Consider the following 144,179-nt stretch of genomic DNA (forward strand, 5'->3'; position numbering starts at 1 on the left):
AAGACCAGTCCAAGAGAGGAAGACTGGTATAGAGAAAATGTTTTTATTATGTATTATAAAAAATACATATTTCCTTTAAAATACAGGCCACCACACAGTATGGATCTGATGTATAAGGAATTAAATTTAATTCTGTCATGAGCAAATTTACAAACCATGAAAAAATAGCACTTTTATAGAATTTTTCATTCATAGATCTCAGAGTGTTGGAAAATTCCATAAAGTTTCTGCTCAGTGTGACCAAGGATCTCCTGTAGCTTCACTTCAAGATTAATAGTAACAATAGTTGATAACATGATCTTGTTTGATTGGACAATCAGATCTGACCACTGGTCAGTCTTGTTGGATATTCTGACTCCAGCTGTGGCAAATACTCTCAGGAAAGCAAACTGTTTCCCTCCTTATAATACTCCTCGTCTGTTGTACTGGGGGAACTGGGGAAGCTCCCTTCCTGAACCCTCAAGATGATTAGTTTACACCTAAAGCATGAGATTTGGTTACCCACTTTAGAATGCTTAACTATAAATATTATTGGTCGGAAAATTAGATGGCCTATTTAAAATCCAGCTGTAGTATTTGATCAATGTTTTCCTATGTTTGTACATTCCACAGACTGACTAGAAGCAGTACAGTAGTAAGGTTATATCCACTGGCAGGTTCAGCTCCTATTTAGATTACATGTTATCTACTCTCTGGAGTCAGGTCATAAATCACCCCAAAATGAGCAGGGGGGAGCAGGGACATGGCCTTCCCAATCCTGCATTAGCCCACCAAGCCAGCTGAACACAAAGCAAGAGGCCCGTTACACCACCCAATGGAAGGTTGGAAGATGCACGCGGTCCGAAAAACAAATGTTGATGACTAGACTTAGGAAGTCATTGGTAGTCCATAACAACATCATCATTATTCAAGCACCTAATTTATGATCAATGCTGCATATTTTGATGTGCCAGTAGACGGCACTCTTTGCATTAACCAACCATGTACACCTGTACGTAACCCTTCCGCAAGGTATTGTTGGCAGCAAAAATTTCCCATTAAAATTAACAAACACCACCAACTTAATCCCCCATCCAGAAATCTGGGGAAATTAAATACCTCCCCGGGGTGCTCTTCGTAGGCAATATTTCCCCACTTGTGAGCACTGAATCTGTGAATATAACAAAGAGAAGCTTTATTAGAGGGAAAGGGAATGCAGCATCCACTTGGGAGAAAAAAGCAACACTATATATAACTGAATAATAAGTAAAATATCCACCCTCGTGATATCTTTGGCAGTAGTACCTTACCTCAGTTCCCCACCCACTGGTGTGAGCATCCATTAAACAAGTGTCACTTTAAGACACCACTTTCCTCATTCCCACTCTGACACACCACTCATAGTTTTGGCGTCCCTGATAAGTGTAGTCCCAGAATCTGAGCGTGTACTCAGATAGAGCTGTCTCTAGCCTCTAGAGGGGACATGCTACCAGCTCCACCACCTAAAGTGATTTCAGCTTTATTGGTGCTAGGTGGGGAGAGGCCTCCCCGGAATTCATGCAGCACTGCTACTGCCCTCTAGAGCTTCAGCAAAGAGCTGCCTTGGCAATGCCTCTCTGCAAAGTCACCTCTACACCATATCTTCTCAAAGTCTCCAGTGAAGAGGGATCAGTGGCATAGGACCCCCGAGCAGAATCCTTGCCACCAGAGTTTCACCCCTTGACACAAGATCGGAGCCCCTCTCTCCTTTCAGTTCAGTCTCACTACCCTACGCAGTCAGCGTTTGTGTGGTGATTCCCCAAAGTGTCACTGGGTGGATTTCTGGGTAGAAAGCTTACACTCGCTCTGTAGCCATATTTCCCCCTGTTCATGAAGAGATGGTGGCAGAGTGCTTCTTCCCTCACTGAGTTTCTGTCCATCTGGAGTTTTAGATAAACAAACAGTTATGAAACCACTCCTGGACACTCCTTCCCCTCTTCAACCACAGATGGTAGCAGTGTGTTCCCTAATGTCCAGAGCTTCAGGCCACAGGGCTTACATATAACTGGACCTCTCTCTTTCATATAGCACTCCCATAATAACCAGAAGGGATTATACCCTCTGTGCAGCTGCACTGCTACTTATTCAGGGCTATGCCTAAATGCTGAGTCTCTAGTCCTTAGTTTGAGTTTTGCAACTGAAAAAAAGACCAAGCAACATCAACACAACAAAGTAATAGAAGAAAGGGAGCAGCAAGTTATTACTGTACATGAAGCATTAGCAAAGTGTATCAAGTAGGTTTATTATTAGGAGCCACCAGCATCCGTCTGGCCATTGAAGCTCCTATGCAGGGGTAAGAGTCCTCAGAAATACGGCAGGAGCTACTTTAATTTCCTTCTCCCTCTCCTATCACATTTCCTTCTTTATGTGGCCCCCTCATATACCTGGAACACCTTTCGTCCTACAAAGGGGTCTCTATGCTAGGTCACATAGACCAATGTGGCGGGCAGCACTGGATATTTCCTGTACCACATGCTGGATAAAACGTGGCTTAGATGCCACAAAGACCAATGTGGTGGACAGCACTGGATATTTCATGTAGCACATGATGCATAAAATGTGGCAGAGATGCTGCAAGTGCAGCTAACAATCTACCCATGGGCAGCGCCGTATTATTGCCTAGGCCGACAAGGCCTAGACCTAGGGTGGCAAATTTGCAGGGGCGGAAGCTCCCCTCCGCGCCCCATCCCCCTGCTCCAGCTCACCTCCTCCTCCTCTGCAAGTGCGCCACAGCGTCCTGTTTCTCTCCCCTCCCAGCGCTTGCGCCGTGAAACAGTGGAGACCCTTTCTTTCTGTTAATCAGCATTACGTATGCACGGATTACTGTAGTATCTAAGCACCGTTCTATGTCTCTGCTTCTTTCTAACATATTGCTCAGTCACTGGCAATTCCCCATAAGTTACATCCTAAGAAACTTCCTCACCAGGCACAAATTTGATACTGGCCGATTGCCAGTAGTAGGTCATAAACCAGATTATTCACATGCGAGCTACAAAGGTTCAGATATGCACATATATTCTGAAATCTAGACGTCTGCCAGGTTTTTTAGCTGGGACACTTTGTCAAATTGCCCATCCTTTTTTCCCCAGCCAGTGCGGTTGGGGGATGAAGGAATAATTAAACCTTATTTTGGATAAGTGCATTGTCCAAAAGTGCTTTATGAATCAGGGTTACTATTGCATGAATAAGAAGGGGTCAGGTATTTTACATAAGAATTTTATGATGGATAATTCCCCCCCTGCAAATTATGAGTTAATCTTTGGGTAAATAACAATATCATGTATATGAAATGGACATTTTAAAGTATAAAATTAGGGACCTATGTGAATCGCTGTCACAAGTTCCATAGTTACGAACTCTATTTTATCTTTCTCAGCAAAATATGACAATGTAGAGCTCTGTTTCACCAGTTAGTCATATCCAGCTGCCATGAAAATAATATGTTTGATATAATTCATTTGACATTTGATGGGTTTAAGGCTCCTCTGACAAGATATAATCAACTCATTATGGGGAAACAGAAGCCTTCCTTGTTACAAATAAATTATTCCTAGTCATGATTGAATTACTGTATGTTCAGTGAAACTGGGATGGCTGAGCTTCCAGTACAAGCGGATGTTTTATCCTCAGGCCCCAGTGATAAAGCCAATATTTTCACTGATAGATGCACTGATTAATGGCTGGCATTACTTTCCTAAACCAACAAATTAGGTTGTCCATCTCCCTCCGCCCATATTCTATGTTTGTAAATTATAAAAGATTCCATACTTCCTTCTCATGCTTAGGCATTGAATCAATAACTGGGTCAACATGCCTTTGATATTTTAATTTCCTTCTGATTCATTTTTTGTTAACAAAATACCATACATGGGCATTACATCCAGGCAAGACTAGCTGCGTTGCTGGGGTTTTGGGATTATCTGTTTTAAATCAGTACCCGTGACTAATAATTTTGGTGCTGTTATTAAATCTGTTGTGTGCGCAGTTCAGTACCATTAAATTAAAGGAACAGCACTCATTTGTGCCACCACACAATTAAAAATAAATTACCACTGAGAGTGATGGGGAAGCGACCATCCAGAAAGGTTGAAATACACCGCGCAAGCTCTGGGTCATGAATACAACACAGTAGGTTTACAAGGCACAATCCCGCAAGCCCTTCATCGGATAAACTCCCCCTTGATTTCAAAACAAGCTGCACAGCAGAGAGGTCTGTAGAATTTGGCCTTTTGCTGGTTTTATAGCTCGTAAAAAGAGATCAAAATAATGTTTCATGGTGCAGACACAAAAGGAAACAATCAGAAGAATAATATGACAAACTTAGGGCAGGGCCTAAAATGCAAGGTGAAATCATGTGAATGCTACAGAGCGACCAGAAAGACACAATTCAAAGGACCTCTCACGTTTACAGCAATATTCAATAGGCATTGGAAAGAAAAGCCCTAGAACTGTATGAAAAAAAGGCACATAGTTAGCTAATAGCTATTAACTATTTCTCTAGATTTGCAGATATTCTACTTCTTACTGGACCAACAAATTATTTCTTTATATCAGGGGCAGCAACTAGGGGATAAGGAAGTTTCCGGGCAGAAGCTCTCCAATGAAGGGAGGAGAGAGAGAGAGAGTAGCCTCAGGGATAATACTGTTTTCTTTGTTCTAATTAAGTTCCTTGTTCAGTGTTAGAAGAAAACAAATATTTCAGAATGGTTCAATACAAATAAACTCATCCTAAGTCTTGTTAATTCCTCATATAACATTCCTTCCTTTGCACTATGTAGTATCATATTGGACTTACAAAGAATGCAATTCACCATGACACAGAGGGATTTCAGAATTAGCCTCCAGTGAGTACTATCCACTAAAATATGATAAAGACTCAAGGGAAAGTTTGCAAGAACTTCCAAGCCTCCTATTGAGAACAGATAGGAAACAAACACATTTTCAGAGTCCCTGCTACTTTTCAAAGGACAGCACTGTAACCCTTGGCAAGAGTCAGAATAATCTCCTGTCACCATACATTTAGATCTCTTAGGTGGCTTTGGAAACCCCAGTATCTAAAGTTTTCCTCATTCAGATATTTCTCAGTCTACACTTGCATTAGAAGTCAATGGTGCTTTGTGATTTTCAGCACCAGACCTGAGGAACAGCATCATGTCCACGGATCACCCTTTCCACCGCTTCAATATTTTTCTTTGTGTTTCCTGCAGTCTTGAGTCAAACTTCTGAGCTATTTGTATACTTTCTTCCATTGAGGGCCCATTATGGTAGCCATCCATACCAAGTTCTACCATGGTTTGATTGATTAGATTTATTGTTTCCAGAGGTGTTTGAAATTAAAAGGCAAAGACCCAACTCCTAGGGTTAAGATGCAGACTAATTAGCATGACACAGTACCCCTGCTCTCTACTGAGTGGATTCACACCTGCTCAAGTATGTGAAAACATGTGGTTGCAACCTATGAAGAATATTAAATCTACTATCAATGTAAGCAACATTGATACTTTTAGCTCAGGTGGTAGAGTGGCCAATAAGATCTTGGCTTCTATATCCAATGTTGCATGTTTTTGGCTTAAATGAGGACTGTGGTGTCCATGCTTTGTGGCCACATAAGTTACAATTTGGCACCTGACTGCTGAATTGGAACTTCTAGGAACCCCAGATCCTTGGATATAAGCTTTGCCTAGTTGGGTGGACCATCTCATGATGTGATGTATGGGATACTGTATATTGCCCCTTATTGATGTAAAATCAAAGTTGCTCAAGTGTGTATGTGGGAGATTATGTTGCTCTGTGGTGCCTAGTAGCTAATAATAGTACAACTAGCCAAGAGTTTCCATTAAGTTAGGTGGCAGGAGTTTGTGTTTATGGAGCAGAAATTCCTAGTTCTACATGTCTGTGGTTTAGCTGTCACCCATAGTCTTCATTATTTCATGCTACTGATTTTTCCCTCTAAACCAGAAGAGGCTTTGGGAAAAAAAATATCTGTGGATTATTTAGGGTGTGGCAAGGTTGGCCTACATCTTAAAAGAAGCTAATATAAAAATCAAATATTATAGAACATCAAAAACATAAAACAATAAAATGAGGATGTGTGAAAGCAGCATGCAACCCCCGTCCAAAAAACTCTACTCTCCCCCAACCCTCCCTCTCCCCCCTCCACATTCTACCATGCATCCCTTTCCTATATATGTTCATCCTCTGATAAAAGGTAATGCTGTTCTGAATCTATCAGAGCAGATTAAATAATCACTTAAAGCAAATAAATACAACCTTGATAGTAAATGCTGTAAATAGAACCCCTTGCATTTAAAATGTCAGATAAGGGTTAGATTTGCTACATTGCAATTGTCTGTTTTGGAGTCATTCACAGCAAGAACAGCTGCCCAGTGTAACCCCTTTTGTTACCATGGGAATAGAAGCAACCGATTTAGTGTAAGGGTAGCCAATCAGGCTGAATCAATCTGTGTGCATTTCATGAGAGGATGTTTTCTCTGCTCCGTGACTGTTACAAAAATTAATCTGTTTATCTGGCAATGGCTGAAAAAGTGGGGGGGAGGGGGAGAGGGAGACCAAGTGCTTTAAAATGATTGGAAACCGGGATTTATACTAGACTGATTATTTTTCAAGGATCGAACCATAATACTCTATTTATTTTTAAAAAAGACCAAAGATTACAAATAAAGCAGAACAACACTGGTAAATTGGTATAGATTTTTAACTGCTCCTCGATAAAATCCATCGGATAGACAACATGATGCCAATAGTAGAGCTATTTCCTCTTATCAGCAATAAAAAAAATGATTAGAGAGCAGTTTACAGAACCAAAAAGATAATTTAAACAATCATTACATTACAAATGATGTTTCAACTGTATTTAGTAATTGTAGAATGATTAATTTTGCGCCTTTGGATCAAAATAATCTTTGGTTTTCCTGTCTCATACACTTGTTGATTTTCTCTTTATTTATGAAAAAGTAATTTAGAATCATCTTGGGCCTTTATTTTTTCTTCTCCTGAATTAAGTGCCCACTACAGGGCTAGTCACAGAATACATACTTCTCAGCATGGATACATGTAGTAGAACCTAGACTATAAACTTGCAGTTCACTCGCTCTGGGACCCGCTGCCGAAATGCCCCGAAGACGTGGAATGGAAGGACCCCTGCCGCAGAATGTTCAGAGGAGGAGCGCTGCCACCTAGGGCGGCAAAAACCCTGGCGCCGCTCCTGGAGGTTGTAGGTCCGTTTTCCAGTAGCACATTAAACAATATGGTACAATCTGCCAAGAATGGAACTCTCCTTCTTTCTCTATTTCACTCCCTGGGGAGGAAAATTACATGTGGATGTGTGTGTTATTGTTGGTGGAGGCAGGTCAAAATGCACTGTGTACTTGGAAGCTGGTAAGGTTTGTGGTTGATCCTGTAGGAGTTCATTCCTCAATCTTGGACCAGCCACTGAGAAGACTCTGCAGGCAGACCCCTGAGTCCATACAGAACCCCATTTAAGTCAGATGGGCTCCGTGCAGGCACAGAGATCTAGCCACGTCGAGGTTCTTACAAGATTTGGACCTTACATTTAGGCCCTGGTTCTGCAAAGAAACCCCCCCAGGTGGATCTCTGCAGCTGTGTGATGTCCCATTGCCAAAAATAGGGCTTGCAGATTACCAGCATTCCAGCCACATTGGCCACTTCATAGGATCAGGACCCTAAGTGGTCATTTTAAAACTATAACAAGACCAAGGGCCTGCTCGTGCTGCCATTGAAACCAATAAGAATTTTGTCCTTGCTGTCAGTGGGAGTAGGGTCAGATTGTAGAGCGATGAATTTGTTTGTGGAAATTTTTATTCACAGCACATTACATACTTACCTTTTGTTAAAAAAATATAGCATTTCACAGGCCATTATCTACCATCATGTGAGTTAAAGCACTTAGGTATCTAATCCCTCTCTCTGATAGATAACTGTTTTAAAATACTGCTCTGAGGGACTGGCTTATGAGATACACATCTTGTTTCCTAGACAGTTCAAGTAGAACAGTAATTAAGCAAATCCTCCTTCAGCCCAGTTCAATAATGGCTAATAAATGCTTGAAAATCAGCCAAAACATTACTTTAACATATTTTTGCAAGGTTTATTAGTAAATAAAGATGCCAATTACGTTTTGTTTCCTGCTCCTCCAACAGTCCATAGGGCATCAGGATACAGGCAACATGGTTGTAATCAGAGTGTAGCTTTCATTAACACATTCCTCCAACAGATGGTTGCATTTCCTCCCTCCCTTATTTGGGTAGCACACTGTGACTTACATCAGCAATAATCCCTACTGGGATATGAGAGGCTTCCCCCTTTAAAAGTTTTGTTTGTTGATTGAAAGGGGCAGGGGGTGGCTAGCTTATTGGAAAAGCCATGTGGTGAAACCTGCATGGTCCCTGGGCAACTTGACAAGAGAATTCCATTTGCTTGTAGAGTTATTTCAAATCTATATGTTTCCATACTCTCCTTAGAAACCAAAATGAAAATGAATGGAAATGTCTATTTCTTTTTAAAATTTTGGGCATGAATTGGAGGATCCCCAAAATGAAGCATTATTGTTACTATGACTTGTATATATTGCAGAAGTGTCAAAGGACCTCAGTCAGGGATCAGGGCCCCATTGTGTTAGATATGATAGATAGTAACATAAAGATAGTCCCTGCCGTAGACAGCCATGCATAGTACAAACCTGCTTCTCCACAAAGCCGTGCCAATATCCTTTAGCCCTAACATGAAACTGCCTTCTCTTTCAGACTTCTCTGAAACAGGCTGCCTATCTGGGAACATGTGATGGTTTGCCATATGGCAAATATTTGAGTCCCTAATGAACAATACCACAAAATTAATTACGAGAACTTATTTAATAGATTATAATAATAGACAATAATTATAATAGAAGGGACCATTGTGATCATCTAGTCTGACCTTCTGCATCACTCAGGCCACAGAATTTCTTTGAATTAAAGTCCTTTTTGAACTAATGCATAAACGAACTAGGGAAATGTGGTCTAGATGAAACTACTATAAGATGGGTGCATAACTGGTTGAAAGACCTTATTCAAAGAGTAGCTGTCAATGGTTTGCTGTCAAACTGGGAGGAAGTAACTAGTGGAGTCCAACAGGGGTCTGCCCTGGGTCCAGTACTACATTAACATTTTCCTTAATAAGTTAGATAATGAGGTGAAGAGTGTGCATATAAAATTTGCAGATGACAACGCACTCGGAGGGATTGCAAGCACTTTGGAGGGCAGGATTAGAATTCACAATGACCTTGACAAATTGGAGAATCGGTCTGAAATCAATAAGATGAAATTCAATAAAGACAAGTGCCAAAGTACTACACTTAGGAAGAAAAATCAAATGCACAACTACAAAATGGGGGAGAACTGGCATGGCAGCACTACTGCAGAAAAGGATCTGAGGATTAGAAATTGAATTTGAGTCAACAATGTGATGCAGCTGCGAAAAAGACTAATATTGTACTGGTGTGTACTAACAGGACTGTCAAATAGAAGACATTGGGGGTAACTGTCACTGGTGAGGTCTCAGCTGGAGTATTTGTCCTGTTCTGAGTGCCACACTTTGAGAAAGATATGGACAAATTGGAGAGAGTCCAAAAGATAGCAACGAAAGATAAAAGATGTAGAAAACATGATTTATGAAGAAAGGTTACAATAACAGGGCATGTTGTGACAAAAAAGGACTGAGTGGGACCTGAAAACAGTCTTCTAATATGTTAAGGGCTGTTATAAAGAGAATGGTGATCAGTTGTTCTCTATGTCCACTGAAGGTAGGACAAGAAGTAATGGGCTTAATCTGCAGCAAGGGAGATTTAGGTTAGATATTAGGAAAAACTTTCTAACGACAAAGATAGTTAAGCATTGGAATAAGTTTCTAAGGGAGATTGTGGAATCCCTGTCATTGCAGGCTTTTAAAAACAGTTTAGAAAAACATCTGTTATGGATGGCCTAGATATATTTAGTCCTGCCTCAGCACAGGGTGCAGGACTAGATGACATCTTCAGGTCCTTCCAGCCCTACATTTCTATGATATCCTTTAGGAAAACATCTACTCTTGAGTCTTGATTTAAAAATGTCCAGTGATGGAGACAAGTATCAGGGGGTAGCCGTGTTAGTCTATATCTACAAAAAGAACAAGGAGTCTGGTGGCACCTTAAAGACTAACAGATTTATAATAAATCTGTTAGTCTTTAAGGTGCCACCAGACTCCTTGTTGTTTCAGAGATGGAGAATCCACCACAACCTTTATAAGTTGTTCCAATGGTTAATTACCTTCACTGTTAAAAATTTGCATCTTATTCCTAGCTAAATTTATCCAGCTTCAACTTCTAGCTATTGGATCATGTTATACCTTTGTCTGATTGATTGAAGAACCCTCTATTATCAAATTTCTGTGCCCCATGTAGGTACGTACAGACTTAAACTGTTATTGTGCCTTATGCTAAAGCAAAAAGAAGAACAGGAGTACTTGTGGCACCTTAGAGACTAACAAATTTATTAGAGCATAAGCTTTCGTGGACTACAGCCCATTTCTTCGGATGCATCCGAAGAAGTGGGCTGTAGTCCACGAAAGCTTATGCTCTAATAAATTTGTTAGTCTCTAAGGTGCCACAAGTACTCCTGTTCTTCTTTTTGCGGATACAGACTAACACGGCTGTTACTCTGAAACCTATGCTAAAGCACTTTCAGTTACCTTAAAAATGAAATTTAAAATTCAAAGTTAACTCAGTCCACAAAGTTTCTATTTAGTTAAAAGAAATCCTTCAAAACAAATGTCTGAAATTTAGGCTTAAATAATGGACATTCCTGATATCAAAAGACAATGGAACAAATTCAGCCCCGGTATCGAATCACAGAAATGTAGGACTGGAAGGGATCTCAATAGGTCTTTTAGTCCTGGCCCCTGCATTCAAGGCAGGACTGAGTAATAACTAGACGTCCCTGAGAGGTGTTTGTCTAACCTTCTCTTAAAAACCTTCAATGGCAGAAATTCCACAACCTCTCTGGGCAATTTGTTCCAGTGCTTATCTACCCTGACAATTAGGAATTTTTTCCTAATGTCCAACCTAAACCTCCCTTGCCGCAATTTAAGCCCATTGCTTCTTGTCCTATCCTCAGTGGTTAAGAAGAACAATTTTTTGCCCTCCTCCTTTTAACAAGCTTTTATGTACTTTTTTTACTCACGAAAGCTTATGCCCAAATAAATCTGTTAGTCTTTAAGGTGCCACCAGACTCCTTGTTGTTTATGTACTTGAGAACTGTTATCATGTCTCCCCTCAGTCTTCTCTTCTCCAGACTAAACAAACCCATTTTTTTCATTTTTATAAGTGTGAACAACTTCCACTAAAGCTGATGTGAGATGGATGTGCATGACATCCGCCCACTGAAGGGGCATTTCAGAAGTAAAAGTACACAGAGACCTGCTGGTAACTTCTAATATGGTAAAGTCATGGATGGAACTGGTTGGAAAAATGGGTGTGGGGATCACGTTACATTGAGAAAACAAAATTTTTGGCCCAAAGTTTTCTGACAAAAAGCTGAACGTTTTCAAGCACAGCAGACTCTTTCCACAAACATTTTGATTTAATTGAAAACCCAATTTTCCATTGAAAGAAAAGGTGACAAAAAGTTGTCACCACCAGCCCTAGTCAATCATTGAGTGAGAAGCTTTTAAGGTAATAACACATAGTGATGGTGCTGTCTAGTTCCAAAGTAAAGATAATACCATAGGAATAGTTCTGCTTACAGCTACAATGGTGCCTCACAATGAGACAAGAGTAGCTTAGCACAAGACCTAAGTGGGGTGAGAAGAAAGTTAGTCCCTAGATTCTGGGGCTGTCCAAGGACTAGTTTAGAGCAGCTAAAGCAGCCTTAGAGCTTCTCTGGCTATACCTGGCAACCCACTGGGTCATTCCAGCTGCCAGGAATAAATAGAGAGCAGCAATGCTTTGCTTACAGACCCCTTTTCCCCGGCCATGCCTGTTTGGGTCAGGGAAGATCTTACCCCTTTGCCGGCGGAATTTCCAGGAGGTCCGATCCACTGGCTTTATGGCCTCTTTGCACTGTTGTCAGGCATGCGTGAGTGTGTGTGCGCGCGCGCACGCATGTGTGTATTCCAAGTAGGGCTGTCAATTAATCACAGTTAACTCACGCGATTAACTCAAAAAAATTAATTGCGATTAAAAACATAATCACGATTAATCGCAGTTTAGTCGCACTGTTAAACAAGAGAATACCAATTGAAATGTATTACATATTTTGGATGTTTTTCAACGTTTTCAAATGTATTGATCTCAATTACAACACCAAATACAAAGGGTACAGTGCTCACTTTATATCATTATTTTTTATTACAAATATTTGCACTGTAAATATTATAAACAAAAGAAATAGTATTTTTTTGAAATAGTATTGCACCTCATATAAGTACTGTGGTGCAATCTCTTTATCATGAAAATGCAACTTACAAATGTAGATTTTTTTTTTGTTACATAACTGAACTCAAAAATAAAACACTGTAAAACTTTAGAGCCTACAAGTCCACTCAATCCTACTTGTTGTTCAGCCACGCAAAGAGACACAAGTTTGTTTACATTTACAGGAGATAATGCTTCCCACTTCTTATTTACAATGTCACCAGAAAGTGAGAACAGGCATTCACATGGCACTTTTGTAGCAGGCATTGCAAGGTATTTACCTTCCAGATATGCCAAACATTCGTATGCCCCTTCATGCCTCAGCCACCATTCCAGAAGACATGCTTCCATGCTGATGATGCTTGTGAAAATATAATGCGTTAATTAAATTAGTGACTGAACTCCTTGGGGGAGAATTGAATGTCTCCTGCTCTATTTTACCCGTATTCATGTTATAGCAGTCTCGGATGATGATCCAGCACATGTTGTTCATTTTAAGAACACTTTCACTGCAAATTTGACAAAACGCAAAGAAGGAACCAATGTGAGATTTCTAAAGATGGCTACAGCGCTCGACCCAAGGTTTAAGAATCTGAAGTGCCTTTCAAAATCTGAGAGGGACGAGGTGTGGCGCATGCTTCCAAAAGTCTTAAAAGACCAACGCTCTGATGCAGAAACTACGGAACCTGAACCAACAAAAAGAAAATCAACCTTCTGCAGGTGACATGTAACTGAGATGATGAAAATGAACATGCATCAATCTGCACTGATTTGGATCATTATCAAGCAGAACCCGTCATCAACATGGATGCATGGCCTCTGGAATGGTGATTGAAGCATGAAGGGACATATAAATCTTTAGTGCATCTGGCACTAAATATCTTGCAACACTGGCTATAACAGTGTCATGCAAATGCCTGTTCTTACTTTCAGGGGACATTGTAAACAAGAAGTGGGCAGCACTGTCTCCTGCAAATGTAAACAAACTTGTTTGTCTGAGCAGTTGGCTGAACAAGAAGTAGGACTGAGTGGATTTGCAGGCTCTACAATATTACATTGTTTTATTTTTAATGCAGGGTTTTTTACATAATTATACATTTGTAAATTCAACTTTCATGATAAAGAGATTGCACTACAGTACTTGTATTGGGTGAATTGAAAAATAGTGTTTCTTTTATTTTTTACAGTGCAAATGTTTGTAATCAAAAATAAATATAAAGTGAACACTGTACACTTTGTATTGTATGTTGTAATTGAAATCAATGATTTGGAAATGTAGAAAACACCCACAAATATTTAAATAAATAGTATTCTATTATTGTTCAACAGATTAATTTTTGTAATCGTGTGATTAATCACAATTAATTTTTTAATCACTTAACAGCCCTAATTCCAAGCTAGTTTCAATCAATATTATTTGCCTCCTGCATAGTTTGTGAGACAAGAAAACATGTTTGTGTTCTCTATCAAGAATTTTACAGCTGAAAAAAATGCAAGGTGCCATCCTGAGGGAATTGGATGGACAAAGGACATTCCTACACTATGGGTTCAGTATGAATAATGCTTAAGACACAGAGAGAAATATTTCATCTACCCAACATGACTTGACAATGAAATATACATTATTGAGCTTATCCTTTCAGTGAAGTCTGTTTTCTCTGCACAGTCATTGGTTTTCAGTAACCCCTGCTTTAGAATGACAAGCTGCTTGAGGATTCATCCCACCTTTGGTAACATACAAAGATTTCTTTCTTGAGATGAATATTTGATTTTCTACTGTTAATGAAAAAGTAACATTTTAATTCTTCCAAATATTAATGAACATGGTAGTAGAAATGAGACTTACCAGATGTCTAGCATTATAGGAAAAATATCATCATCCATCCTTATTTGGTATTTATAAAGTGATAATATTCTATAAACATATCACTTTGCTTAACAAGGTACATTGTGGGATAGGTAAGTAACACACTGTATAACCAGAAGAAAACATTATTTTTTCGGAGAATATTGCCAGCATTTTTGGAGTTAATTTTCTGCATTTTTCAGAAATATTCTGCCGTGTGCCTGGTGTGACAAGGCAAAGAGCCGCTTATTGATCCAGGAGTCTCATTACAAGTTGTACATTGTGAACTTAGCATCACTGGTCATGCCATTAGTGTAATTATATTATTTCAGTCAAGATAGTGCCACTTTGCATTACAGTATATTGGCTCACTTAAAAAGTAATGAAGATTTTCCATGAGGGGAAACATTTGTTACTTTCGGAGTGTGTATATGATCTTGTCATGGCTTTAAAAGTTACAGCGAAGGGCCAAGATCTGTTCTCATTATCACTTTGTGCAACTCCATTGAAGTCAATGTGGTGGAGTGGGCCGCTGGCCAGCACAGGATAAAGCCTTACATCATTTTAAATAAACATAAGCCATTTTATCCAGTCAGGTGAGACAGATTTCCCTAAAGGGCAGTAGTCAAACAGACACAAAGTAATTCTTTGGGAGTGGCTACACCAGTGGTTCTCAAACTTTCTAGACTACTGTACCTCTTTCAGGAGTCTGATTTGTCTTGTTCAAGTTGTCAAGTTTCACCTCACTAAAAACAACTTGCTTACAAAACCAGACCTAAAAATACAAAAGTGTCACAGCCACACTATTACTACAAATTGCTTACTTTCTCATTTTTACCACACAATTATAAAATAAATTGATTAATAAAATCAATATTGTACTTACATTTCAGAGCAGTATAAATAAGTCATTGTCCGTATGAAATTTTAGTTTGTACTGACGTCTCTAGTGCTTTTTATATAGCCTGTTGTAAAACTAGGCAAATATCTAGAGGAGTTGATATACCCCATGGAAGACTGTTGTGTACCTCTGATTGAGAACCACTGAGTTACACTAACCATTTTTCTCCCTGTATCATTGTGTTATGTCTGGCACTGGTGTCTCTTTAGTGTGATGACGAACGGAATTTCAGTGATGGAGGAATGGTTGTTCGTCTGCAAAGTACTTTGGGATGCTTCAGGATAAAAGGTGCTATATAAACACAAAGGTTATATTTATAAAATTTCCTCCATAGGGGATTTCCTCCTCCTTTCCCCTCTCATATGGCTCCATTTTGTAGGGACCTTAGTTGTCTGAGGACAGCAGGACAGGACTTCCTTTGGAGCCCAAACAACACTGGTCCTCTACTTGGGCACAGAAATCACAGAAAGCACCTTCTCCATTGAGAAATCGGCATCTGGGACCTATATAACCCATAGCTGGTCGAGTCTCCTGATTTTAATTTGAAAAACAGACCTGAATTTGATTTTGTACTACAGTAGCCGCTACCATACAAGTGCATTGACTAGTATTCTGTTACTTCTGCCTGGTCTTAGACAAAGCTACCATAATAGAGGAAAGATCAGTGGGCCTCCCCGGGCCTCCTCTCAGAACAGACCCAGCTATTAAGCCTTCTTCCCCTTCCTGGAGAAGTGGATGAGGGATACCCCAGTTCCATTCCCTCCTAATGTTGCAGTGAGGGAAGGAAACAGGAGGAAATTGTTTCTCCTTTTGATCACATGGAAAGGGAGATGGAAAGAGAGAAGACCTGTTTCCCCACTCCTTGCAGTGGGGATGGAAAAGATGGGAAGGAGAGGTTTAAGGGGTCAAAGGGTTGAGGATACACCAATCGGTTTCTGGGACCCTTCAAACAAACTAAACCTGTCCTGTCGAGCATGGACTGAGTATGCGGCCTCTTGGCTTTAGGAGGGAGATGCTGAGCCCAGTAATGTAACCCACATCATTTGCACTGCAGTAGGGGACACAGGAATCACCATAGTAGATCAGACTAGTAGTCCGCCTAGTCCAGTATCCTGTATGACACCAGAGGTTAAGAAATAAATGCAAGAAATTCCATAATATATAATTATTAAATAACATGCCAATTGCAAAGCATCCTTCTAACCCCAGGCAATTCATGGTTGGGTTATACCCTGAGGCATGAGGGTTTATATCCCTATTTTTTTTATATTTAATGTAACCAAAAATGTTCTTCTGCAAAGAAATGTCCAAGCTTTCTCTGAATTCTGTTCAGCTTTTGGCCTCTATGATCCTCCCACTAATATAAAAACTTTTGAAATAAAAAAAAAAAAAACTAACGTCATGATTCTCATAAATAACATACAACAAACTTTTTAAAGCCATAATAAGATGAAATGGCATCCTGGATCTGGCAGTTGTAATGGTATTTTATGCAAATCCTTGGCTATTTCATGATTGCAACTAAACTTCACACCATGGCAACTCAGAACCTCTCAGAGACAATGGGAACAGAACTAATTCTGCTGCCAAAGACAGATAATAATGAGGAAACTCCCTTAGCTAGTAGCAATAAAAGGGCACTATTGAAAGGAGCTATTTTTTCCAGTAGAAGAGTCTGGTAAACGTATGTGCTAACCAATTCATTCCAGTAGACACAAATTAGTTAGAACCCTTTGAAATATTGGCAATGAAATGCAAAATACTAATATGATCATTTTCCTTCCGTGTTCAAGTTTGGTCCCAGTTTTACAATTTTTCCATTAGAATTGTCTCATTTTACAACAAAATTGTCTTCACTGTGAAAACAAGAGGTGTGCCATTGTTTTACCCATTTTCACTGGTCAGTTGTGTTGTCCTGAAGACACAATTTGTCAGGTACACGGTAACAAGCAAAGCAAAACTGGGAACATTTCACACACAGTCACACACAGTTTCCTCCATTCCACACAGCCAACTGATCGCTTCATGGCTCAGGAAGGTTGTCTAAGAACACTAGAAGATACACTGTTGGGTACAATACCACAATAGCAGGGAGATGGATTAGAGGACTTTATCACTCTTTTCCATCTCTAACCAGGGCCAGCTCCAGGCACCAGCCCAGCAAGCAGGTGCTTGGGGCGGCCAACAGAGAGGGGCGGCACGTCCGGCTCTTCGGCGGCGGGTCCCTCACTCCCTCTCGGAGCGAAGGACCAGCCGCCGAATTGCTGCCGAAGACTGAAGCGGTGGCGGTAGAGCTGATCATGATCGCGGCTTTTTTTTTTTTTTTGCGCTGCTTGGGGCGGCAAAAACCCTGGAGCCGACCCTGTCTCTAACTCTATGATTTTATGAACTATGCAATATGGTATTTGATTTGGTGGTATGGATGAATGACAATAAATAAATGCCTGGTTTTTGCACTTATTTTTTCAGTACAGTTTTAGCTAGAACATGAATGGCGTCATCTGTTTATTGCTAATGTGAAGATGCATGTGTGGGGGACAGCTTTAGCAATACGATATATGTAAAATGTCTAATCTTTTATTCATTTCAGGATCACTCAGGTATCAAAAGTGTGAATTACTGCCTCTCATATCCTCAGTCATGATCCTCATATTGTAAAACCAGAGGCTTTCACTGTTATTGTAAAATTACTTCTAGCGAACCATTTAGTAATGATCTCATCTTTGAAATAGATACAAATGCACTAGGCCCATGGGACCAGCAGATAGGGGTCACACTGTAATAGTGCCTGGCAGCTCACACAACCAGATATTGATGTCAATTTCTGGCAGGGAGACATTTAAAATAACTATAACCAAAATTAAGTTGGACTACCAAAAAAAGCCTGTAAAAAATGTTAAGGGCTAGGCTCCAATGTACCATCATCCATGTTGAATAATACTTTACTATGTGAGCTGCCCCAGGAAATCAAAGGCACTACTTCTGGAGTAAACTAGAACTCAGTAAGGGTGGAAGAATCTGTCTCTATGTATTGTTAAAATCCACTCAAACATGCTCCAGAAAATCACAATAGCCATGGCAAAAATCACCTATCAGGTGGTGAGTGCAGCTTCCTTTACAGACATTAAATACAATCTAGATAGGTGCATAACTGGTTGGTTCCCAGAGAGTAGTTATCAGTGGTTCACAGTCAAGTTGGAAGGGCATCAAGTGGGGTCCTGCAGTGGTAAATTCTGGGTCCGGTTCTGTTCAATATCTTCATCAATGATTTAGATAATGGCATAGAGAGTACATGTATAAAGTTTGCATATGATACCATGCTGGGAGGCGTTGCAAGTGCTTTGGAGGATAGCATTAAAATTCAAAATGATCTGGACAAACTAGAGAAATAGTCAGAAGTAAATAGGATGAGATTCAATAAGGACAAATCCAAAGTACTTCACTTAGGAAGGAACAATCAGTTGCACACATACAGGAAATGACTGCCTACGAAAGAGTACTGCAGAAAGGGATCTGGGGATCATAGTGGATCACAAACTAAATATGAGTCAACAGTGTAACACTTGCAAAAAAAAAAAAAGGCAAACATCATCCTGGGATGTATTAGAAGGAGTGTTGCAAGCAAGACACAAGATGTAATTCTTCTGCTCTAATTCGCGCTGATTAGGCCTTTACTGGAGTATTGTGTCCATTTCTGGGTGTCACATTTCAGGAAATATGTTGACAAATTGGAGAAAATCCAGAGAAGAGCAGCAAAAATGAATAAAGGTCTAGAAAACATGACCTATGAGGGAAGATTGAAAAAATTGGGTTTATTTAGTCTGGAGAAGAGAAGACTAAAGGGCGACATGTTACCAACTTTCAAATACATAAAAGATCATTACAAGGAGAAGGGAGAAATATTGTTCTCTTTAACCTCTGAGGATAGGACACGAAGTAATGGGCTTAAGTTGCAGCAAGGATGGTTTAGGTTGGACATTAGGAAAAACTTCTGAACTCTCAGGGTGGTTAAGCACTGGAATCAATTGCTAGGGAGGTTGTGGAATCTGTGTCACTGGAGATTTTTAAGAGCAGATTAGACAAACACCTGTCAGGGATGGCCTACATAATACTTAGTCCTACCACAAGTGAAGGGGATTGGACTGGAAGAGGTCCCTTCTAGTAATATGATTCTATGATTATTTGACTTGATAAGAATGTCACTAGAAGACAGGCCCTGAAAGCTTATGATCTTAACATACTATTCAGACTACTCTCTAAAGTGTTTTAACATGGTAAGTAGAGAGGAGAGAGAAACTCTGCATTTTTCTAATAAGAGACAAAACTGTGATCCGTGAATATATAAGAAAATTTTCACAGGCCTTATATACCATCAGGATAATTTGGACCTGATCCTGTGAGTTCCTGAAAGGTACTAGGCATCCTCAGCTTCCAGTGATGGCTATGGAAGTTGAAGGTACTCAGCCCCTCCTAGGATAGGGCTCTTTATCACCGTTTAACCCACTACCTAGGACTTACATTGAATTCCATCTCAGTTACTGGCCGCAAGATGACTCTTGTTAAATCCTCATTTGGCCTGCTACAATGAGGCATTTTCTGTTTGATTAGGCCTCATGCCAAGTGAGAAGTACCTATGATTTATAGGATAGTAACATATAATCTATGCAAATAATGGGAAAGGAGTGTAGGGAGGAGAAGGGGGGACAGGGGGAAAGAGGCTAGATGAGAAAGTAGTTATTAGCTCACACTTAGGGTGGATTCCTGGGATCGTTCATTCACCAGAATAGAAAGTGTGCTAAAATGCATTGAGGCTGTCTCTTCCTTTTATTGTCCAGAGTTTCCAAATGAATTTTAAGCATACAACTGTGGGTAGTTCAACATCCCTAATTATAGCTTGTGCACCACACAATTCTGAAGTGTTGCTGATTTCCCTGGCACAATGACTATTTGAATGTACTTCCCAGAAGTCTTGGGCACCTTGCCATAGAGCAATGCACTTAATTTACGTCGGACTTTTAATAGGGGAATCCAGGGGAGACTTTACTGTGCAGCTGATGATCATTTTTCCTAAATCCCGCAAGTCAAAAGTGGCCATTGTTCCACTCTCGCTCCTACGTCCCTTCCAAGTGAAGCGTCTGGAGTCAGCTGTTCCCACAAATGCTCCCACAGGAGCAGCAAATCTGTCTCAGTGTGGGTCTAAGAGCTTTTTCTTCCTTATGCGATCTCACTTGACAGTATGCAATAGCTGTTAAAGAGGATTTCTTTTTGTTAGGTTACTGCAGGATTTGAGACTGCTAAGCACAGACCACAAGAAAAAAGCAAAGCAAAAATCTTCTTGGGTCTAATTTACCTCTCAGCTACCCAGGGTAGCTCTGTGGAAGAAGTCAGTGGAGCTATTCTGGATTTACAAAAGAATATGACCTTCCATGCAGTACAGCCAATGATTTTCCTGCATGGTGGAAAGTCAACCTAGTGCAAAGGGTTTCCAGATCTGGTAGTGCTGGCTGGAATAGTCTCTAGTTTTTGTATGTGGAGAGACATCACGTTCGACTGCGTCAAGCTTATTTGTTTCTAGGAGGCATGGAAACACGTTCTACAAACAGTGCAGACAGATTGAAACTTTCTTGGCTGGGAATAGCAGAGCGGGACTGTAACTGATTATGGTTTCCCTTGTGTTCTATGGGGTCCTGACTATCACTAATCCATCTCCTTAAATAAAACTGATTGCTACTCACCAGTAAATAAAATTGATTTTAACATTTCAACTATCAGGCTCCTAGGTTACACTACCTAAATTAGGAACATGGCATAGGCTAAACAGACTGAATGGGGGAAGCACTTCTCCACAGGGGCGTAGGACACATATAGAATAAGCATCTGAAATGCGAACATACTGTGATCACAAATTGCCATCGAGCTCAGAGTTAAGTGGACTGGTCAGCTGAAGCATTGTTCAATTAGTTATTTCTGCACTTGACAGCTGGCTTTGGAAACTGGAGTGATGATGAAGGAAGAGAAAAAAAAGATAGGACTCCTACCAGTGTCTGTATAATTCTTCTCAACATTGCTGACTGGTTCTGACTGGCACTGAGAAGGCAAGTAAATGAGAAGGCAATTCAAATGAATTTCTTTTTCCAATTGCATCAAAAATATCTGCAGCACATACTACTATGAAATGCAGATTAATGGCTTAACTTTTCAGAAGTGTCTAGTGATTGTGGGTGCCCAGCTTGATACACCCCAGTAACCTGATTTTCAGAGTGCATGGCCTCTGTACTTTCTGAAAATCAAACCCAGGATGGACCTCACCCATTCAGGAGAATGTACCCCCGTCTCATAGCACAGGAAGTGATGATCATGGCCAGTGATGAGCTCCCAAAATCCTAATAACCGGTTCCCTACCGGATCCTTGGTGGCACTTTGGTGGCGGGTGGGGGGGTGTGTCTTCGCTCTGGGTTTTCAGAGGCGGGTCCTTCAGACCTGGAGTGAAAGACCTGCCGCTGAACTGCCGCTGAAGACCCGGTAGGGAACCGCCCGGTGAGTACAAGCCCCACGTACCTCTACCCCCACCATCTGAGCCCCACCCATGTCCTGCCCCTGACTGCCCCGCCCCCTACGCAACTCGCCCCGCTCCCTGTCCCCTGACTGCCCCGACCCCATCCACCACCACCCCGACAGACCCCTGGAACTCCTACGCCTACCCAACCCCCCCCGTTCCACATCCCCTGACTGCCCCCCAAGAACCTCCACCCCCTCCAACTGCTTCCTGCCCCTTATCCAACCCCTCCTCCCAGCCCTAACCCGGCTCCCTTACCATGCTGCTCAGGGCAGCGTGTGTCGATGCCGCGTGGCCTGCTGGAGCTTGCAGCCCCACCCCCTTACCACGCCGCTCAAAGCGGCAGGAGGCACGCTGAGGCTCTGCGAAAGGGGGGAAGGTGGGGGACGGGATGGGGGAGCCTCCCCAGCCGGGAGCTCAGGCGTGCCGGACAAGACAGTCCCACGGGCCACATAGTTTGCCCACCCCTTTACAACCGGTTCTAAACCGGCTTCTAAATTTAACAACTGGCTCCAGCTCACCACTGATCATGGCATGGGTAAAATTGAGATGGTAACCACTTGGGATAGTCCAATGACTGTCACAGTGGCCATTAAACCTTGAGTTATCTCAAAAGAATCATCAACGGAGTTGTTAGTCTCTGAATACTATAAGCCTTATTGTCAACTAGGGAATGAGCTTTTCTGAATTCCACAGCCATCTTACTTCTAATGTATTTACATTATTGTTATTTAAGTTGAGATCATTGGCTACTTACTTCACATACCGACAAGTATTACATTCTAGCTGCTGTCTGCTTAGAACAGGTAGCATGTGTTACAATACTTTATTTATTTTATATAGCATTTCTCAACTTCATGTGCTTCACAAACCTTGCAAGATCTTTTTAGTCCTAATAAACCTATGTACTCAACAATGATGGGTTTCGTCTCCTGTGTTTGTTTTTTGCTTAGAAAAATAGAGACCATCCATGCCTCAAATACAATGTTCTCAAATAGCCCAAAGGCAAGTCTGCAATGTTCCCCTCAGCATGCGTTTAACCACTATTCTCATAGTGCTAAATTCTGCTTTGAATTACTCTGATCCAAGTCCAGAAGAAATTTACTGTAGTCGGCTGTTTGGCCCTACGTTATTGATAAAGGGAAAGTGGCTCATTGTAAATCTAAAAGCGAGGTGATGCACGTTATTTCCCCTCCCACTGTTCCTTCTAGTGCTTCTATGCGACTTCCTCATCTTCCACTTTAAAGGTCACATGATAGAACTGGCTGAATTTTTCTGTGCACTATGGAACACTGCCCCTTGGACACCTGCCACAAGAGGACCAGAGAGGAGATTTTGGGGTCAGGCCAGGATCCATGACTACTCAGCTTCAACAGCTAGCCCTCTCTTTCCCTACACATCCCACTTCTCCTCCCCATTCCACTGCTGCCTACGTTGGGTGAAACAGCCGCGGAAGCTTCAGGAGTCATCCCAAAACAATTGGAAGAAGATGATTCCATTCCTCTCACCTTCTCCTTGCAGAACTCCCCTGTGCAAACACATTTACCAGCATGTGAGAGGATCAGGGCTTAAAAACATTAACAAATTATCTCCATCTAGAGTAGAACGCTATGCTTGTGAACAAATGGCTATATAAATACAGGCAGCCTATCAGACCTTGGTAACCCAGCCCAATCAGCTATACAAATGAAAGAGAATCATTTTAATGTTAAAAGATAACATTTTAGAGAAATGTGGAAGTGTAATATTCTTGAGTTGGCATAACCACACAACTGCTAAATGACAGAATGAAGTGGAGCCATGTAGAAATTATAGTATATTGTCTCCATTGAGTGCAAATTAAATTATTAATATGGTATTACACTATTGGCTGCATACATAAATGGTAATTTTTCAGCTTCTATTGAAGCATCAGGTGTAGGCTACTACCGGAAGCAAAATAATGGACTCGATGAGCCATTAATGTCTTCAAATATGGCAATTCTTTTCTTTATTTAGGAATTCATGAATGTGCAGAGTGAAACGCAAAATGGTAATAATACAGCCAAGCATATTTTTTTGACAACTAAAGCAACATTAGTACCCCACTCAGCAGTCCGCATAGAAAAGATTTAATTTGGGCTGGAATGCCACATATAGTGATATAGTTAAGTTAACTGGCCTACATTTCCCAAAAAGTGGTAATTGATTTGGAGTGCCTTTGTTTTTGGAAAATCCAACTTGAGATGCATGAGAAGGTTTTGAACATGAGTGTTTCCACGGGGAGAATATTCTTCCTCTCACAGACCACTCTTTCAATAATGATCTTTTGGATATTGGATATTAGGAAACACTATTTTGGATATTAGGAAACACTAGTTCACTAGGATGGTGGCGAAGCACTGGAATGGGTTACCTAGGGAGGTGATGGAATCTCCATCCTTAGAGGTTTTTAAGGCCCGGCTTGACAAAGCCCTGGTTAGGATGATTTAGTTGATGTTGGTCCTGCTTTGAGCAGGGGATTGGACTAGATGACCTCCTGAGGTCTCTTCCAACCCTAATATTCTATGATTCTATGATTTTGTCCTCAATTAATTGATGAAGTAGCCCTCCGGTGTCCTTACCCCCAGCTTGGTTCCCAAAGATCGCTACAGTTTATAGATGTCCTGTAACAACTCAAGTAGGAAGTAAGGTGCCTAGAAGACTGTTGGTGGAAGTTTCATGCAGATCTGACCAACTGTATTATAACATTATTTTAAAATCTTGTGTCATGGTTCTGTGGCGTAGGGCCTGCTACGTCTCAGTCAGTGGATTTGTTTGATAGCTGACAGTCTGGTTAAGCTGAGCTTCTTTAATTGCTGACACGACTTCTTCCAATATTACGGTATAGCATGTTATTTTGGGGGAAAGCCTGATCTGGAACTGGGCAGTCCATTTGTACAGGGTGAGATGTGAGAGCACTAGCAGTAAGTCCTCTGCCTGAGCGGAGACCGGTGTCATTTCTTGAGGTAGTATTGGTGTTATGGATATTTTATTTCACACCAACTGCCTTGGGGCCATGTTCTTCCTGGTGAAAGCCAGTGAGGAGGAATTGGGCCCATAGTTGGTTGAGATGGCCAATGCCTCCCTTCTGGAGGGCAGATTGTCAGTTTTTATTAAGAAAGCTGTGGTAAAAGACAGGCGTGCAGCTAAACTTCGCAAAACATAGGTTGATTGCATTGGCGAAGATGACAAAGTTTAAGGGCCAAATATTAGCAACTGGAGGGTAACTCCCCTTAAAAAGGGGAATTATTCGGGCTGTGCAGCTGAATCTACAGCACTGGCTCTTGGCCCTCTTCTGGGTGTAGGGCGGTGATCCAGGGTTAGTTAGGGGTGTGACTAGTGTGCATTGTTCTCCAGCAATCCTGGGCTGGTAGAACAAACCCTAGAGGGCTGGTATTACTGGCACAAGTTAGGGCTGCCTTGAGCATCTGGCTTTGACCATGTGGAGAGCTGAACTCTCTTATATTTTACTTTTTTAGGCTAAGGAAATTAACTGAGCCTTTTTGCTGGTTCATTCAACCATATACACAAGAGAAAAATATTTACATCGGGGGCCTGATCATGCAAACTCTGAGTCATGTGAGTAGCGCTTACAGTAATTCCATTGACTTCAAAGACACTACTCACATGAATAAGGATTTGTAGGATCAGGCCTTATTCATGTAAGAGCCTGAAAAGTGAGAAATATAAGCCCTTGAGAACTTTTCTAATGTTCTCTTCCATTTTATTTATTTATTTTCAAAGATTGTAAATCTATTTTTATACAGCTTTTTGTAAAGATTTTGCATCTGATCTGAATACAGTTCTGTGTGGTCACTTGTAACATTTTGGCTTAGAGATACCAAAAAAAAAAACCCACTTAAAAAAATCTAATTTCATTAAAAAAAAAGATTAGTTTTATTTATCACCTCACGTTAAAAAAAAAAAAGAAAAAGCCGGGGGGGGGGGGGGGGAGGGGCTTAGAACACAGTCTTTGCTGAACTGCTTTTAAATTCAGAAAAAAAAAGATGTACTTCCAGAAAGAGAATCCTAATCAATATACATAGTGCATTACTTTACCAAGTTATTTTCATTATGTATGAGATGGAATAAATATTAATACTAATCCTGAACAAGAGACTGTAAATAGTTTTTAAAAATCATACTGATACAAGCATGCATTGTGACAATGAACTCATTGTCACACCTTAAATAGCTTTTAAGATACCAGCTTAATCAGGAAATTCTAGCAGGCTTTCCCACAATGGAATATTTCAGGCACTATGCCAAACTTGCACCAGTGAAAGCAGTTTGAGAATTTTCCTAGCACACAGATGGTGGATCATTGCCAATACCACAGAGTTCCCTAAATTACCTGTACTGTAGTGAATATGTGGCAAACAGCCAAAGGACACAGTTTCATTCAGGTGAAGGCATGATAAAAGTTTATGACGATCTTTATAACACACAACTTAATTATTCTTACTTTTCACAGCAGTATTAACTCATTAATTTACAGTTTCTTCCTTTAAATCATACTAACCAGGGCAAAGAAAGATATTCCAAGTATCTCCAGAGAGGGGAAGTTATAGGCCTCATGTAATTTTCAGGTGGGTGAAAACTGGTTACATTTATAGGTGAGCAGAAAAATACCTTTTCCACCACCAAGGCAGGTTGTCTGAGAAAAGGACAGGTATGGGAGACCATGAACCTTTGGAAATTTGAATGGTAACTTTCAGGATTTTCTTTATGGAGAGTTATTAGAACTTAAAATTATTAGTATTGCTTAGATTGTAAGTTACTTGGGGCAGGGAAGACACCTGTTTTGTTATGTGTTTGTACAGTGCCTATTGCAATGGGGCCCAGATCCCCAATTAAAGCCGCTAGGCACTACTGCGATTCAAATAAAGACTATAGTAATAGTAGTATAGTAATATGGTAGCATCAAGAGACTCCTATTGAGATTAGGGCCCCATTGCTCCGGGTACTGTCTGCCCCAAAGAACTGACAGTCACTTTCACACATTAATAAAGTTCCCACCTACAAGGTCAGGGCACTTTCCTGGGCTTCCCTTCACATTCCTGATCAAGTCTGTTTTCTTTGTACTCAGGTTCCAGAATCTCAATCTCTGACTACATATTTCTGCTCTCACTTTATCATGCACTTTCACACTTTGCTTTTCTCTGTCTCCTTCTTTCTTGCCGCTCCCTTTATCCCTTTCCCTCATTCTGGGTGTCAGGCCTTCCCCCTATGCTTGGAACAACTTGTGCCTTCCTGTGTGCCAAGGGCCCGCCTTCTCTTGCTCCACATCCTTCCTTATAGCCCCAATCTTTGGACAAGCATCCCTTTGTTGATTTTTTCCACTGGTGATCTCTCCTTGCCTTCTTCCATGGGTATTGCCTCTGACTGAGGTAAATGTTATTCTCCTCGTGCCAGGGATCTTTATCTTGCTAATTCTAGTACTACGTTGCAAAAAGAGAATCATAATTATGGGAAAAAACCTGACTTAGGTTTATGCAGTTGTAAGGAGCATGGTCACAGGGTCAATATACCTCCATCAGGCCATTTAACCCACTGCCTCAGTTTCCCCTTCGTGAGCTCCCCAGTAACTGCACATAGGCTCTCAATTTGCCTTAAAAACAAACCTTTTCCAGACTCAGTTTCTTCTGAAACGAAGTCCTCCTGCCTGGCCTTTCCCTTCTTCTTCTGCTCCTTGCAGGTGTCTCTCACCTAGCCTTCCACTCAGCTGGTGCAGAGAGCCCCCTTTCTATGACCCCGCTCTCCCGCTCTCTTTAGACTTGCTCCCTTGTATAGGAAGCACCATCTGCAGGCTGCCATCATGTAATCCTTGGGCAAGTGACCCCACCCTTGCCGAAGCCCTTGGAATAGGGTGCTGGAGTGTGCACACGTACCCCAGGGCAGGCACACTGTTACAGGCATCCAAGTCCCAAATGTCTGTGGGTATGTCTACACTACAACAAAAGGGCCACAGCTGGCCTGGGTCAGCAGACTCGGGCTCACAGGCTGTGGGGCTATACAATTGCAGAGTTGTCATTTGAGCATGAATGGGGGAGGGTTTCAGACTCTTGGCTCCAGCCCAAATGTTTACACTGCTATTTTTAGCCTGGCAAGCCAAGCTCTGCGAGCCCGAGTCAGCTGACCCGAGCTCTGAGACGTGGTGCTACGGGTTTTTTACTGCAGTGTGGACATACCTTGGGTAAACTGGCCCCCGATGACTGTGTGACTGAAGAGGACCAAGCCCAGTGTGGACTGGGGGCAGAGGGAGCCTGACCTGGCTCCATGGATGGGGCTCCAGTGTGACATGGGGTGTGTTTTTAAGCTGTACTTGAATTCTGAGAAGTCAGAGTTCTCCTGCCATTAAAAAAAGCTAGGTCTTCATTAATGTTCCGTCTGGAAATAGCAAACCAAACTGCAGACTGACAGACAGTATCTAAACCTAGATGACAGCAACAAAGGAGGCTGGAGACAAAATATTTCCCATGCCAAGGTATAACATGGACTGATCATCCACACTCTTTCTCCAGAGACAGTCAATGACCTAAACTGCTGACACTGGTCCAGCTAGCATTGCAATGTGCTGTAGTGAGAACCCTAAAGAGTACTCCACAGATACTGCATTGTACAGTGACGACACCATCAGGAGAACCCATAAGTATTTCAGCATATGTAATCTATAAGGAAACCTAACCTGTCAAAGCAAAGCACATAAGGCTAATTTCATCCTGATATATCACCATGGGTGTTACATCTGCTATCAATTTGGCCCATGCTATCTACTGAATATGGATTAAACATTGCAGCTTCAAATTGTTCACATAGGCATTCCTGTGGGATTCCTTCCTTCAGTGTAAAATAAATCTTTAACCTCAATTTCATGGTTCACTATTTCTGATGTAAATACTTTTTAGCAGTAAAAGTGAGGGTCACCAACTTGGTTTGGTACCTAAGTAACTTTGGCCCTAAAAGGGGACATCCCTCAAAATGAGCTACATTTGAGAGGTACATAGAGCGCAAGTCACAACAGACTTAAGGAGCAAACAACTTTAACTTTAAGCCAACATAAATAATTATGCCTCAAAAAGTAACATCCCTACCACTCAATTGTAGGCAAAATAGATGCCAGTGTCCACAAATGGTTCTTGAAACAACTTAACATGAAACTAGCATTACTTCTCATGGTGTTTCAAGGAATTATACTGAACAAATGGACTCTCTTATCTAAGGCCTAGTCTACACTAGAGGGAGGGATCGATCTAAGTTATGCAACTTCAGCTATGTGAATAACGTAGCTGAAGTCGATATACTTAGCTCTACTTACCGCGGTGTCTTCACTGTGGTAAGTCAACGGCTGACGCTCCCCCATCAACTCCGCCTACGCTTCTCGCTCCGGTGGAGTACTGGAGTTGACGGGAGAGCACTTGGCAGTCGATTTATCACGTCTAGACTAGACGCGATAAATCGACCCCCGCTGGATCGATTGCTGCCCGTTGATTCAGTGTGTAATGTAGACTTGACCTAATTTAGACTGCAAATCATTTGTGTGACTGCAGCACATGTAGACATACCCAAGCTAGCGTTGCTCTGGGTAGCTTGAGTAGTAGCAGTGGAGTTGTAGCAGCATGGGCTGTACTTGGGTACATACTCAAGCAGCTAACCTGTGTTGCCATTGCCTCATTGCTATTGTTATTCAAACTAGCTAGATCAAAGCTAGTTTGGTTCCATCTACATGTGCTGCAGTCACACCTCTGATTGCAGCATAGGCATGCCCCAAGAGTGCAACACACACTCATCCAGTCACAGAGGCCCTGATATCAGGCCATTTTAGATATTTCACATTTGCATACTGTATGATTTACAATTACGTTCTGGGGCTCTAAGCCATGAATCTTGCAGACACCATCCCTCAAAAAAGTAACAGCTGCTTCGGGCAGGCAGTGTGGCCTAGTGCACAGAGTATGGTTTGGGACTCAGGAGACTTGTGTTCTTGACTTGGCTCTGCCATTGGCCTTCAGAGTAACCTTGGACAAATCACTTTGCCTCTCTAGCCCCATTATAAATCCCAATACTGACCTTCTTTGCTTTGAGAATTACCGATAGCAAGCGCTATGTAAGAGCAAGCTATTATTATTCAGAAAATGCACATGTTACTTTTTGATCAACTCTGTCAGTTAAATTCCATATTCAGTCCTATAAATATTAAGACAAAGAAATAATTCATTACCCACATTTGAAACATTAAAATAGATTTTTTGGGGGAATAAATATTTGGCACTGCTCCTGATAAGGTCTGCGATACCATTGATCTAGAGAAAAGGAAACATTCCAGCTGAATTTTGATCAACTTTTCCCAGGAACAGGAGCTGTCAGACTGACCCGAAGAAGACATTACTGTATAGACATATACTGTGTAAGCTCAAAAGCTTCTCTCTCTCACCAACAGAAATTGGTGCACAGTGGCTCTATACCGCCCTCTCCCTAACGTAAGCAGTGTGGCTATGATAAAGTGGGTGTGGCCAGGGCACTGTTGACAGCCATGTGCAACTTAGCCATGTGCAGTCCTGAGCCTGCTGGCCTTAGGACTGGTGGGAGGGGAGGTGGAAAGGAGCGTAACGCTTAATTCTAGAGGAGCTTCAAATCAATTTCTGAAAAACTTTTTCTTTACCTTTGTAACATTATTACAAAGTCTGAATCCCTTGCTGACTTAGTAAAGTTACCCTGAAGCTGAAATTCAGCGTGGCTTAGTTTTTTAGGACACACTTTGCACAGCAATCGTTTGAATTTTGCTTTTCAGTTCCAGCTTGACAACTGACAATTAGACCTACTCACTGAAGGATAACATGTTATAGACATTACTGTATTTAAAGCACTTCAGGAATACACCATGTTTCCTGCTCCTGTTAAATGGACTAAACTAATAGCTTCATTATTCAATTCTGAGCAGTGACAACTTCTGTCTGCATTATTAACACAAAGACAGGGGAATTAAAATTTAAAAGTCTAAAAAAGTAATCTAAATCAGTGCCTTCTATTTTAGGCTGGTATTTTTGGAGGACCTAAGGCAGGTAGGCCCCCAAATACCAGGAATCTTAACTCTTTCCTGGAGAGCACAGTAGTAAGCTTTTCCTTTGTCTTTACAGGACAGTGTAAGATTTCACTGTCTCCTCAAAATTGAATCAAGCCTCTTCAGATCAACCACTTGCTTTGGAAATGCAGTCTCCTCCATCCCAAGAAAAATATGGATCTAAGACTCAAAGGGCTACATTGCTCCCCTCTGCAGAAATGACCACCACAGAGGATCTGAAGAATATTCTTGGGATCATTACATTGGTGGGGAGGATAATGGAATGGCCAGTGGTTTTGCCCCCTACAACCTTCTGCTGCTGGTTAGGTGTTCTGCCTTATGGAAATCAGGACCAGAAAGCCCTGTTAGGTCAATTTGTCCATCCCAATTTCCTACAGCATCTGAGAAACAAGCAGAAGTTGCTGTCAAGTCAGAAGCTGGCAGTAATGACATCAAAATGCATTAAGAAAAGTGTACTTTTGTCTTTTGTATGAGCATTTTTTGACCCTAAAAAATGCCATCATACAAGATACTTGGTTTTTGACTTTGGAAATATCTTAATTTAAAAGGCACTATTAAGGCTAATGGGAAAAAAACTGAGTAGCACTTACAGATAGAGGACAGAGACACCCAGAACCAAGTAATTAGTAAAGGGCTAGGGAAGTCTGCAAACATACATAAGACAACTACATTGTTTTTCATGCACCCAGTTTCATCAAAATGAAACATTCCACTTTTAATTGGCCAATAAGATGTTTTAACAGGTTCCCAGAACAAGATCTAATCCTTATCTTTGTTCGCCACTGGGACAAGGGAAATCAAATGTTTAGCAACTGCTTTAAGCACATCATGATGTATATGGGAAATAAATCATTTGTTTTTAGGACTTAGGGATCACCACTTAACTCACAAGTAGTGAAGCGCAGAGAAACCATAAGCCAATTACACAAGTCATAGCCCTATAGCGTGAAAATAAATTGGTTATTCCAACCCGCTCATGTTGTGTGTTAGATTTATACCATGCCCTGCCGCTTTGTACTTATTATAATGTTTTCAGTAATTTTCAGTTGCCTTTGTTGGGTACCTGCAGTAGTTTTGGACCTAACTCCTAGCACATTGACAGGAGATCTTTACAGTGTCAGTTTACCCTACTGCCAGGTGTTGATGGGAGTAAAAAGGGCTGGGTTCAGTTTTCTGCGGGTTTCCTTAAAGACTTAACTAACATTGGCTCGAGCCCTTACCCAGAAACCTGGGAAACTGTACAACCATCCGGGGGGGCCTTTGACGTGCAATGCTTCCCTACTCACATGCACTGAGTCCAGGGGTTTAAAACAAAAGTGGGTGGGGAGGGGAGGAGAGAACAGAATTAATTTGGGAAAACCAGCAATTAATAAATCAAACACATTCTATGAGGTAAAATTCCCACCACCGTAGGACTCCTTAGCCATAATATCTCCCAAGCTCTGTTCTCCTGGTAATTGCAAGGGGGTGACACAGTGTAGCCACTGTCCTCCTCCCTAGTTCCCCACTCACAGTTGTCCTGGGCTGGAGAAATCCAAGGATGATGGCAGGCCAGGGCTGCCTGGGCTCCTCTGGGGGCCCTACCACCGGACCAAGCTAGGGAGATTTCAGCTTTAATGGCTTGGTATGGAGTCCCTTAGGTAGGCTGCTGCGCTCTCAGCCCAAGCAGCCTCAGCTCTGCTCCGCTCCAGCCACTGCTGCTCTGTGCCATCCATCTCTTCAAAGCCACCCTCAGCTCTGCACCATCCACTGTTCTGCAGCAGCCTCAGCTCAGCTCTTGAGAGTAGAACTCTTTTCAGAGTCCTCGGGACCAGAGGGGCACTCCCAGCAGAAGGGAGGAGTGCAAATACCGTTGCACCACAGTGTGGCAAACCTTGTGTGATCCGTGGCTGCGGCCCAGGAGGGAGGATACAATGGTATCCTTTGCAATCCCAAGTCCTAAAGTTACTCTGGCACATGCCGGTCCCTTGATGCAGGTTAGAGAAGCTTATAGATGCTCATGGATGCAAGAAGCTGTTACAACAGCCTGGATCTCGGGATAAAAAGGAGCCCTGGCCAAGTTTATCAATCAGCAGTCAGGAAGGGATTGCGCAGAAGATGCTATGGCAGCTTTATGCCTGTTGGGTGATCCCCTCCCCCCCACCACTAGGGAGATCCTCTGGGAACTGGATGTGTCATGTTTAGGGATGCTTTGCACCAGCATCAAGGCCCGTGGCCAAGATTTTTTTTTTAAGTGAGCAATTAATTAATTTTGGGTGCCTCGGTTTTTGGGTGCTCAGCATGTGGGGCCTGATTTTCAGAAAGTGCTGAGCACCCACCCTTTAATAATCAGTGCCCACCCCAAAACAGAGGCAGCCAAAATAACTAATTGCTTTTGAAAATCTTGGTCCATGATTTTATTACTATCCACTGTGTTATGCACAGTGCCGGGACATATGCATAATGAGGGTAAACTACCCGTGTACCATGTGGATATTAGGCCTATAGGATCTCTTTAAAAACAGATTTCAAAAAGCAGTTTAAAATCGCCTGTTAATTAAAATGACACTCTTGGAAGTCTCCCATAGTTGATGGACACACATCCGGGAGGGAATTTGACCATTTAATTAGCATCAAAGATCAAAAAGCCTCCTGGCAGAGTGCACTGGTTTTTACCATCTCTGTGTGCAGGTGGATCATACAGGAGCCCCAGTGTGGTGCTGTCTGAGAAACGCTGCAATCAAAGCAGTCCTGTAGCTCTCTTATCTGATGTGAGGGCTGGCTGAGTCAGCAGTTTCCCACAGCAGGGCATTGTGGGATTGCCAAGGTAGCTATGAAAGTCTTCAGTAGGCTCAGAAGCGTAACTATGGGAAGAGACAGGGTGAGAGGTGGGTCAGAGAGATTATTAAACAGAGAGGTTCATACAAGTTGGTTGATATTCTGACCACACTGACATTTATGGGAGTTTTGCCACTGATTTCAGTGAGGTCAGGATTTCATTTGCTGTCCCCGCTGCCATTCCCCAAGTTTTATCTATATTTCCATGAAACTGGCTGCAGTTTGAGAAAATTGTTCCCTTTCCTAGTTCCTCCAAAGCATAGCTCTGACATCCACATTCATCCCCAAAATAAGGCCACTGATAATGAAAACCTATCTACAGTCACCCTAGCAATGAACAGTGCTTGTTACTGAAGCACCTTTTATAAAGATGTTGATTATCCAAACGAGGCTTCAATCCTTTTCTGTCAATACAAAACTTTGCATCCCCCTTTCCCTTAACTACCCTCATGCATTTAGCTGATTGATAATGCTACTTTTCTAATAGCAGACACAGTTATAAACAAAAAATCATCTTGTTTTTGGAGTTTGGACTCTTTGTAAAAGTTTGGCTGAACTTTGCAAACTTTACCGAAGGGGGAACCCTTTCCCACAATTCATTGCAAGACCAGCCCATTTCATGTCACAGCTGGCTCAAGTAAACTCATTTCCTCCTTCGCTAATGTGTGTCTGATGCAATTTTGGCAAGCAGCCTCTCTCTCTCTCTGTGGCTGCTGCTCCTGCTGCCTGTTTTGAAATGTGGCCAAGAGCAATGTTTAATGTGAATGTTTGGTTTGGCCTAAATGTAGCCAAATCATCTGTGCTTTGTTTCACTAGTAAACTATATTATATATTTCTATATCCAGAGCTATCTATAGAGATACTGAGGCACATTTTTTCTTATTTTGCAAATCATTCACTCCATATGTTTTCAGTTTATTTCTTTGTGGTCTACTCCACCCAGTTCCTAAATCAGTAAATCATCTTCATGCTTCTTCCCTTAAGGAAAGCAAGTTCTCCATTACAGAGAGACACTGAATGTAGTTTTGCAGCATTTGGATGAAAGAGTGGGGTTATTTTCTTGCTCTATCAACTGTAACATTCTTATATGCTTGAAATAATCAAATAAAGTTTTAGAGTGGCAGGATTTGCCCTGTAATGTGCAAGCAGATACATACTGCCTGATTACAGTGGGAACAATACAGATATATAGTGTGACAGGCAGGATGGAAGGAGCCTGAAAAGGGATTCTAAACTATCTGCCTTCTGTGGAGCTCTCTGCTTTCCATGACTGGAAAGATCTGTGTGCTGAGCACAGGTTGGAGCGTATTCAGCACATCCCACATAAAGCTGGGTGGGAAACGGTTTTCCCAGCCTCCAAAGTTTTTCCAAGAGATTGAAATTTTTTCACATCTCAGATGGGGACAAAACTGCAAAATCTCAAAAATATTGCATTTTTGACCTCTCTCTCTACTTTTTTCAGTCTTACTAGCTTACATGTCCTACATGAAAAGTCACTTTGAACTGGAAAGCCAGAATTTTTCATTTTGAAAATGTCAAAACAAAACATTCCCAGAATTTTGAACCTTCTCCCCGCCCCCCGCACCGCCGCCTCGCCAACATTTTTTATGAGTTGGGAACCCGACCCTTTGTCATGAACAGTTTCAATGAGTTGGCATTTTTCAGCAAAAAAACATTTGTTCAAAAACTCCCAACCAGCTTTACATCCAGTGGCCCTATCAATTTGTGATGGGTTGGGTGAGCAACAGCCATGTAGGGTATTTCAGCCCTGAGGGTCCCCCGCAGTGTGTAGTGGGTGAGTGAGTTGATTCAGTTCTTTCCAGACTTGTGTGGAACCAATTTGAGACAAATCTGTTTATTCAGGCTTGGTGCAGGCACCAAGGTTTGGCTCTAAGTCAATACTTGACAAGTAAGTGCCTAGATTTACACCACTAAGATGGAGAAGAACTGATCAGAAATAGAGATGTGCTTGAATATGGGTAACTGGTATAGTATTCAGAACATTGAGGTAAAAATGATTTTACACAGGGAAGGGCAGAGTCTTTTATGCTTCTATATAAGACCTTAAGGAGTTCATCTGGAAGCCAAGCAGGACTCTGAACACAAATAAATCCAACATTAGGCCCCACTGACTACAAATACTAAGCAACCACCACTATCCCTGGAAACTGGAGAAAACACACAACACTTCAGCAGTATCGCCAGTTCCAAGTATTCAGAAATCTAGACTTGACTTAAAAATCATGATTTAAAAAAAAAGGGGGGGGGGGGGGGAAATTGGGAAGGGGTGCCTTTATTTACCTTCTGGTTTTTGAACCATTAGGGGGTGAACTTGGGTCACAATTCCAAGCTTCTCTCAATAATCATGAAGGCTAAAAAAAGAAATGAAAGCTGAGATTCTCATGTATTCACATGGCTTTAGGAGATGAGGCTTTAAAAAATACAACAAATATCATGAGACTCACAATACAATCACAAGAATGGGCAACCCTGCTCTAATTACATGACTAAATGACTTTTTTGTTTAAGTTCTCACCAGAAACCTTACTAGCAATCCAATGTCTAACATAGTGAATGCCAATGAAAGTGAGGTAGCATCTGAAGCTAAAATAGAGAAAGAAAGAAATAATGGAGATATCCCATCTCCTAGAACTGGAAGGGACCTTGAAAGGTCATCAAGTCCAGCCCCCTGCCTTCACTAGCAGGACCAAGTACTGATTTTGCCCCAGATCCCCAAGTGGCCCCCTCAAGGATTGAACTCACAACCTTGGGTTTAGCAGGCCAATGCTCAAACCACTGAGCTATCCCTCCCCCAAGTTAAAAATTACTCAGCCCTGGTCTACACTATGAGGTTAGGTCAAAGTTAGCCGTGTTAGGTTGATTTTATAAGCAATGCATCTACACAACCAACCCCATTCCGTCTTAAAGGGCTCTTAAAATCGACTGCTGTACTCCTCCCCGGCGAGGGGAGTAGCGCTAAAATCGACCTTGCTGGGTCAAATTTGGGGTAGTGCAGATGCAATTTGATGGTATTGGCCTCTGGGAGCTATCCCAGAGTGCTCCAATGTGACCGCTTTGGACAGCACTTTCAACCCCAATGCACTAGCCAGGTACACAGGAAAAGCCCCAGGAAATTTTGAATTTCATTTCCTGTTTGGTCAGCGTGGTGAACTCAGCAAACGAGCAGTCCCACAATCACAAACAAGCTCCAGAATTACAGACCAGGCATCTTAACTTCAGTCCCCAGAAAGATAATGGAGCAAATAATCAATCAATTTGCAAACACCTAGAAGTTAATAAGATCAGTAACAGTCAACATGGATTTGTCAAAAACAAATCATGTCAAACCAACCTAATATTTTCCTTTGATAGGGTAACAAGCCTTGTGGATAGGGGAGAAGCAGTAGACATGGTATATCTTGACTTTAGTAAGGCTTTTGATACTGTCTCACAAGACCTTCTCATAAACAAACTAGGGAAATATATTTAGATGGAGCTATTATACGGTAGGTGCATAACTGATTGGAAAACTATTCCCAGAGAGTAGTCATCAGTGGTTCACAGTCAAGTTGGAAGAGCATATCAAGAGGGATCCTGCAGAGATCAGTCCTCTTCAATATCTTCATCAATGATTTAGATAATGGCATAGAGAGAACACTTATAAAGTTTGCAGATGATACCATGCTGGGAAGGGTTGCAAGTGCTTTGGAGGATCGGATTAAAATTCAAAATGATCTGGACAAACTAGAGAAATGGTCAGAAGTAAATAGGATGACGTTCAATGCAAAGTACTCCACTTAGGAAGGAACAATCAGTTGCACACATACAAAATGGGAAATGACTGCCTAGCAAGGACTCTGCAGAAAGGAATCTGGAGGTTATAGTGGATCATAAGCTAAATATGAGTCAACAGTGGAACAGTGTTGCAAAAAAAAAAAAAAGCAAACATCATTCTGGGATATATTAGCAGGAATGTTATAAGCAACACACAAGAAGTAGTAATTCTGCTCTACTCCATGCTGATAAGGCCTCAGATGGAATATTGTGTCCAGTTCTGGGTGCCACATTTCAGGAAAGATGTGGTCGAATTAGGGAAAGGCCAGAGGAGAGGGACAAAAATGATCAAAGATCTAGAAAACATGACCTATGAGGAAAGATTGAAAAAAGTGGGTTTGTTTAGTCTGGAGAAGAGGGAGGATGTACCAGTTTTTGTTTAGTCTAAGAGAAGAGGGAGGACGAACCAGTTTTCAAGTACATAAAAGATTGTTACAAGGAGGAAGCTGAAAAATTGTTTCCCTTAACCTCTGAGATTAGGACAATAAGCAATGGGGTTAAATTGCAGCAAAAACAGTTTAGGTTGGACTTTAGGAATAACTTTCTAGCTGTCAGGGTGGTTAAGCACTGGAACAACCTGCCTAGGGAGGTTGTGGAATCTCCTTCATTGGAGGTTTTTAAGAGCAGGTTAGAAAAACACCTGTCAGGAATGGTCTAGTTATTACATAGTCCTGCCTTGAGTGCAGGGGTTTGAACTACTGACCTCCCTTCCAGTCCTACACTTCTATGATTCTATGACTTTCTTTACTTTAATTGACTAGCCAATGATATTTTCTGCCATCTTTCAAGGAAGGATATTAGTTACATTTACCTTCATCAGTCACAATTATTATCATCAATTATTTTTATTACCATATTGCCTAGGAGCCCCAATAATGGGCCAGGACCCTGTTGTGCTAGGCACTGTACAAACACAGTTGGGGCTAAAGCTGCTTGAAAGGAAGTATTCACTTGGAAGGCCAGATCTTTAGCTGTGGGTAAGGAGTGTTAAAGATGGGTGGGAGTGAATGTAGTTGGGGTAGGTTGTACAAAGAGGCATTACCCCAGTGGAGAAACATTGTGATGACCACTCTAGCTGGGCTAATTGTAGCCATCTTTTATTTTTGTTACCCTTCTCCTCTCTATTTCTAACCCCAGACTGTTTGATTTATGTACCTGTTATTTCTTGTTTTTAGATTGTAAATAGAGCTGGTCAAAAAAGTTTTGATGGAACAGTTTTCTGTCAGAAAATACAGTTTTGTCTAGATCAAAATGTTTCATGGGAACATGTCAATTCTGACAAATTTTTGACAGGAAAAAGTCTAAACAAATCATAGTAGCTTTCTTGTTTCAATGTTGTCAAAACATTTCATTCTGAGAAGGTAAAAATGTTTCAATTTGACTTCATCATTTCAATCCATTTTGTTTTGACATTTATATTATATTAAAGTGTCATATTTTATATATTGGTTATATTAATTATATTACATTATAACATTTCTACTTCATCAAAATGAAATGTTCAATAGCCCCAAACTGAAATTTCTCAGAATTTTTGTTCTGCTGGAAATATCTAAATTTTGGCTTTTCTTTCTGATTCAGAACTCTTTTGGGGGGGATGGATGTGTGTGGAATTTTGGTGTTTGCTGCAGAATGGAAATTTTGGTTTCTAACCAGCTCTAATTGTAAACTCTTTGGGACAGTAACTGTCATTTACCATGTTTTTCTAGCACGATGGGGCCCAGCCTTGCTGACCTCTATGGCTGACTAGACAATATTTAATAATCCAGCAGCTGCTCAGCAATAATCACTACCTGGCCACTTTATTTATACGTTCATAGGTGGTGGGTATAATAGGCCACGGGAGGCTAAGCTTCCCCTGCGGCACAGCCGCCTACCTGCCGCCTTTCAGAGTATGAACACTTGGGCTGTGGTGGCCCCACCTGCGCTCCATTACTTCCTGTCCCTGCTCCACCCCTTCCCCCGCTCCCCACTGCCTGCCCCTGCTCGAGTCCCTCCTCTTATCCACTCCCCTCTCACAAGGCTCCCACTACCTGCCACTCACCACGTCCCCCCTCCTGGTGAGCAGAAGGCAGCAATTAGGGGTTCCTGTTTTTGTACTTGTCCCAGTACAAGACTGCCAGAAACCCTGGGTACGAACTCAGGTTGTTGGCCTGTTTCAGGGACTGTGTCACTGCGTCTTCACTGCTATTATGACCTTTGCTATCTGGATTAAAGCTAACACAGGTATGTCTAGCCATGCTACAATCAGTTCTTCATTTGCGGGTAGACATACCCCAAGTGAGATCGGACTAGGCCTGGTCCCTGTGCCCCAAGAGCTCACAATCCAAGTTTAGTCTTTTGAGCATTGGGGCTGGGTGTTCTCAGGAGGAGGACATTTTCTTAGACTGCGCCCAATCCTATCTATGTTCAGATTGACACGCAAGACCTGCCTTCTTTCAGACAAAAACAACAAAGGATCACATCCTGCAAGCCGCTCCCGGTATCCATGGGAAGGCTGAGAAAGGAGACCTATTGTGATTTAACTGAGGCCTGAGATGATAAGGTGATAGGTGCCTTAGACATACTGAAGACAGTCATGTGCATGATACATTGTTCTCAAAAAGAGAATGCAAATAATTGCCATGCAGGGCTAAAATCTCCCATGTTTGGTCTCTGTTTTGTGGTCTGTTTGGGCACAGTCATGTTATAAGTATCTGTTCTAAGATGCATCCTTTTTAAAAGGCAACACTATCCTGGCACAGTAACACTTTGGCACAGAGGCTGCTGCTGCTGGCCCTATACAGACATAAAATGCTGATCTATTTTGGGGTGATACCTCATATATATATCAGGGATCAGATCATTTTAGCTATCAGACAACAGTGAGTATCCCCTTAAACAACTATTCTTATAGTAGTTTTTATTTAAAAAACTGAAGTGTGTTTTCCTTCTTCGAGATTTGATATACTGTCAAAAAAAAAATTCTTGTTGCACTTGAACAGTGGGAATTATGGGGCTTGTAGACTCTTGGCTAGTCCGATAGCTTAATTCTTATTGTGTTCAAAAACTAGGCACTGGAGAATTTACAGTACCAGCAAGAGTATCAAATATTCATTTTAACATGTGTGTGAATTTTGCAGTTTTCTCACTTGACTTGACATCAAGGTTGAGTGAATTGGTTTGGAAAAAATTAGAACTGACCTGAATCTTCACTGAAGCCAAACTAGACGTGCCAGGAAAAAGTGCAAGAGAACTTCTTACCCTTTACTCACCAATCTTCTGGAATCAAAGTTAAGAAGAACTAGCTTCAGTCGGTTGGAAACTAGATGTGGCTAATTTTTTTTTTAATTAAGCCTTTTTTTCTGTTTGTGAATCATTCATGACCTGATCCCTGATTTCAGGGAATGCATTAATTATTCATAAAATAGTGAAATTATGTATGCATACAAATGTCAGCCTGTGGATTGCTGGTGAAAGATGTCTATTGAGTTCTAAAGGCTTTGGATCAGACTCTTAGACTACTCACAGTTTGCCCTTCATTATTCATGGTCAGTTGACAGCATAGGCTCTTTGGGGCGGGATTATCTTTTAGTTTGGGGTTTGCACAGTACCTAGCACAACGGGGCTCCTAAGTACTATCATACTACAAATCAATATTAATAATAATATTATAAATTTACAAATGAATAATCCTTTGTGCTAGAATTTGGGGGATTGACAAACATTTTTATAAGAGCCCAATGCCCATCTAGATAAAACCAACAGACAAATATTATGGTTCCATAAATAAGAGCTATCATGTTCTTTCTTCCCTCTTGGTTTTGCCCCCTCTCCGTTCAGAGTCAGGTGACAATTACCTCATCGTTGTCCCAATCTGACCAAAGGAAGGGGAGTGACTCATTCGAGAGTCCAACAGATCCTTTGTTGCTGCCTAGGCCAGTGTTCTTTGTTCCTGTGAGGCTGGGCTGGGTTTGTCCCATACATGCCCTGATGAGGTGTGAACTGCCCCTCTGTTCTTAGAGAGTTTTGCCTGGGCTTGTTTTAAGTCATGAGGACACATTTTCAGCCTCATAACTATATACATGAAATTACAACCTATAACATTACTATAACAACAGTGCTCAGTGCATCATGAGCCTTCCAAAGACACCCAACATGACAAACTTTGCATTGGATACCACACAATCATTATAAGGAGGAACATGGGGGTGCAGGGTGTTCCCCCGAGGCACAGAGTGTCTCCCCACTGTGGTCAGATTCTCATTTAATGTTTTTTTCAAACTTGCTGAAATGGGGTTCCAGCAACCACAGGGAAATTGGAAATAATCTTTGCCACTGTTTTACTAGCCATCCCCAGAACTGCTGATTCTTCTTCTGACTTGGGGTATGTCTACCCTGCGGTCGGCCTCTGTCAGCTGACTTGGGCTCACACTGCAGGACTATAAAATTGCAGTGTAGATATTCGGGCTCTGACTCCTTGCTATGCATGTGGCCTCTTTCCTTTTACCCTCTTTCCCCTTTCTTTGTGTTTTGCATCCAGAGTTCCCAACCACCACCCAAAATTCCGGGATAGACCTACTAACTAGGAAGCCACCTGCTGTACCCCTTTGTATTCTGGCTACCGCCAGGCTCCACTGATCCAGCCTTAAACCATGGGAAGGTTTCCTGTGCCCCTTTCAATTACACTGTCACCACCAGCACCACCTTTGCTCGCCAGAGAGGGAAGATGTTTTTTTCTCTCCATCCCTCCACCACAATTCCTTTTAGGTGTGTCACTCACTACCCCTGCTGCCACAGTTTCCACCCACCGCAACTTCCACAGAGGCAATAAAGGGGAGGGGGACGAGAGATGACCCCTGACCCACAAGGGGGAGGGGGTGGGCTTCCCATTTATTCCATTGCTCAGCTCTCTGGCAGGGAAAGAAAGTGTCTCCCACTGTCCTATTACCAGTGAGTTCAGGAGATAGAAGAGGAGAAACAGCCCTCAGCCCACAAGTCTCCTGCTCCTTACAGTCCTCTAGGGAGGGAGCTGGGGGTGGGAATGGGTCACCTATTCGCTGTTCTTCTCAGCTTCCCAGCAAAAATGGAAAGCATTTATTTCCTCCACCTGTGTTATCAGTGAGTTCATTTGTGTGTGAGTGAGAGAGAGAAACCGTTGCCTTTCAATGCGTATACACCAGTGATGAGGCCAACGGGCCTATTACTCACCCCTCCAACAAGGCTGATGTCATGTGTCAGATGTGGTGGGAGGCCCTCAATCCATTCTCATCTTCCTCTCTGTGTTATTCTCAACTGCCCCTCTGCTCTTTGGGGATGCCCCAAGTCTTAAGCTAGTATATAGGATCTAGCTGGGGGCTTTGCTGGTAACTAAGGAAGGGGAGAGTGGGAGCTCACTGAATCTGTTTCCCCACTCCCTCATGGCAGTCATGTGCCAACATCACAGCACATCAAATAGGGACAGTTTAACCTACGGTGCATCTTTCCAAATTGCCTTTATTCCCTTGAAGTTCCATATAAGGAATAATACTTTTGAAGGGGGTGTGTTATTCTTGTTCAGAGACCATGTGTCTATTGCAGTCACAGGGCTGGTCCCCACTTAGTCCGGACTTCGGACTAAGGTACGCAAATTCAGCTACGTTAATAACGTAGCTGAATTCGAAGTACCTTAGTCCGAACTTACCGCGGTCCAGACGCGGCCGGAAGTCTCCCCCCGTCGACGCCGCGTACTCCTCTCGGCGAGCTGGAGTACCGGCGCCGACTGTGAGCACTTCCGGGATCGATCCGGGATCGATTTATCGCGTCTTAACCAGATGCGATAAATCGATCCCAGAACATCGATGGCGTGCCGCCGGACCAGCCGGTAAGTGAAGACTAGGCCATAGACACTTGTCATCTGAGGATAGGGGTAAAAACTGGAATCCACAAATTCTAATCCAAGCAATGCCACTAACTTGAAGTTTGGGCTTGAGGCAAGTCACTGAACTTCTCTGTGTCGATTTCTTTATCTGCACATTGAAGATAATAGTACAGTACATATTTCCCTCATTCACAAGGGTGTTGCAAGGCTTAATTAATTACTGCTTGTACATCACTTTGAAGAGGTAAGTGCAAAGTAGTATTATCTGGGCGTGACACCCTGTCTACAAATAAACTGATGCACAGTAAGAGGGCCCAGAAACAGACATAAACACTGTGATTAGAGAGACACATTCGGCACACAGATGTGTGATAACTCTCGGAATTGGCATTATCTCTCCACCTGCACATCTCTGTCCACCTGCTCTGCAGCCATTGAAAAGCGAACATTTGACTCCTCCATGACCGCACAGAAAATTGGAACAAATGACATTAGAAATCTTTAACCCCTAGCCTGCTTTAAGTTAGTCCCTGCATCCTGTATTTTACACATGAACCCTATAAACTCCTGTGAGCGCATTTTTTCTTATGCTCTGAATAGGCCACCACAATCAGACATACTAAATTCCAAGTGCATTTTAGAATCATAGAATCATAGAATATCAGGGTTGGAAGGGACCTCAGGAGGTCATCTATTCCAACCCCCTGCTCAAAGCAGGACCAATTTGCAACTAAATCATCCCAGCCAGGGCTTTGTCAAGCCTGACCTTAAAAACCTCTAAGGAAGGAGATTCCACCACCTCCCTATGTAACCCATTCCAGTTCTTCACCACCCTCCTAGTGAAAAAGTTTTTCCTAATATCCAACCTAAACCTCCCCCACTGCAACTTGAGACTATTACTCCTTGTTCTGTCATCTGGTACCACCGAGAACAGTCTAGATCCATCCTCTTTGGAACCCAATCAGTTGGATTCCAATGGGAAAGAAGTTTCTGATGTTAGGGACAGACACATTTTATAGACTATCGGACAGATCCACAGCTGATGTAAATATACATAGCACCATCAAAGTGAATGGACTTCACTGATATTGAAGCTTATGCTGATTTACACCAGCTGAGGATCTGAACCCATGTTCTGGAAGTTACTTGTGAATGTTTAGTGTTCCCAAGACATCACACCACACTGTAGCTGGGAATGGTCCATGGAGACATTTGCAGCACATATCTATAAAGTCCTTTGGGGGTTTACTGTAAATACATCACACAAGAATAGTAATGATTAGTGAAGTATCAGAGGGGTAGCCGTGCTAGTCTGGATCTGTAAAAAGCAACAGAGAGTCCTGTGGCTCCTTATAGACTAACAGATGTATTGGAGCATAAGCTTTCGTGGGTGAATGCCTACATGCATCCGACGAAGTGGGCATTCACCCACGAAAGCTTATGCTCCAATACATCTGTTAGTCTTAAAGGTGCCACAGGACTCTCTGTTAATGAGTAGTGAGTTATTAGTTTTCCAATGACATATTACATGAAACTTTTTGGGTATATATTATTGTACTGTGTTAGATGTAGTGAGTATTTCAGGCCTGACAAAAGTTGCTGACACAGAGTGGCGAACCCCCAAGTGACCCTACTGTCATAAGCTTTATGCCTGTTCACAGAGTGGTCCATGGAAACAGCAGAAGTCATGAACCTCTAATACAGTGGATGACCAAGGCTGGATCCAAGCAATTTGGGGCCCTAGGCACACCCTTCAATGGAAGCATCTCTATGTCTTGTTTAGATTTGGGATGGTATCGGCATGGGCCACTCATGCAAAGGCACCTGCTGGGTGGGTAGGTGCCCATCATGCTCCATTTTGGGCAGGGTACAACCTACCAATTTCCTGTACCACCATTACCTCTCTGAAGGTGGGCTGGGGTCCATACCAGAAAAAGGACTGAGCCTCCACCCACTGGAGCAGAAGACTTTGTATGTGGGGACCTCTGCCAACCTCCAGCAGAACCTTGATGGGAATGGGAGCAGCAAAGACCCTCTCCTAGAGTGTCCTCTGCTAGGCTGGTGTTGGTGGGGTCCCTTCCACACAGGAGTGGGTTTCAGAGTTAACAGCCCATTAAGATGAATGGGACACCTCACACATTGCAGGCTCTTACAAACATTCATTAGTTATTGGCGTTAAACAGTGCTTACCAGAAACAAAGGCTTAAGCAGCCTGACTAAGACAAATTTTCCCTGTCAGTGGCTCAGCTTTCATTCCCTCGACTAGCACAGTGTCATAATTTCACTAGTCCTCCATATCACCATAGAGTCTTCGAGGGTAGACAAGACATGAATTTCTAATGTAAAAACTTCCGGGCTCTCTCTCTCTCTCTCTCACTCACACACACACACACAAAGGCACATGCTTAATTTTTTTCCCCTTTGCAAGTCACCTTTAACAAGAATTCAATTTATTACCATGAAATAAAACGTATCTCCTCAGTTACTCTTTTCAGAGATAATAATGGATTACGAATCTTTCTGATGTCTGTGACAGTAAGATTAACTCAGTAATCCTGTTTGTTATGTGTCTCCTACCTCTCCTTGTACATAGGATAAGTCAATAGAGTTTAACTTCTTTAATTGAAATCAGCCTACTGACTGAGTCTGCCCATGGATACAAGAGCTGGACTGTAATAATCTGTTCAGTGGAGAATTAATCTCCTGGGAGTGAGGCAGACCTAATTACCAAGTCGGTAGAAGAGTCTGCTATCACTGCTCATGTGCCTAGCTGGAGAAAAAGGGCCAACATACCATTTAACTAATCTCTTCCTGAAATGTTTTAAACCTGGCTAATATTGCATCTTTGCTTGCCAGCTGCTAAAGCAAATCACGCAACAGTACAAAGGCTTTCCCCTCCTCACACCGTGCATAGAAGGAAATGGGGCCACCCATTTGGGTCAGGGCAACAGCCTGCAAGTTCTAACATTAAAATAAAATAAAGCAAATCTCATGAAGAATTATAAAATATATTTAGAAAACACATGTTTAAATTACAAATATATCAACCTTTCTCCTGAGAGCAGCCATCTTGCTAAGAAAAAAAAATAGTGATGTTTTGCCAATGGCAATAAAGGATCTTTTACAGGGTGGCACTGGCCTTTTAAGAGGAAAGACGGCAATGCACCTTTGACTAGTCAGCTGTCTCCTAACTGGGTTTAAGCAAGGACTCCTGGGACATATAAATGGGGGGATGCCTGAGGACAGGCAGTGAGAGTCAGTCAAGAAAAGTGGCAGATGAGGGCTGCCTGGAAGTGAGAGATTGACACATGAAAGCTGCTGGAGACCAGGAGACTGCAGGTGGTCCCTGAAAGATGTTGTAGGTAGTTCCTGGGTGAAGGCAGGAGACCAGCAGAGGGAATTGTCTTCTGATTTCTAAGCTAGAGAGCCGAGGGCCAGAGAGGGCTGAAGGCAGGGGAGCAATGGAGAGTTAGACCAAGAGGGTTGGAAAGGGATGAGGGCCAAGGTGAGTGTGGGATGCTCTGCTGGTGAGGATGAACTCACAGAAGAGAGGCTGTTGGAGTTCCCCCGGGGATGAGCGGGATTGCACTCCAGTGAGAAGGGCTGGGAAAAGGACAGATGAGAGCCGAAGAGCCCTAGTGTAGCAAAAGAAGCTGGAGCATGGTATGTACTATGTCAAAAGACTAGAGGATATGGGATTTTAAGGACTATAGACAGTGGGGGTGATAAATGGAATATGTTTTGGGTCTCTGAAGAAAAGAAGCTGAGGCAGGTGTACCTGTCACACTGCCACAGAATGGCGCTCCAGGCACAGGCTGCCTTATGACAGGACCTCAGTTTAAGGGATTGTAAACTGGTTTCCAGCAAATGTGGTATATCTATATGATATTTCCACAGCTGTGGTAAGGGGATGTGCCCCTCTGTATAGAAGAGAGTGAGTAGCTACCAGTGCGTACTAAACCGGAGTGTTCTCCATCAAGACTTCTAGTTACTAGAACTTGTTCCCAGGGCTGGCTCCAGGGTTTTGGCCGCCCCAAGCAGCCAAAACCATAAAAAAAAAAAAAAAAAAAAAAAAAAAAGCCGTGGCTGCGATCGCAATCGCGATCTGCAGCAGCAATTCGGCGGGAGGTCCTTCACTCTGAGCCGGAGTGAGGGACCGTCCGCCGAATTGCCGCCGAATACCTGGACCTGCCGCCCCTCTCCCGACCGGCCGCCCCAAGCACCTGCTTGAGAAGCTGGTGCCTGGAGCCGGCCCTGCTTGTTCCCATTCCCGACTAGTCCAAAATGGCCTAAATCTGTTGACCACTGCAAAGACCTGCTGTTGGCTAGGGCCAAGATTTTCAAAAATAGGTGCCTAAAGTTAGACTCTTAAATCTAAGATAAGAGGTCTGTTTTTCAAGACTGATGAGCATCCAGTAATTCTCACTGACTTCCCTGGGAGCTGTTGGAAAAATTTGAAAAAATCAAGTCATTTTACAGGGAGCTTAATTTTAGGCAATCATGTTTGAAGAGCTAGGCCGTAGGCATGTAAGAAGGGCTGATGGCATGGGTGTGATGGAGGTGTGGTTGAGAAGAGTGTTTTGCTGCTTTGAATCACTGGTAATTACAGTTTATTCTGAGTTTTGTTATGCTGCCTGGTGGTAATCCCTGTATGGATTATTATTAATTAAATTATTATTGATTTTAGGGATCTCTTCTGTATTTGAACTGAAATAAAAACATCAAATCATTCAACTTTGACATTTAAATATATATATATACACACACACACCTAGTTTGTAAGCCAGAAGTGACCATTATAATCCAGTCTGACCTGCATAACCCAGGCCATTGAATTTCACCAAGTGATGCCTGCATCAAGCCCATAACTTCTGGTTGAGTTAGAGCGTCTCTTTTAGAAAGACATCCAGTCTTGATTTAAAGGCTAAGTGATAGTGCACCCACCACATTTCTGGGTAAGTTGTTCCGTGATTAATTACCCTCACTATATAAACATATACAGTATTTGGTACATTTAGATCTGAAACAGCACTATTTTTTCTTCAGATTGTTAGAATGGTATCACTTGTGGCTTTTCCTGAGTCAAAACCCAAGAATTTTGTTATTTATTCTAAAAAACCCACCACAAAACCACCATAAAACCCCCTCTGATTGTGTCAGATTTCAAGTTTGATTTCCAAACAAGAGCAATTCAGATCAGTATGGGTAAGAGCTATATACATAAACACACATATCTAATCTAATACAGACACTCATAACGATGGTACTGAATAACACAATTAGCATCCATGTTCCCATTGAACTAGAATCTTGAAATTTGGTACAAATATTCATTATGGGCCACTCAGAACAGGAGAAAGGGGTGAGGGGATCCCAAATTTGACCTGTGGAGAAGAGATCACTTTCAAATCAGTCCATTTTATTTCAATTCAACTGTTCAAATGCCCTTTAAAGCTGCAGTCATGAAATTTGTTCACTCATTCAATATGTCCTCATTTCTCTACAACCCCTCAGGTCACAAAATCTGACCTCTGATCTTTCTATCAGATGTCACCAAAAGGTCATCATCAGTCTTTCTTCTCTGATTTCAACTGTTCAGATGCCTTTTAGATCTACAATCTTGAAATTTTGGTGCATTAATTCAATATTGAACAATAATTACTGGGAAAAATGGAAATTTGACTCTCTTATTGATGACCTTTGGGTGAGCTCACAAAAGCGATAGGAAGTTTCTTCTTAGACGCTGCCATATTGCATCTGAAGCCTTCACTGTGGAAAAATTAAGGATGCCTGAGATCCCTGGTTTTATTTATTAGATTTTAGCCAATTGTTGAAAGGCAAGTGTGTGTGTGGCTGGAGCATAAGACAGTCACATCCACCCAAAGGATGGGCTGGTATGCATGATGTATATCTATATACACATACATTTTATATATATATATATGTGTGGGTACGTCTATACCCAGCCGCTAGTTCGGCGGCTGGCAATCGAACTTCTGGGTTCGACTTATCGCGTCTTGTCTGGACGCGATAAGTCGAACCCGGAAGTGCTCGCCGTCGACTGCGGTACTCCAGCTAGACGAGAGGAGTACCGCGGAGTCGACAGGGGAGCCTGCCTGCCGCGTGTGGACCGAGGTAAGATCGAACTAAGGTACTTCGAACTTCAGCTACGTTATTCACGTAGCTGAAGTCGCGTACCTTAGTTCGATTTGGGGGGTTAGTGTAGACCAAGCCTTAGTGTCTGTTTATATTGGTATATATATGCACTACAGTACATATGAATTGTGACGTTATAGGATACATTTTGGAATCTGCATTTGAGTAACCTTTGATAGCTGCACCTGAATTCTGTCCATAAACCTCTCTTAAGAGGGGCCACTTCTGACATTCTAAGTCTTTGAGTGGCTTCAAAAAGAGTTTAAAAAAAAAAAAAAAAATGAACCCAACCTGCCAGATGAACTTCTCCTTTGTGCTCTCTCCAAGTCTGAAATTACCCCCAATTCTTCTCCCACTAAGGTCTGATACCTTATAACCCATCTGATAAAAACAGGAACTTTATGTACCAGTGGAAATAGAGTTTCACCCTGCTTATCTATTGTTTAAAGACTTCTGTTGATAACATGCATAGACAACCCCTAGTGTAAGGGGACTGTTGGCCCCCCACTGAATTTTAGTAAGGGGTTTTTGGTTGAATAGCTCCCAGTACCAAAAGAAAGGGGAAGGGTCGATGGGAAATCAGGACCCTGAGACAGACAGTTGCCAGGAGCAATGCGGAGAGGCCAATGCTCCAGGTCTGCCTGATTGACAGTGCGGGCAGGCTAATGAGGGAGTCAGGAGGCCAGGGGGGGTCCCGTCCTCAATGTGAGCTGGAATTGCATGGAACAGAGTGGGGCCGAGCGAAGGAGATAGCAGGGGCCCGAGCTGAGCTAGGAGCAGAGCCTGGCCAGCCAGAGAGAATCAGAGAACCAGCCCAGGGAGCAGAATCACAGAAGCAGCCCAGAGAGCAGACCTGTGCTGGGAGGAGAACTGCATCTACCAGAGCCAAAGGGGCCAGAAATACAGCCCAGGGACCTGGGGGCAGAGCAGCAGCAGTGCTGGGGCTGGAGTTGGAGCAGTCTGGAACCAGGTGCGGTGAGCAGCTGAGGAGAGCGAGGGGGCACCTGGGCAGCGGGCCCAGCGCAAGGAGATGCCCTCACCCAAGGGGTCTTGCAAGCCGGACTTGGAGAGGGATCATAACACTGATGGGGGGGTCACCTAGAGTCTGAGGGCATGTGGCCACGGCCAGAGCAAGTATCCGACCCACAGCATCCCTGCAGCACAGCCAGGGCCTGTGAAGGAGGCCTGGGATGTGTGAGGAACAGACTGTGAACAGCCCTCACATTTCAGCAACGTCTGTTTGTGCTGTCCCCATGCCACAGAGCGGGGTGATGTGTTTTCCCTTAACCTTTCCCATTTTTTCCTTATTTTTTAAAATTGGTTGCTGTTTAATAAATTGTATTTGCTTGAACTATATGTAATGATCTGTGGGTCAGGGAAGCGTCCAGAGCAGAGAGAGCACCCCAGAGTGGAAACGCTTTTCCCCTTTCTTATGTGACCACGACAAGGTTGGGGGTCGAGCCCCCCCCCAGGAATCCTGGGCCCAGCCTTGCTGGGGTTTCAAGGACTCTGCCACACAGGAGAGTGGAAGGGGAGCCCTCGAGGTCAGGCAGGCCTCTGGGTAAAGGAAGTGGAGCAAGGACTCAGAACCTTTTGCTAGCCCATTTCACCGGGGTAGTGCATAAGCTAGGAAGTTCCTCACAATAGAGGGATCATTCCCCTGCTTACACTAGTGTGAGAAGCTTTGCAAAGCAAGGGAAAGGGGGAGGGAGATTTTCTGAAGGTCTCTTCAAGTAATTGGTTTAACTAATTATGGATCCATTAGCTTGAAGCGCTACTGAACCTAAAAGCTAGAAACTCCTCAAGACTGCTATGCACATCTCCTCATGCTATTAGTTTCTTTTACATTTTGTTACAATTACTGACTTGTTCGAGTATTGTAACGTTAGTGCTCAGCTGGGATACTGGCCCAGCCAGTGAACATACAGCTGGTTAATGGATTAATGAGACTGGTATGTTCATTTTAAGGATCTCATTGTGTCAGACAGTTATCTGGTGATGTAACAGGCTTGATTCCTGAAGCATTTAAACCAGTCAATGACTTTGAGAAACAGGTCTCTTGTTAGAATACATCCAGCATGCTAATGATATTATTGCATCAATGTTTTACTTTGCTTGGATTTCTTGTCTACATGAAAATCTCAGGCTACTTCAGGTGACAGCTTCCATTTTACATGCTGCTGTCCTGTGTACATTTGTACCAATAAAACATCATATGAAAGAGAATTTCTAGTATTTTACTTTATAAGTAAGAAGATGAGCCTCCTTGACATATGACAAGATCATAACTCATTTCTGTGGGAACAAAATTCATTCTGGTTTGAATTACTACTGAATCAACATTTAGCTGCTGAAATAGGTATTTTTTGTGTCCAATTGTGAATTCAGAGGGGATGAACTTTTGGACCTCAAAATTTGAGTATTGAGCCTCAAATCTGTAACAAGCCTAACTAACAGAAATATTGCCATGAGAATTGAGATAGATCATTCTTTTGCCAGGCTTTATTTAGGATTAGATGCAGATTTTACATCAACACAGGTTCAAATTCTTCTCGCCCTTGCAATGGTGCAATCCTATTGACTTCAGTGGGCTTTCTTTATTGTAACTGAGACCAGAATTAGATCCTGGCTTTCTTCTAAGCAGCTTCTCTTCTCTCTATTATAATAACATACTGAACTTACGTCAGTCACTGACTATGTGCATGGAGATGTATGAAACACAGAAGATACAGCCTCTCCCCAAGAAAATTACAATCTCTTTCTCTCTTCCCACCTCTGCTAGGGAATTATCTGCTAACCATCATTTTAACAATTCCATAAAACAATTCAGTTAACACTAATAGCACGATCGTTTAAAACAAAAACTGATAATTACTTGTTCCTTGTAAGAATATAATTTCCTAATACATGCTGATCACGAATAGTCCTGAATGCAGTGAACTGATCATTTAGTCTCCCTTTTTCCAGGGGAAAAATTGCTTGTATGCTTAGAAAAATAAAGCCTTTAGTGTACTGAAGCATGAGGGAGCCCTGTCAGAGAGGAGACTAAAGGGAGAGCACATTGTACGTTTATTTAGGTTTTCCCTCTTACTAAAGCTTTTTGACAGCTAAGTGAAATGAAAGAGTGTCATTGAGCATGGATAAATGGAGTCTTAAAAAAAATAAAAAGGAGAAGAATTGTCATGTCTCAAAAAAAAAAAAAAAAAAAAAAGGGGGGGGAATTAACTGACAGACCTGTTCTTTGGAAGGCAAGATGTATAGCATGAAACAGGAATTGCAGTCTATGTTTTCAATCATGAAGCACAATCAAGATATCACAATGTTTAATAATAGTAATAAAACCAAGAAAAACTAGAAAACCAAAAATACCTGAAGTTTTCAGTTGCAGAAAACCTTAAAAAAAATCTGGAGACACTTTCAGATTTCTATGCACACTGGAATACAAACAGAAGAAGATAGTTCAGATGGATAAGGAAAATACCTACTAGATGAGATAGGACAATAAGTCTCAACTGACAACACTCCTCAGATATTTAAGATTATTGCTTCAGTCCACTGAATAAAAGAGCTGTACAGAAAATGGATTTTCGGTCCCATGAAAAATGTTGTAAAAACAAATGTTTCAAATCGGGGGAAAAAAGCCAAATTTTCAAAATATTTTGTGAAAGGTAATTCTGAAAAAAATTCACTTCAGTTCAACTGAATTTTTTCTTCAGTTTTGACCATTTTAAATGTATTGCTACATATAAAACAAATTTTGAAATGACAAGTAGTTTCAAAATGAAAAATCAAAACTTTCCATTCAGAAAATGTTTAAATAGGACATTTTGAAGTGTTCAAACCAAGTTTTTGTTAAAATCCATATTTCACAAAAAAGTTGGTGAGCACACTAGATCTCTTCATAAGTGGGTGCAATCAAACAATATGAGTTTTAATGTGGCTAAATGTAAATGTATACATCTAGGAACAAATAATATAGGCCATACTTAAAGGATGCGACTCTGAACAAAGATTTGGGTGTCATGGTGGATAATCAGCTGAACATGTGCTCCAGTGTGACAATGTGGCCAAGGCTAATGCAATCCTTAAATGCATAACCAGGGGAATCTTAAGTGGGAGTAGAGAGGTTATTTTACCTCTGTATTTGGCATTGGTGCAACCACTGCTGGAATACTGTGCCCAGTTCTGGTATCAACATTTCAAGAAGGATGTTGATAAATTGGAGAAGGTTCAAAGAAGAGCCACAAGAATGATTGAAGGATTAGACAACTTGCCTTATACTGATAAGCTAAATAGACTGAGGCCAGGTCTACACTGGGGGGGGTGGGGTCGACCTAAGATACCTAGCCTTGAGGACGGCGGCGAGTCGACCGCTGCCGCTCCCCCATCTACTCCGCTTCAGCCTCTCGCTGCGGTGGAGTTCCGGAGTCGACGGCAGAGTGATCGGGGATTGATTTTATCATGTCTACACTAGACGTGATAAATTGATCCCCGATAGATCGATCGCTACCTGCCGAACTGGCGGGTAGTGTAGACATACCCGGAATTTCTTGAGTCTAACAAAGACAAGGATAAGGGGTAACTTGATTACAATCTATGTATCTACATAGGGAACAAATATTTAATAATGAGCTCTTCAATCAAACTCAGACTGGAAATAATGTATATGTTTTTAAAATGAGAGTAATTTTTCTAAAAGAGCTGCTTATTTTGGGGGAAGTTCTATGCCAGTGTTATACAGTAGGTCAGACTAGATGATCACAATGGTTCCTTCTGACCTGGGAATCTTCCATGAAGATTCAAGAGCATATTGAGGTTGAGAATGTTTCAGGAGCTGGAGGTATTTCTATTATAAATAATATTTTGCAATCCCAGAGTGCTGTACAACTCCATGCATTTCATTCCCTCAGTTGCTCTATCTTAGATTATAAACTCTTTGAGGTAGGAATCATCTCTGCATTATGTGGGTGTGTACAGCACATAGCACAATAGGGCTGAGTGGCATCTGTTGGCCCAACTCCAATACAAATAAATAAAGTCAATTGTACTAAGCTGGTCTAAGACTGGTTTAAGAAAGGGGAGAATCAGAACATTGGTCTTACATGGATTTAATTACATTGACTGTAACCTGCAGTATTGTGTCCAGTTTTGGGGCCCCCACTACAGAAAGGATGTGGATAAATTGGAGAGAGCCCAGTGCACGGCAACGAAAATTATTAGGGGGCTGGAGCACATGACTTATGAGGAGAGGCTGAGGGAAGTGGGCTTATTTAGTCTGCAGAAGAGAAGAGTGAGGGGGGATTTGATAGCAGCCTTCAAGTACCTGAAGGGGGGTTCCAAAGAGGATGGAGCTCGGCTGTTCTCAGTGGTGGCAGATGACAGAACAAGAAGCAATGGTCTCAAGTTGCAGTGGGGGAGGTCTAGGTTGGATATTAGGAAACACTATTTCACTAGGAGGGTTGTGAAGCACTGGACTGGGTTACCTAGGGAGGTGGTGGAATCTCCACCCTTAGAGGGTTTTAAGTCCCGGCTTGACAAAGCCTTGGCTGGGATGATTTAGTTGGTGTTGGTCCTGCTTTGAGCAGGAGGTTGCACTAGATGACCTCCTGAAGTCTCTTCCAACCCTAATATTCTATGATTCTATGACTTCAGTGGGACCATTTGTGCAAGTAAGGCTTTTGGCTACTGCCTTGAGCAGAATTACTTCTGACTTATACAAGTTAAAGTGAGAGGAGAAGCAAATACAATCTGTTTAACTTGCCTTCCCATCCCCCGCAATAACAGGGTATCCACGCTCTGCCTAGTTACTTTTTTTCACTAATTGATTCTGAGACATGGTTGTAACATTCAACCTTCACAGATTAACAATGGTTTACTAACGCTTAAGCACAAGTTTACAAAAAAACTAAATGGGATATCCGGAGCCATTAGCAAACAAAAACAATCTGTTGTACAGGCACAACAGCGGGTAAAAGGAGAAAGTGGGGAATCCACACCTCCCTCCCCTTTTACTTCTTGGGGAGAGGATGGGGCTGTTTTTATATTTGTTTAAAAACAACTTAGCTACAGCTGTGAAACTGACGATAGAAACGCTATCCAAGTGCTCTGAAAACACTTCCAATTCACACAAGTCTCCCTGAGGAAGGGGGGAAAAAATCCATGGTAATCCACATTATAGAAAATGCTCGAATGTATGTAATGCTGATTATTGCCACCTGTTCAGCGTTTTCTCTGTTACAACCCTCCTGGGAGGAGCATACTTAAGGGTCTTGTCAAAAAATGTCAACTTTACTTTTTTCACCAGATGCAATAACTTCCCTTGAAGACTGACTGCTTTGGATCCCACGTGAAAATACCAGTAAGCCTTCAGAGATGGGTTTGGGGATGCCAATTGATATGAGAGTAGTTTACGGCTGCTAAATGGCTTTGAAGGGCCCTTTGCTGTCTGCTCTCCTCAGGGGGGCTAAGAGGGAAAATTATTATTCACATCTTTCCTTCTTTATTCAATAAAAGAAATAGGAAATGCTTGATTTGACTGCATATGTTTTCTTTTAATTAGAGTCCTGCAGACACTCTCTTCCCAGAGGCTAATGCTGGATAAATAATCCTTAACAATGTATGCATTACAGATCCATCAATTCAACCATTTTTCAACTATGGTTAGCTTATCACAAATGAGTTGACAGCAGGCATTAAGAGGTGCCTCCAGTAAGCTAGAAACAAGGACATTAGACATCTAGACAAAAAGTCAGGCAAGTTTTTTTTGTTTTTTTGCCTGAATAACTATCAAAATAAAGTGTTTGTTACTACAATTTCCAACAGCTAAAAAAATCCTTTCACCGTTGTGTTTTAAAGAATGCCTTCAGTGAGAGTCACAGTGAAATCCACTGCTTTCAAGGTTTGTTTTTTTTTATCTTTTTCTTGTGCAAAGATTCTAGGATAGCAAAGGCAAAGTAGTAGGTTGTGTCCGTTAGAAGTATTTCAAGTGGAAACATAATGCTGTAATAGAGCAGACCAGAGCAGCATCTTTGGTATTTGCGTATTTGTCCAGTGGCATGCTGCATGCCATTGTTGCTTTGATTCTCACTTACCTCTGACTGCTTTTAAGGTTTTAGTTCTTCGGCTGGTTAATGTTTAATGTTACACGCATTTGAAATGAGGGTCAAGGAGAGGCCATTGCTGGTAACGAACTATGGGCTTTTTCCAGACTAAAAGTCATCTCAATAGTTACTGGCCCTGAAAAGTAGCATCCTGTAAGCCTCAGAAAGAAACTACAAGCAGGAAGAAGGGGAAAAAGAAAATTAGTTAGAATTAGGTTATAAAGACGGTCTTGTGATTAAGGGACTGGACTAGTACTGGAGTTCAATTCCTGACTTTGTCATTGACTCCCTGGTGGCTTTGGGCAAATCAGAATCTTTCTGTGCCATGTGTGTCCATCTGTGAAATGGGGATATTTATAATTCACCGGTATTTTGTCTTGTCTATTTAGATAGTAAGCTCTTTGGGTCTAAGACTCTTACTATGGGTATATACTACACACAAAGGGGCCTTGATCTTATTTGGGGCCTCTACCTGCTACTTTAATACACATAATAAGAGAAAGGATAGGGAGTTGCAGTACATAGGAAATGAGAAGCTCAGTTACATGAGTTCCTCCATCTCCAAGTAGCACAGGTGTGTCATTTAGCTTTTTCCTTGCTTTTGGACAAGTAGCCAACTCCTGGGCAAGCAGTATATGTAGACTTTCGGGAACTGAATGCCAGAAAAGGCAGAACATAGGGACCTCCCAAAATAGTTTCTTGATTAATAGTGTGTGGAAAGGAGATTTTATTTATTTTCGAGGATGAATTGATGCTAGCACTCTCTGTTGAGCTATCCATTCAGACCAGTAGTGTTTTATGGTAGAATTAAATAGCTATAATGGCTTATGGTCACTGACCTAATGCAAATAAAGACTTTGTCTGTTACATTCATGTAAGTCCAGACAGCATTGTTGGTAAGATAAAATGAATGTCCTGAAACAATGTCTAATCTGTTACTCTTTTTCCCTGGTGTCATCTTGCAAAAGTTTTTGCAATTTGAAAAGAAAAAATAAATCAGGAAATAATTCAAGCCATCTCTGGAGAGGTGGGAGAACTTTCCTAAACTTTTTCAAATGTTTGGAAGGAATTACAATGCATCCATTTGTTAATTGTAATGCCACTGATGCTCTGCCTGGCTGTTCTCTGCTACTGGATGTACAAGGGCTACCCGAGAAAGCAAAGAGAAATTAGTTTGCCAAACTAATAGTTTCCTCTCATCAAACATGTAGATGAGTCAAACATGTAGATGACTTTCACAGAGGAGTACAGTAAATAGCTATTTCCACATCAGCAAAGGGTCCATGGATATGGAGCCAACTTGCTTGTCTGTTTCTTGAGTGAAATCATACTATCCATGAAACTCCATCCTGGTATTTATATGCCTCTCACCACCACAGTATGAGAGTGTCATTCAAGATGCTCAGATACTATGGATTATATAGTATAGGCTGCATATAGACTTAAAGTGCCTAAATACAATGTACAGCCAGAATCTATTTCAGGTGGGCACAGAAGTTCAATCGTGGGTTGAATGCCAAGGTGAAATCAGTATTCATATAAAGTGGGTGGGACTCCTCATGTGTTTCAGTCATTTGAAAGAAGTTGGATAGTTTTATTTCTGTCCCTCCAAACCTCATTTCTGTGCTCATCCCAATTGTCTTGTGGCTACATTGCTGTTGGAATAGCGTGATTTCTCTGTGTGCCCTTTGCCCAAGTTAAAATATATCCTCCCCCATATAAATAATATGGAGGGTTGAGAGCCAAATGATAGGAAAACAGATCCTATTAGAAAGAAATAAGCAGAAATTTCAGTGTCTGGACATTTTTCAGCTTATTGGAGCATAGTGAAATGCCCAATGATCAAGCCCAAAGCCACTTCACTCCAAAGACATCTTTCAGTAACTGCTGCAACCAGAGGCCATTATGTACAGGAAAGTTAACTGGGCAAAACTGTATCCTGTGAATATGGCATTGTAGGAAATAAGCACTCATATCAAATGGAACTGTTTATCAGTGATCCAGGATCCTTTCCGTGTCGATCGGTAAATACCCAAATCTAGCCTTTAAATCTCTACCTAGCTGTGGAGGGATGGAAGGAAGGACTTGCAATTAAAGGCACGGAACTGGGAGTCAGGAGATCTGGGGATATAATTCAGAGCACCTGTAAAAGCTACAGAAAGTCACCTGGAATTGTAACACTGGGCACCTAGAAAGGGAGACACCCCAAATTAGACCTCATTTTTGAAAATTTGAAACTTAACTTCTCCATACCCCCATTTCTTCCAGTTTTAATAGGGATGATAATATCTTGGGAAGGGTGTTTAGCTACCTTTCTTGGGATATTCCTCATCTATAAAATAGAAGTTCTGATACCTATCTTCTTGAGATGAGGAGTCCAGCTATAATACATGGCTAATACTACTTATCTATTTTAGCAAATTAACCCATTAATGTCTCTGAGGTATGCTGAGATCCAAAGAAGGAAAGTCTTGTCCAAGTGCAAAGTACTTTTACAACAAAGAGTATTACAAAAATGCTTTTTCAAATATTCACAAATGTTTACACTATGTTTTTTCCTATGAAATTCAGATTTTTGAATGTTACTATTAAACACTAAATCCATGCATATTTGGTGTCAGATTTAAGCCTGTCAAGATACCAGAGCCTTATGGCTATTCTACTTCAGCTTCAACCATGTTCAATTCTAAACAGAATTGATGGGAGGTATTCTTACTAATTGCCACTTGTGAAAAGATAATTATATTTTGTGTCACAGATAATGTGCTATGGCATTTGTGACTAGCTAAGCATGACCTACAAGACCTTTGCTGTTGTCACTTCTGGGGTGAGTGGTGCGGAAAAACAAAGAATAATTGAGCCTAGGAAAAAAGAGAATGTGAGTCTTACCATAATTCATTTGGGGAAAGGGCGGGTGGGAGGCAGTTAAAGCTAACTTGATCAATAAAAGATGACTATACACAGTACTTTGACGAAGTGGGTATTCACCCACAAAAGCTTATGCTCCAATACATCTGTTAGTCTTAAAGGTGCCACAGGACTCTCTGTTGCTATACACAGCACTGTACCTGTAGTCAGTAATTTATTCTTGGAAATGTTTTCATTGAATAGAAGCTCTATTTTATTTATGGCCTGCTTTTAACTTCTTTCTGCAACAGGAATGCAGGAATTCTTTTATGCTATTGTGTTGCTGTGTACAGTAGTAAATCTGCCAAAAAAATTATTTAGGGCTGTTTTTTGCAAAGCAAAAATATTTATAGAGATTACATTTTCTGAACTTCTGCTAGTTAAAAGTTTGTAACCTATTATAGATGTATGAGTGGAAGGCTGGATTGATGGCTAAGGTACTGGAAGATACTCAGGAAGGCTGCGTTCAGTTCTCTGCTGTCCAGCCTGTGACACCTTGTTCAAGTCACTTAATCTCCCTGTGCCTCAATTCCCCATCTGTAAACTGGGGATAATGCTACATTCTCTCTCCTGTCTGTCCTGTCTGTTTGGATTTCCACACTCTTTGGGGCAAGGATTGTCTCTTATTATGTGTTTGTACAGTACCTATTACAATGAGATCCCGATCTCATTTGACACCCTTCATGCTACTGTAACACAAACAACAACAACATGTGGCATTCATTGCTATCAGATAACCACAGAGAGGCACTAACAAGAGCAAAAACTGGCTTAATTAAATGATGATATATTTACAATCCTATTTTCACACAGTTTGTTAATATAAAATAGGAGGAAAAAAGAGATACAGAGGATCCCGAGGTTGGACCTAGGATCTTTGTCAAAGGCCTTATCTTTTTGTTTAGCACTTTGCAGGATTACTATTTCTCTTGGCAAATGATTGCATTGTTCAGATGTTTTCATTGTTATTTTAGTTAGAAGTTGGGCAAAACTTTATACAGCCTTTCATTCTCTTCAGCCCATTACTCTTTAATTTCTCTTTTCTTTAAACATCCTAAAATACATCTTCCCTGCATTTCCTTCATTACCTCTGAAGTATTCATTGACAGTTCCCACGTCCCCTTTCCATATTTTCTCTAAACTGTGCCTAGTAAAATTAAACCAGACTCTGAATTATAGAAATCAAGAGAAATTAATATCACATAAGTCAGATAAAAACACTTAGGTTTTTTTAGTAGACAATCACTTCTACAGGATACTGACGTCTTTCCCCATATAATTAAGCAGTCCTAGATTTCATCTTTTCATAAACCAGTGAATTCCTGAAAACCAAACTAGCCAAAGGCATGAGTCAGCAATTTCTTCTTTCACTCTACTGCTGCTCTTTCTAGAGCAATGACTGTTTCCAGCTGTGCATTGCTTACCTCTGAGTTAACTGTGGGTGGCAGCTTGTACCATTGCTGCTTGGTTTGTGAGCCCCAGCCAGAACCAAAAGAAACCACTTCAAACAATGCTATCACAACAACTAAGTAAAGTCAGATGGACGCTGACTCAAGTTTGGTCTGTTTCAAAACAGTTCCCAAAAATGCAATCCCAAATGTGTGTTCTTTTGTACAGCTAAATTGGGTAATTGTGAGGGTCTTGCGTCTGCACAGCCATATTGCAGCAAAACCCTTCTCACTCCTTTTTGAAAGAGGAACATAATTTAGTTTGAATACAAGGCCCTAATCCTGAGAGATCCAAAGCGCCCTCATCTTTCTACTGGAGGATACAGGATCAGACTCTTCAGCTACCTGGAGCATGGGCATGGGCATCTTATATACTTTGTACAGGGTCAAAAACATGGTAGATCCTCAACAATAACGATAATGGGTCAAATCCTTTCAAGTCCTAACTTGGACATAAACTCCCGAGTTAAAGACTGCACAAATGTGACAACCACCCTCTTGGCCAACACACCAAGTGATCAAATCAGTTCTGCCACAGCTCTGGCATATTGAGCTAAAAAAAATAAGGCTCTGTATCAGGGAGCGGTAACAAGTAATATCCCTCAGTGGTTTGGCACAGAGAGGGTCCTATAATACACACCAATGAGTCAAAGAGCCAGCAAGAAGAATGAAAGAACCGAAGAGATGAGCAAAGAAAGAACGGGATCCATAAAATAACTAGAAGGGAAGAGCGAGGCAGAGTCATGCCTGGGAAATTATTTGGGAGGTATATAGAATAAGTGTCCCAACAGAAACTGCTGGGAGCTGAACACTTTGGTGCCTACATGGGAGCTATTTTGATCATCTGGCCCCGATTATGAACGCTTACACATGCGGTGCTGAGTGTTTTGAAAGTCGGGTCCCACCTGCAAAAACTTAAATTCTTAGTTGCATTAAATACAATCTAGTAGATCCGGATACAAAAAAATTACTGGAAATATTCATGAAAATTAGCTTGGACCAGGTACACATCCCTTCTGCATTTTCTTCCCATGAACATTTGAGCAATCAAGTTTAGTGGCCAAAGAGCAGGAAGCAAATTTCACATTTCAGGGTCCCATATGCAGGTATGTGTAGGCTTTTAGCTATTCCAGTAGATAGTGTCGTCTCAAGCATGCTCTCTTAGGGTTGCTCAAATCTTATTCGGAAGCTGATGAGAGCTTATATCAACTTTTTAAAAATACTGTATGTGTGTGAGTGAGGAGGCAAGTCACCCACAGCTGTGTTGCAGCCCTCTGCGTCCACTAAATCTGTTTCTGTAATTTATAACCTTCCCCTGTTTGTATCTCCTCACAGTAATCTTAGCGCTGCCATCTTGGAAAGTGAAATATGTGAATCAATTACCAGCTGAAGTTACCAGGATCAGAGAACCTGAGAAAATGCATTGTCTGAGGCAGAAAAGTGAGCTCCCAGGAATCTGACCAGACAGAAAATAAAAGAAAAAAGGAAGACAAAAAGGAAAAAGCTGAGCTGTAAATAGCAAGGAATAAGGTAGTTTAATAGTCTGGCATACGCTGGTCTCTAGTCTTTGCTTGTGAATTTTCACAGTTAACCAATAATTAAAGAACTCCCCCAAATAAACCAAAACTCTCGTAGTACTTTGGAAACCATACCTGCATAATAGTGGGCTATGTTGGGTCCCTGTCTGTTTGGTCTTGATTCAGCAGTCTATTCCCTATTCAGCAAAGCATTTAAGCAAGTGTTTGACTTTAGGTACAAGTGTTAGACACAGGCTTAAGGCCTAATTGACTAAGTTCATGGTTAAAGTTGAGCATGTAGTTAGGGGCTTTCATGAACGGGGATGGCCTTAATCAAATACTGAACCAAATACTTAAATGCTTAGCTGAATTGAGACCTGTGTGAACTATTAAATAGTATGGGCCAGATCCTGCTCTGATGCTGGTGTAAATCCAGAGTAATCTCATTATCTTTACACCTTAGAGAAAACATATCTGCATTCTTGGCCCAACTTGCTCTTTCTTGCACCTTTTTTTTAAAAAGGGGGAATTGGTAACGTCAGTGCCAAAGCACCAAAGGTTTGCTCTGATTATGCTGTGGCAACATAAGCCTCGTTTTGGTCTCATTTATACCACTGTAAGCTTGGACTAGCTCCATATTTAAACCAGTGTAAATGAAATCAGAATCTGATCCATAGTTTGACCAATGTCATGCAGTGTTCATGTCATGAGATGCAAGGCAACTCCAGTTCTTTAGGACTGAAGGATGTTGGAGACACCCATGAAAATGAGCCCTACTCCATACACATCAGGAGCAGTAAAGAAACTCTTTTAGAATTGGAGCTAAGCCACATTTTTCATGCAAACTATCTTGATGAAACTTTGGCTGTTTTTTTAAATGGAAGTGTTCCCCAAAAAGCTTTGACTTTTTTTTTTTAAAGGAGATTTTCTGTTTTTGAAAAATTTCTCATGAAATTCTGGTTTGAGGCTTTTTTTTGCACTGTCAATTTTGACTGGTCAGTTTAGTCACATGGTGGGATTATTCAAATTCACTACAAAAAATACAAAAAATCTTCCTGGAAAAAAATATTAATTAATAATAAAAATAATAAATCCAATTCTAGAACTAGCAAGACAAAGCTACCCTAAACATGTGTGAATTTTTGTTTGGATTTTTCAAAGTGTAGAGAAAGAAAATCCTATTACTGTAAAGTTGAATTATTAATTTGTGTCTTTATAAACAGATAAGAATGAAGTTAGCCCCCAATAATTTGAGTTTGGCTGAAGCATATCTTTTGGAAAGGCATCTAGCCTACATATGAGGACATTAAGTGATGGTGAATCCACTACTTTCCTTGGTACTCTGCTCCAATGGTTAATCATCTTCAGTGTGAAAAAATTGAGTCTAATTTCTAATATGAATTTGTCTGACATCTTCCTACTGTTGGTTCTGTTATGTCTTTCTCTGCTAGATTAAAAAGCCTTTAATAACTGGCATTTTCTCTCCGTTAAGGTATCTATACACTGTAAACAGATAAACAGATTGAGCTCTTTAAGTCTCTCACTGTAAGATATTTTTTCTGGGCCTTAAATAATTTTTGTGGCTTTTCTCTGTACCCTCTCTAATTTTCCGACATCCTTCTTAAAATGTCAGCAGTGGAATTTTACTCAGTATTCCAGTTTTGGTCTCACCAATGATGTATACAGAGTAAAAATCATCTTTCTACTTTTACTCACTACTTCTACTTCTTTTGCAACAGCATCACATTGGAAGCTCATTCTTGTCCAACATGACCCCAAAATCCTTTTCAGAGTCACTGCTTTCCAGGATCCAGTCCCCCATTCCATGGGTATGGCCTGCATTCCTTGTTCCTAGATGTATAACTTTGCATTTGGTTATATTAAAACACATTTTGTTTAAACTGGCCAAGTTTATCAAGTTACCCCGATTGCTCTGTAGGACTACCCTGTCCTCATCATTATTTACCTTTCAACCAATTTGTGTATCACTGCACCTTTTATCAGCAGTGATTTTATATTTGGTTCCAGATCATTGATAAAAGCATTGAATAGCACTAAGCCTAGTATTGATCCCTGCGGAACTCCACTACCAACACCGCCATTCAATGACGATTTCCCCATTGACAACTACTTTTTGAGATTTGTCATTTATTCAGTTCTTAATCCATTTAATAGGTGCTCTATTGATATTGTAGAATGCTCAGTTTTTCATCAGAATGCCATGTGTAAGGCTATGTTTTAGTCACGGGTATTTTTAGTAAAAGTCATGGACAGGCCACGGGCAGTAAACAAAAATTCACAGCCCATGATTTGTCCATGACTTTTACTATATACCCCTAACTAAAACTTGGGGGTGGCAGCCCTGGGGGTTGGCAGGGCTGGGGCAAGTGCTCTATCTAGTTCCTGAGAAGCAGTGACCTTCAGTTCCTAGCTCTACGTGCTGCCTCTGCTCTGCCTCAAGCCCCGGTAATGCAGCTCCCATTGGCTGGAAACCGCGGCCAATGGGAGCTGCGGGGGTGGTGCCTGCAGGTAGAGGCAGCACGTAGAGCTAGGAGCTGAGGGAGGGGCGTTCCTGTTGGCCTTCCAGGGAGCCCCCCCCCTACAGGTAAGCACCACTCTGCACCCCAACCCCAGCCCTGGGCCTCCGCACCTAAATTCCTGCTGCTGGGGGACTGACAGGGGGAGGGGGAGCAAGACTGCCCCAGCAGCAGCCACCAGTATGACTGGCCCAGAGGCTGCCTGAGCTGCCCACGTGGCTCCCAGGCCAGTTGCAGAGCCACTGCAGAAGTAATGGAAAGTCACGGAATACATGACTTACGTGACCTCCGTGACAAACATGGAGACTTAGCCATGTGTATTAAGTTAAATGCCTTATAAAAATCTATTATATTGATGCAGTTATCTGTATCGACCCAACTTGTATTCTCATCACATAGAATAATGAGATCAGGTATAGGAAACAGAGTATAATAGATTCTTTTTGTTTTATAAACGACAGAAAAGATTGTCTATTACCTTGATCCCCTTAGTCTATTAGGGCTATTCTACAAAGGGATTTAGGTTCCTAGCTACCACTTTACATGCCTATGTCCAAAATTTAGATCCTCATAACTTCTGTTTACCTGTTGTCAGGCCCCATAGGCACCTAAATTGCTGCTGGTGGTTATGTGCAAAGCCACTCGAGTCCTGATGGTGCTGAATTGCTTGACACTCACATACAAGCCCCATCAGATTCACAAACTAGGTGTTCCCCAGTCTATCTGACCTGTGGGGCCCAGACTCAGAGCACACCTAACCCAGGGGGTGGTGCCCAGTTATTTCTGATAGCTCAGCAGTTAGAGCACTCACTTGGGATGTTGGAGACCCAGGTGTTCAGATCTCCACTCTGCCCAATTTAGAGCAGGGATTTGAACCTGTGTGTCCCACCGGCTAGGTGAGTGCGCTAATCATTAGGCTATAGAGTAGGCAAGGCTAGGTCTCAATCTCTCCCCTCGAAGCTGTTCCACTTTTTATAATAGACTTCAATAATCATTGGAGCAGGGATAGGAACCAGGTGCTCTAACCATTAGGCTATATAATCATTCTGACATTTTCATTGGGCTAGAGAGAAAGTAAGTATTTCATATAGAGTGGAACAACTTCAACAGGGAAACAGAGACACCCATCCCTAAGTCCCGTTAGACTTTCCCATAGGTGTAATAATGGCTGCATTAAAACAATGAAAGGCTGCAGCTGGTTCTCAGCGATCTGTCTTTATTTTACCAACTTGTTGACTCAAACCATGTGGTTTCCCTGGTAAATTTCACTTTTCTTTCTTTAGTCAGAAGTCTGTGGAGCATTCCTAGAACATCAGATGAAATGATAAGAGCTCACATGTGGGCTAACTCTCCTGTGGCCACCTTCCCGCTTTTCTTTCCTGCAAAGTGTCCCCACAGGAGTGGCTAGGCCACCCCTGCAATGCTACGTATACTTTGCACCTGTGCTCTGCAGAGGGCATTTCCGTCAAAGAACACACCAAGGCTGTGAGAAATAACCATGAGAACATTTCTTCGAGCATCCTTCTAGCTATTATCTTGACACAACTGCTGTGTTCTGGGTACTTAACCCCGGGGAGATTAAATCTTTATGCGCCAGTACAAAAAGATCATATCCCTGTAATTTTTAATATATATAATTTCTCAGCTGCCTTAGTTTAAACCGGTCATATTTATGGCACAACTGTAATTTAGGGGAACACTTTAAAATACCATTCTCAAAGGACATCTCTCTTGATCTGCTGCAACAAATGCCTTGCTGAATAGTGTTTTGGACTGTGGTGGAAGTGATCATTGTAGTCAGTTATATTTCTCAGCCAGTGACGTCTTAATATTCCCTAAGAGAAAAAATCATTAGTGAGCCTGCACCAATAAATCATAGTCCAGTGTAACTGGAGGAGGAACAAATACAAGGACTCCATACTTTCCCATATTTCCTGCAGAAGTGAAGTAGACAGCTGTAATTCACCTTAGACACACACAGAAATTGGTCTGGAGCAGGTATTCATGATAATGCAGAGTTGGTTGTTTTAGCAGCAACCCATCTCTATTTGGTATTTCTGCATCTTCTTATAGTTACACACAAAAGTCCCACTTCTCCACTAGATCAGAGTTAAGATTCGTGTTGTCATCGGCTAGAACCTGAACAGCTCTGTTCTGGCCTGCCTTTCCAAGATGCCTCCATTCTGCCGGTGACGTGCCATTCCTCTCTATGTCCCTTGCCCGCCACAGTGACATCTTTCACACTGCCCTTAGATATGGAATTCTACCTCCCCGTACCTTTTGCACAGCCTGGCTTCCTCCCTGACTGTATCTGTGCTGCTAGTCACTCCTGGCTGTCTACTCTGCAGTACTGAACAGCGACATAGCAGGAGTTGCAGCTGCATTCAAAAAGCAGACGCTTACAATGATACGTCATGAATCTTGATTGCCTTCAAGGGTAATAGGCCATAGTGGAGTAGCTAGTCTTTGGCTCTTCCCCTGGCTCTGGTCCTCTTGGCCACATAGATCAAAAGCTGTATCCTATTGGCCATCAAGGGGAGACAAGTGACAACGAGGCTGGGAAAATGGCACATTAGCTCTTTCCTCCTCCCCATAAGACGTAGCAGGTCTTAGTTCCCATACACACTGCATAGCAGGGGAAGTTGGCAGATTATGCGGTAAAGAATATCAGTCATGCTGAATAGTGCCATGTGTACTCTCAACAAGTATCTGTTGGGATTGTACTTCACATTCAAATATGAATACAGCTGCTCCCAGGAGAAAAAATCCTCCAAGATGTTCAGAAAATTAATACCAGTCCAGTTCCTATCTGGACTGGAATGTGGATCAAGTTGGAATGCAAAATCTGTCCTGGCCAGCACCGCTGATCTTGTCTCTTTTCCCGTGATCTCTCTGCCCAGCCTTGATGTTTCCTTCATCTGCTTCTCTCATACCTTTTCCCATGTTATCCCCTACACACAGAAGTACCCGCTACTTCCTATCGGACAAACCACTACCATTGCCATTCAAATTCCTCTTCAGTACTCACTTACAGTTAAATATGTGAGCAAGAACTTTATTGTAAAGGGATGGATTGCTAATGCGACCAAAGGCAGTTGACTTTAAGCACAAGTCTAAACCTCATTGCAGTCAAAGGCGTTTAAACACATGCTTAAGTCCTTTGCTGAATTGGGGCATTAGCATCTCTGCTAGTATTCAGCTTTGCATTGCATTTACTCATTTTTGTTCTAGCCAACAGTCTTTAGATACCACAGTGTTTGGTAAACCACATGACTATACACCTTTGGGTGCATTGACAAATACAACCTCAAAAGTCAACTGCTTTTAGCCACTTAAGCAATGTGGGCAGCTTCTAGGCAGCAAATGTATTTCTTGAAGTATGCAACTGGTTTATATAATGTTTTTGGTTACACCATTGTAACAATTTTTAAAAAGCAGTGGAATTTCCAAGAATACATAGAGGAAAGTGCAGATACTTTAGCCCAGTAGAGAGAGTACACCACATCATACAAACCACCTCCACAATTGGCATTCCTGCTGTTAGCCTTGGAAGGCAGCCCAAGAATTGAGCAGGCGATGGAGGCTGAACGCCTCCATCTTAAGCCGAAGCAGGGTTGAGGTGCCCGTGGAGGGCTGAGTGGGGAAGAAGCTTGCACTGCTGCTGCTGCCCATAACATACTCATTCTGTGAATAAAGAGCATAGCTTGGTCTCCGGGCTGGTTAAATCGGTATCTGCATTCACATACACACACACACACACACTTAGAACAGTAACAGTGTACAGAAAAAGATAACCACAATGAAAAAAATTCTAGTTAGTACTTATTTCCAGTGGTGGCAGGTGACTTTTTTGACAAGTGAGGCCAATATTGAAAAGTCTCACAAATTCCAATATACAGCCTCCTCCTTGCTGTCCTGGCCAGGGATCTCTGCTCCATCCTGCCAGGACCGCTGCTGTTACTTCCTTGAACCTGCAGGGAGCTCGCCTCATCCCTCACCAGCCAGCCATTCCAAGGCAGGAACTGTTCAGCAGCAGGGTGGCCTCCCCATTGACTGGGGACTCTTGCTACTCCTTTTAGTGCTGTGTCAAGCCAGGATGACTGCAGCCTCCACTGCACCTTGCACCCTGGGCTTCTCAGATATGCAGGGAGCCTCCTCCAGCCCCTCTTTGTCAGCGTTGGGAGGGAGCCCCCTGCAGTCCCGCTGTCAGAACCAGCCTTAATTGCTGCAATCCTGCTGCAGCCTCACCATGCTGTGGTTACCTCAGCAATGCCCTCATAAAGTGACTCTTGGGTATGGTAATTTGCCATGATAACAGAGTAGCTTCATGAGGCACTATTTACCTATGCCATGATTTGAGCCTCACCCGCAGTACTACATTTTCTGGCATTGAGTTTCATTACGGAGACAGAGAGTATGAGTAATGTGACAGATTAAAATCAAATCACAAGCGCTTCTTGTGGTCTTATGTTACTTATTGAATATGTACCTGCTTAACTGTCCTTAAAAATCTGTATATACAAAAAAAAGTAGAGTTTAGGAATCAGTTTTTGAATTCTTTGGTTAGGCTCGGCCTTGCTTGCAGGAGTTGATAAGTTGCCACTGCTCATATCTGTGGTGGAACAGCATACAAAGATTATCATCAGTATACATTTAGGGTAGGGCTGTCAAGCGCTTAAAAAAATTTATCGTGATTAATTGCACTGTTAAACAATAATAGAATACCATTTATTTAAATATTTTTGATGTTTTCTACATTTTCAAAATGTATTGATTTCAGTTACAACACAGAATACAAAGAGTACAGTGCTTGCTTTATATTTATTTTTGATTACAAGTGTTTGCACTGTAAAAAAACAAAAGAAATAGTATTTTTCAATTCATCTAATACAGGTACTGTAGTGCAATCTCATTATCATGAAAATTGAACTTACAAAAGTAGAATTAATGTTAAAAAAACTGCATTCAAAAACAAAACAATGTCAAACTTTAGAGCCTGCAAGTCCAATCAGTCCTACTTCTTGTTCACCCAGTCATTCAGAGAAACAAGTTTTTTATATTTGCAGGAGATAATGCTTACTGCTTCTTGTTTACAATATCACCTGAAAGTGAGAACAGGCATTTGCATGGCACTGTTGTAGCCAACGTCGCAAGATATTTACATGCCAGATGCGCTAAAGATTCATATGTCCCTTCATGCTTCAACCACCATTCCAGGGAATATATGTCCATGCTGATGATGGGTTCTGCTTGAAAACAATCCAAAGCAGTGCGGATTGACGCATGTTCATTTTCATTATCTGAGTCAGATGACATCAGCAGAAGGTTGATTTTCTTTTTTGGTGGTTCGGGTTCTGTAGTTTCCACATCGGAGTGTTGCTCTTTTAAGATTTATGAAAGCATGCTCCACACCTCATCCCGCTCAGATTTTGAAAGGCACTTCAGATTTTTAAACCTTGGGTCGAATGCTGTAGCTATCTTTAGAAATCTCACATTGATACCTTCTTTGCATTTTGTGAAATCTGCAGTGAAACTGTTTTTAAAATGAACAAGATGTGCTGGGTCATCATCCGAGACATCTATAACATGAAATATAAGGCAGAATGTGGGTAAAACAGAGCAGGGGATATACATTTCTCCCCTAAGGAGTTCAGTCACTAATTTAATTAACACATTTTTTTTAAACAAGTGTCATCAGCATGGAAGCATGTCCTCTGGAATGGTGGCCAAAGCACGGAGGGGCACACGCATGTTTAGCATATCTGGCACATAAATATCTTGCAATGCCAGCTACAAAAGTGTCATGCAAATGCCTGTTCTCACTTTCTGGTGACACTGTAAACAAGAAGAGGGCAGCATTACCTTCTGTAAATGTAAACAAACTTGTTTGTCTTCGCGATGGCTGAACAAGAAGTAGGACTGAGTGGACTTGTAGGCTCTGAAGTTTTACACTGTTTTGTTTTTGAGTGCAGTTATGTAACAAAAAAAATCTATATTTGTAAATTGCACTTTCATGACAAAGAGATTGCACTACAGTACTTGTATGAGATGAATTGAAAAATACTATTTCATTTGTTTGCCACTTTTACAGTGCAAATATTTGTAATAAAAATAATATACACTTTGAATACAATATATATGAAAATGTAGAAAAACATCCAAAATATTTAACAAATTTCAATTGGTATTCTATTCTTTAGCAGTGTGATGAAAACTGAGATTAATCACGAGAAATTTTTTTGAGTTAATTGCGTGAGTTAACCGCGATTAATCGACAGCCCTAATTTAGGGCCAAATTTTGCCCTCACTTAAAATTTCATTGAATGTAAGGGGCAAATGGAGATGCATGAGTGTAGCTGAGAAGAGTCTTATTTATGGGCATAAATTTACACTAGCTGGTATTACTGAAACCTGGTGGAACGACTGACATGACTGGAGTGCTAAAAATCAATGCTTATAACCTGTTTAGGAATGATGGAGTGGGCAAAAAGAGAAGGGGGAATGGCATGCTGTGTCTAAAATGGCATGGGGGGAGGGATAGCTCAGTGGTTTGAACATTGGCCTGCTAAACCTAGCATTGTGAGTTCAATCCTTGAAGGGGCCACTTAGGGAGCTGGGGCAAAAAACAGTACTTGGTCCTGCTAGTGAAGGCAGGGGGCTGGACTTGATGACCTTTCAAGGTCCCTTCCAGTTCTAGGAGATGGGATATCTCCATTTATTATTATATTACCTATTTTGGAGTCACTAATAACATGTAAGAAAATGATCTTGAATGCTTATGGATCAATGTCCTAACAGGTAAAGCACAAGATGGGGTACTGGTGTCTGCTACAAGCCACAAAATCATAAAAGGGAACAGGATGATTGCCTCCTTACATAAGAAAAAAAACTGCATGATCGCAGGGTATTTTAATTTGAGTTACATCCGCTGGAAGTTTGATACTGCTGGCACTAAAACATCCTTGGAATTTCTCAATATTATAGATGACAATTTCCTAACTCAAAAAGTGCTGCAGCCAACATGGGAGAATTCTTTATTAAATCTTGTCCTAGCAGATAAAGAGAGTAACAGAAAAAGAACTAAAAACATTTATGGTCGCTTAGGTACAAGTGATCATGACCTGAACACATTTATAATGTGGAAGCAGAATAAAATCCAGACCAATAGTATATATATACACACACCTCTACCTCGATATAATGCTGTCCTCGGGAGCCAAAAAATCTTACCGCGTTATAGGTGAAACCATGTTATATCGAACTTGCTTTGAGCCACTGGAGTGTGCAGCCCTGCCCCCCCAGAGCACTGCTTTACCGCGTTATATCCAAATTCATGTTATATCGGGTCACGTTATATAGGGGTAGAAGTGTACTTGGTGCTTTAATAGGGCCAGTTTCACAACGTTGAAAATAATTATGAGCCAAATCAGCTGGGTGGAGGAACTTAAGCAGAAAAATGTGAATGATAATTGGGAATCATTTAAGAACACCCTACCAGATGCCCCAAAAGCCACAATCCCACAACTGAGGAAAAAGGCTGTGCTGGATAAAAAACTGGCCTGGCTTAGAGGCGAAGTGAAGGCAAATATAAAATGTATATATATTATAAACAAATGGAAGAAAGGGGAAGTTGATAGTAATGAATATAAATCAGAAGTTAGGAACTGTAAAAAACTGATAAGGGAAGCAAAGGGCCACAAGGAGAAATCTATGGCCAGCAGAGCTAAAGAACAATAAGAATTTTTTAAAAAACATAAATTAGAAACCAAAAGAATCCTGACAGTGGTATTGGCGCATTACTAGATGGAAATGTTAGAATTATCAATAATAATGCAGAAAAGGCAGAAGTGTTCAATTTTTCTCTTCTGTATTTTTTGGGGAAAAAACAGATGATATAGTCTCATCATATGGCGGTGATAACATTCTCTCCATTCCACTAGTATCTCTGGAGTATGTTAAACAGCAGCTACTAAAGTTAGACATTTTAAAACCAGCAGGTCCAGATAGCTTGCATTCAAGAATTTTAGAAGAGCTGGCTGAGGAGTTCACTGGACCATTAATGTTGATTTTCAATAAGTCTTGGAGCACGAGGAAGTCCAGAAGAGTGGAAGAAATGTTGTTCCGTTTTCATAAAAGGTGATTATAGCCTAACACTCATCCTGGGCAAGATAATGGAGTAGTTGATACAGGACTCGATTAATAAAGAAATAAAGGAGGGTAATGTAATTAAGGCAAATAACGTGGGTTTATATAAAAGTAGATCCTGTAAAACTAACTTAATATCTTTTTCTGATGAGATTACAAATGTGGTTGATAAAGGTAATAGTGTCGATGTAATTATATTTAGGCTTCTGTACAATGTTTGACTTGGTACCACATGACATTTTGATTAAAAAGCTAGAACTATATAAAATTAATATGGCACAAATCAAATGGATTAAAAACTGGCTGACTGATAGGTCTCAAAATGAAACCGTAAAAGTAGAATTGTCATCAAGTGTGTGTTTCCGGTGTGGTCTCTCAGGGATCGGTTCTTGGCCCTACTTTATGAAACATTTTTATCAATGACCTGGAAGAAAAAATGAGATCATCACTGATAAAGTTTGCAGGTGACACACAAGTTGGGGGAGTGGCAAATAAAAAGAGAACAGGTCACTGATACAAAGTGATCTGGATTGCTTGGTAAACTGGATCCAGAAAGACATGTCAAAGCATCAGAATCTCTTCCCTCCTGCCTGCTGGAGCTTTTATTTTTCACTGGGCTTTCTAAGACACCTCTGCTATGGTTGTCATGCCAGATGTAAATATCAAGTAGTCCATGTGGCAACAGAATAAATGGGCCTAACCAGGCAGATTCAAACCTGCTGTTTCCAGCTGTGAAGAACAAAGCCAGAGGGAGAAGTGAAATTCTTGCCAGCTACCAGGAAGCAACTGCATCTCCATGTTAACTGCTAACGCACAAGCCACTGATGGTGGTACTGGACTCATGCAGGATGGATTGTTAAAATCACTATTAAAAACCGAGTTCTCTCTCCCACTATATGTTCCTCATCTGGGTCTTGTATTTTAAATGAAAGGAAAAGAGCCAAATGAATAAAGTCTCCAGAACAGCGCACAGTAGGTGTGCCTTCTCTGTAACAGACCTGAGAACAAAGTGACTGCTAGCTCTACAGACAAGCAGAGTCCTTAGAAATTTAAAAGTACAGTACACACAAAACAAAGGCTTAAGAGTTACAGACTACTTACTATATACCATGCACATAGATTCATAGTTTCTAGGACTGGAAGGGACCTCGAGAGGTCATCGAGTCCAGTCCCCTGCCCTCATGCCAAATACTGTCTAGACCATCCCTGATAGACATTTATCTAACCTACTCCTAAATATCTCCAGAGATGGAGATTCCACAAACTCCCTAGGCAGTTTATTCCAGTGTTTAACCACCCTGACAGTTAGGAACTTTTTCCTAATGTCCAACCTAAACCTCCCTTGCTGCAGTTTAAGCCCATTGCTTCTTGTTCTATCCTTAGAGGCTAAGGTGAACAAGTTTTCTCCCTCCTCCTTATGACACCCTTCTAGATACCTGAAAACTGCTATCATGTCCCCTCTCAGTCTTCTCTTTTCCAAACTAAACAAACCCAATTCTTTCAGCCTTCCTTCATAGGTCATGTTCTCTAGACCTTTAATCATTCTTGTTGCATGATGAGAACTATTATATTCTGATCAATAAGGTTTGGATTGCTGGTGTGCAACTGTGTACATTTTTCATACATAAAAACCTAGAGATGAATGATTTATTTCTTCTATAGACTGGGAAACCTATGTATAATTTACAATTAATATTTCCAGTATTTGCCTGCTTATACTCCATTCATGTAATCCATTAGACATTTGTCCAGAAATAAACTTCAGATTATCTTGTCTACAGATTTTTGGAAATCTATTAGAAAATTTTCAGAAGGATTAATTGGAGTTGACAGACACCTAACATAATCATTGGGAACAACATGGCTGGGCTAAAAACATAATTTTTATATACAGGACAGTTTGAGATAATTCTTATTTATTTCAATAAAGGGGTACAGCTTCCTCTGAAAACATGTTAGTAATTTGGAATGGACAATGTACTGTACAGACAGCCCAGAGTCAGTTTTTAACTGAACTGAAGTTCTGGGATTGTGCCAGTTTAGAGGTTTAGATCTTGATCAGTTTAAGTGCTAGCTTTCAAGAGCTCTCTTTGCTCCATCAAGGGAATTTCATAAGAGGAAGGATGGTCCAGGGTACTAACCTGCTACTTGGGAAACCAGGATTTCATTCCCTGCTCTGACACAGAATTCCTGTGTGACCCTTGCAAGTTACTGAGTCTCTCTTTGCCTCAATTCCCCATCTGTAAAATGGGTCAATGGTACTTCTTACCTCACAGAGGCTTTATGAGGATAAATACTTTGAGGTGTTCAGAAAGAATGGTAATCAGGTCCATATAAGAGCCTAAAACAGAGAGCAACCATTCCTATTACGTTTATTTCTAATTAAAGAAAGAATCTAATTTATACATGTGCCTGTGAGAGAGAAGCTGACCTACGTGGCATGAAACTATCACAAAGGGAACAATCCTCATCCCTGTTCACAGTCAGGTCAGAGCAAAGACTCCTACTCACTTCAGTGGACTTTCACCAGGCACAGTCAGACACACCATTGTAACCACTCTGCATTTGACTCATTTATAAAGAATAAAAATTGTGTCACAGATTTGTATTTTCCCCCTACTTCAGACTCAGCCTGCTGTCCCTTTACAGCTGAGAGAAGGCTTTAACTTTGCAGGGCAGCCCAGGTGGAACCAAGAGAAGAATTTGGCCCAGATTGTTTTCCCACATTAACAATTAATCTGACATTTTAAATAGACCGTGCAAAGGCAACGGATTAATCAAGCCAGATATTGTAGGTATGCTGGGAGCACAAAGGAGAACAACCCCACTGAGCCGAAAGCCATGTTGTATGAACTGTAAACAGGATTTCATTAAGCATGTATGACTCCATTCAAATTGGATTTCAGTTTCTGTGTAAGAGAAAAAACTCTATAATGATCACTCTACATAAAGTACTAAAAGATTTAAAACACTAGAACCATATTGGAATGATGCCTCTGCGTATGTGCATGTATATAACATCCTCAGTTTTGTCTCTCCTCTCTGGAATTCCCCATTTTATTCTTTCTTTACATTTCTTTTGACAAAGGCCCCTGCTGGCTCACTGAGTTTAGACCCAAATTAGGATCGCCTGGGTGGCAAGTGTGTTGTGTAGTCACTAAAGCACCAGGATGCCCTGTATGTCCTTTTTTAAAGGGTACCCTGCTCTTTCGGACACCGCAAAGAGGGCAAGCCTCCAAAAACACTATTCTTAAACAGCACGAACCAAAATAAATAGTAATAATCAGGCTATTGCTGCCTCCCCTCTCAACCTTTCATACCAAACAAATATGCTAATAAAGTTAAAAGTAATCATGTAAAATTAGAGATATTATAATAACTGAGAAGAAGACTGGTCCAGTGGCAAGGGTACTATCCTATGCCTTGGGATACCCAGGCTCTATTTCCAGCTCTGCTTCCGATTTCCTGTGTGATCTTGGACAACTCACGTAGGGTACGAAGGTGTAAATTCCATCTCAAGACAAGATATTGTGCTGAAATTAGAGCGTAGCCATGGCAGAAGAGTCTAACTGCATGAATATGTGCCTAGAGTCTTAGATGAGTATATCCTGCAGGCAGCATACCACTGCAACTACACTTGGTTTCGAGCATGTTAGCTTGATCAGAGTTAGCACCAGTATGTCTCTTCGAGCTGGAATTTATACCTACAGCTTAAAGTGTAGAGAATTCCTTAGTCTCTCCATGTCTTAGTTCCCCATCTGTAAAATAGGGATAACACTGCCCTACCTACAGGGGTGTTTTGAGAATAAATGCATGAAAGATTATGAAGCACTCCGATACTACGGTAATGGGGGATCATATAAATAGAATAATAGAAGATTAGGGTTGGAAGAGACCTCAGGAGGTCATCTAGTTCAGCCCACTGCTCAAAGCAGGACCAACCCCAACTAAACCATCCCAGCCAGGGCTTTGTCAAGCCGGGCCTTAAAAACCTGTAAGGATGGACATTCCACCACCTCCCTGGGTAACCCATTCCAGTGCTACACCACCCTCCTAATGAATAGTTTTTCCTCACTGCAACTTGAGACCATTGCTCTTTGTTCTGTCATCTGCCACCACTGAGAATAGCCTAGCTCCATTCTCTTTGGAGCCCCCTGTTCAGGGAGTTGAAGGCTGCTATCAAATACACACCTCACTCTTCTCTTCTGCAGACTAAATAAGCCCTGTTCCTCAGCCTCTCCTCGTAAGTCATGTGCCCCAGCCCCCTAATCATTTTTGTCGCCCTCCACTGGATTCTCTCCAATTTGTCCACATCCTTTCTGTAGTGGCGGGCCCAAAAATGGGCGCAATACTCCAGATTTGGCCTCACGAGTGCCGAATAGAGGGGAGATATCACTTCCCTCGATCAGCTGGCAATGCTCCTACTAATGCAGCCCAATATGCTGTTAGCCTTCTTGGCAACAAGGGCACACTGTTGACTCATACCCAGCTTCTCGTCCACTGTAATCCCCAGGTCCTTTTCTGCAGAACTGCTGCTTAGCCAGTCCCCAGCCTGTAGCAGTGCATGGGATTCTTCAATCCTAAGTGCAGAACTCTGCACTTGTCCTTGTTGAACCTCATCAGATTTCTTTTGGCCCAATCCTCCAATTTATCTAGGTCACTCTGGACCCGCCAGCGTATCTACCTCTCCCCCCAGCTTAGTGTCATCTGCGAACTTGTTGAGGGTGCAATCCATCCCATCATCCAGATCATTACAGAAGATGTTGAACAAAACCAGCCCCAGGACCGACCCCTGGGGCACTCCGCTTGATACTGGCTGCCAACTAGATATAGAGCCATTGATCACAACCTGTTGCGCCTGACAATCTAGCCAGCTTTCTATCCACCTTACAGTGGATACATTCATCCAATCCATACTTCTTTAACTTGCTGGCACGAATATTGTGGGAGACCGTATCAAAAGCTTTGCTAAAGTCATGGTATATCATGTCCACCGCTTTCCCAATATCCACAGAGCCAGTTATATCATCACAGAAGGCAATCAGGTTGGTCAGGCATGACTTGCCCTTGGTGAATCCATGTTGACTGTTCCTGACCACCTTTCTATCTTCCAAGTGCTTCAAAATGGATTCCTTGAAGACCTGCTCCATGATTTTGCCAGGGACTGAAGTGAGGCTGACCTGTCTGTAGTTCCCTGGATTCTTCTTCTTCCCCTTTTTAAAAATGGGCACTATATTTGCCTTTTTCCAGTCACCCGGGAACTCCCCCGATTGCCACGAGTTTTCAAAGATAATGGCCAATGGCTCTGCAATCACATCAGCACCCTTCGATGCATTGCATCCAGCACCATGGGCTTGTGCATGTCCAGCTTTTTCAAATAGTCCTTAAACCTGTTCCTTCACCACTGAGGGCTGGTCACCTCTTCCCCATACTGTGCTGCCCAGTGCAGCAGTTTGGGAGCTGACCTTGTCTGTGAAGACTGAGGCAAAAAAAGCATTGAGTACTTCAGCTTTTTACACATCATCTGTCACTAGGTTGCCTCCCCCATTCAGTAAGGGTCCCACACTTTCCCTGACCTTCTTCCTGTTGCTAACATACCTGTAGAAACCCTTCTTGTTACCCTTCATATCTCTTGCTAGCTGCAACTCCAATTGTGCTTTGGTCTTCCTGATTACACCCCTGCATGCTCGAGCAATATTTTTATACTCCTCCCTAGTCATCTGTCCAAGTTTCCACTTCTTGTAAGCTTCCTTTTTGTGTTAAAGTTCACCAAAGATTTCACTGTTAAGCCAAGCTAGTCGCCTGCCATATTTGCTACTCTTTCTGCACATTACGATGGTTTCTTCCTGTGCCCTCAATCAGGCTTCTTTAAATTACAGCCAGCTCTCCTGGACTCCTTTCCCTAAGAAATGATAGCTAAATTCTGCCCTCATGCATTAATCTCCCATTTCAGTAAAAAAGGCAGAAAAGCATTGGGTCCTTTGCTGGTTGAGGTCATTAACAATTTGGAGGGAATGGTGATGTTGTCTTTCAATGAGTGGCTGTTAGGCCCTTCCGTAAGAAGTCATCTCTTGACGTTCAAAGTGTCACCAATTATCACCCTGCTGCTTTACTAGCTGGGGAAGACCATTGCACACAGGGCCAGCTCTAGGTTTTTTGCTGCCCCAAGCAAAAAAATTTTTGGCTGCTCCCCACCCCAGCCCTAGGCTCCCCCTGCACCACCCTGCTGCCCCAGCCCTGGACTCTCCCCTCCCACTCGCACCCCCTGACACCCCAGCGCTGGGCTCACCCGCACCAGTGCTGACTCAGTCTGCTCCCCCCTCGCCTCCAGCTAGTCCAGCGCTGGCAGGGTCGGGGTAAGCAGCAAGGCTCTCGGGCCGCGCCTCAGCCCAGGGTCCCTCCAGCCAGGGCTCCCACCTCCAGGACTGGTGGGACCCAGGAGGGCAGAGCTGGGGGATCGCCCCGGCAGGGGGCTGAGGAGCCGGGGCAGGGCAGCCCCAAAGGGAGCAGAGCCCCGGAGAGCGGGACATGGGCCTGGCATGGCTGCGCCCTGCCCTCTATGGCCCCGCTGCTGCTTCTGGCCGCCCTGCCGCAGTCCCTGGGTCGCTCGGGCCGCTTTGCCCAGCCCCGGCTGCGGCGCCGGGGGGCGTCCGCCCTGCGGCACCTGCAGGCGGCTCTGTGCGCCCCACGGGGTGGCCCCCAACCTGAGTGTCCTGCACTCGGAGCCCGCCCAGCCATAAGGTGCGGGTGCTACTCCCTGACACAAACCACAGCGGCCCAGGGTGCCCCCCATGCAGGATGCGCTGCTGCTGCCAGGGCCGGCTCTAGGCTTTTGCCACCCCAAGCGCAAAAAAAAAAAAAAGGTGGCCGGAATGCCGCCCCTGAAAATGTGCCGCCCCAAGCACCTGTTTGGTTTGTTGGTGCCTGGAGCCGGCCCTGATTGCACAGCTCAAGATGATTTGGGGGTCATCTGGAGTCCTCAGCTCTCCTTGATCCCTTTCAATCTGCTCTAGCCCCGATCTCTTTGGGAGATGAACTCCTCCTAGAGACGGACAAAGTACTGGTGTCCATCTTGCTCTATTTTAGATCTGAAGGCAGCTTATTATTCTCTTAACTCCTTTCTCCTCAGGCTCCAGCCTGGGTAAACAGCATATCACTGACTAGCTTTGGGTTTTACATTGCTGCCCATCACCATACTGAGCACCTTCCACGTAAAAATCTATGGAGTAGTGAAATCACTAGTGCACTTCATTTCTGGAGTAAAATCTTTGCTTGGGAGAGGATTTTGGGGTACTTTTCTCTGATTTTACTGAGTTCCTTTTTTTTTTTTAGGTTGATTTGTTTCTAAGTCATTTTTTATTTATTTTGGGTTGGTTGGGGTCACAGGCATCGACTTTCCAAAGTGCTGAGCGGTGCTTGACCCCCACTCCTGCCTGAGGCCCCACCCCACTCCACCCCTATTCCCCCAAGGCACCACCCTCTCCCCGCCCCCTCCCCCGAGTGCACTGCATCCTCTCCTGCCCCCTCATCCCCCCCAGAGCCTCCTGAATGCCATATAGCGAAACAGCTGATCGCGGTGGGTGAGAGGCGTGGGGAGGGAGGGGGAGGCACTGATCTGCAGGGCCTGCCGGTGGGCGGGAGGCGCTGGTGGGGAGCTCATAGGGGGCCTGCCGGTGGGTGCTCAACACCCACCATTTTTTCCCCCGTGGGTGCTCCAGCCCAAGGGCACCCACGGAGTCAACACCTATGGTTGGGGTTTTCCACATTGAAGAATGGGCGCCGATGTGGTGAGACTCACTCTTATGATAGAAAGGCCTGTTTTTTTATTCTCTGAGAAGACCTAGATGAGAGTTTTCAATGATTTCTCATCTATGTTGAGGAATCTGTCCCACCTTGCTCTCCTGGTCAGTAAGGCCTCAGACTCAGCCCCATCAGGATGTGTATACCATGTAACTCTATGATTTGTTTTCAGTGCTAATGGAATCCAGGTGTTGCAGCACCCAAAACACAAGCCTGTGCCACTTCGGCTAAAGAAAACTCCTTAAGTGTAAGTATCAGGCTTTACTGTCACCAGGGCAAGGCAATAGTAAAAGATGGAGATGATCACATGCACTAAGCCAGTATATTACATATATCTTTTTTTGGTAGGAATAAAACCTAGGTAAAGCTCACTTGTTGCATTCCCTTCCTCAAATCCTCCGCGACACTTAACAACTTAGGGAACAATAGAATCATAGAAGAGTAGGGTGGGAAGAGACCTCAGGAGGTCATCTAGTCTAATCCCCTCCCCAAAGCAGGACCAACACCAACTAAATCATCCCAGCCAGGGCTTTGTCAAGCCAGGCCTTAAAAACCTCTAAGGATGGAGATTCCACCACCTCCCTGGGTAACCCATTCCAGTGCCTCACCACCCTCCTAGTGAAATAGTGTTTCCTAATATCCAACCTAGACCTCCCCCACTGCAACTTGAGTTCTTGTTCTGTCATCTGCCACCACTGAGAACAGCTTAGCTCCATCCTCTTTGGAACGGCCCTTCAGGTAGTTGAAGGCTGCTATCAAATCCCCCCTCACTCTTCTCTTCTGCAAATTAAATAACTCCAGTTCTCTCAGCCTCTCCTCGTAAGTCATGTGCCCCAGCCCCCTAATCATTTTCGTTGCCCTCCACTGGACTCTCTCCAATTTGTGCACATCCTTTCTATAGTGGGGGGACCAAAACTGGATGCAATACTCCAGGTGTGTCCTCACCAGTGCTGAATAGAGGGGAATAATCACTTCCCTTGATCTGCTGGCAATGCTCCTACTAATACGCCTAATATGCCATTGGCCTTCTTGGCAACAAGGGCACACTGTTGACTCATATCCAGCTTCTCATCCACTGTAATCCCCAGGTCCATAGCCAGTCAGTCCCCAGCCTCTAGCGGTGCATGGGATTCTTCCTTCTTAAGTGCAGGACTCTGCACTTGTCCTTGTTGAATCTCATCAGATTTTAACAATTGAAGAGCAGGGTCCTTTGAGTCCACAATGCTGGATAATCTTGTTCATATTACTATAGAACTGCACACAAAGTTACGATTCAATGGCGCTCTGCTAGACATGTGATATTGTGTGGTAGATTAAGCCAAAAACTATGGCTATGATTAAAGAAATGTGTGAGAATTTCACCAGAAAGTTTGTCTGTTTAATCATAATATTAAGTCCGGTCTACAACCCTTGTTCACATGGAGCAGCATCTGCTGATGCTAGTAATTCTGTTAAAAATCAACAGGATGACTCATTTGAATAAATACTAAACAATGTGAGCACAGATGGAAGAATTAGGCCCAAAATGATGAAGTGATTCTAAAGTTACCACAACAGAATTTCTTTCTTCATTTTAATTCAGAGTGGCTTAATGGTTATAGGTTTGAGTGATTGGACACTTAAATGGAGAGACAGCTCGTTGTTCACCTGAAATTTCTTCAAGCTCTAGCAAGCGAGCCCACTGATGCTCACGAGCTCATTGCAGAACTGACCCATCCGGATAGACTCCTACTCTTCCTACCATTCATCGTCACTGACTACACTGGTATAGTTCTGTGCTAAAGCAATCTGTTGCCGTCAGCAAAAGGGAGCTGCAGTCATCTGGCAACGGCCCATGAGGAAGACAGAAGAAGGTCACCACCATATTTTAGGAAGAGGTCAGAGCCACAGCATTCAGATACTCAGGCAAACTTCCCCAAATTTCAGGGATCTTCAGCTGCAGAGTTTTGCCTTAGGCCGATCTCAACTAATTTTTGAAGTCACAGGATTTGCTAAGCCCAGTGCAAGTTTGCATCCTGGAAGGTATAGCGAGGGAAAAGAGTACAAATAGCATGCGGTTTTGTAAACCTATTGGGCCCGTCTGCTTTCATTACTCTGGAATAATTCAGGAATAGTTCATCCTGAGGTCCATGGAGTTACTGTACATCTTTTTCCAGAGTATAAAAGACATCACCCTACATTTCCTTCCACTAACTCAGAAATCTCTCACCAACGATTTTGAAGAAGGTGGTCAAGGAATGTGAATCCATGGGGGCTTAGTACAGTTACTTCGGCAACTGTTTTTTCTCCTTTAAGAGTTACCAGAAAAGATCTCCACTGCAAGTAGTAGTGACCGGCCAGGAAGAGGATCCCAAGAGTATTTGAAAAGTGATTGCAGAGTTGCTCTCCTCAACTGGGCATCAGAACTAGAGGACAAAGTGAGGGAGTGACACTGCATAAAGGTGCATCTAGAGCTGCAAGAAGCAGCCTGGAATATTTCAATCGCATACAAATTGCAGAAGCATGTTGCAGAAGCTGCCTTACAGCTAGATGAATGTTCCATCTCCATTATATACATTGCTTTCCTGGCCAGGGCGGAGTACAACGATATGAAAAGATCATTGTTGGCTGTGACCCAACTGGAATTTATTGCTGAAACGGAGTCAGGGACATCCCCATGGAGGTCAAGACAGGCAAATGTATGTGAACTATGTATTTCACAATGAATTTATTTGTCACTGTGACCGATGGCTGTCTAACTTTTCAAAGAGAAGATCTCGTATTGTTTGGGACTTTGCAAAAGCTCAAAAGTGCTATGTTGGAATTCACAATAGTGAAAGACACCATGTTGATTCTTTCATCCTAAATCTTATTGTAAGGGCTAAATATTTACGGGTCTTCAGAGAGGCAAGGCTGCAGAAAAAATCAGACCTATATGCTAGCAGTTTCCATTGAACGTATGGATGCCAGAGTCACTGGCTACAGCCACCATCATTCCAATAGTTTCACTGCTTTGAGGCCACACAATATAGAATAAGCCCATTCTTGCAATGCACAAATTGATAATCATCTAGACCAGTTTACACAGGTATTAAATGAGGAAGAGAAAGAGAATGTCCTACTTCAGTGCTTACGTCTATAATCACACTTAAATGCCATCAAATCCATAACAAGTGACAGTGCATATTTAATAAAGCTTTCAATTACAATGCCACCTGCTCTTCAGGTGCCTTGAATGGACCCTTTGAATATGCTAAAATTCTACGTATTCTAAAATTATCTGTTTGATCTTGTATTTAGCTGCGACACTCTGAATACCTTTCCCAGATCTGAGGAAGAGCTCTGTGTAGCGCAAAAGCTTGTTTCTCTCACCAACAGAAGTTGGTCCAATAAAAGATATTACCTCCCCCCCTTGTCTCTCTAAACTGCCTTTCAGGACATAATTCTTCTTGGTTGAAATCTTGTTCTCATTGTCCTATAGCACTGCAGTTGCAGAATGTGGCTTTTACAAAGGAATCTAATCAACACAAGCTGTTGGATATATATGCAGCAAAGCTCATACTAGGACGTGGATGCAGATGCTACAATCATAGGACTGGAAAGGTCATCTAGTCCAGTCCCCTGCATTCATGGCAGGTCTAAGTATTATCTAGACCATCTCTGACGGGTGTTTGTCTAGCCTGCTCTTAAAAATCTCCAGTGATGGAGATTGCCTCTGGGCAATTTGTTCCAGTGTTTAACTACTCTACATTAGGAAGTTTTTTCTAATGTCCAACCTCAATGTCTGAGGATAGGACAAGAAGTAATGGGCTTAAATTGCAGCAAGGGTGGTTAAGGAGAATCAATTGTTCTCCCTCCTCCTAGTAACAACCTTTTATGTACTTGAAAACTGTTATCAGATCCCCTCTCCGTTTTCTCTTCTCCAGCCTAAACAAACCCATATTTTTTTCAATCTTCCCTAATAGGTCATATTTCTTTAATAAGTTCTGTTGCTCCAGTTTGTCCACATCTTTCCTGAAATGTGGTACCCAGAACTGGACACAATACTCCACGTTGATTAGGCCTGAACTGGAGTAGAGTGGAAGAATTACTTCTTGTGTTCTGCTAAAACAGCCCAGAATGAGGTTTCCTTTTTTTTTTTTTTTGCACAAGTGTTACACTGTTGACTTGCATTTAGCTTGTGATTCACTATGATCCCCAAATCCCTTTCTCCAGTACTCTTTCCTAGGCAGTCATTTCCCATTTTGTATGTGTACAACTGACTGTTCCTTCCTAAGTGGAGTACTTTCCATTTGTCCTTATTGAATTTCATCATATTTACTTCAGATCATTTTGAATTTTAATCGTATGTTCCAGAGCACTTGCAACCCCTCCCAGATTGGTATCTTCCACAAACCTTAAAAATGTACTCTATGCCATTATCTAAATCATTGATGAAGATATTGAACAGAATGAAACCCAGAACTGATCCCTGCAGGACCCCACTTGATATGCCTTTCCTGCTTGGCCATGAACCACTGATAACTACTCTCTGGGAATGATTTTCCAACCAGTTTTGCACTCACCTTACAGTAGCTCCATATACGGTGTATTCCCCTGGTTTGTTTACGAGACGGTCATGGAAACAATATCAAAAGCCTTTCTAAAGTCAAGATATACCACATCTACCTCTGCCCTCACCTACCATCCCCTTGTTATCCTGTCAGAGAAAGCTATTAGGTTGGTTTGACACAACTTGTTCTTGACAAATCCATGTTCTTACTTATCACCTTATTATCTTCTAGGGGTTTGCAAATTGATAGTTTAATTATTTGCTCCATTATCTTGCAAGGTAATGAAGTTAAGCTGACTGGTCTGTAATTCCCCAGGTTGTCCTTATTCCCCCCCCCCCTCATTTAAAAACACAGATGGGCATTATATTTACCCTTTTCCAAACCTTTAGAATCTCTCCAGCCTTCCATGACTCTCTGAAGATAACTGCTAATGGCTCACCTCTCTCAGCTCCTTGAGTATTCTACAATGTATTTCATCAGGCCCTACTGACTTGAAAATATCCAACTTGTCTAAGTAATCTATAACTTGTTCTTTCCCTATTTTAACCTCTCATCCTATCTCATTTTCACTGGCATCCACAATATTAGAAATGCCATTGCTGCTAACCTGTTTGGTGAAAACTGAAATAAAAAAGTCATTTAGCACTTCTGCCATTTCCACATTTTCTGTTATTGTCCTCCCCCCCCCCCCACACACACACACATTGAGTAACAGGCCTTCCCTGCCCTTGGTCTTCCTCTTGCTTCTATTGTATTTGTAGAATGTTTTCATGTTACCCATTATGTCTCTAACAAGTATAATCTCGTTTTCTGCCCCATCAGACTGTTGTCTAGTGGCATCAAGGGGAAAAGGGAATAAAACACATGTGTGGATATAATCAGAGAAGGCATTTAATGACAAAAATGAAGGCAGCACTAGTAGAGTACTAGAATAGTGGTATTGTGTGAGACCAGATATGGATAATGTCAATCTGGTTGAAAATCCAGATTTTTAATTTAATCATTAGAACAGTTACTTTGTTTTCAAATAAATTACAACAGACTCAGTTCCAGGCCTGTGATGACACTGTCGTTTTAAATTTATATTAAACACATAAGACTAAGAGAGATCCAGACACACCACAAACAAGAGAATATAAACAAAAAATCCTGGCAGAACAGTCCAAACAGATTCAGAGAAAAGCCATTAGATAATTACAGCAGCAGCATTTCATTTCAGTGAGGGAATGAGGTCAAAGCCAGACACACAGATAACCATGTTTTCTTGCCTGACATCTGAAGTCTTCACTGCCCTTGGACAATTTTTCCTTCCAGTCTGCAGATGGCTGAGAGCAGTACTCTCTTTCTCCAATGTCTGCCTCTTACATCAGTATCATTATGTATGGAGTTTCAGAACATCTTGAAAAGGAGGATTTTATTAAAGAAAACTACAGAACAAGAACACATTTCCACATAGTTTGAGTTCCAGCTTTGTCTCTGTTGTTTACTGGAGACCACACCCTGTCTGAACCACTATCCACACAAAGGCATCTAGTGGCTAAATAATATATTGCACATAAACATTTAAAATGGGGTATTGATACTTTCATTTATTCATGGTTGTTTAAGGGGGATGGGGAACAAAACAAAAAGCTATCACAGTCCAAGGAAAGGGTGCCATGAACAGCTAAGCCCATGCAAATACTTCCTAACACCCCCTGCCCTCACCATTCCCCCCCCTCCAAATCCCAGTTATTATTCCCTTGATCTTATTTTGGCCTGTGTTATCTTCAGTGCCACTTCACCTTCCACAACTGCATTAGATTTTAAATTCCACTTTCTATTAACTTCATCAGTGCCTTATGGACATATAACCTGCAAACAGCACCATCCCCTGAACTAACATTTTACTCCAGATGTCCCTAATTCCCTCTGAATTTCACCATGCTGCATTAAGTAAGCAGGTTAGGGTTTTCCTCCTCCCCTATGATTTTCCTCCTCCCTATGAACCGTGAAAGTTAAAAACGGGGCAATCATGGGTGAAGTGTTACTAGAAGCTGCAGCTTCACAGATGTTGTGACAAGGGTCAGGAGGAGTCAGAGAAGAAGCGAAAGAACTTGGGAGAGGAACTGTAGAGTTGCAGAACTTCCTAAGGGAAGTTAGTATTTCAGTGGTGATTTTAACAAATTTTATTTTTAGGATCATTTAAAAAAATAATTTTAAATTCAAATATTACTTTACTTGGGCCCTGATCCTGCAAGTGGCTGTGTGCAGATGGATCTCTGTATTCATGGAGCCACACTTAAGCCAATGGGGGCTCCATGTGAACCTAAGGATGTACCTGTACACAGCCTATTACAGGACCAGGGCCTTTGTTTTTCACTCAGGAGGAACCTGACTAGAAGCTCCCAGTGATTTCAGAGTTTGCCTGAGAGAGGACAGAGTAAAAATTAAGCAAGGATCTAAACATTTGGCTCACTGCCTCCAATGCCCCAATCAATGCTCCTGACTTTAAGTGGTTGCCCAGGTGTAAAATGAGGACAGAATTTGGAAAAGCACTTTGAAAGGGGCAACTCAGTTTTCTGCCATCGCTTCTGGGCTGCTCAGTGAAGTGTCTGACCATGAGGCCCCTGTTGCTGCTCTGAAACCTCCTCCCAGAATGTGAGCTAACATGTCAGGGAGACTGAAGCTACTAGCTGGATGGACCCAACACTGGATAGAGAGCTACACGACCATTCATGACTACAAACAATGTATGGAACTAGGATGATTTCACTGTGCTCTGATTTCATTTTCTCCTGGTTATGGACTCAGATTTGAAGGCCAGAAAGAATGGATTAGAATTTTCTACTCTGACTGCCTGCCTAAATACAGGCCATAGAATTTCGGGTGAGCCAGAGCATATCATTTAGAAAAACGTTCAATCATGATTTAAAGACTTCAAGTGATGGAGAATCTACTACATCCCTAGGCAAATTGCTCCAATGGTTCATTAACCTCATTGTTAATTTTGTTTCCCCTCAGCTAACGGACATTAGATCTTGTTATACCTGTACTAGACTTAAGAGCCCTCTCCTATCAGAAATCTTTCCCCCATGCAGGTACTTATAAACCATGATCAAGTCACTTCTTAATCATCTCTGTGCTAAACTAAATAGACACTAGAGAAGATCATTCTCAACAGGAAGGCAGGTTTTACAAACCTCAGGTCAATTTTGTAGCTCTTTTCTGAGCTTATTCAGGGCGGTGAAGTGTCCCAGCTGCAAGAGTACTGTTGCTGCAGTCATAAATGGTGTTAAAATTACTGTAGAACCTGCAGGTATTGGATGATACATGAATCCACTGGATTATTGATATATTTTAATTAAATTTCACAGCTTAACTCTAGAAAATTCCAATTACTTCAAAGACACTCCTTCATTATCAGCTGAAGACATCACACAGCTTCATATTGGTTATTGGCTCTCTTCTGAATGTATGAAAAACTCACACCACACACAGCCAACCATGTTTTATTGCTTAATTACATTCACCATATCTTGAAAGATGTAGATGCCATCGCTTAAAGGCAGCAGCCAAAATTATCAGGATTGAACAGAGATAAATGGTGTGAAAGAAAATAAAAATGATAGTAGTGATTAAAAAAAGGATCAGCAGTATTTAGTGGACACCAGTTACTAATTCTTTCATCCCAGCGTCTGGTACGTCCACTGGCCTAGGTCTATATCTATGGCAAGGGAATGAGGTGAGTGATCTAATAGTGGAAGCCTTTCCTTACACTAGCATCTATGCATTTAAGAGATGTGGATGCTAAATGTGTGGTAACACCTTCCCAATTCTTATTCTGGACCTTTTTTTATACTCTTGCATTTTGCCTGAGTTTACATTCTTAACGAGATGCTAGTTCTTTCACAGCTTGCTTTTATTTTCATTTGGGAAGCACAGTTTTCACTTACCCTGTAAAAATAATTCCTGTTCTTTGCAAACCCACATCCATTTTCACATAATTCAGGCGCCAATTAGTCTATCTGCTGGCTGTTCATATTCACATGGCACAGCTTTATTATGCAAGTCATTAACATAGTGGTCAATGGCCTTTACTGCCAGCTAGTTTCTTGTAAAGATAATGTTGTACCTTTTCAAAGTGGCTCTTGTATGGAGCAAAGTGTTCTTAAAATTTTTGAATGACTTTCTAGCAATTTGCAGCCCCTTCATGCTTTCACTGGAATGTATTGCAGATCACCACTCTGTCTAGTCCTCACATGTGTAGCACGGTGGAATATTTCATCCTGTCTGATTTCTTTATACCACCACTTGCTTCCTGGAAAATTTAGAAGTAACAGCAGACACCTCCTCCACTTTGGTCTGTTTCCATTCCCGACTGAGGGATTCTGTTCACTGCATTTGTTTTATTTATGCCAAAGGATTCATTTGTTTCTGACATCATGTAATCAAAGATGTGACACAGTGAAAGGTTCCTAAAAGACAGGGTTTCGTTTCCTGGACCTAGTCACATGAGCCGGGGGAATGAGAACGGGAGGTCAGGGTTACAAAATGTTACGGTTAGAATTATAACAGCATCACTGAAATTTAGTCATTATTTCTATTCACACAAATACAGCTCATAGTTTATGAATTTTACTTGGCCTGTGATTGCTACCAGCTAACCACTATCATAATTTGTGACTACTGACCTACTAAACTTCTCACTTGTCCTCTAGAAACTGTGCTGAGTCCATCAGCTCATTTTATACAAGTCACTGAACAACAGCCATCAGTTGACAGTGCCTTTAAATTACTACTAATCTGGGCTGAATTTTTAATGCAGTAGAACCTCAGAGTTACAAACACCTAGTAATGGAGGTTGTGAACTCTGAAATGTTTGTAACTCTGAACAAGACATTATGGGTGTTCTTTCAAATGTTTATAACTGAACATTGACTGAATACAGCTTTGAAACGTTACTATACAGAAGAAAAATGCTGCTTTCCCTTTATTTTTTTTAGTAGTTTACATTTAACACAGGACTGTATTTGCTTTAATTTTTTTTGTCTCTGCTGCTGCCTGATTGCATACTTCTGGTTCCAAATGAGATGTGTGTTGACTGGTCAGTTCGTAACTCTGGTGTTTGTAACTCCGAGATTCTACTGTAACTCAAAAGAACAATGACATTCACGAGTAGCTAGGCTTCCCGGGACCTGATGGGAAAGTGGATTACACTGTAGGAAAATTTCCATTTTCTGTTGGGAAAGTTGAAAAGGTGTCCATGTGGAAGCCTCTTGTCAATTTCACTTTTCAGTTGGAGGAGGAGCTGGGGAGCTCAGCCTCCAGGAGCCTGCCTAGATGGCGCTTCATTGTCAGTCTTCACATATGGCAGCTGGCAAGCCAGAAAAATTCCATTTCAGTTCCCCTGAACTGGCCTTTTTGTGGAAATCTCTTCCTGTGAAAAATGTCACACTTGTGACTTTTCATCCTGATTGGGGATGATTTCCCTCCCCCCCCCCCAAAAAAAAACGTGAAGTTTTTCACAGGAAGGGATTTCCATTTTATGGCCAGCACTAGTAAATACAGAGCTATGCAAGAGTCTCCATTCTGCCTATCCAGATGCTCCAAATTGAGTTAAATAATCTCAAACCAAAATTATTTCTGAAATGTAACCACTGAAGATGGAGATATTGCCAGGACACTGTCAAACATTACATTGGGCAGTTGTTAGGAGCTTGTTTGTACACCAGGATATCTAGTAAAATATTTTTTAAAAAATTCTAAATACATTAAAGAGCAGATGTGCTCTGAAAAGTGACTCCAACCAGGGCCTTACAGAGCTCTTTATTTATTTTCTTTCAGTGATGCTCCATATTTATTCTCTCTCAAAGAGTTGCATATCAGATATACCCCATACTCAGCTTAGAAGTCCAAAGATGATTTTTCTGATTTTCAAGGCATAATACTCCTCCCAGTATCGGAAAATAAAGCTGTTGGGATAGCTTCTCTCCTGCACTCTAGTTCTGCTCAGTGCTGGAGAGTGGGGAGGGGACATCAGGAAACAGATTATGCCGCTCTGGCTCAGCTCAGACTTAGAGCAGCTGCTGCACAGATCTGATGTGGTATCCTTCATAGCCTTATCCCAGTCGAGGACTGGTAGAGCATAGTGGAGTGCTGCCACTCCATTTCCCCATTCCCAACACATCCCTTAAGTCCTTACTTACTTGCATCTGAAGAAGTGAGGTTCTTACCCACGAAAGCTTATGCTCCCAATACTTCTGTTAGTCTCAAAGGTGCCACAGGACCCTCTGTTGCTTCTTAAATCCTTGTTATGCTTTCTGTGCCAAGGGGTGACGGTCTGCAGTCTCAGGGCCTGGATCTGGCACACACTTGTCCTTGGGATTAATTCTCTGCTGGCAACAGGAGAATTTCCTGCTGGGCATTTGCAATCAGTTGCAGCCCACTTGGGTGGCACAAAGGGGATGTGCCAGGGCAGAGAATCTGCCCCATTTGCTTTATTTTTAGTTATTTTTAAAATGCATGACTGATATTCTTAATAATCTAAACTCATAGTGTAGATACAAAATCTAGTGCTTGGATTTAAAAAAAGAAGAAAGTGTGCTATTGCACAACTAAATTAAATATCCAGTCTCTGAGATGACACTTAATAAAACGGCCAGGTAGACATAAAACTGGCCATTTATGTGTGTGCATATCCACTGTTTCTACACAGTTGCAGTCAGTCATTGTGCATGCAAATTAGACATGCAATTGTGCCCATTTTTGTGCATGCAGTAGAACATATTTTTAGAAAAATAGGACCTATTTAAAAAAAAAAAGCCCCAAATTTCCATCTGGGACACCTAAAATTAGGCTTCTAAATAAACACAGACTGAATTTCAGTACAAGGTCAGCATGAGCTGCAGATTCCCAGGACCTCTGGAACATCAGGCCACTGTTATTTAGGAGCTCAAGCACATGCATAAATCATTGCAGGATCAGCCCCTACCTAGTCTATTCACTATTCACCCAGGTTAGAATCTTTTGTCCATAATTTCTTCTTAACCATAATAGAAATTCTTCCAAAACTAAATACCAACCCAAATTCCTTCCTTCCGCAGGCAGTAGCCTGGGAGAATAAAAATGCCTTACACTTTTCTCTGAAAACAATAGCTTTTGGTGTTGTTGGACCAGCCATGAAAATTAAATTGACTCTGGCAGGTAGACCACAACTACCTTTTGAAAATCGGTCTGTAAACATAGGAAGAGACTAAGGCTATATCTGCACTACAATCTTAAGTCAACCTATGTTAGGTCTACTTACAGCCACCACAGTAATTACTGTTGTGGCTGATGTCCACACTATCTTCTTTCTGTTGGTGGTGTGCATCCTCACCAGCAGTACTTCCACTGACTGAAGGAGGCAAGTGGGGGGAACTGAGAGGCAGGGTCCCAGCCAGGAGCGGGGGTGGGAGCAGCTGCCCAGGGTGTCACCCTAACTACTCTGACATAAGTCCTATGCCTCTCGCCGAGATGGTTTTATTATGTCAGCATAGCAGGGGCGTTACATTGGCAGGAGGAGCATTTCAGTGAGTACACCTCCACTCTTATCGACAAAACTGGATTTTTGTCGACAAAACTGTAGTGTAGACAAGGCCTAATTCACGAAAGGTAAGTGGATTTTATAGTATCGGTATGTCAGGAAAAAAGGAGCCTGCAAAATACATAAACACACACACACACACACACACAAATATAAAATGATGGTAATAGTAAATATACATGGTAAACAAGCACATTGCATATATTTTCCAATTGATATATGCATCATTTTTTTTCCATGTGCAATTACCCCTTTGCACTTGCATAAACATTTTTAAGATGCAAGATTAAAGCTACACTCTGAGAGGACAGAGAGGAAACATTGCTTTAATTCTAAAGTTTAGCTACAAGATAGTAATCACTGCAAGTTTATGCAAAATTATGATCATCATAATTATGAGAGTGAGTTTTAAGTACCTGACACACACTTTTAGCAAAGTTATGGTAGCAAGAATTCAAAACAAGACTTCAACTCACTTGAAGTTTAAAGCATAACAGAGTCATCTTTTTGCTGGGAGTTAGTTTTTAGCATAAAGGAAAATATGGCTAGGGCTTCACTTCAGGGCTTGACAAGGATGTAACAAAATAAAGTTGTAATATTTAACAAAGGAGCCCCTTTTCCCTGGGAAAGAAAAACCTGTTGGCCAGCTGACAGCTGATAACCATGCATTAGGAGGAACTGAAAGCCCATAGTTTGCAGAATCCTTCCCACAGGGAGCGAGGATGTTCAGATTTTCCCCATATACTGTACCATGGCAAGCATGAAAATAGTTCCCTAAGGCTCCTGCCACTATATGCTGAGCCTCATCAGACCCTCTCCTTCATCACTTGAAATAAGAGTGCATGTTATTTTTGTTAAAGAAGATTAATCAGCCATGAAGTAAATGACTGAGTAGACTCCATGTATTTGGTCGCAGTCATGGTATTTTTAGACTTACTGAAGACAACGCTGGTGATTTAGAACATCTGCTGAAAGATCACGTCCTCCTGAGGCACTCAAAAGAGACCATAAATCATAATGTTCAGAATGAACAGCAATATTTTACACCTCCATAGCTATTTACATCAGAAGATTTCAAAGCTCATGACAAACATCAATGAGTTTAACTTCACAACGCCCCCCATGAAGTGGGTATTATTTATATTGTAGAGATGGTGAGACTAAAGCACTGAGGGGTCAAGTAAATTGCCCAAGATCACACAATGAGACTTTGGCAGGCCTGTGAGTATAAACTAGGTCTCCTTATTTCTAGTCCTGTGCTTTATACCATACTCTGATTTAATTGTGCTTCATGAACCCCATCATAAGTGTAACTACCTGGTATATGCAGCTGTTAGTACTAATGCCCTATCTGTTCGAACTAAAAATATACTAGTAGCCAGAGTTACAGTAGATTAATGGTTGTTCCAAGAAGCAATCCTTTCAGGTAGCAAGAAATTGCTTCTCTAAACCTTTCCCCCCATTGTGACATTTGACCAGTTTATATGCAAGTTGCTAAGGTCATCCATTATCATTTTATTAGGCTTAGTTGCCTCTTTGATCTCTCTCAACATTGTGCACTCAATATCCTTTTCCTGATCAGGAGGCCAGAAATATAACCCAACTACAATATTTATATTTTTATGACTTCAGATTTGTATCCATAAAGATGGGCCTTTCCACTCCGAATTTTTCTCTTATTAGATTTCATTGTAATGCTACTCCCCCACCTCTTTGATCTAATCTTACATTCCTATGTAGTCTATAGCCAGGATTTCATTGATTTTCATCAGCTGTGCCTGCTAAGTCCAAGTCCTCTGCCATTGTCAGACAATGTAGGTAGCCTGGTTTTGCACTTCTCACACTGGTATACAGGCAGTTGTGCAGAGGTCTGTGTGTTTTTTCTGGCAGGGTGTTTAAACATCTGGGTGTGCCCTGCTTATCCAAAACTTTGGAGGTTCAATCATTCATTACTGTTAACTGCATTGCCTGAAGTGCATGCCATGGAAGAGGAAACCATTCAGAAAGTCTTCGCTGTTTTCCAGTGCTTTATTACAAAGAGCCCTTGATGGGAAATGGTTATGTTTTGATCTAATATAATACAAGAAGTTATGCAAAGAATAAGGAATGTGATGATTTTTTAATTATTTTGTTTAAAGGAAAAAGCATCCTATTAGCAGTAAGCTATGACTCAGAGGTTCAGATTTGGTTAAAATTCTTATGAGCTGTTATGGGTTTTGAAACAGCTGATTGATTCTCGTTTGCTCATTAGATTTACAAAGATTCATTGTGCTAGTGTTAATTGGAGAGTTACATAAAAGCACAGAAATAAATTAAATACAGAGCAGATAATGTTTCTTAAAGGCTGCTCAGAACTGATTCTTTCAAAGGTGCATGAAGAATATTTTCTTTCATCCTTGTTTTCTCGTAATGTGTTTTCTAGTAATAGAATACCCCTGCCTACCTAAGGTAACTCCCGCATGCCTTTCCCACTTGCCTGCTGACCCAGTGCATGTTATAAAATCATCCCAGAAGTAGGTATGTCAAGGAATGACATTACGTCACCACGTAGTTGTATTTCAAACCTTCTGAACCATGGCTGTAAGAGAAGTTAAAATGCAAGCTTACCTAGAACTGTAACATGTTAAAAGTGCAGCCTAAGGAATTTGTGAGATAACCAAAAACAACTTTCATGCCGCTTTCTCCAAGACTACATCTTAAACAAGACCATGTTTATCTTACTGTTTCCTTTGGCAGTGTATTTTAGCAATATCTACTAAAAAAGGAACCTGTGGCTCATCCTCCAAGATACAGGCACCTCCCAAAGAAAACTAGATTCCTCCTGAAGCTAGAGTGAACCCGGGTGAGGACCAAATATGGGAGAACTACTTTGCATGAAAATAAAGATGAGACCTAACCTTTCGCCAGAAATCAAACTGAACAGAATTGGAAAGGATGTATAAGAAAAACCTTCCTCCTTTTTTTTTTTTTTAATTTTAGTGCACACTACAGAAACATGCGCGCTCCCCTTATAGGGTAAGTTTTCTATGCTTGCAACCTCAAGATCTTTAATAAGAACCTATCAATTTTAGCACATAGATGACACTGGCCAAGATTTGCAAAAGTAACCAGTGATTTTGAGTTCCTGGATTTTGGGTGCTCACAATGGGCTTGATTTCCATGGGGGCTCAGCATTTTTTGAAAATCATGCCCCTTTAAAGGGTCTCAAATTGGGCACTCAAAATCCGCTTTTGAAAATCTTGGCCCCTTGATTGCAGCTGGGCTGCCCATTATGAAAACAATCTGTTCCCTGTTACACTCTTAACATATTAGCATCTTGTTGGTTGAGGGAATGCTACTGCTCACCAGTCCTTGATGCTGAAAGGTTAGCTCAGAGCACAAGAGGTCAACTCGGTTACTTTTATGGAGGCAGAAAATGGCATAAAATGAAAATAATTTCCTGTGAGAGCTGAGAACATTCCTTCATTAGATTTGTTTCCTGTGCTAGGTCATATGGCTTTTTTTTTTTAAAACATGCATTTGCTGGTTTCCTGTGTCCTCAGGCTGTAGTAGTCAGCTTTTACGAGACCGGGCCCACCAATGCAGCTTTGTAGGGTATGAATGAATAACTAAGCGAACAGAAAACATCAGAGAACTGCTTGATAAGGGTAACAGGTTATAGGCATTTGATAAGCTGAAACAAAATGGTTACACGTTTTCCACTTAGTCACAAAGAAGTGGTTTAATTGCCAAGCCATCTTCTTGTCTAATAAGTAGCTACATGAGTGGAAATTTACAGCTACGAACAGCACATATTCTTCTTAGTGGTTGTCGGTCTTTGTTCAGCCCTGGCTAGTCACCTGCCTCTTTCATTTTTGCATATAAAATGTTAGAAATAATAAGATCCAGAAATATTTTTCACTCTCATAAAAGTTGTTACTGCTCTATAGAAAAACAGCTGCTCACCTGTTTTCCTTTGCTTTACATTCCTTTTACTCCTACCACCACAGCGGAGTAGAATCCCAACGTAATGCTCTAGGAGCACTGGACACAATGCTAGTTGGTGCATCACAGACCCAAGGACCCTAGCTAGCCAGCCAATTCACAACACTGACTGGCTGACATCTTCCTCTCTGGCTCTTCTCAGCTTGACGTTAAAACACGGTAGACCTCACTGGTTCAAGTGATCCATAAGCAAGTTGGGGTTATGAGATTTCTTGCAGGTCATGCATCAATTACAGGAGATTTCAATCACAACTAACTCTCAGTGGTCAAACTCAGATGTCCCTTTGGCTGTAAGGAGTTTTACCCGAGTATGGAGAGATTAAAGAATGGATAAGGACGGAATCACTGGGAATTCATCTGCCCTGTGAAATACCTTAGTACCACAGCAACAGGGTAATCTCAACCCCACAATGGCCTGATCCTGAAGAGGGCTGCCACTGACTTCACAGTATGAGGGCTTGGAGGAATGGAAGAGGTGGACACTGGGAAATGTTTGTCTTATTGCTCAAGGAAAAGGAATTGGTACTAAAAATAAGCCATCCAACACTGTCCCTCTAAGTCAGTTCATGCCTTTCAGCTATAGACTCCTTAGATACCATCTGAACCCACGGACAAAAACTATTTTAGAACTGGGATTATTTTATGTCCTACTGTACATAAAGTAAAATTCACTTCTCCTTAGAGGAATTCAAAGTCTCTTGATCTTTTCACTCCTTTTGCTTTGTGGCCATCTTTTACATCCTCTGAGCACGTTGGGTGCTGATGTAGGCTATTTTCTGTGCAACTCAATGAATGTTTTTGTTTGCCTGCTATGAATTATTGAAGACAATAAGTACAGAATGGTCATAGGTAGAACACTGTATATTTCATCTGCAGTTAATTGAATACCAAGTATCCATGTGAGATATCTTTGAGACAAACTAGTTCATTAACCCAAGTACATGTCTAGAGAGAGATTATTTTCTTCTCTTAAGGGGTTTTATTTTGTACAGTTCATGGCACTTCTATTTAGTGGATGTCACTATTTAGTTGTTGATGTCACTTATTAGCAATGATTTACTATCCATAAAGTCTCCAGAACCACTGAATTATAGAGAGGTGATGCTGGTATTAAAATTATGTGGAGAGCCAAACATATGATTGCAATAGCACTGAAAGATAAAGTAGAAAGGGAAGTGAAGATAAAATGTACGCCATCATGAAGGGTTGATCTACATTGGAAGTGATTCTGGAATAGCTATTCCCGATTAACATCATATGTGGATGCTTTTATTCCAGAATAAGAATACCTTATTCTGAATTATCTCAATCCACTTTGGAAGTGGATTGAACTAATTTGGAATAAGTTATTCTTATTCCGGAGTAAGAGCATCCAAACATGATGATAAGGAGGAATAGTTAATCCGCTTTAAAGTCACCCCCTATTTTAAATTTTGTTAACTTTCACATGTAGACAAACCTAAAATAAACATCACAATGGCCCTTATTGGCAACCTTGCTAAGGACCTCTTCAGAGAGGACAAAGGATTGAGTGGACTGGCCTGAAGAAGCTCACAGAGTTGTGTGAATTTAGAGCAAATGTAAATGACTCATTAATGGACCATCTGGTATGAAGGTTATATAAGGACATCCAGAAGAAATGTTTGTCTGCATGGGGTCTAGTGTCTGGGAAAGCAGAGGCTATCAGTGTGCCAGTGGAAACAGCAAGTAGGGATGTGAAGGAAATGAGTGGGGGTCTGAAACCAGTATATAAAGTGGAGACAGATACAGTAAAAGAAACCACCGTAAGATGGAGCGTAGGCACCTGATTGATGACTCATTCCTGTGTTGAGACACATTGATGGGGCACAGTAGGACAGCTTACACTGCAGCTGCCTATGTTGTATATGTCCTCTAAATAAAGCAAGGCCCTGGGCTTTCACATCTACCACTCCACTTGTCTTCAGCATTAAATTCACTAAAATACATTTTGGAAATTTAAATAAAATAGTGTAAACACAGCCAACATGGCACCCGATATGCTGTACAACAAGAGTGGAGAAAGGAAACATTTTGGGTATGGCAGCAGGAGCAAATGCGGTCTCTTGCAAAACATACGCTGGGATCTTTAGAGTTGAAAAAGAGCAGACAAGACCTTGTCTTTTTAAGGGCTTGTCCAAAGAGCCGCATAGATTAAACTGCCCGGAGTCCAACAGATATATTGAAACATTTGCCTGCTTTTACTGCCTATGAACATTTTTGTCACTAAGGCTGAAGTGGTGGTTAGGACCTCATACAGGTCCTCCACACTGCGGCCAAGGGTGGAGCAGCTTAACTGACTTGTGCTGTGTTTCTTTACAGGGGTGAGTTTCACTGTAGGTGAATGCATTTGAGGAAAGTGCAGCCCACTCACAGATATCCCACGAGCAGCAAAGAAGCTAAGCATGCCACCTCAATCATTCATCATGAATTATTCCCTCAGCTCTGCCCAGAAGGATGAAGGACATGGCTGCTTGTGGTGAATTTGCACTTTCAGCAAGCCTAGCGATTTTGCATGTGAGGCCTAGAACAAATGCTGATAACCTCATTGGCGGGTAAACAACAATTCCACCCACCCATCTTTAGTTATTCTCTCCAAGCAACAGCAATGGGCCTACTGCTTGTTCTCGGAATGAGCAGTCTCTGAGCTGCGGTCAACGAACATTCCAAATCGTTATTTTTAATTCAGTTTTCTTGCTGCTCTCTGGTTAGCGGACTCCTGCCTTCTTGTGCAATCCTCTTTGCAGACACTATACAGTAAAGTGCTAATGGAGCAAGTGTACTTAGTCAAAGTATTCCCTGAGGAAGGAATTAAGAATGAGTATGCTTGTTATAGAACACCTGCTGGCAGCAAATGGGACTCTGACCCATTTCTTAAAATATTGACACTGCCCCCTTTCCACGTCACATGCCCAGGTGCCTTGTCCAGTAGATGGAGATGGAAAGTACCCTTAGGAAACAACTTGTATTAAAAGGCAGTATTCCAATGCCGAACGTTCAAAATTCATGAGTCGTCCCCCTACTAAAATAATCACAAGATTGGCTTAAAAATCACAGGGCTTTTACAAAATAATAAATGTTGGGTTCTTTTATTGGCCAACAGCTCTGGCTCCCTGTGGCTGATGCTCTCTCCTACTCTGGGCACTCTCTTCTTCTCCCCCAGGCTGACTCCCACACAGCTTTGCTCCAGCTGGATTCCTTCCAAAAAGGAGGTTGAGAACCAGCAGCAGGTGGGAGCAGATCACATGTACTCAGGGTGGGGAGAGAGGGAAGGTTCCTAGCAGTGAGGAAGCCAGCTGAGTCTCAGTCTAAGCAAGAGTTCCATCCTGGCTCTGCCTCTCGGAAGTCAGAACCCTTCTTTGCACATTGTTCCCAGCACAACACTAAGCCCCTAGAAAATTAGCCATGGCGATCGTCATCTGGGGATTAACGTTTCATCCTCTTGGCCTTTTCTCTTCAAAGTTCATGACAATGGGCAAGTGGCCACTGCAAACAGCCCATTTTAAATAATTTATCACCATTTTCCTTGATTAGAACCCGAAAATGTCACAATTACGATAGTCAGACTGAAATAACTATTTAATGAGTCAGCGTCTGCTGTAGCTGCAAACAGCCAAACAGGTTTTTCCAGATACAATGTCAGTTTCTCAAGGTGCACTGGGAAAAATTTGCATTTGATTTTGGTTCAGATTTAACCCCCTAGAAAAAAAGTCAGAATCCATAAGTTATAGCTGGTAGTTGCATGTATCATCATAACCACAACACTGCTCAAAGCCTCACCATTCAATTGGCAGTATTATCAAAACTGCTGGCAGAGGCAACAAGGAATGATTGGTGGAATAAAAGAATAGCTACCCGCTCCAAAGCCAGTTGGAGTTAAAGGTGGTCTTTCCCCTGAAGTTAAAGATTGTTCCAGATGCTGGGGACACCTGGATTCTGATCCTGGCTTTGCCCCCTAGCTTGATGTATTAATTTGGTCAACACAGCTATTTTTCTGCTTTAAATTTATCATTCTGAGGACTGGAGATCGTAATAATAATTGATAATGTTTGCAAGCCATCTGGAAGATATAAAAGCATTATCTGAGTGTGATGCATTATTTAGATGCATCTTATCTTTTTAAAAAAAAACCTTATTTTTGTCATTATTAACATATATGAACTGAGAAAATATAACCACTTAAAAATCCAATTATACATTGGTATAATTTAAGAGAAAACAATAGCTATGCTGTTTATCTCCTTCGATTTTTTTTTTTTAAAGAATTGGGGCAAACCCATGGAAATGACTTCAGCTGTGTGGTGAGAGCTGCTAAATCCAAATCACAGAGCACTGCTGGGAAGCTGCAGGCTTGCATCTGATAACCATTTTATGGGAATGTGTGCTGACCCACAGTTTTGGTTCCCCACAAAGTGCTGGAAGCATGAGTTTCTTTTCTACTAAATCTACTGCAGTGTCTACTCCTAGCATTTCTTTTGTATCAGTGTCATACTTCCATCAGCTAAAGGTATTAGAGCTTAACAGAAATCAGTGAGAAGGTTTTCGTGCCCGCTTCTGATCTCGCACTAATTTTAAACTGTCGTAACTCATTTGGCTTCAATAGTTACCACTGATTTCCATTGGTTTGGGGGAGATAAGGATCAAGCCCATTATAGTTATTGATTTATTCCATAATATTTGCATATTTCATCAATGAATATGGGTTACTGCAGAGGTTCTCAAACTGGGGGTCGTGACCCCTCGGGGGGGGTCACAAGGTTATTACATGGGGGGTCGCGAGCTGTCAGCCTCCACCCCAAACCACGCTTCACTCCAACATTTTAAAAAAAAGATATTTAACAGTATTATAAGAGTTTTTAATTCATAAAGGGGGGGTCGCACTCAGAGGCTTGCTGTGTGAAAGGGGTCACCAATTCAAAAGTTTGAGAACAACTGGGTTACCGCTATTGTATTTACATATTCAGATTGCTAGCTATAGAATGGGCCAAGGGAAAAGATCTAGGCTTACCGGACTTTCTGATCAATATCTCAACAGTGTAGAAACCTATGTCCCTTTGCCCCGCCCCGGCATTACTTTGTGCGATTAAATAGTTAAAAACGTTAATAAAGGGGGACAGGGCACGTAAGGATTCTGTGATTCAGTGATTAGGGTGCCGTGTTCTGTCTGATCTACCACGGGAAAAGAGTTGCAGGTGACATAGTTCCATCAGCATACTCTGCCATATGATCATTGGAGAGGTTTTAGCATGTCTAGCTGAGCATCCACGGATACTTTCAGTACACAGACATGTTAAGGAATCAGTTCACTGAAACATGCTACCATGCCTTGATTCAGTGCTGTGTCAGTGTATGGGCCTGATAAAATTACACCGTGGACATATTTAGTCCTGGGGACACACTTTCTGCATCCTTGTTAAATATAAGGAAGTTCTATACATAATAGGTACAACAACTCTAAACAGAGTTCACACCAACCTGAATTTCTTTGTCACCTGTCTTTGGGGATGCTGGAGGCTCCAGGAGTCCACTGCATACTTGAGCATGTAAGAAATTCTCATTTGCCAGCTGTGAAAGCAATACATGTTCTCTTGGTTTTGAATTAGTTTAGGTAGGATTAGCTGGATTAGTGAAGACGCGTACCTTCGATCAGAGGCACTCAACCTCAGGGGAAATAGCAGACTGGACATTTCCAGCTGGGTCTCAACAGCCACACTTGATATTCTTACAGAACATGGGATAATGAGTAGCGCTACATTAATCTGTTAAAGTGTAGCAGCATGGAGGAGGAGATCATATTCCATTTAAAGACTCCTCTCTCTCCCTGCCTTCCACAGTTTTCAGCAGTTATATGGTTGCCTTTAGTAGCATTGAATCTCTGTTCCTGGTAAAATTTAGCACTGGAAACTGTAGATCTCTATTCAAATATAGTGGAGACAGCTCTCCTGGAGCTTCCCTGATCAGTCCCCCCAATGACCCCAGGAAGATTCATCCTTGTTGCTTGCTTGCAAATACAGTGGAGCACCATCACGAATTTTCACACCCATCCCTCAGAGGGATAGAAATTTGCCCATGAGATTTTTCCCCCCTCTCATCTCCCCCACCCATCATCTTTAAAATACCTCCAGGACATTCTCCCGTGTTCATCCTTTAAAGGAAAATAGGAGCACCAAAATACTATGGTGATGGATACTGACAAACAGACATAATGAATGAGCAAGTAACTAGACAAAGAGAGAATAAGAAAGTACCTACCTTAAGTGCACTGTAAGAGAGACACAGGAGACCAGGGTTCAACTCCCTGATCCAGCGCAGATTTCCTTTGTGACACTGTACAAGTCATTTAGGCCTAGATTTTTAAGAGGTGTTTAGATGTTGCTGTGCTCAGCATTGCCATGATTAACTGATTTAGGAGGCAAAGTCTCATTTTCAAAAAGGACTTCAGCACTTAGTCAGGCTTTGCAACGCTTAAATACCTTTTTAAAAAATCTGGGTCTGAGTCTCTGTGCCCACAGGGTGTTGTGAGGATAAATACATTAAAGATCATGATGTGCTCAGGTACTTACGGTAATGGTGGCCAATAAATACCATCAATAGAAATAGAAAGCATATGCCAAGTGTCCATAAAGGAATTATGGACATTGGCTACAACCTGTCTCCGTATCAGCTAGGATGATGAAATGCACGGCATTCTGGACTGCCCTTCCCCAGTCCCTCTCCCAGTGCACTGAAGGCAAGAAAGTTTTCCAACTTAAAAGGCATTCATGTAAACATTCTAAATCACCTCTCTTCATCTGAGTCAGCAATTCTGCTTGTGTGACAGTCTAGTTCAATGAACAAATGAAATGGTTTATTTATAAACCTGCTTCTCACCAGGGATCCAATTGATGCTTACAACTAGCTAATTGTGATAGATTTCTACTTGAAGTAAATAGAGGTCATTATTTTTTAGAATGCAGACTCCATGAGAAATGTAGTTATCTGACAAGAGGAGAAAGTCCACTGAGGGATCACAGAGAAAGGCAGCTATTTTGTTTTACAGAGAACTAATTTGATGCGTGGGGAGTGGGGAGTAGAGGAGGGGGGCAATCAAAGAAGCACTAAACTCAAAGACTGTACTCTCATTGCCTTTTAAGGCCGGCTGGACTACAAGTCAGGGCCACGCTAGGTTTTCCCTTTAGGTGGACATGCTGATTTTGATCTTCCTCCTAGGAAACTCCCATATTCTGTTGAAAAAGCATTTCTAATCAGACCTCTCAAATAACCACTGAATTCTCACACAAGATGGAAGCAATGCTAATAAAACGCCAGACATTCTCCCAAAGTCAAACACTGGATCGCTTTGTACTTTTAAGGCACCGACAAGCCTGGGAATATTACTCCCTTGCCTGATATTGTACAACTGCATGTCAGGCAGCAACGATACTAGAAAAATTCTGAAAACTAACTTCATTGAGCCCAGGGTACCAGGATATTCTAATCTGCTATTACCAATGGCTTTACTCTTAGGCACGTTGTTGGCATTAGGACATATAATGCAAGGAAGTATTGCACGCTTGTAAAATTCAAGTGGCAATGCAGCACCCTGTGGGGAAATGCCTTAGGGATGGGAGGCAGGACCAGTGCTATTCAACATTTTTTATTAACAAGCTTGAGGAAGGAACATATAGCCCATTTGTTAAATCTGCAGATACTACTAAATTAGGAGGGGCTGCAAACAGCAGGGAGGACAGCAAAGTAATAGAGAAGGACCTAGAGTTGTTAGATCTATGGGCTGGGAATACATAACTGAAATTGATCCAGGCAAACATGGAAGTCGAGACTGAAGAACAACCGGAAACACTATGTTTAATGGAAAGCAAATACTGGGAAGGCAGCAATGCTGCAATTGACCAAGGATGACAGCGGTCAGCAAGTTAGACAAAAAAAAACTTGCAAATGTGATATGGTAGCAAAGCAACCAAGGTGATTCTTGACCCCACGTCCACAGAGGATTCTGGTCACAGACCGGGGAGGACTAGTTCTTATGTATGGCACTGATACATAGGAATTGCCTTATTGAGTCAGACCAGTGGGCCATGTAGTCCAGTATCCTGTCTCCAAGCGTCCAGTACAAGATGCTTCAGAGAAAGGTGCAAGAAATACTGCAGGAAACTGTCCTGAAATGACTTGGCTACAAGGAAAAGTTTTTCCCTAGCCCCCATTAGTCAGAGGTTGTGTGATGTCCGGAATAGTAAGCGTTTATATCCATTCTAAAACTCTTGGGGTAAAATCCTGTGTCCATTGACATCAATGGCAAAACTCCCATTGATTTTACTGGGGTCAGGATTTCACCCAAAGTGTGTACTATATACCAAAAGCTATGGATAATTTGAAAAATCTGAGTAGACAGACTGGTATATTTCTTCCTCGTGTAAATCTGTTCTCTCATCTTCCTCCAACAACACCTTCCTCTCTGCAAATGTAACCTTCCAAAAGGTGTATGCTATCCATATCGATTTATATAGTCCAATTTAGAAACCAGCCATAGGAATCTTTTTATAAAGCTCATTAAGTACCTAAGAAAGTCAAGTGGAAAAGCAACTCTGTTGAGTTGAGAACAAACACAAAGGACATTACATTTTATAATCCAAGACACTTTTCATGCATTTTAAAACAATGCAATCAAAGAATTGGCACAGAAAATGTGGCTGAAGCAGAGGTGAAAGTAAGCTGCCAAGAGCCGGTACTCCATACTGGACCAGCTTCCCCAGGCCAGCAATTTAAAGGGCTGCCCCTTCCGGTTGAGGCCCCACCCCTCTGCTTAGGACTCCGGCGTACCGGTAAGTCCATTAAGTTACTTTAATTTCTTGCTGAAGAGACTCACGTGAGAGAGACAATCCCTGCCACATTTAAAGGTGATGTTTTGACCCTTTGGGGTCTGCCTTCTGCGAGCTATTTTCTCCTCTGCTAAGCTGGACGGCTTCCTCTCAGAACTCCAGAGACGTTTGTTAAGTTCTTGTTTCCAAAGGCTGCAGTCTTGAGGGTGATCTTCCCAGTTATCCACATCCATATCTGTGAGGTCTCGCTTGCACACATCCTTGAAACGCAATTTTGGGCGTCCTTTGGGTCTTTTTCCAGATGCCAATTCGCTGTAGAGGATGTCCTTTGGGATGTGCCCATCATTCATTTGGCACACATGCCCAAGCCAGCGGAGGGGTCTCTGTTTGAGGAGTGTCTGCATGTGGGTATTGCTGGCCCATTTGAGCACCTCAGTGTTGGTCACTCTGTCCCTCCAGGAGATTCCAAAGATTCGACGAAGGCAACGCAGATGAAAGCTGTTGAGCCTTTTTTCCTGATGAGAGTACAAGGTCCATGTCTCGCTCCCATACAAAAGTGTGCGGCTAACACACGCACAAGACACATAGATCTTTGTATGTTCTGTCAGTTTGTTGTTTGTCCATACCCTCTTGTTCAGTCTAGACATTGTTGTGGCAGCTTATCCAATGCGGATGTTGAGTTCTGTGAATTCACTACCTATGAATTGGCCAATTCAGAATACTAAATATTGCTCCATGTAATCACTGTCTAATGCAAATCAAACAATAGTTGAAGGACACAATCGTGCTGAAAGCTAAACAAAATTCTCATGTCTTCTTACAATGCTTAGTGCCTACAGAAGTCATAGGCCTAGAAAAGTTATGGCTACACTGTCAAACACTCCTAGTGTGGACACAACTTATAATGGCAAAAGATGGCATTTGTCAGTATAGCTCAGACCAGTTCCCGAAGCAAAATAAGCTATACAGCAAAAGCATTTATTTTTTTTTTGCCAGTATCACTGTGTCTACATTAGAGCTTTTGCTGGTAAAAAGTCACTCCCCTCTAACCAACATTACTATGCCTGCCAAAGTTTTATGTGTAGACCTTACTACGACTATTCAGTAAATTTGTTGAGAAGTGTGGAAACAATGATGTTTATGGCATACACACACTAGATTGATTTTGTGAGGTACATTTAATCAGTACGTATTATTTGATTTGCATTAGACATTGATTACTTGGAATATTCTGTGTTCTAAAATTGACCAGTTGTGATTTTCTCCCCTGCAGGACAATGGACCTGTATCGTGTCTAATTGTCCATAACGTAAATTGAATTGTTCTGATAAGTTACTAGGACTAATATCAATTGAAAGGAAGCTCTTGTTTTACTTTCATTTCTTATTGCACGTTGGGATTGGGTTTTAACATTCAGTACCAGAGAACTTCCATTTTGCTTTGTTGTATTGCCAGACAATTTGGCTATGGTATTATGTTTAAAATCCATAACAAAAAAATCGTAGTTGAAGCAAAGTTTATACAAAACCATTAACACAGCGCAGTGCACCATGTATGCAGCTGCAACAGCAAGGAACATAGGACTGGAAGGGACATCCTGGATATTGGAGTCCAGTCCTGTCAGGGTTCCCCTCCCCCGCCCCCGACTCTGAATTCTGGGGTACAGATGTGGGGACCCGCATGAAAGACCCCCTAAATTTATATTCTACCAGCTTAGGTTAAAACTTCCCCAAAGGCACAAATTCCCCCCCATGAGTGCAGGACATTGGACTCCGAGGGACGTGCTGGCCGCCACTTCCTGCAGCTCCCATTGGCCTGGAGCAGCGAACCATGGCCAGTGGGAGTCGCGATCGGCCAGACCTGCGGACGCGGCAGGTAAACAAACCGGCCCGGCTTGCCAGGGGCTTTCCCTACACAAGCGGCGTCCCAAGTTTGGGAAACACTGATCTATCGGACACTGAAAATCAATCAGGTTCTTAAAAGAAGAACTTTATTATAAATAAAAGAATCACACCTGCAAAATCAGGATGGAAGGTAACTTTACAGGGTAATAAAAAAATTTAAAACACAGAGGATTTCCCTCTAGGCTCAGCTTCAAAGTTAAAAAAAAACAGGAATAAAACTACCTCTCTAGCATAGGAAAAGTCGCAAGCCAGGAGAGGGAACAACAAAGAGAACAAACAAATAAATCCTTCCCCCCCCCCCCCCCCCCGAAGATTTGAAAGTATCTTCTTTCCTCATTGGTCCTTCTGGTCAGGCCAACTAGGTTATTTGAACTGATTAACCCCTTACAGGTAAGGTGATTTAGTACAGCTGCCAAGGAGGGATTTTATGCTACTGCATAAATAAAGGTTGTTACCCATCCCTCTATATTTATGACAAGTCCCTTACTATTGCAGGCCACCCCATCGCATAGTTGTGGACTTAGAGCACAGGACTGAAATCTAGATACATCTGGATTCTAGTCCTGGCTATGCCATTTACTAGTTGTATGGCACCTAATCTGTGCTTCTGCTTCCTCCTCAGTATAAAGGAGATGGCTACATTTTCCCTCCTTACAAAGGTGCTGGGAATTATTATTATTTTTTAATAGCTGTCACGTGCTAAGCATTCTTGATTAACTTTGTCATTAGATTAGGAGATACGTCCTATATGGACTCGGGCCTCAATATCTGCTGACAGACCTCTGCACCTGTGTGCCACCGACTTTAATGGAACTCTGCATGGGCACAGGACTCCATCCTAGGGGTCCTAATGCACAATCAGGGCCTTAGTTACTTAAATGACCACCTTCCTCCGTGTGAGATCCCTCCACAATTGGCTTAAAGGTGGAGCTCTCCTGTTTTAGGCCAATTCTTCAAAACATTTAACCACATAGAATCATAGGACTGGAAGAGACCTTGAGAGTCCAATGCCCTGCACTCATGGCAGGACTGAGTATTATCTAGACATGTTTGAGTGCCAGCGACCTCAGTGGGATTGACTCATGTACATAAAAGTTTTGCTAAAAATCAGGGACAAAACACAGGACGGGCTGCTGCTGCTATTGCATTATCCACGGAACTCCCTCAACCCTGGAACTTGTTCCCCATTTGTTCTGTCAAAGCCAGGGTTTGTTAAACTTCTGGGCACATGACAAAGCCCTCTGGCCAAATTCTACTCACGGTTACGCCAGTATAAATCCAAATCAACTCTAATAAAGTCAATGTAGTTACTCTGATGTAAGTCACAGTCTAATCTGGGTACATCTTTTTTTCCAGCTACAGGTATATTGGACAGATAAACGTTTTTGTTAGGATATTAGTTAAGGTTATATAGTCCGTCCATTCACATGGTGAATGTTTGTTGACGTTCTCCATTTTAATTATTGTGGCCCACATTCTGCCACTCTTCCATTAGGGTAGATCCTTAGCAGGTGTAAGTCAGCATAGCACCCCTGACTTCAATGGAGCATCCCCATTTTGACAATTTGAGGCTGACTAGTTGATTAGCGCTTCAGGAACATTCATCTCATAATGGGATTACTGGTGAAGTAAAATATTCCTCTAAGCGAGAATCCCACCCTGTGAAAACAGCCAGAGCAATGGATGGGCACTTGTAACAAATCAGAAGCAGCAAACGAAATGCATTAAAGTCCCAACAGATAAAAGTGGAATAAACACCCACATCTTAGTATCTAAGGGCCATTTCCATGAATATTTCACTACTAATATATCTTTAATTCCATAAACAAAAATCACAGCAGCAGCAACAAAACATTAAATGGGAGTCGGATATTTCTCATTTTCCCTTTTATGGGATTATAGGAGATGCCAGTTGGAACAGTGGTTGGTAATAAGTAACCGTTGCAAAGCACTTGTTGAGCAGTAAATGTGTTTTCTGTAAAATTAGAGAATCCACATTACTGCCATTAACAACTGCCACGTATCACCCTAGAGGTGGCTGCATTTCAGTTTTAAGCAAAACAATTACAAAATTGTACAATGGCCTTCATCTGTAGGTTGACACACACCGAGCAATTCTCAATGACAAGTGCTAAATAAATGCGAAGCATTGTTTCAATTAGTAGGTGGCACTCTTCCTTCGGAGACATAACTCAGCATATTGTTAGGAGGTGCTGTACTGTTGGAGTCAATAAGCTAGATTCTCCATGCCACCGCACCACTTAGAGCTGTGCAAGGCAGTCATGAAATTCTACCAAGTCAGAATGAAAGTATTTTACGCCTGTTTTCAGAGGTAAATTTGGATCCAAGGTGCAGGGCAGTGGAGAACCATGCCCAGCACCATTCAGAAACCCAAAGTCTTGAGCACAGATGGGATACAGGATTCTCAGTCTAATTAATTTTATTATGATGGGATAATATGAATGTTATAAGCAGCAGTACATTCATAAATGCATAGACTTTAAGGCCTGAAGGGACTATTATGATCATCTAGTGAGACCTCCTGGTGGAGGATGTTCATTAGGTATATCGAAAATGCTTTCAGTTTATGATAGTTGGTGCTTTGAATAAAATTAAAATGTAAAAAGCAATGGCTGGCTGTACAGACAGAAATCTAAATTTATACATAAACTATCCAAGCCCAATGGCATATTTTGCTAGGATACTGTAGTAAGATGAGGTCCTGAAACATAAACCCTTGTATCAGAGGCCTGGTATGAGGCCTGAGGCCTGAACTAAAGTAATGGTCAAGACTTTGCTAAGATAAATCAAAGTTAAACGGTGAGCCAGAGGCAGGCCTTGCTCACAGAAGCTGGCAAGGAAAGGGATGATGTTTCAAAAATACACATACCTAAAAGGTACCAGAACACTCGGATACTTGCACATTCCACACAGATAAGGAACAGGCTGACCCATTCTAAAGATGGTGAAAAGGGTAATATGATGGATAGAAGTGTATTGTTTGAACCAACATGTACAAGGTGAAAGGTGGCACCTTACTGCGTAGAGGGATTGTACCTTGCTACATAGAGGGGTTGCATCTCAATACGTCAGGAGTGATGTGTAACTTGTTTGTATTGGTGTATAAGAAAACATCCCTGGGGTGGTGTCTTTGTCCAGCCTAGGGGGCAGTGGAGTGTCCCGCCACTGATTGAGCTGTGGCCATTGTCAGGGGGCACATATTTGTAGTATGTCCTGTAGAGTCTTCTGGAAACTATTACTGTGCTTCATTTGACAATAAACCTGGCCCGGTGCCTTCGTACCTTATTGGAGTCTGTGGTCATTGGGGGTTCTCTCGGGTCTGCTGTGCCAGCTATCTGCACAGAGCCGGGGCAGCACACAGAGGGAACACGCATGCAGCCGACTGTTATCAACACTGGGTAGAACACAGCACCACCCCGGTGGCGTCTCACAACAAATACCAATAGTAGCCCTGGAGTCCTAGTTAGATTTCATTTCTATGCCTGGGAGGGAGAAGGCATTGACCAGCACTCAAGCTTTCAAACAGTGCACAGAGCTTTCCATAAGAAGCAAAGATAATTTAAAAGAAGTTTAGTAAAATCCACAAACATTACAAAAATTGGAAAGCACATGCTAAGGTTTCCATCAACAATTCTCACATCAGTTTTAACTTCCAATTCATACACAAAGCCCATTAAGCAAAACCATTCTGAATGACCACCAACCTAATAACCTTAACTCTGCCCCTTAGAATCCAGTAACTTCGAAGTATAACTGAACTTTATCCATTCATCCCTTAACTTGACAAATATACATAACTTAAAAACCTTATTCATACTCTTGCCTTTCAAGGAGCCATATACAAACCCCCAACAATGAAATTCAAGGCAGTATCATCTCTCTCTGCTTTCTGTATAACCATATTCAGTGTTTGTATTATGGCAGTGGCCAGAGGCCAAGGGCAGTGCCTTAAAGGAAAGAAAGAAAGAAAACAGAGCAAGATGATTCAGCACCTAAAGACCCCAAAGCAAGGGTCCTTAGAAGGCAGCTTTACAGATTTCCTTCTCTGTGCCCATGCTGGGGAAATCCTCCCCAACTGGAATTTAGGCTTTTAGGGCCCCTTTACATTACTCCAACCCTTTTATCAGACACAAAGTGCTAAAAAGAGGGATAAGAATTTTACCCCAAGTCTCCTGACTCCCAGTCACTTGTAGAACCATCCAAACAGTTATATTTGCCTAGTGACTAAAATAATTCCTACCAGTAGTTGGACAAAACCAGAGAGCTGCAGTAGGAACATTGACTAAACATTATTCCTGTGCAGATTATAGAGAAACTATTTATGTTGTAACAAACCATCCAACTTGATGCTGGAGAACAATACACAAACTCAGCTATGTGTATGTGCCAGTGTTTCAAAAGGGTAAACAGGATGACCCAGGCAATGATAGGCCTATCAGCCTGACATTGATCCTGAGCAAGAAAATGGAGTGGCTAATACGGGGCTCAAAGAATTAAAGGAGGGTAATATAATTAATGCTAATCAACATGGGTTTATGGAAAATAGATTCTATCAAACTAACTTGATATCTTTTTTAGGAGATTACACGTTTGGTTGATAAAAGTAATAGTGTTGATATAATAAACTTAGACTTTGGTACCATACATTTTCATTAAAAATTAGAATATAAAATGAACATGGTACACATCAAATGGATTAAAAGTTGGCTAACTAATAGGCCTCAAAATGTCATTATAAACGGGGAATTATCATCAAGCAGGTGTGTTTCAAGTGGGGTCCAGCAGGGATCGGTTCTTGGTCCTATGCTATTAAATATTTTTATTAATGAGCTGGGAGAAAATAAAATAATCAACTGATAAAGATTGCAGATGGCACAAAAACTGAGGAAGTGGTAAGTAGTAAAAAGAGGACAGGTCACAGATTCAGAGATATCTGGATCCCTTGGTAAGCTGGGAACAAGCAAACTATATGCATTTAGTATGGTTAAAAGTAAATGTACAGAAGATCTAGGAACAAAGAGTAATGGCCATATTTAAAGGATGTGGGACTCTTTCCTGGGAAGCAGAGACTCTGAAAAAAGTTTAGGCGGTTGTGGTGGATAATCAGCTGAACATAAACTCCCAGTGTGATGCTGTGGCCAAAAGAACTAATGTGATCCTTGGATGCATAAACAGGGGAATCTCCAGTATGTATAGAAAGGTTATTTTACCTCTATTTTTCCAGCAGTGGTTGCACCAGTGCCGGAATACTGAGTTTAGTTCTTGTGTCCACCATTCAAGACGGATGTTGAAAAAATTGGAGTGCGTTCAGAGAAAAGTCATGAGAATGATTAAAGGATTAGAAAACATGCCTTTAGTGCCTCCAGAAGCTCAGTCTATTTCACTTAGCAAAGAGAAGGTAAAGGTATGACTGGATTACAATCTACATAGGGAACAAATGAGCTCTTCAATCTAGCCGAGAAAGGTATAACATGATACAATGGCTGGAAGTTGAGACTAGACAAAATTTAGATTTAAAAAAAAAAAAAGAAAGAAAAAAGTATGCCTTAGTTCCAAATAGTGAGGGTAATTTACCACTAGAACAATTTACCAGGGATTGTGGTTGATTCTCAGTCACTGACAATTTTTAAAATCAAGATTGGATTTTTTACTAAAAGATATGCTCTAGGAATTATTTGGGAACATTCCATGGCCAGCTTTTATACAGACAGTCAGACTAGATTATCACAATGGTCCCTTTTGACCTTGGCTTCTAGGAGTCTATTATGTTATAAGGGGAAAGATGTGCACAGTACAACTCCCATTCATAGGTGCCAACTTTTCCTGGTGCCTGTGGGTGCTCGAGCCCCCGCCCCCCAGGCCGGCCCCGACTCCACCCCTGCCCTCACTCACTCTCAAGGCATCAGTTCACTTAAGGTTAGATGAATTACATTATCCTTAACTATAGCATAAATAATTAAGTATATTTGCTTACGTGGCCTCATTTTTAGTTCTTTCTGGGCATGGCACTTCCAGTCTATCTTAACTGTATAACCAAGTAGACAAGCAGCTGTCTTTGCACAATTATTTCTGATTCAAAACTCAAGGGCAAACTAATAAAACTTGCATCAACTCAAACTGATACCATGCTTGAGTTTTCAGACTCCAGACATTAGTAATTTGAACTTGCTCTTAAAGCCCTGAAAATGGACCATAAAAAGAGCTGGCTTAAAAAAAGAAAAAAAAAAAGTGAAAAAGAAAAAAAGTTTTAAATACAAACGTCATGAGGAAAAAAAAAAAACAATCAAAGTTTGGAAGTTTTGATCTGGCCTAACCATTAATGATTTCGTCTCTTTCAGAAGTTTTCTATAATCCCTCCCTCATTTGTCCATTTCCATGAACTGTGTGTGTGTGTGTGTGTGTGTGTCTATATACACAGAGTGTATTTACTTTTAAGAACCTTTGTAGCTCTTTAACCTAAAGTATCTTAATGAAAATATGCTTATTCTTACATAAGCCATATCATGCTATAGCCTCATGAAGCACATAAGGATTCCCAGTCTGATGCTGGACAAGATAGATAGATCTTCCTATAGCCAAACCTCTAAAACCCACTACACAATTTTTTCTCTGAATTTCATCTACAGCCCCAGTGAAACACACAGATTTCAATTAAAGTAAGTATTCTCCCTTTTCTGTCAATACCCATGTGTAGGTTCTTCAGTCACTATTCACAATCCTGAAGACCAGGAATATTTCATGGGGGGAAATCCAGCCACTCAAGCAGTTCTTGAAAACTGACAACCATTTCCCTTGCAATTATCACTTGCTTGGATACCATCAGTCTTGTGCTAACAGAGTGGAGTGGGGTGGGGTGTGGTGTGTGACTGATTTCTACTTCAGAGAAGTAGGAGAGCTATGACCAACACCCCCTCTGGCAGCTAGCCTACCAAAAAGGACCAAGAACTAATATTAGCAGTATCTAATGAAGATTCTCTTTTCCTACAGGCAGAAGAGAAAATGTTTAGAATCATAGAACTGGAAGGGACCTCGAGAGGTCATCTAGTCCAGTCCCCTGCACTCAAGGCAGGACTAAGTATTATCTAGACCATCCCTGACAGGTGTTTGTCCAACCTGCTCTTAAAATCCCCAATGATGGAGATTCCACAACCTTCCTAGGCAATTTATTCCAGTGTTTATCCACTCTGACAATTAGGAAATTTTTCCTAATGTCCAACTTAAACTGTCCTTGCTGCAATTTAAGCTCATTGCTTCTTGTCCTATCCTCAGAGGTTAAGAAGAACAATTTTTCCTCTCTCCTCCTTGTAACAACCTTTTATATACTTGAAAACTACGTCCCCTCTCAGTCTTCTCTTCTCCAGACTAAACAAATCCAGTTTTTTCAATCTTCCCTCATAGGTCATGTTTTCTAGACCTTTAATCATTTTTGTTGCTCTTCTCTGGACTTTGTCCAATTTGTCCACACCTTTCCTGAAATGTGGCACCCAGAACTGGACACAATACTCCAGTTGAGGCTTAATCAGTGCAGAGTAGAGCGGAAGAATTACTTCTCATGTCTTGCTTAGCAATACTCCTGCTAATATATCCCAGACAGATGTTTGCTTTTTTGCAACAGTGTTACACTGTTGACTCATATTTAGCTTGTGATCCACTATGATCCCCAGATCCCTTTCCGCAGTACTCCTTCCTAGGCAGTAATTTCCCATTTTGTATGTGTGCAACTGATTGTTCCTTCCTAAGTGGAAGGAATACCACATAGGAAGATCTATGTTGAGATCAGAAAGTCATGATGAATCGGTTATGCACAAATGTGGTTTAACCTGACACTCTGGAAACATTTCTACAGCACATATTGCTGTATTTTCTAGGGTTTATACATGGATTAACCACACAGCAAGAGCTACCCAGGAGTGTTATAACAAATCCACAGCCACCTAGGAATTTCAAGGCTATCACTGTGCTTTACACTATGCCTATCTGGACTGTCACCGTTACAAGAAGATGCATCTCCTCCAGCTCCAAAAGCACAGGCCTCTTACACGTGACCCAAAAGGAAAATTTCTATTCTAGGTCAGTCCACTTACACCCTTGAGAAGTTCTGATTCCATCCAGTAGAGGGCAGAGCAGTATACATATTATATACACAGGTATCTTCATTGCAGTATTGTTGAAATAATCAATTTTTGACAGAATGAATGGAGTTAAGATCCTTCCAATACACTAAGGCCCTTCCAGCTAAAAACTTGATCTCACAAAAATTGATTCCAGTCATGCAAGAAAGAAAAACATTCACTTCCCCCTATTGGCCGCATGTTGTGCCCTTCTTCCCAGGACATAACCTATTCCCTGTGTTCAGTCCACAAATGTGACCTATAATTTGCAACAGCTACAGCAGTCTTTTAAAGGAGACACAATAGTAGACCATGCAAAGGATTGTGGGTATTACTTTCATTTACAAGTACCCACTGCACATGACTGAGGAGAAATAGGATTTGCCCTACTGGAGGAGACCAGCTGGTCAGAAATGTTGCAGCTTAATGTTTCTGGATTAACCAGTTGATTGATTTGTCTTCATTTTAGACAACTGTCTGCTCAGTCTGTGTCTGGGGTTACCTTGGTAGCCACAGTGGACATCATAGGTCTGCATTTAAGAGAGATCTTTCAGTCTAGGAATGAATCAGATTTTCTTTGTTCAAGAAGCTATGAAAACTCGCAGCTTCATTCAATGAATGACTTTCCTAACAGAGACTGAAAGGATGTGAAAAACCATCTGAAGGGTGAGAAAACCTCATGGACTTCAAGATTTTACAAAACTTTTGGGGATCTTACAACAAGAATGAGAGTTTATGAAACTGGTTTAAACCATAATGTTCTTCCAAGTATGATTCAGTTGTTTGGGGGGCGGGAGGGAGGTTTGAAGCCCCCAAACTTCCACACACTTTAGCAATCAGCCTGAGTTCCAAAGTTTGAATGAAGGCCCTGATATCAACTTTCTTCAAGCTTGGCAATGACTGGATTTGGTACTGATATGTTGTTTAGGCACATTGTTGAGGCCCAACTACCAAATTAGCAACTGCATGTGAACTTCCGCCTAAACTGGGGATTATTCAGATCCAGCATTTTGGTTTCTACATGTCTGATTTAGAACATTTTATTTTAAAATCATAGAATTGCCATATTGATCAGACCAATTGTCTAAGTTGGCCTCCTACTAACAGCAGCCTGTACAAGATGCTTCAGAGACAGATGCAAGAAATTCTAAAGTGGACCACAGAGAATAGTCTCCTCATAGGAAAAACTTCCTACTAATACCCAACAGTTAGTAGTTGATTTACGGATCAATGGATTTATGCATACATAAGGATTTATATCCCTTACATTCTCTGTTGTCCTGACAATTGTAACAGTGGATACATTTTATCAATATCCATGTCTAGTCCTTTTCTGAATCTTACTAAGCTCTTGGTAGCTACGATTAACCATTTTAATGGGGTTTTCAAATGTGGGGACCCTTGGCAATATACATCCTTGTAAAAAGCACTTCCAACTTAAAGTCCTGAAAACAAGGCAAAGGTTCTTAAAATGTACCTGATGTCCACAGCATTACCAACTCTGTCTGAAAATATTTGGTGTTTCTTTAAATTCTCAGCTCCTGGCCTGAAAGTAGGAATTGCCAGATGTTAACTCGCTATTACTTTAATTTGGTGGGAACAAGAGGGGGCAGACCACTCTCGGGTCTACCTCTGTTTGCATGCTTAGCATCCCCCTCTAAAAAAAATTCAAAGCCTTGTAAATAAACAGACTCATCCTTGGAAAGGCACGTTTCTTGGATGAAATCAAATTGAGCTAAATAATTCCAGAAATCCAAATCCCAGGATTTACTTTTATAGCCAGCAGTATTCCACGAGACAGATTTGATAGAAGTTTTACTGGAATCCCCATCAGGCCCATCTAGTCAATTCACCTCTCTTTCTACAGCCTCCGTTGAAAATTTGCCATGAAAAACTGCCCTATTGTCTTTATGATTAGGCCTAATTCTCTGGATATGGTGGTCTTCAGTCCTCTGGGTGGCTTTTGCATCTTGAGCAAGAGGGTCTAAGACCAGGCTGTTTGGTTTCACCTTAACAGTCCAGCAGGATTTGCTTGGGTGGTCTGGTAATTTATTTTGTTGTTAAAAGGATCAGAGATTCTTTCTGGCCGTATGTTCATAAGCTGTTTCCTTTTGACTTTTTCTATTGAATGGCCTTTAAAGCTTAGAAGAGCTCTCACTCTAGGTTTTCTTACCCACCCACCAATCTTTAAACGCCACCTTTAACTCTCTCATGATCCTATGAGAGAGACTTTTTTATCTTTAGAATTTAGTTACTGGGTAAAGAATAAAACTCCAGCAGTACATATATAGGACATTGCAAATGGGCCTGTGACACAACCTTTTCCCTAGAGAGGTTTTAAAAACAAGGGCCACAGGTCAAAAGTGCTTAGAAATATCTTACTCTTAAATCAGGGGTGGTTACAATTAGATTGGGTTGAGAGGATAAAGCAACAGATGGAGACTCATAAGGCTGCCTACTAACCTCAGAGGTATGGGAGGGAATAGCAGGAATGGTTTGGGAGTTGGCATCACCTTTTGGGGACATATCAGGCTCAGTACTGATGGGTGTAAATCTGACACCACAGCCATTAAGTAGATCTGGATCAGAAGAGCACCCTGTTATGATTAGCAGAGATACTAACAAGAGACCCTCAGGGGTAATACTTCCCTTAGAATAGTTACACTCTTGCCAAACGTGCCATAATCCCACCATCACATACACAGCATAACCTTGAAATCAAATAAAGTTTGATTTCTGAAATACCTTTAAACATCATATCCACTAAGGACAGTCAATGCTCTCAGCAGAGGACAGGCTCTGCTAACAACCCTGGGAAAGACATGTTTATCTCCCAATGTAGTTCTGCGAGGATAGCCCAGATGCCTATTATGAACATTATGAGAGAATTGTCCAGTCCTTGATTCACAGGAGGCATTACTTACTCCTTGCTTATAATTAGAATTTGATGATCAACCAGAAAACTCAAACTAGGGGCAGGACAAGAACCTGATAATGAAATCAGTGTATCAGAGCATCTCTCAGGTAAGAAGTGAGCTCCTTAACTCCTTCCCACCAAAATAACCAGGTGGTAGCTGGTATACAGATACTGTGAAGATTTTAATGGGAGGTATTTTCTGGGCCTCTGCAGGACCCCTCTTGCCATGGTATGAGGGGTTATGAAGTCTGTCATTTTGATTTGACCAATAGTGGAAAAAGATACACTTACATCTGAGTCCAGTCAGGAGGCCTCATGGGGATACCCAGGGCTGTGAGGCCCCTTCTACCCCTTGGCCTTTGTGTGAGGAAGCTTTGTCTGTGCCTGCTGTGGGTCAGCTCCCCAACCCCCTACCCCCCAACCTACAAGCACTTCTTTCTAGGCCTACTCAGACCCCCCCCCTCTCTCTTTCCCCCCCCCCCCAGGTTAGAGAAGTCACATTCCAACCCTTGAGCTCTCTGAGTATCTCCCTGGTGGTTCCAGATCCTGGTCCACTGGACACTCGCAGTGTTCACAGAGTCACTGCTTCCAAAGAGACAGAGAGCTTACCAGTTACACCTCAGATCACCACTCTGCTTAACACACAGCACTTAGATAAGTAACCAAAAAAAAAAATAAAACAACAACTTTGTTTACCAAAGTATAGAGATTCAGGTGATAGCAAGTAGAAGTACAGGAAACAAAATGGTTACATATAAAATAAAATCAGAACAGGTATTCCAGAACCTAGATATACTTAACTAGATACTTTCATGTCTCCTAGAGCAGCATTCCAGCACTTTACAGCCAGATTTGGCTGTGATCATCTGTTCATGGGACAAGTCATGTTGTCACCTTGTCTCAGTTAAAGTTTCAGGATGCACCGCTGCACCCCCAGCTATATGCCAACAATCCATCGCCTTTACTCATAAATAGGATGCATCTGGCTGCTTATTTCTTCTCAAAGATTTCACAATCCCTTGATTGGCATTTGGTTCAGTATGCAAACAGGCACCCATTGTGAGACAATGCCCAATACACACGTGACCTGACAGGGAGATAAGTATCTGTTATGTCCTGCTTGAAAGGAACCTGTCCAAGACAGGTCACAACCTGCCTACTTGGCTACCTTAGGAACATAATTTTCACTATAGACACATAACCCCTTAAATATTCTCTGTACGTTCATTTTGCAATGATTATGATGATCAGTGGGTTACCAACTCTCGGTAGAGACCTCACTTGCCATCTTTTAGTGAATTATTTTGCATATAGATGACACAGGGGATGCCTGTAAACCTCTATGCCAGGTGGCCTCATGAGGACCCTGGTCACACCTCACACCTTGCTTAGCATTGTAAGGTTAGCCACTGGCTAATCTGTAGGCGTCAGCTCAGACCTCTCTTGCCTGAACATTTTATCTGCCACCACATGTTCTGTGCCTTTAATATGTACATCTTCCACATCATATTCTTGCAGAACTTCACTAAAGCGTAGCAGTCTGGAATTAGCTCCTTTCTTCTGCAAAGCCATACCGATGGACAGTGGTCTGTTAGGACTCAGAACTTCCTATTGAACTTCCTCAGCTGCCTGACCACCCGCACACACAATTGCATAACATCCAGTCTATGACAGAGTAATGTGATTCAGTAGGGATCACAACAGTACAATATCCATAGAGGCTGTATAACTAGGCCTTTCAGCTTGCTGTGATGTTAGAACCATCTCATCTAGAACTGGACCTGCTCAGAGTTGCTTCCGCCATATCCTTTCATTAGACCCACACAAGCACATATACAGCACCTGTTCTAGGCTTGTGAAACGGCTTCCTGGGTGATGCCTCTTCTGAGACTCTATGGGTCTTTTACCACTCTCCCAGTGCTATGCTGGCAGCTGCCTCCACACAGAAGAGACAGCCTAGAGACCACTTCCCCAAGTCAAAAGAATGGGTGGGAGGAAATATCCCTAGAAATTTCACAATAGAGAATCAACAAGGGGAGGAAATCTCTAGTGCCTCGTGTTGGGGGGAGGAGGGGTATGTCTCCTACACAAAGCAGCACAGCTGATGTCTCAGACACCTCTGCCTCCCAATCACAGCATTAGAGTCCCAAGCCCCTGCACTTACGGCTCTTCTTTGTTGGCTCTCTGGATCTTGCTTCCATTGATCCCACCAGCCAATTCTCCATTATCAGCCAATATGCAGATGGAAGGAGAGCTGCTTTTACCTCCAGTTGAATCATCCAGCAAGGTCTGGCCTGGCAGCAGCCCTGGTGGTGAGGGGCAGAGAGCGGGATTTCTCCAGAAGCACTGCTCAGGTGCTTCTGCTCACATTCCACATCTGGATCTCCTGCTCTACTCTCTGCTGCAGCTGCCTCTCCCACCCAACGAGCAGCCCTCTGCACCTGGTCTTGTTACTAGAGCAGGTTGGGAATTCTTTGAGGTTTTGACCAAAAGTGCCCGTTCATCAAAACTGAAACGGTTAATGAAACAGGATCCATTTCAATGGACTTCCCAACTCAAAAATTGTTTGGAAAAAAGTTTCCAAAATCATCAAACAGTTGGACTTTATCTAAACTAAGTGGTTTGACGGACACAAACTAAAGTTGGGGTTTTTTTGATTTTCAGTTTCCAAAGTTTTGAGATCTCAATTTTTTGTCCCAGTTCGGGGTGGGGAAATTTTCTGATAAGTCAACAATTTTGGTGGGTGGGAAAGCCGTTTCCTCACTCAGTGGTCTCTCTGCTCCTGGATCGACTTCTGCTCCTACTCCTGTGCCAGGTCTTCTAAGCTGCTGCTGCATCCCCCCAGTGCTACCAAACATAGTTCAAGCAGCCGCAGCTTGGGCCCACCCCATCCAGGAGCCAGAGAACAGAAATGCAGCACGTCCTGGCCACTCACCCATAGTCTGCCTCAACTCCTCACTGACCAGGGGAACCGTGGTTACAGACAAGGTCAACCAGGAGCCACCACCACCACCACCTTTGCTAACAGGCAGCGCAGCCATGTCCAGAGGCAGGCTGCCCATCTGCCAAATGTAGCCAGAGGAAGCATAGCCTTGGAATTCCAGAATTATATTGGGATAAAGGAGATCAGATTTTGGCCCACAATATAAGAGTTGGGGCTCAAACCTGTAAGGACTTCACAGTTAAGTCTGAATCTTAAGACTCTATTGTGCCTAGGAATTAAAATCTAATTTGTCTTTTGCCCTTTTATATCATATTACTTGAGCCAACTGGAATTGACCAGGCAAGATAGGGTTGGTTTAATATATTCAATTTCTTACCGCTAACTAATATAGGCTTAAGTCCAAATTATCAAAAGTTACTGACAATTTAATGTGTCTAATTTGAGGTGCCTGAGAGGAGCCTGAATCCCACAAAGTGCTACTCACCCAACCTTTGAAAATCAAGCCCATTTAAGTGTCTCATTGGGCACCCCAAAACAGAGGTACCCCAAAAATCAATGGCCACTTTTGAAAGCCTTAAACTAGATATTTGACATTTATCCTACTCATGCAGTTGTTAGAACGCATACACTTCCTTAGTGATAACTGAAGGGAGTGGTTTCAGAGTAGCAGCCGTGTTAGTCTGTATCCGCAAAAAGAAGAACAGGAGTACTTGTGGCACCTTAGAGACTAACAAGTGCTCATGCAAATTGCAGGATCGGTTATTTTTGAAACATACAGTACATTTATCTGACAAACACTAGGGGCCAGTCAATCAGTCTTCTCCTCTAGGGAGAAAGAATAAGGAGAAGGAAGAAAATCTCCTTTTTTGTATTTTTGGTCATAGTTTTCTCTGGCATTTTTATGCCAAGATAATAAGCACTTTAGAAGTACCTCATATACAGTAGATAATGTACACACAGAAGTTACCTGCCTGACAAACCTGGAAGCCATAGTCTAGGATGCCAATGCGTGTTGTACATACTCATAGTAAAAGATGTTCCTTGAACCAAGAACTTACAGTCTAAATAGACATGAGACACAAAGGGCTGGGTGAAAGCAAGTATAATCCCCATTTTAGCGATGACAAATTTTCAGTTTGTGTATTAAGAACTCTGTTAAAATTATAAGCGCTCTCTTTAAATTCGCAGTGGTTTTCTAGTCCTGCTTGCAGCCTAGGGGGCTCTGTAGGGAAGCGAGAGAGCTGGGTCTTTCAGGGTGTGTCTGCACTGCAATAAAACATCTGGGGCTGGCCTGTGTCAACTGGCTCATGTGGTGGGGCTTTAAATTTGCACTATAGGTGTTCAGGCTTGGGATGGAGCACAGGCTCTGGGACCCGCTCATTGTGTCCCAGAGCCCTGGCTCCAGCCCGAGCATCTACACTGCAAATTTATAGCCCTGCAGCCCGAGTCAGCTGACACAGGCCAGCTGTGGGTGTTTTACTGCAGTGTAGACATACCCTCCGTAGTCAGGGTAAAGGGATAGTTTAGGGAGCAGCCTGCTTTCTCTCCATTTTCAGTTCTTGCATATTTCAGTTTTGAATTCTAAGAAATAAAGTGATGTGTGAAGTTGCAACCTTCCACAGAGTGTATTTTATGTTTTTTTATCCAACTTCTGTTCTTGAGCCATGCACATAACAGGACTGGGGAAGTGACTGGCCCTATCACACAAAGAACAGCAGAGCGAGGAATGGAAGATAGATCTCCTGAGCGTTTTAACCACAAGACCACCCTGCCTCTCTAACTCCCATATTGATAGCATGTTAAGATAGCTACATTTTTGGCTTGTTGAATCATAGGTGTTGGAGGGGAAAAAATAAGTTCTTGAAGATAATTTATTTCCATAGTAATAATCTATGATCCTTCACAGCTCAGTAGGGTTCCTGACTCACAGGCAGTGAAGAGGGATACCACAGAACCAGTTCTCTCTCCTTTTATGCCTCTCCCTTACTTGGATCTACTGGATTTTCATCCCCTCTCCTCATGGAAGCAGAGAGGATCATATGGCTTTTATCATTTAGCATCAAGAAGCGACATTTCTGTTTAATCAACACTCACTCTTGAGTGAGTTAAATGACATCTGGGGCTGGACATTGGACAAGAATTATTGACCTCAGCAAGTCACCAACAGCACATATGTTAGCAGGAATAGCCAATAAATCAGGGACTCCACTTCCTAGAACTGCACACATTAGAATGCAGAAAAAACAACACTAAACACAAAATGAAAGTGGGCCCAAGATCATGCCCTAGCATATCCCATAGGATCAAGATCAGAATTACGGTATTGATGCAACAAAATGAGAAAAAAAGAAAGTAGTAAGTTAAGTCATAGCCCAAAGGTTTTAATTTCATGCTTTGAAAGTCTCTCTTCTCTCTGCTTGTTATTTCACGTTCTGGTATCAGATCATAAATTAAGGCTACACTAGTCATTCAATAGCTACACCTATTGAATTAAAAGCAGGATGGAAAGTCTATACACTCTTCAGTAGCTAAGATGCAACTATAGAGAGCATTAATGAAAGGGACAAAAATCCACAGAGTTATAACTGAGAACAATGCTTTCCAACAGTTACACAGGATACTCAAAATAAACCATCACCAAAAATATAGTAAATACATAATGGAAAAAATACACAGAATCATAGAAGCTTAGGGTTGGAAGAGACCTCAAGATTAGGGTTGGAAGAGTCATCTAGTCCAACCCACTGTTCAAAGCAGGACCAACCCCAACTAAATCATCCTAGCCAGGACTTTGTTAAGCCGGGCTTCAAAAATCTCTAAGGATGGAGGTTCCACCACCTCCCTAAGGTAATCCATTCCAGTGCTTTACCACCCTCCTAGTGAAATAGTTTTTCCTAATATCCAACCTAGACCTCCCCTACTGCAACTTGAGACCATTGCTCCTTGTTTGGTCATCTGCCACCACTGAGAACAGCCTAGCTCCATCCTCTTTGGAACGGCCCTTCAGGTAGTTGAAGGCTGCTGTCAAATCCCCCCTCACTCTTCTCTTCTGCAGACTAAATAAGCCCAGTTCCCTCAGCCTCTCCTCATAAGTCGTCATGTGCCTCAGCCCCCTATTCATTTTCGTTGCCCTCCACTGGACTCTCTAATTTCTCCACATCCTTTCTGTAGTGGGGGGGGGGGGACCAAAACTGGACACAATACTCCAGATGTGGCATCACCAGTGCCAAATAGAGGGAAATAATTACTTTCCATGAGCTGCTGGCAATGCTCCTACTAATGTAGCCCAATATGCCATTAGCCTTCTTGGCAACAAGGGCACACTGTTGACTCATATCCAGCTTCTTGTCCGCTGTAATACCCAGGTCCTTTTCTGCAGAACTGCCACTTAGCCAGTCAGTCCTCAGCCTGTAGCAGTGTATGGGATTCTTCTGTCCTAAGTGCAGGACTCTGCACTTGTTCTTGTTAAACCTCATCAGATTTCTTTTGGCACAGTCCTCCAATTTCTCTAGGTCACTCTGGAACCTATCCCTACGCTCCAGCATATCTACCTCTCCCCCCAGCTTAGTGTCATCTGCTAACTTGCTGAGGGTGCAATCCATCCCATCATCCAGATCATTAATGAAAATGTTGAACAAAACTGGCCCCAGGACCGACCCCCTGGGGCTCTCTGCTTGATACCGGCTGCCACGGTTATATAGAAAGTATATGACTGAGTTTATAAAAACATAGGTGTTACCATAATAAGATACTGGACTGAGGGGATGTCTAGTCTCTGACAGTGGCCAGTTCCAGATGCTCCAGAGGAAGGTGCAAGAAGCCTTGCAATGGGCAGTTATAGGATAGCCTTACCCCAGGGAAACTTTCCTCCTAACCTCCATTATTTAGAGATTGTGTTTTGCAACATGAGGGTTTATAGTGCTTCCAAACTGCCATAAAAATATAGCAAACAAGGAGGGAACACTAGCATCTGTGACAAGTATAGTTTGTAAAATGCAGAATAGCTCATAAATTCTATGGATTTGTGAAATGTCATGTTAGAAATAAACTATAGGAGATGCACTTTTTCCCACCAGAAACCATGTCCCCATGACGTTTGGTAATTGTAGAGGATTATCTCTGGTCACCAGTGTGAAATGTAAATGGATAGTAATGCACTGGGAGACACTCAAGCTATAGGGAGATCTGGCTCACTGAAGACAATTACCCAAAACTTAAGCTGTGAATCTAAACAGCCAAACCTTTAAAGGCTCCAGAACTTTTGGGATTCTTTTTCTCTCGAAATCATTGGTAATATCTTAATCCAGCAGCAGGTCACAGAGCCATCTTCTATTGCTAGACATTTTAATTCACCCAGTTCACCAAGGGCAGAGAAGAGACATGGGACATAAAAGGAATGACTGAAACATACCAAAATGACAGATCAATGGGATACTGTGATAACTAGATATGAGCTACATGGGAAAGAGAAGTTGGGTCAAAGATGTGGGGAATTGGCACTGAACCTAGAAGGTATCATGGAATCTAATGTATCTCTGTGGATAAAAATCCCCAATCACAAATATACTAATAACATATTTAGGCTGTCCTCCTGATCAGGAAAGACAAGGTGGGGTGAGGTAATAGCTTTTATTGGACCAACTTCTGTTGGTGACAGAGACAAGCTTTTGACACACTCTCACTAATAGAAGTTGGTCTAATAAAATATTACTTCACCCATCTTTCTGCTCTAATATCCTGGACTGACACAGCTACAACTATGCTATATACAACTCAGGAAACAGTTAAAGCTGAGGAGTATCAAAGAGGCAATTACATCTCATCCAAAAGTAATACATTAACTATCTGAATATAAACTGGTCAAATAGCCCATCAAGACGGCTTTAGAAAAGTAATTCATCAGTTGCTTCTGACAACAGTTAATTCTAGAGCACACCAGAAAGAGAGGCTATTCTCAATTTAGTCCTGAGTTTGAGCTATGCTATTTGAGCTATACACAATGAGATAATTTGCCAAAAGGAAACTGTTGAATTTTGTAGGTGCTCTAGTATACAATTCAGTAGAAAACACACAGGTGGGTTCCTAGAAGACAGCAGTAACAATTAATATCCTACAGTCGCTTTACAGACTTTAAGTAGTTAATCCTTATAGTAACTCTGTGACGTATGCAGTTATTACCCCAATTTTACAAATGGGGAAAACAGACAGAAATAAAGAGACCTTCCCAAGATCACAGAGGGCCTGATCTAAAGCCTATTGAAATCAGTAGGATTCTTTCCACTAGGCTTTGGATCAAACCCAGAAAGAGTGACTGTTAGAGCTGGAATTAGAACTCAGTAATTCCTGAGTCCTAGTTATATGCTCACTTGTCTCCATTACATTCATCCCAGGAGGATGGATTATGCCACTGGAGTGTCTTTTCAATCCTATCATTAATGGCTATGAAGTCACGGCACAATAGCCATATGGTCTAAAATAACTTCCCAATGGAGGGGGGAAGAGAGCCTGCACATGAGCGCCTGGAGCACTGGACCTGGTGCAAAATCTGAGGCCTGAAGCAGAAGCTGTGAACCCACGTCAGGCCATGTATTAAAGGAGATGCTTACAAATTCACTGTCCTGTACATGAACTTGGCAAAGTTGTTGCTAGTATATTAGGCGTTAGCTATTTCCATAAATATATTTCAAGGCTAGTACAGATACACCCCAATCGAGTACAAGATAAGATGGTTTGACAGAACAATGAATAGGGATATTGTGTCCAAGATATCGGGAACAAGGGGAGGTAATTGATGTTATGAAACATTTAGGGTGGTACATAAGTTATTTATCCCAGTTGTTTGTCTCAGTCTATAAATGTCGGGGTACCTCACCTTATCCCTTTGTGCAGTTGAGGGGACAGCATAAAATCCCACTTTTGACTGAGCTGTTCCTTGCCACTGGACACTCATGTGTTAGTGTATCAGTAGCTCCTATAGGATGCTAGTAATGTGCCTTGATGGCAACCAACTTGGCAGAGCGCCTTTGTTATTGAACTGTGCCTGTGGTCTTTCTTTATGAGTAACAGTTCAGCAGACCTCGTTATCTGCCAACACTGATAACACTGGAGCTCCAAGGACAGAAGCATGGAGCACCCCGGACAGTGTTACCAAGGCAACAACATTCCAGCCTTCAGCACTTACCACCACCAAATGTTATAAAAAGTATTTTGTCCTTAAAGAATATCTAATCTCAGAACATGCAGTAATAGTCAGCTTCCTCGTAGACCTTCTTTCTAAAAAAAGATCCATGAAGCGTTCACCTTCAAAGGGCAGGTGAACGCTTCATGGATCGGTTTCAGTGGAAAAGAGGATAAAACAGTGTTAGTCTTGTCATAAGTGCAGCTCCAGTTTAAGCATCTTGATTCAAATTATGTCCCATAAATTCTGATAGCGAGTTAGCAGATTAGTAGCTGCTAGCTTCTTTCTACCAGCTATTTCTAGTGCGGATGCAAATGACTCTTCAAGGATGGGCCTCTTGCACTGGGATAAACTTGTTTTTTTGCTTTAATAAATTAGATTTTCACTCTTGTAAAGACATCTAGCTACTGAATCCTGTATCTGGTCTTACACAACAGCTGCCTACAACATGAGCCACCCATAGTCAGTTGCCAGAGTGGTGATGCCATTTCATTTTGCTACTCTTAAAAGATCAAAGCTATCAACAACTTTCAGGAATGGATCAGTAGCCAGGTCCCACTCATATGGTTAACACCTATTGGTGGGGGAACACACACAGCCCCCTCTGTAGTTAAGAGCTGTGTTCTAATTAATGGAAATTAGTCTTAGGATCACAGAAGTTAGAAACAGAAAGGACCTGTTGTCATCTAGTCCATTTCCCTGCCAATGCAGAAACCTTCTCCTTAGTACATCTGCTAGTGCCTCACCTTAAGTAAGCAGGTTGGTGCAATGTGCTTAGTATGTACCCACAGACTGGATGCCCATATGTCCCTGTTCTGTAGGGTTTATAACACAGAGTTCAGGAATTTGTCAATGATGTGTTTTTCATTGAAAAATATTGAAAAACTTTTTGCAGAAATGTTATCAGTTCCAACTAAACTTTCTCAGTTCCAGGATGGAATATCTGGTCAGAAGCAGAGTGCACGCAAGCTTCTAGAATAGCCAAAGGGTGAGGGCATTCAGAGCTGACTTGAACCTAGATCTCCCAGCTGAATCAGGAGGATTTAAACTTGGATATCCCATATCATGGGAGGTGAGTACCCTAACCTATAGGCCATCCTAGATGGATCTCTCTCTCACTGAAAGTTTCAGTTTTGTTCTGATTCAGGATGAAAACAAAAATGCAAAACCTTGATTTTTTTCCATGACATGAAATTTTTGCTTTGTGGACAGTCCTAAATATAGGCTAGAGAAGCCAGACAAAGAGTGGGGAGAAAGGACTATAATCCCCATTTTACAAATGAGAAACTGAGGCACAGAGAGATTAAAGTGATTTGTCCAAGGTCACCCAGGCAGAGCCAGCAACTGAACCCAGTGCTCGTAAGTCCCCATCTAGTAACTTAACCACCAGACCATCCTTCCTCTATTGAGCTTTAGACGGTTCAATGACTGCATTGATCTTTCATCCTGTGGGGAGCCGGAGTCCAATTTGAGCTCCTAAAACGCCACTTGATTAGGCCTAATTCTGGTACAATCATAAGTGCAATGGGTACCGTATCCCACTCTTATTTCTCCACCACATTAAGTGAACCACAAAATCTTAGAGCGAGCGCCTCATTTGAAAGAGAAAACTGGTAGGGGAAATCATAATGCAAACCATCTGATAATAAGAGAGAGAGTGTAAGACTGCTGAAAACTAAACTGTCTCAGAGTCGAAAGGGCTCTTCGTGAGTAACCAAGTCCAGATTTGTACTGCATTTCATTTGGTTCAAACATATCATTAACACTGACCCAAATAAAGTTTCCAATAAAGAATTTCTTTTTTGATAGATGAGTGAAAAATATTTCCCATCTGAAAAAGCTGAGGTTTCATCTGACTTCATCTGGGTTGTGTCATTAAGTGACAGGCCTTCCAAAGAGGCATCAGCATTGATGAATCTCAGCTGAGTAAGGGGAACTCACTAAGGTGTTCACGTGTTACTGACTGGAAATCAGGGACTTGCATCTTATTTGGAGATACACAAAAAGGCAAACAGATTGTGAGTCAAACTAGGAACTTCTGATCAGCATAGTGCTTGCCAACCTGATGGAAACTAAAAGCACTTTTCACAGAATCATAGAATATCAGGGTTGGAAGGGACCTCAGGAGGTCATCTAGTCCAACCCCTTGCTCAAAGCAGGACCAATTCCCAACTAAATCACTCCAGCCAGGGCTTTGTCAAGCCTGACCTTAAAAACCTCTAAGGAAGGAGGTTCCACCACCTCCCTAGACATAATAGGGTAAATTAGCCTAGCATTCCTCAATGTGCTTATGTGATTAGATCAGAGATTGGCAGAAGATTCTGTTCCTGGCATATATTCCTTATTATAAAATCATATGACTGGAAGGGACCTCAAGAGGTCATCTAGTCCAGTCCGCTCCACTCCTGGTGGGAGTGAGTATTATTTAGACCATCCCCAACAGGTGTTTTTCTAACCTGCTCTTAAATATCTCCAGTGATGGAAATTCCACAACCTTCCTAGACAACTTATTTCAGTGCTTAACTCCCTGACAGTTAGGAAGTTTTTCCTAACAACCAACATAAACCGCCCTTGCTGTAATTTAAACCCATTGAGTCTTATCCTATCCTCAGAGGTTAAGGAGAACATTTTTTCTCCCTCCTCCTTGTAACAACCTTTTACATACTTGAAAACTGTTATGTCCCCTCTCAGTCTTCTCTTTCTTCAGACTAAACAAACTCAATTTTTTCAATATTCCCTCAATAGGTCAAGTTTATTATGCCACTAGTTGGCTGTGCCCTTGGACCAATCACTTCTTTTCTCTCTACCTTTGTTGGGCTGTGAAGAGTGTTTAACAAATAATATTAAATAATACAATAATAGTTCACAGGCATGTAGTGAGGTTGAACTGAAGTTTGCAAAACCGTACACACTTTTAGAGTCCCTTTCATCTGAGGTTCTCAAGGTGATTACTCTCATTCAGCCCGAGCCTGATACTAATTTGCATCTAAATTTGGTGAGACAGATCTCCTGGATATCAACCTTCAGGACCTGCTGGTCGGAAAATGTTGACTTTCTTACTTAAACTGTATGCTCTTTGGGACAGGGACCCTTCCTTTATTCTATGTTTGTATAATACCTAACAATGTCACCCTGATGACTGCCTTGGGATTATTTAATTATACCAGTTACAGACAATTTGAGGATATAGTAATATCGGAAAGGAATAGATGATTAATAGATTTTAAGATGGAAGTAGCTAACAATAAAAAACTTCCCTCCCTATGTGCAATGTGAGATGTGCTCAGGAGTTGAAGACATCTATTACTAGTTACTATTAAGATGGAGTGAATTCACTTTCCAGATGTTACATGATCATTACAGCCAAGGAATGTTGTCTCAGCTGGAGGAAGCTGTTACTATTTACTTACTGAGATGCTTCAAGTTTATGAATACTATAGTCAGATCATAAAAACTCACCAGGTCCCCGGTAATTTACTTTCTCAGTTTAGTTGAGGAAAAACTAGTCTGGGTATTGGTGGTATACAAGCAATGCTCAAATGACCATAGTGTGGGCCACATCTTAATAGAAATAGAGCTGGTTGAAAAAAATTTCAGGAAAACAGCTTTGTGTCATTAAATGCTGTTTCTTCAAAATGTTTTGCATAAACATATGGATTTTTGACAATTTTCAGTGGGAAAATTCAAAGCTGAAGTGGAGTTTGTCGTTAAGTATTAATTTTATCATAAATTGTTTCCATATTATTGAAATGAAGTGTTTGGACATTATCAAAAAAATGAGGTTGTTCAGAAGGTTCAAATCAAAATATTTTGGAATTTCCATTCTGCTAAATATTTCGAGAGTTTGACTTTTAGTTGAGACAAACATTTCAAAGTGTTGGAACTCCCCCGGGACAGAAATTCTCTTTTCCTCCCTAGCTCTAAATCTATGTAAAAATATTGTCTCAGAGACCTCTCCCTCCCTTTCACAGTCCCATAGTATACTTCTAACAATAATAGCAATTGCTTACATTGAACCACAGATCTTGAACCAGTAAATGATGAGTGGTCTGTTTTTATGAAAACAAAGACATACAATTTCTGCCCCATGGATTTAACAATCTAGTATAGCCTCAGAGAAAAACATTGGGCCAAATAGTATATGTTGGCTATCCAATCACTTTTTCCTGGAAAAAAGATTTCCCAGCTCTCTTAACAGTTCACCAGACTAAAAGACTTGTGATTCACATCTTCCCTGAAAACCTGCTTGTTCCATGGGCAATTCCTGTCTGACTTTATTTGAAGCATTATATTTTTGTCAAGTTAGGATTTCCATCGTGAAACCTAGAAGACAGACAAAAGCAGAACTTTCCTAACCCCCTATCAACAGCAGTGTCAAGTATCAGAGGGGTAGCCGTGTTAGTCTGAATCTGTAAAAAGCAACAGAGCGTCCTGTGGCACCTTTAAGACTAACAGAAGTATTGGGAGCATAAGCTTTTGTGGGTAAGAACCTCACCCACGAAAGCTTATGTTCCCAATACTTCTGTTAGTCTTAAAGGTGCCACAGGACCCTCTGTTGCTTTTTATCAACAGCAGGTTACACATCTGGCACTGAAAATCACTACGACTTCTGTCCAGCGGCCACTTGGCTGGGCTGTTAACGCTGAGCTGTGGGAAGATGTCCAATTACACACCTACAGAGTCTATTCATGCTGCAGCATAGATTTTTTTTTTTTAAAAAAGCTATCTATATCGAGAGAGAGAGAGAGAGACGTTGTGGATCTCCGGCTCTGGCACTTTCCTCCATCCACACGTACAGAGGTGTTTGGATCCACTTTCCCTACCCAGAGTGTCTATCAACTTGACTGATGTATTTTGCACAGTGTTGCACCTGGATAAACTATTATTTGTTTAGTGCATGTAGTGGAAAAGACACCAGAACTGACTACTATCATTCATACATCTCCTTTGAGAAAAGAGACATGATTAAGGTGCTCAAGCAGTAATAGTATTTACAGTATTTCAGTGATATGTTTAAGTCCAGAATCCCTTCTCTGTTTCAGGGAAACACAAGAGCAATGAGCTAATTTAGGAACAATGGACTATATTCTGATCATAGTTTCACAAAGAGCTCAATGACTCATTCCTAACTAATGACATACTCAATGAGCCCTGATTCAGTTAAGCACTTAACTATGTGGCTAGAAGCCTGATCAAAGAAAATTCACTTAAAACTGGGTATGAATAGTTATAGAGCAGTTGGAAAAAAAAAATCATTTCAGGACTAACTGAAATTTTTTAAAAAGGTAGGAAAACAATTATTCCCGGCCATGCTGCCTAACCACTGGGCTATAGCGTCACTCTCTTTCACTATTTCTGGCCCATTGACTACTTATTATACAAAGTGGAACAAATTGACACAAATTTGCATGTTGTTTTCTACAGTTTATAGAAAAAGCCCAGAGGATAGAAGTCAATGATTTCAGTGCCAAATGTGAAACCTGCTGTTAACAGGGGGATAGCAAAGTTCTTCTTTTGTCTGTCTGCTCCATTTTGAGATATAAATCCTAACTTGACACCAAAAAAATATAATTTTTTTTGCCATATTTCAAGCTGGATTCCTTTAATTTTTTACATGAAAAAACATTATACACAGACAGAAGGCTTGTGGAGGGAAGAATTTCACTTCCCTCGGCAAACAAAAGCCATGACAGGTACACACTCCTCTGTGTAACCTCTACTAACCCCAGTTACCCTATCATTAGCCAACCAACCCTCCCCCGTTTATAATCCAACTGATTCCTTTAAAAGTCAAATGGAATCATCAACACTACTGCCTATTTCCAGAGGCCACCACACCAGGCATTAGATCACTGAGCACTTATCATATTACACATTTGGGTAGGAGCCCACATTTGTCCCACATGCTGATTAGACAAAAACAGAGGATCTGGGAGATAGGGAGAGAGAGAAAACACCATTACTGAATCTCCCAGACTTTTTAAAAATTCCTGACCTTTTACTATAAGTTTCCATCTTCTGTTTATACCCCCATTACATGAGAGAAGATGCTACTTGTAAGCCAGATAACAGCCGCTCGATGTGTACTAGGTGCTTCTAAAAAACCACCAACTTGTTCTCAGAAGATCAGAAAATTGAAGTGACCTGGAGGATAGAGATCAAAGGTAAAGTCAGGGAAAATGTTTTGTAACAGTAGGATCTCCCTGTAGCTTGGTCAAATTCTACTACATAGAGAAAATGTACACATGCCTTGGGTGGAGTCCATTAACCCACTTATGCCAACAGCTGGTGGATCTGAGTATTCCTTGACTCTCGTTCATAACAATAATTAGCTTTTATTAGGCACTTAGCATCCATCTCAAAATGCTTTATCAAGGGGGACAAAAGATTAATTACTCCCATTTTACTGCTGGGAAGACTGAGGCACAGGGAAGGTAAGTGACTTGCTCAAGATCACACAGATTGCGAATGGCAGAGATGGTAATATAGCCCAGATCTCCTTACTTTAAGACAACTGGCTGTCTCTGGGATGGCAGAATGGGATCTGGCAACACTCCCCTCCTCCTTATCTAGTACAAACAGGAGGACTCCCACAGAGTCACCATTTTACTTTTATGCTGCCATCCCTTTCTCTCCACTGCCATCTCTGTTTTATCTTTTTAGACTCTCAGCTTTGGGGCAGGGATCTTTCCCTCTCGTGCTTGAAAAGTGCCTATTGTCTTTAGTCAGACAAATTACTGGGCTCGGCATAGGCATAGCTGGGTGAAATGTAATGACCTGTGAGATACAAGAGGTCAGGCTAGTTGATCTCATGGTCCCTCTGGGTTTGAGCTTTACAAATCTATGAACAGCATGCTCTACTAGGAAAAAAAAAAACCACCTAGAACTGAACAATGTTTTTAAACAATTTTTTGTCCAAAAATGGCCTTTTCTGCAGACTACTTTTTTAAACACAAAAAATTGACATCAAAACATGAAAGTTGTTTACAATATAAACATTTTTGGCCAAAAATGTTGCTTTTAAAAAAAATATTTTTATGAGTAACACTAAAAATTATCAAAATGGTTATCCAATTTTTTTTTGTCCGTCCATATATCAGATTTGCAGTAAATGAAAACTATTGAATAGCCAGTTTGGTAATGTTTTCAATTAAAATTAAATTTGGGTATTATATTAAAAACAGAAAAAGTTTTGGGGTAAATAAATGAAAATATACATCTGTTTTGAATCCTTCATTTAAAAAAACAAAACAAACAAACATCAAAACCCAACCAACTAGTTTTCCTGTTTATCAGAGCTGGTTCAAAACATGTATACACCAGTGAAAGATCACAGAGGAAAGCCACCCGTATTCTCCACACACAGAAAGATTGTCTCGGTTTCCCGTAGAGAACAGAGTTATTACTTCACAAGAATGTTGAAAACATTAGCTGGTTTGCAAGAGCCTTAATTTGACTACCTTCTGGGGATGCTGCAAAACTCTTCTTGATCTGTAGGCATTTATGGCAAAACAGGGTCCATAGAATGATGTCTGAAAATTCTAGGTGTGTGTGATCAAGATGGTGGGGTTATGGTGGGTCAGTGTTGCTATTATTATAGGACTGGACAATAATGGTATTGCATTAATATTATGTATTATTTTAAATAATACATAGCACTGAGGGTCTGATTTTAAAACCATGTAAGTCAATGGAGAGACTCCTGTGGACTTCTATCTTTGGAAGAATCTTTCTATCTTTCTATCTATGGCCTCTATTACCATAGTTCCTTGAGCACCTCACAGTCTTATTTACCCTCACAGCACCCCTGCGAGATAAGGAAGTGCTATTATTCCCATTGTACAGATGGGGATCTGAAGTTCAGAGAGACTAAGTGACTTGCCCATAGGCAGCCTGTGGTGGAGCAATGAATCAAACGGTCTCACAAATCCCAGGCTAGCAACCTAACCCTAAGATCATTCCATTCTTCCTCAAGTTCCCAACTGAAAGCACACTAGGGCCTGGAATAGGCATCGGAAACACCAGAAAAGTAATACAAATAAAATGTTTGCAAGCACTTCAAATGCAAAGAATTACCTCTCCTACCGGTAACATTTCTGAGTATTTACTTCTTTCTCAGATCAGCTCAACCAAACCAACTCCCCACCTACCACACATTCAAACAGCATTAGAAGTTTGACTCTAAACCAGGGCCAGGAAATTCTGAACCTCTGACATTTACTTTTGTTTCTAGGTATTGGAGCGCCACAACATACAAGATCACTCATCATTACAGATCCCTGTACAGTTAAGACTCTGTCGAGGCAGCTGAGAAAAAAAAACGTGGTAGCCTCCGCTACATTTCTTCATGTATTTCAGGCTAGATGTAGTTTCCAGCTTCCTCAAGTTTAGACTCCGGGGAAGGACTGGGGTTCAGTTACTGTGCGCTGTAGAAAAGAAAAAACCCACCAAATGTTTTCAGATGCAAGTGATACATGAAGGGTTTATTTTTAAAGCACATTTTTGACCTGTCTGAGCAGAATTTAGTTTTTGAACCGTAACACTGAATTGTGTAAACATGCTTGTTCCTAACAGAGATCTTGGTGAAGCGTGCCCATGGAACTGCCATATGTGTTCATTCTAAGATCTCTGATGACACTGCCGTTGAGGAAAGATTATTGCATGTGAATAGCATCACGTGTTTACAGTAAACACAGTAAACAAAAGTTAAATAAAAACCATCCAATACTCTTGCTGGGAGGTTACAACCTCACTATTTTATTTCTTAGAATCCAAAACGATAACACGCAGTAACCAAAACAGAGACAAAACAAGCTGTTCCCTAAAGCAGAGAGGTATAACTCACTCCACCTTTTTATCAGCTAGCTGTCTGCAGACTGTCTGCTGCTAGGCCTAGCTCCCACACTTCCCCACAGAGCCCCTTCCCTGGCAAGCAGGATCAGGAAAAACTCCTGAAATTTAAAGTGACAGCTTACCATTTTAACACAGATCTCAGGACACTAGAAATAGTGGCTGCTTTTCCAAATGACATAATCCTGAAGTCTATACATCTTTCCATGAAACAGCCATCTGTTGGCGCTGATTGGAGCACAAACACAAATAGGGCTGAAGTCTTAGGTGGGGCCCCAGAAAAGAGCCGGGTTCAAACTGTTGAGAGGTGGCGAGTGAGGGCATCAAACCATTATTTGGTTCCCATTGTAGTTTTGATACTCCAAAAGGTGGTGGTGGTAGAATCAATCCCACACAGGAGTTGCTGATTTAGCAGAAGAGAAAGGGACCATCACTGGCCACTTACACAGCTTATGATTAAGGACAGCTCTACATATGGGGTCTGATATGAAGTTAATAGAAAGTGTTGGGCTTTGGATCTGGCCCACAGACAGGAGAGTAGGCCATCTCAATAGTTTGAATACACACAGAGTTCAATTCACATCCTGGAATAAGGGCTCAGAGGCATTTAAGGAACAAAAGGCATCTGACACAACTACATGACTGTTAACTAGAAGTGGTCAGAAAATAGGCTTCCAAAAGTTTAGAGGAAAATGAAAAAGAATACGTATTCACTGAAGTTTTTCCACAGGAAAGTGTGACTTTATGAAAAAAACCAAAATTTCAGTTTTTTATTTCAGTTTTGACTAATGCTTCCCTAGTTCTTCATGAGAGTTGGAATTCGGGTGCTTCAGACTCCTATTCTACTCTGTAGGCTGGGCTCCCTGAATCGACTACATCTCCCATGATGCAACACTTTCTCCCCCTCTTGATGATGGAAGGGGATGCGATAAAGTAGTCAGATCCTGGCTGTGGTGCTTCATGGGAGATAGATTCTGGATGGGGAGCCTGGCCCACTGAGGAGAATGGGGACATGAGGAAAACAAACTGCACCTCCATGGGGAGCCTCGGCAGACTATCCAAATATAAATATTTTTGTTTTCCTGAATTTTGGGGTATGCATTTGGGGGCGGAGGGAATCAGTGTTCTACACAAAGCAGAGACGGTCTGCAAAACCTTGCATTTAACCAAAACTCCAATTTTCCTTTGAAAACACAGTTTTGATGGAAAATACTTGACCGGCTCTACTGATGACCTTATTAGAGGTGGACTCAAGCTTCAAGATTTGGATCTGGCTCCACATCCAATCATCCCCAAAGTTAGGGAGTCTGGCTCTGGCGTTAAAGTTTTTCTTCCATCTTTTACTTTGTTATTAACAGAAAATTAAGTTTTGTGATGGAAACAAACATCTTCTGTTCAGACTAGCTGTGTGTGGAACAAGTTAGACAAACACCTGTCAGGAATGGTCTAGTTCAGGGATCAGCAATCTTTGGCATGCGGCCCATCAGGGAAATCTGCTGGTGGGCCGGGAGGGTTTGTTTACCTGCAGTGTCTGCAGGTTCGGCCCACCGCAGCTCCCACTGGCCATGGTTCGCTGTTCTAGGCCAATGGGGGCTGCGGGAAGCAGTGCGGGCCAAGGGATGATTGGATGTGGAGCCAGATCCAAATCTTGAAGCTTGAGTCCTGCCTTGAGTGCAAGGGACTGGACTAGAAGACTCTTGGGGTCCCTTCCAATCCTACACCTCTCTGGGGTTGGGTTCTCAAAATGTTTTGCAGCAGGTGCAGCTCACAAAACACAAAGTGATATTGGTCCCAGTCTAATTTGAGCCAGAAAGGCCAGCCTACTACCAGGGCCGGCTCCAGGCACCAGCGAATGAAGCAGGTGCTTGGGGTGGCCAATGAGAAGGGGCGGCACGACCGGGTCTTCGGCGCCAATCGGCAGCGGGTCCCTCAGTCCCTCTTGGAGTGAAGGACCCGCCACCGAATTGCCGCCGAGGAATGAAGTGGCACAGTTGAGCTGCCACCGATCACGGCTTTTTTTTTTAAAAACATCACCACTTGGGGCGGCAAAAAAAAGTCTGAGCCGGGCCTACTTACTACACTATGGAGCAGGGTTAAGGAACCGGATAGCGACTCCAGAATGGCAGTACAGAGAGGGAGGAATGAAATCAGTGACTTTGGGTCAAGCTTAAAGACTACTTGAGGAGGATTAATGTCAGTGGACATATGATCTCTGCTTGTCTGTCTTTCCCTACCTACAACAGCAGCCTTTTTCCTGTTCCCTTACGTCACTCGCAGTGTCACTATTATGAGCATAACCACATGAAAAAAACTGAAGCCGACAGCTTTGATGGTCTACATTTTGCTTTCACCAGCATTGCACAGGAAACTACGCAGACCTGTAATCCCAGCCAAAAAGCCTATGAGTAATATTCTGTCCTGATGCACACCTGTTGAATGGGTAAATGGGATTGCACTGGGTGCACGTCATGGCAGACTTAGACCCATTGTCTTTTCTGGGGGATTTACACAGTCTTCCCCACTAGCTGTCAATAATTACAACACCAAACCTTTAAACCAACAAAAGGTTAGGGATGGTAGGTTCAATCCTCACTATAATTCAGTAGCTACTGAAAATATAGAATGAACCCATTTCTTTAAGATAGCTATGGGTGTTTTTAAGACCAGTTCACATTAAGATTAATAGCCTTTGGAGAGTCCAGAGCAGGGATTCAGTTAATATTCCTAGAGGTTTGATTAGCTGTCAGAATTTAAGTGTCCTAAAGGAACTGTGATGCAATACAGTTTATAGACTAGTGAGCCATCAATAGATCTTTCCCAAGATGTTCTAGATTTGTGACTAATAGGGATTAGATGCTATACCACTGATGCGTCAGTCACATAAAAGCCCTACATAAAAGCCACATCTCAGACAGGTGTATCGGGTAACAGAGAGAAATTAGAGATGTGCCAATCTGGATAGATCATACAGCTCAGATTAGTTAAGCAATTTGAAATAGCGCTTCTTGCTCATTTCCAAACAGCTAAGTGGCCTGGATCCGGAGACAAACACTTTAGGGTTAAAATTTGAATCCCTTCACCCTGCAGATCATGAATATGGCCAGTCTAAGTGACCATGACTTCCTGTCAATGTTACTGCCATCTTCTGCTTGTTTGTTATATAAGCTTATCATGCCTTCTGTTAAATTAGATTGTAAACTCTTCAGGGCAAGAATTGTTTTTCCCTACATGTTTGCACAGCACCTAGCATACCAGGGCCCTGATTCTGATTGGGGCTTAATATAAATATTGATGCTTGTTTCTATAAAATAGTGTTCCCTTTTCAGGTGGGATGTATCGGATGCTGCCTGTTTCGCTGGCCTAGATAATACAGGGTGTATGTATCCGACAGGGGCAGTTTTCATAATATTGAGAAATACTTCTCTTTGGAAAAGACTTATACAGAGTCATTTTCTGTGAAATATTTGACGTTTTTTGCATCCTGCAAGCAGTACTCGAAATAGCACTAGAAAACCCAGAGGTTCGGAGAATTTTGGCTGTCAAATAAGGATCCTGCACCACTGAATACAATGGGAGTTTTGCAAACAACTCGCGTAAGAGCTAGAACGTGCCCTAAGTTCAGGTATATTTCCAGTAGGCCTCTAAAGATCTGGATGTTTATCTAACCCACACCTCACCTTCAAGCCATTTGAGGTTGATGCCATCACTTAAAACTATGTGCATACATGCTGCAGATGGATGCACGCAAGCACACAATTATCTCACACATACATCCCAAAGATGCCACAACATAGTTTGCTTTTGTTTTGCCCCTTGAGCTACTTTTACGGCTCCAGAAGAAGCTGTTTCTGGTGCACTGTCAGCTGTTGGATGCACCTGCCCTGGATAGATGACAGGTTAAGGAGTATACTCTGCCTGGAAACAGAAAGCTAATTTCAACAAACAACTCTTGATGCAAAAGGTCACCAAACTCTCTCCAGGGCCGCCCAGAGTTGGGGGCAAGTGGGGCAATTTGCCCCAGGCCCTGCAGGGGCCCCCACGAGAATACAATATTTTATAGTATTGCAACTTTTTTTATGGAAGGGGCCCCCAAAATTGCTTTGCCCCAGGCCCCCTAAATCCTCTGGGCGGCCCTGTCTCCAACCATAGGTGGGGTGAAGCTTTGAGAAGTGTAGACATTGCCAAGAACATGATCCTAGTATACCACAAGTGACACACGGGAGTCTCAAAGACAAGAGCAGGGATCCTGGAAGGGTACAATAGGATCAGGTCCTGCTGACCTGAAAAGCCAGATACAGGACCCAAGTCTTCCATGTGGTAGCATAAAGCATGAAAAACAGGTTTCCCCCTCAGAGGTTACAGAAAATAACAGTTCCATTGTAATATGATTTATGGAAAGATGGCATCTAGAGTTGCTTCATGCATCAGCCACATGAATGCATCAGTCGCATGCTGAGTTAACCAACCACACCACAAAACCAGTACTTAACCACTTGATTCGAAAGGCTAACACGAAGGAAAGGGCCACTTTATATGATCGGAACCATTTTGCCCATCTCTATTAAGTGCATGCTTGATTTTTCAGACCAAGATAGTAGATGTAACTAGAGCTGGGTAAAATTTTTCAAATAGTTTAGATGAAAAATGCAGTTTTGAGTGATACAAATTTTTTTTTGCAAATTTGACACGAGGCATTTTGGCCATTCACAAAATGGCCAGAAGAGGAAGAAGAGGTGGTGGTGTGGCTGCTGCCGCCCTCTCACCCCCCCACCTTTAGACCAGTGATAGGGTACTAACTTGCGATGAAAAGTCTAGGAGACCTAGGTATTATTAAATCATTCTCACTCTCTGGTACAAATAATGCTCAGTAATGCAGGAGGCTCTCTTAAGGATGCCTTCTTATTTTCATATGGATCTCATTTGGGAGAGAAAGAGAAGGGAAAAGGATGAGGCGGGGGGACCCAAATGCTTAGTTACATCAAATTAGCCCACTGACTGACACCAGTTGAGGCTTTCCCCCTCTGTTCTGTATAGTTAGTTTTCTGATATTTATAGCTATTAAATTGCTGATTAGCCTCCAGGAAGGTCCACTCCAAGCACTGTTTTGATAAAGAGCTTCTTGGCGGCTTTTCTCTCACACACATTATATATAAAACTAGCTTGGTTAAACGGACAGCAAAGGTCATAATTTCACAGGGAAATGGCAAACTAATGGGATAAAGATTAGAATACATTAAAAAAAAATCCACAACCCTCTGATGTTTATCAAGGACAACACTTTTATCATAAAGTACCAGGTGCTTCTGAGTCCTTCAGTTAGGCCTTCAAAAGACATCCTGCATCATAACCAACTAAGGAAGGGGGGGCGGAAAACCACACAAGCAAATATTTAAAAAGCCAGGGGAAAAATTCCAGTGGTTTAAAGCATGGATTGAGCTACTATTGCTCTTTGACCAGAAGTAGGATTAAAAGTTCAAAAGGGCAGGTCACATAAAGGCACTGGGGGCAGAGCAGGTCTTGCAGGAACATGACCTAGGAAATACTGGCGAGTCAAAGTGTGATCCCATACACAGCATGCTACCAATTAGCATTTAAAGACCAAATGTGGAACACATTAGTACTTCTGAGCATTCAGTATGTTTTCAAAAGGCCTGAGATTGTTCTTTACAAAGATTCCTGTGTAGTTCGGTTCAAACTGAGTTTGGGGAAGACCCGAGACTTTGCCTGGACTACAGAATAGATCTGCTACAAATTCCCGTGGGCACAAGAGTACATCAAAAACAGCTTAAATTGGAAAGTAGTAAAATGTTGGCTCTCATGGACCAAGGATGGATTTTCAGCTGTTCAAAGCGGTGTTTGCCTCATTGTTTAATTAGAGCCATAAGTCTGCATTACTCTTAATACAAGAATAAAATATATAGACTTCAATGGAGCTGCGCCAATTTATATCAACTGAGGCTCTGACCCATGTCCCCTGCCCTACAGACTTTGCTATCAAAGGCCTGATCCTGCACACACTTCCTACCATGACCAGTGATCTCTTGCCACTTCATGGTAGCAACTATTTGCAGGATGGTGCCTTAAGATGGCATTTAAGAGATGACTATGATAGCGGGGGAGGGAGTTGAAGGACAAAGGAAAAGGTAAAGAAGGCCCCTCCTCTTCTGCTAGAGAAGAAAATTAAATTTACTAACCATAAAGGACCTAACCATTCACTCCTCGTGCTTCTAAACTTTCCAGCTAATTAAGCTGGGCCCAAATTGGTGTGTGTGTTTTTGGTGTAGTTTTTACTTTGTTTTTTTCTCTTCTTCTGTCCCTCTCCCTTATCTCCATGCTATTTTCTCTCTCTCCACCCTTTAACCATTTTCTTTGCTGTTTTCTGCCCTCCCCCCACCACTTCAGTTTTCTCTTGCCTCCCTCTGATCTTTCCCATTTCATCCCCTTTCTTCAAACATGTCCGTTTTCTTATTCACTTGTCATATTACTATGCATGAGATATAGTTCAGAGATGACTCAATTTCTGGCTCAGGTTTTGACCTACAGAATTTTAAACCTTAGTGTCAACTGACTCACAGGCTGGGTGGGTATTTCTGGGGAGTTGTGCGGTAAAGGCTTGTCCAATAGTTATGTCTCAACTAGCGAGGAGCAAAACTCAAATGATATCATCACCTGTGCGCTACAGCCCCTTCACATTGCCTAAGAGGGCCAGACCCTAAAAGGGGCCCTAAAAGCCCTGTAACTGGTAGAGAGGGGATTCCCCCAGCTCAGGCACTGCAGAAGACAGACATCAGACTGCTTTCCAAGGACCCCTTTGCAAGCTCCAAGGTAGGGGACATGACAGGGTGGGGCCGGGTTGAAAGAGGCATGTTGTGGGGACAGTGCTGCAGAGATTCCAGGCTGTGCTGCAGACACAGGGTGTCAAGGGAAGGTGGCTGTAATTACCACAGCCCCCAGAACAGCCTAGGATTGAGAGGCAGAAAGGTGGCTTAAAGTCAGCATGACCTCCCCCAGCTCCCACAGGCCTGCAAATTTTGTGATGCATCTCAGAGGCACAGCACAGAATATGACCCAAAATCTTCAGTAACTTATTTCAAAACCATCCCTCAAAGCCTGGATGCTTAAACTTGAGTCTGCAGAACTGGGCTGGAATTCTCCTAGGAGTCTAGTATCAGAGGGGTAGCCGTGTTAGTCTGGATCTGTAAAAGCAGCAAAGAGTCCTGTGGCACCTTATAGACCAACAGACGTATAGAGCATGAGCTTTCGTGGGTGAATGTCATGCATCCGACGAAGTGGGTATTCACCCACGAAAGCTCATGCTCCAATACATCTGTTAGTCTATAAGGTGCC

Source organism: Malaclemys terrapin, chromosome 2, assembly GCF_027887155.1.
Source record: "Malaclemys terrapin pileata isolate rMalTer1 chromosome 2, rMalTer1.hap1, whole genome shotgun sequence".
Classification (NCBI taxonomy): domain Eukaryota; kingdom Metazoa; phylum Chordata; order Testudines; family Emydidae; genus Malaclemys; species Malaclemys terrapin.